Source organism: Alosa pseudoharengus, unplaced genomic scaffold (genome assembly GCF_046254945.1).
Source record: "Alosa pseudoharengus isolate Yale_2024_CS ecotype anadromous, Long Island Sound unplaced genomic scaffold, YU_APseudo_1.1 YU_APseudo_1.1_scf_9, whole genome shotgun sequence".
Lineage (NCBI taxonomy): Eukaryota > Metazoa > Chordata > Actinopteri > Clupeiformes > Clupeidae > Alosa > Alosa pseudoharengus.
In genome coordinates this window covers 33923113-34067291 of record NW_027468881.1, presented here as the reverse complement: position 1 = coordinate 34067291, position 144179 = coordinate 33923113, and the positions used below count along the sequence as shown (strand labels likewise).

The following is a 144179-nucleotide window of genomic DNA, read 5'->3' as shown; positions in this document are numbered from 1 at the left end:
GTTAAAGTGCGCACTGGCGTAGGGGAGCCAGGCAGCGCATCTTTTGACAACCCAGACTACTGGCACAGTAGACTTTTTCACAAGCAAGATGCTCTGCGCACATGAGAAAAACTCTGGACAGTAAATGTGGAAGCACAGCATGGCCATTCAAGTTGTGGCCTACAGACCTGGTGTTTCAGTAGGATGTCAAATACATTTAATTTGACTGCACAACTGTAATAGGGTTGGACTTGGAAACAAATGTGATATGGACATCGTTAATATTTGTCATGATCACTAATGGTGGTAAATATGTAAACTTTGAATAATGGACAGTGTATTGCATTCTTGTGTGTATATCAGTGCAAATGATTTGTTGATTTGTCTTTTGTAAAAGGTTGTTTCATAAGCTGAAAAATAAAAACCCTTGGTATTGAGTTATTCTTTTTACAAATAATTATGATAGATAGCACAATAAGTATAAGTATTTGGTCTCTGCATTTATCCCAATCCGTGAATTAGTGAAACACACTCAGCACACAGTGAACAACACACAGTGAGGTAAAGCACACACTAATCCCGACGCAGTGAGCTGCCTGCTACAACAGCGTCGCTCGGGGAGCAGTGAGGGGTTAGGTGCCTTGCTAACTGGCAGCTAAATTTGCTTGATTTTAAGAAAAAATTGCTTAATGTTGTTTTCATGATGAGACAATAAGTCAAACGCTTAATAAGTTAACTCATTGAGTGCCAAAAACTTAATATTACGTTTTTAGCTTTTTTTTTTAATTACGAAACTAGACACTCTAACACACATATGTGATTTTGGGAACTCTGTGATTAATGGAAATGAAATATATGACGATCGAAAACTCATGAAAACGCACAATCTGGACATTTTATCATAACTCGGTTGCTGCTTTGGGTCGAATCAGTTCGTGGGTCTATCACTAGGTGGCAGTCTCGCCAGGTCTCGCTGATCACTTCCCGGAAAATTTACACAAGTAAGTAACATCCCTTATTAGACATTCTCTGGTAACATGCAACACTTCATATTTCATGAAAGACGATATCTCCATTTCTAGAAAAAAAAAACAGCGATTTTGATGAAAACTAGCCACTGTTTAGCTTGGGATTTCTCAGGAACAGAGGCGTGTAGAAATACACGGTTTGCACCCACCGAGAGCTTAAAGTCTCACCTTTTAAACGAGCCATTGTATGTGTTCATAGCTATAACACAGAATATGCTGTGGCTGTACAAAAATCATCAACAATGGTCTAGATTGCTGGCACTCTGACAAAGCTCCCGAAAACAACTTGGCATTCAATGAGTTAAAGGTGCAGTTGCGGGGATTGCGGGGATTGCGCAGGAAGTCACATTTGTTTGTGTTTATGTTTATATTTAAATTTATTAGCAGATGCTTTTGTGCAAAAAACCCACGGCATGGTTTATGCAGTCAGACAATTAGAGCAATATTTAATGCATGAACCTATATGGGACCTTGACCTTTGACTCTGTGACCTCACCTTGAGGACCTAATCAGTTCATCCAGCATAATGTGATAGGCTTACACTGTGCCAGGTTTGATGAAGATTCTTCAACCAGGAGATATTGTGCAACAGTGTTTAAACAATATTTACCTTTGTGCCCAGATCGATGAGGGTACTTAACCACATAATTCAATAGTCAAGGTTTTTGCCTGCAATGGTACAGCTCCTACTTCAGAGGCACTGTTCCCACCTAGTTTGGTCTATAATCAAATGCTTGACCTCTTTGAAAAGTTGAGACCTAGCCTAGAAATCTAGAGAGCCCCTAGCGGTGGGTCTGGCTCGCCAGGCTAGTTGAGACCCTGTAGTTTCTTGGGAAGTGCGAAGTACTGACACACAGTTACAGAGGCTATAGTTTTTTTTCTTTCTGCCGGACTACAAACCTCTCTGAACTGACCACAGTTCAGCCCTCTGTCACTTAATATGACTTAGAAACACAACTGAGCCCTGGCACCAGGTATTGTGAAGCTGTGTGAAACAATAGATGAATATAAAATAAAAAACTATGAGTAGGCCTAGAACATTTTTTGCAAAGGTATGCCAATGTGTTTTCCCAAATGACCTAGGGACACTCCAAATACTACTTTGCAGGCCCAAAATGCATAATGACAATCAAACACAATTTAAATTTTTGTATTTGGATTGTATGTCAGTGGCACTTGTTTTTCCATTTTCCATCCCACTTCCAAAATAGAATAATAAATGAACGCAAAAGTACAAGGACCCTAGTAAATAGGTAATAATTACACAAAAATATTATTTTTTGCAATTTATGTTCAATGGTTAAAGATGGACTACACTACCGGTCAAAAGTTTGGGGTCACTATAGAAATTTCCTTTCCACTCCATTACAGACAGAATACCAGCTGAGATGATCAGTTGCATTGTTTTTTTTTTAACCGGGGCATCAGTTTTCAGACTACATTAAGTATATCATGTTTACATAATTGCAAAAGGGTTACAATGTTTTCTCAGTTAGCCTTTTAAAATGATATCAGATTAGTAAACAGAATGTGCCTTTTGGAACATTGGATGAATGGTTGCTGTAATGTGTAGAAGTTGCATTAAAGATCAGCTATTTCTTTCTACAACAGTTTTTCCTCTTGCCTGTTTGAACAGGGAATTTGGGGGAAAGCACACACTGTTGAATTTATTCAGCATCTTAACAGTGACAGTTATCTATTTCTCATTCTTGTTTTATTTACAAGATTCCATGCCTTAATAATTGAGACCTTAGCCTACAGTATGTAGGCTACATACCTAACGAGAATGAGGCTAAAAAGTTGATATACAAGTAATATTGCTATTTCCCTCATTTTCATTGCTTATTTTATTAGGCTATTGATTGAATTGACATTGTTGTTTATTATTGCTATTCTATAGTTTTACCAACATTCTAATCTGTTCCTTGTTATATTTTAAATATTATGTTGTTTTTGTATTTGTGTGTCGCTTTGGACAAGGGCGTCTGCAAAATCCCATAACCATAACCATAACAAGTTGAATACTAATAGATTATTGCTGGATATAGCCTATGATGAACCAAAAAAAAGCAATCAAGATAATTAAAACAAATTGCAAGAGAGTGATGTTCAATGGCTTAATCAGTAATTTGGCAGTAAACTAGTTAGGGAAGTAATTACAGGGATTATTTTGATGAATACTGTGAAAGAAATGGTAGGCTAATTAATGCAAAAGGAAGCATTGTTGCGTTGGTTCAGTTTGGCGGTTTTAGCTTGCGTAAGGACGCAGGAGGAGGAGTTAGCGCAGAGCGGGCCAAGCGAGTCGTACGCACGCATGGTCGCACCGTCGTTGCTCTCTGCTTAGCGTGGTGGTGTATCACCAAACCGTGAACGGGAGAGAAAAGTTGTCTGAACGCATTAGAAAACATGTCAGGGGACGACGACCAGCAAGAACAAACCATAGCAGATGACTTGGTTGTTACCAAGTACAAAATGGGCGCTGACATTGCCAATCGTAAGTGCTTTTCTACGTGTGGATTAGCTCCTTTACACAGCTAGGTAACATTACGGAGTTTTAACTTGGTTGGGTACCAAGCCCAACCATACGTGTAGCTGGACGGCCATGTGCCTGTGCAGAAATGTAAGCTAGCTGCTGAGCTAGCCCGCTAACTGCTTAACGTTACCGTGTGAAACGAATGCTATGCTTAGTGAGTGTGTCCAGAAATTATGCTTGACATCCAGTTATCACAAGTATGTTGCTAAGTAATTGGTATGGTAAATAATCTTGTCATTGCGTTAGAGTAACATTGTTATCTTGCGTACCATAACCATTTGCGCTAACTGGCTAGAACTAGCTATGAAGCCAGTTAACGTTATACAAGTGGCAGTAGTTGTATTTGAAAGTTGGTTAGCATCAGCTAGCACTACAGTAGCTAATGGCTGTGTTCATTGTACATCATCAAGCCACCATACTTTAACTAGCCAGTGTTGACCATACCCATCCGATGAGTTGTGGTCGAAGCTAGCTTCTCAGTGAATATAAAAATATAATGCCTTCTATGTAACGTTAATCTGCCTAATTTAAGAAATAACGTTAATGTTATTTATCGAAGTTTCCCTGACTTGACTGACGTTATCGCGACATTACAACACAGCACATAGCACTAGTCACGTTTAGCTGAGCTGCGTTTCAATCAGCGATGGTGAAACTTTGGCAGGTGTTAATGCTGTTATAGTTCTAAGTTAAGTTTTGTCCTAGATTTGGGTTGAGTTCCTTGCTGGTTATCTTGGCTAGTTCTACCTCTGACGTTAACGTTAACATATGTTCATTTGATGGTAGTGTAGCTAGGCCAGAGACGGTTGATAAAGAATCTTTGGCTAGGCGGTGTCGCTGGCATACGTCTAGGCTTCATAGTAGCACTATGTCGCCTTTTATTATTCTAATAACAATACATGTAAGAAGAAAAGTTGTCGTGAGTTGTACTCACTAACTTGTTAACGTTACATCGCCATGTTTTCCCTATTTCACCCGATCATAATCTCATCTGTCTTCAGTAACGTTAGCTTTCATCAGATTACTTCAAAGACACCACTTTATTCTATTGATTTTCATAAGCCTATAGTGATCCTTTGTCAGTGCATTGGCTTGATGCCTTGTGGATTGCATCAATGTTGCATCTACAAGGAATGGGCTGCTTAGTTTCTTGGAACCATGACAGAATGTTGGATGAATTGGAAGGTGCTTCATCAATTCTGACTTTCATGAAGATTAATTCACTCTGTGCCTGCCTGTGTGCTCCATCTCTGTCTCACACCTTGCCTTCCCCTGTGCAGAGGCTGTGCGGGTGGTAGTGGAGGCAGCCAAACCTGGAGTGTCAGTGCTCAGCTTGTGTGAAAAAGGAGATGCTTTCATCGCGACAGAAACCAGCAAGGTTTTCAAAAAGGAGAAGGACATCAAGAAAGGTATGAGCTTTGTAGTTGGTGTAACAGACTGCCATATTGGTGTAAGATGATTATAGCCTGTACAATTTTGGTTGATTCTTTTTCAGGGATTGCTTTTCCTACCTGTGTATCTGTCAACAACTGTGTGTGCCACTTCTCTCCTCTGAAGAGTGATCCTGATTACATGCTGAAAGATGGAGACTTGGTCAAAATGTAAGCTCTTATGTTGCCATGCCATAAAATAGCGATGCTGCAGTGTATAATTTTCTTCACTGTAGAGTGGTCTATATTAAAGGTGTGGTGTTCTTTCCTTGTCCCATTTCCACCTAGTGATCTAGGTGTGCATGTGGATGGATTCATCTCAAATGTGGCTCACAGCTTTGTCATCGGTGCAAGCAAGGTTTGTGCTAGACCTTTCTCTCTATGCTCTCCCCTTTGTCCTCTATGGAAAACAAAACAGCAACCGCTGTCTCTGTTTCCAGTTTGTCACCAAGCCGTTTTTATCCCCCTCTGTCCCAGGACAACATAGTGACTGGCCGAAAGGCCGACGTAATGAAAGCTGCCCACCTGTGTGCTGAGGCGGCCCTGCGTCTAGTCAAGCCTGGAGGCCAGGTGAGTGGATGGGGGGTGGAGGGTCCCAGGGGAAAGATCTGGTCTATGGGATGCCCTTTGTGAGGGGTCACACGGACATGCTTTTTTCTCCTCCAAAACCCGAGTAGCGAGTGTTAAAAACTAGGGCTGCACAATTATCGCAATCGTTATCGCAGTATGAACCAACGCAATTACCTAATCACTACAAAAAAATCTAAAAGCTACAAATAATCTTACACAGTTAATGTTGTCGCATTTCTTGATTTATATTAATTTCATCCTCCTTAACTGTGCCACTTCTGGTTTGTGGGTGTGCGTAGTGTGTGAGGGGCAAAGAAAATCTGATTGGTGAGCTTCATAGTTGGTCGGGGGCGATGTGCTTTTTGTGCACCGGGAGTGCTCACCAATCAGGTGTGGCACAAATTGAAGACATTTGGAATATTGAACTGAATCAATTCATTGACATTCAAAAATCATATTTTTGTTCCCCAAATCATTCAGCCCTATTAAAAACATGCAAGGTAGAAATGTATTGTGTACATGTTGTTGCTATGATATTGCCTATTTAGCTAATTTGCTAGCTCCATGACTTCGCTTAGGCAATTAGTTACGCAATGAGCCAATGTTAAACGAACAAAAAACAAAAAAAAAGTTGAAGTATTTTGAGCGGATCACGTTTTTAGATATCTCGCTTTTTCCTGGTTGGACCATTCTCATCTAAACACGAGGCCCATTGTTCCATAGGGAAGCGATTGAATAGGACAGCCTGGAGACAAAAGAGCATGTCAGTGTGAACGGCGCCTTAGGAGGCTTTATTCTGACTGGTAGGAGTGGTTACCTGTGCTGTGTTATGAGAATCTGCCCTGGCTATTTTCCCCTTGTACAATAAGCACTAGTGTGCAAGTCTGTGTCTGTATAAAAGGATTTTACTTGTGGTCTGTTGAAAGTATGCTATATTATGTCAGTTTTGTGATTGCTTTGGTGAGGTTTTTAAAACATTAAAAACATAAACATTTTAAACATTAAAAAGTCAAATAAATCAAGCATATGATGGATGGATAAAGCACAATAGCAAAGATTGGTGGTGGTTACTAGTGAGGTCCCCCCATCCATGTGTTGTAAAGCGACCTTGGGTACCATGAAAGGTGCTATATAAGTCGAAGGTATTATTATTATTATTATTATTAAAGATGTCATCCATTAATTCTGTGCAAGTAGCATTCAAGCAAGTGCATGCCATCCTTGATAATCATGCTGTGAGTCATATGTTAATTCTCTGATCTTCCTGCTCAAGCTTTTCCACTCTGCCTTGCTCTCGCATTGCTGAATGTCCTCTTGTGTGCTCCTCTGGCAGAACACTCAGGTCACGGAGGCGTGGACCAAGATCGCAGAGTCATTCAAATGCACAGCCATCGAGGGTGAGGCCCAGTGTCTGAACCACTCTGTCTCCTTTGACTCACTGGCGGAGACTCCATGCTGCACAATAATATGCATGTATATACGGTCTGAATGTGTGCTGCTTCCATGTTTACACAGGTATGCTGTCTCATCAGCTGAAGCAGCATGTTATCGACGGAGAGAAGACCATCATTCAGAACCCCACAGAACAGCAGAGGTAAGGAGAACTGTGTTCATGTCAGTTAAGTTTTTCACACCATTTAACGTGACTTGAGAGAGACAGGATTCAGGAACTAAAGACAGGGCCATCTTCGGTCTGACTCACGTCACATTAACCCATGCATTAAACTACATGTCAATGCTTGAACATACCAGTAGTTCACATTGACAGTGGAGAAATTTATTCCACATTAATTTGCACATCGTTAAAACAACAATCACGATATTATCGCAGACGATATATATCGCCCACCCCTAAAACAATGTATTTATGGAATAAATCTAGACAGGTACCTCGGATTAGCATTGCTGTTTATTGTTAAACTGCAATTTTCTGCAGCCAACGGAGGGCATTTAGCCTACTATGCGTCCGGACAATATTGTGTGTCTCCCATAATTCTGAAGCAGCAGAATTGCAACACTGAGAAGAATGTTTTAAATAGGCTACATCAATACAATATATAATATGTGAAGTGAAACTGGACGGGCCATAATAACCTCTGACTAGTTTTAGGCTACTTATTGTTAAATTGCCATTTGAGCGGCAGCCAGCAGGGGAGAATACGTCGGCAGGATTATTTAAAAAGCAACTGCAACTACATTGTGCTTCTGCCCTGATTCTGATACCGTGGCGGTATTAATTTAAACTGTGGCGGGCCGCAATGCTAAAATAAACGCAGAGGAAACACTGATAACATTCCTACAACCCTTTTTTTCTCGTGTTCCAACAGGACAGATTTGGGGATTATTAAGTTCCTCTGACTGCAGTTCCTATAACTCTTTCAGCTGATACCTCAGGGCATGGTCTTTTCCCTTCCCATAGGAACTCCCATAGGAAATATTGAAATTGTGAAGTTTATATGGCTTAAGTATGTTTCATTTCATCCCGACTGAGGTACGAATGAAACATTACGCATGTCCCACTTTTGCTAAAATAATTTGTGGACGGTTTTGTTCAGAGCTGAAAATGCAACTGTATTTGGCAGAGGACAGATGTAGGTTGCTAGTGACAAAATATTAGCTTTCAGTGTGGTACAATCAAACAAACCGGTTTGTATTCCCAGTGCGAATGCAAATGAAAGACGGGTCTTGGGAGAGTGTGTTACAAATGTAAAGCACTTTGAGCTGCATTCTGTGTATGAAAGGTGCTATACAAATAAATTATTATTATTACAATAGTTAGAACTGATTTAGAAGTGGACTGTTCCTATAACTAAGTTCCTATAACTACTTGGTCCGAAAGACTTTAGAGGGCCAGTACTTTTGTGAATTTGATGTCTGAATGTGTCATGTGATATCCTCAGGAAGGACCATGAAAAAGCAGAGTTTGAAGTGCATGAGGTCTATGCTGTTGACGTGCTCATCAGCTCTGGGGAGGGCAAGGTGAGGCGAGAATGATCCTCTCACATCACGTACAGTCTTGGGCAAAAGAAAAATGAAACAACTTCATGATTCTCTTGCTGCACCTCAGGCAAAAGACTCCGGACAGAGAACCACTGTGTACAAACGGGACCCCAGTAAGCAGTACGGTCTAAAGATGAAGACTTCCAGAATGTTCTTTAGCGAGGTGGAGCGCCGTTTCGATGCCATGCCCTTTACTTTGAGGTACAGCACTGCCAACTGTCCGCCTATTCAAATATTTTGCATGATGGTCAACATTTAATAGCAAATTAATCTCAAATTAGTTTTGAATTTATTGTAAGGGTGCATTTTCAAGTGTTGGTACTTATTAGCATGAGACTTGACATGATATGCTTACTTTATGCAAATGTAGCATTTATTATTAAATGAATGTAAAAGATGGTTTTGGGTTGATAGGGATACCCGCATCAACAGGTTACAACATTCTTGGTTCAATTTAGCTTTTTGAATAAGTCACACACTTACTGCAGTGTACTTCAGGTCATTCAATTCAATTCAATTCAAAAAACTTTATTTATCCCCGAGGGGCAATTTTCTCTATGGTCATGTCCTCCTTCGGGATTTTGAAATTTAATTCCAGTCCAGTCTGCCTTTGATGGCTGTCTCAGCCTATCGGCATTGTCTTGACAGCATCACAATATCTTTCTGTACCACAGGGCATTTGAAGATGAGGGGAAAGCACGTTTGGGTGTGGTGGAGTGTGCCAAGCATGAGCTGCTGCAACCCTTCAGTGTCCTGCATGAGAAAGAGGGTGAGTCATCCCAGTCCCATAAACCTTTAACAGAAGCCATCTTGGCGAAGTACAATGAGTAGGGCGATCCCGACAACGGTGGCAAAACACTAAACTGCTTGATTGCTAGATAACGGGGCTAAACAATACCGCAATGACTACTATGAGTCTGAAAACAACTAGTTTGCAAGTTTGCAACACATAATTGACCTGACTCGCAAATACACATGTATAGCGACCATAGAAATCAAAGGGGCAACTTAAGAGCAAAGCTAAATCCACTGCAGGCAAATCCCTCCAGCCAAGACGATGACAAAATCAGTAGATGCAAGACGTGAGTTTGTGGAAGATTGTTGAAATGTGTGCAGAAGATGACACACCACTATGTCAGTTTTTTGAAACATTGCAAGCAGTCCCATTCCCAGACACGAATGTCAGCAACCTCAAGCAGACGCGCAGACCCACCATTCAAAAAGTGATGCTATAGATTCTCACCAATGAGAGAGCTCAACATCAAGCGCCTTACCATCATGTAGCCATCCTTCAGTGGAGATGTGTGCTGGTGGTAGATGGTAGGCTAAATGCTCTAGAAAGCAACACAAATTTAAAATAGAACAAGAATCTACAAAAAAGTAGGCTACTTTAAAGTAGTGGGACATTTTGAGTTACAAAGTGCCCTTTTATTGAGATCTAAACTGGCAGCCTAGTTATGGCCATGTAGTTAGTTATGTAGGCCTTAGGCCCTAACTGTTGTTTTTGTGCAGAAATTTGTTGAATGTTTGGCTCAATGTTGGAGAATTTTGAATGATTGGCTTTGCTGAATATTTAAAAATCTGAATTGTGTCTGTCATTGATTTTTTTAAGACAAGTAAAAAAATAAAATCTGAAACAACTAAAATTAAATCAGAAAAAATGTAATTTGAGAAAAAATAAAACAGAATTTGGAAAATAATAAAATGGATTTCATAGGGCCCTAAATGAGCTGAAAGCCAGCTGTCCTTCAAGCTTTGAAAGATTTAATCAGAACATCCTAGCCACACTAATGGGCCTGAGAGAACCTTGACAAACGTCATCCCAATGCCAACCGAAAAACTTGCATTTGAGCACGTGGTTCCCATGTTGGCCTTCAAATTTTGGGAATGGATCCTAATAAGATTTCTTTGGTATGCAGGAGAGTTTGTGGCCCAGTTCAAGTTCACTGTGATGCTGATGGCGAATGGACCGCTGCGGATCACAAGTGGATTCTTCGAACCCGAGCTGTACAAGTCTGAGCATGATGTGCAGGACCCAGAGCTCAAGGTAAGCAGCACCACACAAGTCGACATGACCGTCTCACTCAGGGTGTGATGCATGGAGCGTTGTCTTAGTACCTGTTTTTCCATCCTTTTGCTCAGGCTTTGCTGCAGAGTTCCGCCAGTCGCAAGGCACAGAAAAAGAAGAAAAAGAAGGTTGGTTAAACACCCTCATCTTGTTCACAGTACTACATTCTTGTTACATTGTGTGTTAATTGAGAGATTGAGTAACCTGTTCCATGGTATCAGGCATCGAAGACCGTGGAGACCGCCACCGGACAACCCATGGAGGAGGAGACTGAGGCGGCTGAGTAGACGCTCCCTCAACCCCTCTCCCGCCAGTCCGGCCCGTCTGTTTCATCTGCTCTGCTGGATGACGGACAGACCACCCAAAGAAAAAGAATGACCAGAATGAGAGCCACAACACTTGCTATACCCCCCTTACCCCTACCCTACCACCACAGTCCTGTATCCCTTCACCCCACTGAGAAGCCTTCAGAACCTAGCCACTTAAACAAGCCTGAATACCTCCAACATTTGTAAGACAGTTTTGTGGAGTGGTAACATTGCCCAAGCACTCTGCCCTGTTGTTAGCCTCGGTCAGGTGGTGGTCTCTCACGTAGACATTCAATCACCAGATGGCAGGGAAATAAGTCAGGGTATGACTTCCGATACTGACCAGTGTTGTTTACAAGAGGTGGTTAGTCACGATTTCCTGCCATTTGTATGCTTAATGATTTTGTAACCTGTAATCAATGGAGGTGTAAAAAAATGAACCATCACAGTGCCAGTGTTTTGATGTTTATGTTAAGCATCATTCTCCCCATTCTTGAATCAATTGGGAAATGGAAGATCTCCTTTTGGCATTGTACCATATGTCTGCTGGGCACAAGTGCTTATTTGTCTAGAATTTAATTTTATTTGCTTATTTTTTTGTCTGGAATTAGTTCTTTTAAACTGGCACTGATTGTGTTCACTTCAGATCTGTTGGACTATAGATACTAAAGTACACCAGCTTTATTTTGCAGCAAATTCTGGTTAGGGAGATCTTTTTTACAATTGAGGGTGATATGGCCTTAGTTGACCTTATTCCAGTGCACCAACTGACCAGAGCCTTAGGTGTACACAGCTCGGCTGCATTAACCGTTTCACCAAGGGTAGTGTCGAACTGCCAGTAGTTTAGAGGACCAGTCTTTGACAATGTGCCCTTTGGTGGTTTGATACTTATGACCTATGAATGGCTGCACAAAGGCAGTTGTCTTAAGTCTTCTGGATGTTTTTCTTGTGGGAAAGTTGTTGAACATAAATTTTCAGGGTTCTAACTAGGAATTATAAACTTAGAGGCCCCGTGGAATTTAAAAAAAAATAAGTCCTGTTTGTTGTCATGTGTCCCAAGGACTCATCAATGCTGCCAAACCATTCGTTGTTTGTAGAACTGTAGATTGATGCCCACATTAAATCGGGCAAATCACTGTGGTTGACTGTTTAGACAAGCAGGCTTTACTCTGTATAGATGTAGACCCACCTTAAATGGGTAAATTCTCAGACAAAATTCCATTTAAAATTTGGTGAGTGTTCATGTGTTGCTTGTGCCCCCTTATCTATTTAGGGAGTGATGGCTAGCAGGTCCAATATTTGGTGACTTGCTGATAGGACCATGTAGGGGGATAATGGTTGGTAATCTGAAGAATGGGAATAAGCTATTTCAAAACTGTGGCAAAGGTAAAAAGAGCAGCATACATCTGAGAGGTGAAGGTGGGAGTTGAATTATTCTGTGATGTAATTTCAGCAAACTCTGGTTGGAATAAACTTTATAGGGCAATGCATTTTGGATGTGTACTGTTCTTTGTCTCTGTGCAATCACTGACTTGGATCCATGGATTTGAAATCAAAAAGAGGAGCAACGTGACATCTGAAGAGGCACCCTTCTCTTCACCATGAACAAAGCCCTGAATTGAACAGAAACTAGATTTCAGGGCGCTTTTACATATTCACTTTCTCAATCCTGAATATACTGAACATTTCCGATACTTGCCAAACATCAATCATTTTAGCATGCCAAATGTCCACATAACGCAGTGTGATTAACCTATGGATACAAATTTGGAAAATAAAACCAGACAAATTCGCTGATTCCGCGTGTTATTAGATGCCGCTGGGGGTGTGTAGGCCCTATGACGTATTTTTCCGATATTGCTGTTATGACGTCAAGTTTGATATTATAGCTTTGTTATAGCCTTCTGGGGGTTTTGGAAGTGCCATTGCAGGCCTAAACCACCACGGTGGACGGTCAAACACTCACTGGAGAGAAAAATGGAGGCCAGACCAACTCTGAGCTATATTAATGTATCGGAGAACATCAATTGGTATGACCAAGCTCCTCAGGTTATACAGTCTGTTCTGAGGAAAATTGGCGATACCGAATTGTCAAGAGCAAGACAGGTGTGTAGCCTACGATTATTTTATGTAGACTAAATGTAGGCCTAATGTCGTTTTTGAGTGTTTAGGTTATCTGGCAATTGTGTCTTGAATTTGTGGAATGATCTTTTTACATTGCAGTTTTGTCACAGTTGGACCTATAATCATTATAAACCGCTAAAACGGCTAACAAAATGGTTCATTCAAATGTTCTCCCATTGTCTATATGAGTAGGAACACACTATAATAATCACACTTTGATTAGCCAAGCATTTGCTATACAATTGGCTACTAAACTGGGCTCTATGGTTCATGCACAGAGCACACCAGTTGTTGCACTAAATTGTGGGCACTAGCTGCCCTATGATGCAGACCATATTCAACTAGCCTAGGCCTACTGAATACTTTTGTAAAGGCAAATTAATGGTTGCTAATGGCAATGAATCATGATAGGCTAAAAATTGGATTTCTATTGCATTTATATATGGAGCGTATCTCCAGACAGGTAGGCCTATCCCATCACCCACAATATTCAATATGTATGATCCCAAATGCAGGATCTCTAAAGTGTATGCAAAATATTGTGCTTGGCGAGAGGTTATGTGATCTTTTGGTAATGTTGCCCTCCAGTACATAGCAGAAGAGGTGGGAATTGTCCTGACCAGAGTAAATGCATCATTGTATAGCTTGCGCTTGGCAAATGCTGTACTAGAAGAGGAAAATGGAAAAATTGTGTCCTCATCTGATCCAAATGAGAGAGAGAGGCGCAATGAGACGCTTGAAGGTATTCAAAATTTCCTTAAGTCCTCCCTTGAGACAAGGACGGACCTCGCCATTGTGTTGGAGCATCTACAAAACATCAGTAAGTGGTTTGAGAGTTCATGTTACGGTACCAGGTTGATTAATGTAAATCTTCTAAAAAAAGACCTTATTTGTTTCTCCAGATGAGGACTTCATAGGGCTGGAGGAGGATAAAAAATTCAAGGAGGTTAGAAACATCACAGGGGCATGGGTAGAAATGAAGGATGCAGAGATCTGGAGGTCCATGTCAAACATTGAGTCTGGTGTCATGCGTATTCGCCAGCTGTGCAAACATTTTTTTAACATTAAGGCAAAGAAAGCTACAAAAGGGAAGAATGCAGGTATGTCTTTTATTGATTGTTTAAAGGTGCAGTCAGCAGTCGTATGCGATTTCAAGCCCATAACATTTGACACATTCAGCAATCATCTCCTCATCATCTGCTAGCTGTCCATTCTGTGAGACAAACACAGTGGGGGCAGCCTGTCTCCCAAACAAAAACAAAACCCTGTGTGGACTGTGTTTCGTTTGGTTGGTTAAAATATAATGTACGTTGTTTTCAACAAACGTGACTCCCTGTGCAATCGCTGACTGCATCTTTAATTTATTGCCCTGTTTAATACACCTCCACCTTCCTCAATTTTGATTTCCTAATCATCTTAGACAAGAAGGCAACTGATGTATGGTATTGGTGGAGGGAGACCCGTGTGGATGCACGCATGTTGCTGAAAATCCAGGAGCTGCAGCCTCCCTCGACTAAGCGCATGCTGCAAGATGCCCAGCTGGGTATCAAGGCTGCCTCAGACCTCTCCTTCATGCTGGAAGACATGGCCAAGTCGTTTGCTCATAACAAAGCCATGAACATGGCTTTCCAGTTTGCACAGACAGGCTTAAGTAACCTCAGCCGTGCACTTAAAGAACGGTCACAGGAGGTTCAAGCTCTCCAGAATGAGGTGGACAGGCTGCAGTCTCAGGAGATACCTGCCCAAATGGAACGGCTACGTAATAAGCTCAACATGGCAAATGAAAAGACAACCCAACTGACACAGGAAAACAACACTCTTAAAGGAAACAATGCGTGGCTCCTCAAACAGTGTGAGGAACTAAAGAACCAAGCCCCTGTTAAAGTAGAATATTTTGTGGATTCCCAGGACTATGCACCGACTCCAACACCACCACCACCACCACCACAACCAACCAAGCCGACCGAGCTAAAACAGGCACCTCAGATTATATATGTGGAGAAGGAGAGAAGAGAGAAGAGTGATGAGCCAGTAGCTAGCCCACAGGTGGTGGAGGAGGACCCCAAGGAGATTGAGTCACCTGTGTCAGAGGAGGCCATTGCCTTCGAAGAGGTAGAAAAGAAAAGCAAAAGGCTGCTGAGTACCTTCCAGGACTATATTTTTGACCTCATGAAAAACTGCCTCGAGAATAATATGCCAGCTCAATTGGAGAAAATGGACCTGGATGCCCATAAGGCCAATAATGCAATGCAGCTCTACCAGACTCTGCAAAACACCCTTCGTGCTACTTTTGAAGAGACCATCTCCAACTTGAACGTCAGTTTCTCCACAGGTATGCTGGATCTGCCTGTAATGGATGAACATCTGAAGAAGTCTGAATATTTTAACAACACAGCCACACCGGGACAGATGCTACAGGACGTCCGAAAGTCATTGAAAACACGTGAAGATTTTGAGAATGCGTCTGGATGTATGCAGAACCTTCGAAAGGATTCGTTGGACCAGGCTGAAGGTGTGTTTCAGCAGCTGCAGAGCATCCATAACAAAGGCAAAGAGCAGTCCTGCAAGATGCTTCTGGTCTGGGAAAATCTAAAGGATGTTTACAACGATGTGCACCCCAAGCCGGCGTCCAAAGTTGAGACAAAAATGCAGCAATGTCCTCAAAAGCATCACTTGCCCCCTTTACCACCTGTCTCTGAGAAACCCAGAGATCAGAAAAAAATCAGACAGCTCAGTCATAAAGAAGTGGCTCCACCTGAAATGCTGGGGAGAGTGGGAAAGAGTCGAGTTGTGAAAATCAACACCCAGCAGCCTCTTGAAATGCTGCAGATTCAATCTAAACCATTCCGAGAACTTCTGAAGCATTATGAGCAAGAAATAGTGTCAGAGGGTGAGAAGATTATGAGAGGTGAGATGAGGGGAGGTGAATACCAGTTGAGCATGGAATCCCAGATGACCAATCTGAGAATCTTGCACCAGGCTCTTCTTAATAAGGACATATCTTCAGAGCTATACTGTTTTGCCAAAGACCTCATCAAGTGCTGTCTGAGTGCTAATGAAATGCGGCTCACTTGCCTTATGAGGAAGTTCATTGCCTTTCGTGCCCTGCAGCAAATCAGGTAAAAACACAGCAACAGCTTATTTATGTAGTTTGTAGTTGTAGTGGTATTGGATTGACATGCTTTAAATATTTCCAGGAGCAATCTAAACGTCAGAGTTATTTCTGCCCGTGAGTATAATGATGGACCAGAACTGAGAGACCTATATATCTTCCTGACTAAAATAGAGTCTTATAACAACTCAGTGATGCAGCGCTGGAGAGTGAAGCAAAAGACCTTTGAGGACAAGCGCCATACCTGTTTAGCCAAAATACTCTATTTGTTTAGAAAGGTAAGAGGACAGCATGGCCAAGTGCATCAATTCAATTCATTTATAGTAGGACTGGTGGGGGTGTAGTTAACCTTTGTTATAACAGAATGGGTATAATATCAAACTCCAGTGCTCACCAAAAGTGACACTTTTTGACTGAAGCGTACATTTAAATAAAAATGGCACCACGTGCTTTGACTATGTATGCTATGCTTTCTCGTTCAAGATAACTAATTCATATTTGCAGTACTTTTAAATGGACAAAGTGCATAATGGACAAAGTTATAAGCATTAGTTTGTGTTACAAGGGGCAAATTAACAAAAATAGAGGTGTTTCAAGCAGATGTAAGGAGTCAAAAAGCCCCACTGGACATCTGAAATCAACCAACTGACTTATTTTCTTTTGGTTTTAGTTTGAGTTGGATTTGGGTGTGAACCTCATCAAACCTTATGTCTCTGCTGAAAAATCCAAAGTGGAGCAATTTCCAACCATAAAACCCCAGCTGACTTTGAATGTTAGCCGTTACCATCATTCCCAACCACGTGTCACACCTTACTTGACCAAGCCAGAACTGGGTGCTCTGCCCCAGCCACATGTGAGGTAAAAAGAACATCTCTTATCAGTCACAAGCAAAATAAATGCAAACCACGGATCTCATTACATACTCACACACTCACCCCTCTCCCCAGTCAGAGTGGCTTTGGCCCTGGGCAGCCACTCACACCACCCTGCAGCCACACACACACACTGTGGGCAGCCGTGGCCTACTGGTTAGCGCTTCGGACTTGTAACCGGAGGGTTGCCGGTTTGAACCCCGACCAGTAGGCACGGCTGAAGTGCCCTTGAGCAAGGCACCTAACCCCTCACTGCTCCCCGAGCGCCGCTGTTGTTGCAGGCAGCTCACTGCGCCGGGATTAGTGTGTGCTTCACCTCACTGTGTGTGTGCTGAGTTTTTTTCACTCATAAATGCAGAGACCAAATTTCCCTCACGGGATCAAAAGTGTATATATACTTATTATTCTACTTATACATATACATACAGTATGAAGGATGCTGTAGGAAGCATGCTGTAGAGTCCAGATTCTTGCATGCAACACAACAGACCTGAGATGTGCATAATTTCATCCGGGTCGAAACGTTGCAACACATTAAATATATGGGAGTTTTAGCAGAGTGCAGGCATTTCATTGCTTTGCCGTTCTAGTTCCATTTGCCCTGCACCTCACCGGTGAGGATGTGCACACCTCCACTACTACTCATAATTTAATTTGACACATCATTATTCAGATCTGACTATTATCTTTCCTCTCTCTCCTTCAGGGAGCTGGGCAAACCAAAGGCTACTACCACGTGGAGTTTCAACATTACCATGGACAACATGCAGTTGGCCAGGAAGCACCCAGTGATGCTTGATGTACCACCAACATTCCCACGCTTGCTCGAGATGGACATATCTCGCAGCAGACAGAGAGCTCTTCGTATAGCACAGGCTAGGTAGGCGTACAACACACACACACACACACCACACACAAACAAACAGTCTCTGTTTATCTCTTTGTATATCTCTGTACATGTGGGATGATGATTAACATAAACATGACAATGAACAATGATTAGGCCTAGATAAATACATGATGATAATGAATGCTTTAAAAATATTTTTCTTTTTAAAATCAGGGTAATGGCCCCAGTGCTTTCAAGAGGAGACATGTAGAGCCTGTGTTTCTACAAATCTATTTTAATACAGCAAAATACAATAGTGTATGAGAAATCAATAAAGACTTTATATCTCATTTTGACTCGTTTTATTTTTATTATGAGTATTGTATTGGTGGTGGTGGTGAAGACTGGTATGTGCATATCTTTCAGTCTTTCACTAATTGGTCATTTGGTTACAATGCTGAAGATACTGGTGCCATCTCACTCAGCATTCAGTGGACATGCATCGGCAATAAGGGTGACAGTAAACGTGTGTCTCATGCTGCCCTCCAATCACAGTCTGAAGAGCCGCGGATGAATCAGAAGACTACCGCTTCTGCCTCTGCCCATTTTAAGCCCATATTAATGCCACCAATTCTGCAATGCTGAAATCAAATCATATGTTTACTTCGGCAAATGTAGAGTGGAGATGCCCATTTTCAAGACTCTTTTCCTCAGTGGTTCCTTGTTGCAAAGAGTTGCCTGGTGCTCTGTTCCTGTGATAGTTTTTGGTCTAAAGGGGTCTAAAGGTATATCTGTTCAGCATGCACTTCGTTAATTAAGCATTTCTGATGAGTTATGGTTTGTATATTACATTATAGTAGGCCTATATTATATAGGCTATTTGTTTATTTTCATTAGGCTATTGATTGCATTGACATTATTGTTTATTATTGTTATTCTCATTAATGTAGTCTTACCAACTTTTTAAAACTGTTCACTGTTAATTTTTTAACTATTGTTTTTGTAAGTCGTTTTGGACAAAAGCGTCTGTCAAAATGCATTACTATAACCATATGGGCAAAAATGGCAGCTTTGGTTCCTTTTTGTAGGCGATCTTGGGAGGTCTCTGATAATAGACCTCTGAAGTTCGCCTACAAAAAAGCTGCCATCTTTGACATCCGGTATCTGGCGATTTTTCCTATGGGAAAATAACATGGGGATTTTGAATAATCGCACCTGTTAAAGTCTCGTGGGGATGAAAAAGTCTGAAATGCAGACGTTTTCCTGAACACACTTTTGTCCTCTGCCTTCGAGTGGATACTGTGATCTCCGGTAAGTGAAGGCGGCACACTTAGATGTTTGCTACTCCAGAGCTAACTTGCAATGCAATTTGCCATAGGTAGTTAGCTTCAATTAACAACCGGATCTCCTTATATGGGCAAAGATGGCCGTTTTGGATCTTTTTTGTAGGCGAACTTCAGAGGTCTATTGTTTCTCATTCGTGAAAGACTACAATTCCCACTGTGAATCCCCTACCGCGCTGGTATATGACGACACGCAATGTATAAATACCTTTTATCCACGTGATAGCGTTCTCTTGGAGTTGGTGCCATCTTTTCGTGGTGAGTGGATGTCTTCCACCAAAACCTCTTTGAGGTTCTCAAATAGAATCCAATTTTATCCTGCGTTTTTTAAAGCCATCCAGTACCTTTATTAACTATATTCATTTGTTCAACAGACACTTCTCCCAAACATGAGAGCGAAGGTAAGACAATTTATTCCCTTTATTACTTACGCCTGTCTATTTTGTCACAACACAGTTAGCGCCACCGGCTAGTCCGCTGTTAACGGGCCAAATTACAGCCGACCAATATATTGAATTGGTGCAAAGTGACAAGTGGTGTTTTAATAACTTGGCCACGTTCAGCAAAGTCTTCCATCGTCTTTGGCTGTAGAAGTCCTGGACATAAATTGTCCAATTAGCGTGTGAAGAGTTCAGAAATAAGGAAACATGACTGTCCAGATAACTAGCATGCTAACGTTAACCATGTAACAAGTGATTTAACATGTTAACCTAAATTGTGCTAATCCCGTTTTAACAACTACGTAGGTGCAGGTTTTTTTCATGTTATGGTAACTTGTAATAGACTAATAAACATGCAGTTGACGCCTTTGAAGCTTTGAAAACTCACTGTTTTACCTGTTTTTCCCCCCAGTGGAGGAAGAAGCGCATGCGCAGGTGAGTCCTCGATATTGTATCTGCATTAGCTACATCTGCATGGCCTGAAGTCACATCAACTCTTTCGCACTGTGTTTCTTAGTGCTTGTTAAAGCCAATGTGAATTTGTCCTCAGGCTGAAGCGCAAAAGGAGAAAGATGAGGCAGAGGTCCAAGTAAACTGCTTCCCTTCAGCTGGAACTGCCCCTTATTGACCCTTCCACCGACCCCTCACCTATTCCGGAAACCCAAGCTAAGGCCTTTTGAAGGACTTCTCAGCATTCCCTCAGAAGGATTCACCCACCGTTGAATACCTCTGGTTGCAATCCCCTGGGCTCTTCTGTTTGATGTGATGGCCGTTGAAAGCGTCTCTTGGACGTTCTGGACTTTCAGCCAGCTCAGCAAAGTCGTTGTTTTTCTTGTTTATACTGTCTTGAATAAAGATATTTGATTTAGAAATAGGCCTGTTTCATTTCTATTAGATTGTGGTATGCAGATGCAATTTTATAGTAGGACTGGAGGGGGCGTAGTTGGCTTGTGCTATAGCCTTAACTCGTGAGTTTCTCTTCACATATGCTTGAACATGCTAATGTGGATTAATAATGCAACTAAACTTATTTCTTGGCACCAAATTCTTAATTATTTTGAATAGAAAGCTGGTTGGGATATGCATGTAGTCCTAAGATCTTGTATGTGGTGTACATGTGTTAGGTCACTTAATTTTCAAATCTAAAACTTGATGTATTGTACACTTAGATTCAAAGTCATTGAGTCTTGGACGTGAGGACTTATTTTTGGAAGTGTATAAACAGAGTATCCCTGTATGGTCGTCAAGTGGGAGCTGAAGCAGCTAGTATGAATTACCAGTTTGGTGCTCATATTTCAAAAGGCTGTCATGCATCCCACACATTTTACCCAAACAATGCTTTTGTAGACTAGGCTGTTCAGAACACTGACAAATGTCTGAGAATGAAACTGCCAGGATGCAATTGTTTGGCCTTTAACTTACTGCTTACTGGACTTGGTCTTGGTACACAAAAAAAAGAAAAAAATCAAAACTGCTGACCATTGAAGAGAGGCTTGAGCTACTTTCAATGCATACTTTTCATAATCAGTGATGGTAATAATTTGAGTAAATGTCCTTAAAATATAATATTACACACAACCTGGCTAAAGATGTTAGTTTTTCTTGAGTTTAAGTTAGAGGTCTAAGGCACATAAAAGGTTTAATTCTACCTGCTAGAATCCATATTAGTGAGCATTTGACTGGAGGTCACAGGCGGCAGCTCTGTTGGACATTGGCTTACCTGCACTGACACTCCCCCAAACTTGTGACATCAGTGGTATTGACTTTTTAGAGTGATTTTTTATTGTGACGAGTCCAAGGCACATCTGCAATAATCATGCCTTTTAATTTATTTGTGATAAACCATATCTATCAGGTGCTGGTGTATTATCTTCCAACCCTACATCACAGATTTGAACACTTTATGTTTTTTTGTACTAAAACAGAAAAATAAGCCTTTTCTGCATAGAACACATTTTATAAAGGAAGCAAAAGGTTGTGTTATTACAACTATATTATATTTTTTAAAGAAAGATATGAATCCTTCCTTGCTGTCACTGTAATTGGAGTGCCTGGATTAATATCTTTTTTTATATTGGACTGATCCCCCTTGTCCAAGAGCACCCGATACCATGGATGTAGCCTAGAGCTATCTGATCAGTATTATATTTTTGATCAGTAAGATGTAGGCTGGGATACACACACATTTTAACCATACATTTTTCATGTCATTGTTGGATGTGGCAAGTGTGATTCCATGTATATAATCTACAGGACTTTTCCATATGGGTATTCTTATCAAGACTTTTTACATGGCTTTTCCCCATGGGTAAACTAATTCAAGGCTTCTGCCAAACCAACTGGAAAGGTGGAAAGACTAAAAATGCAGATGCCCAACAATTTGCCTTGCCCCAAAGACCACAGCAGCATTTGAGGAAATATTGAAGTTGTCTGGTGATTCTGATATTGAAGTTACCTATCTATCTATCTATCTATCTATCTATCTATCTAACTAGCTAGCTAGCTATCTATCTATAAGATAGTAGCTCCTGGACCACACATTCTTCATGTCACTGAAGACAAGCTACAACATGACTGAACTGAAGACAGCTGACATCCCATCCAGAATACTGACATTTATACACTTTGTGGCCTTTTTGAGCAGGTGCACAGTGCTGTTGCCAGTGTTGGGAGAGCAGGTGCACAGTGCTGTTGCCAGTGTTGGGAGAGCAGGTGCACAGTGCTGTGGAGATAATGGTCTTTGAAGGTGAAGAGGTCGCTGGAGAGCCAGCAACAGTGAATGAAAAAGAAAGTGCTGGTAAGAATGTTTTTCCTTTTTGTTTTACTCATGTGTTTTGAAAACAATTGCACATTGTCCCACTGAACAAAAGAACTCACTAATTTGTCCAATTCTAAATACACATGTGGGACATTCGTGAGACCTTAAAACTCACTTTTTTATTTTTTGTGTTTTACGCACACTACTGTACAGAGCTGTTTTACTACACACATTTAATTTCTGTTTTGTATTGTGCATGTCACATAAAGTAATCTGAATCTGTCATTGTTAAATATTATTCTAATGTTGTTAGTCACTTTGGATAAAACATCTGTGAAATACCATAAATGTGAATGTGGCCATAAATATATGTAACTTAACACACAGTTATTGTATATACTGCATAAAAATAACCATGTAGAAATATGCAAATTCTAAATATATAAGTTAACACATATGAATCCACACATATGAATATGGTGATTAAGGTGCCTCTTTACAACTAACAGGCGTGTGAACGCTTTCCCACACTCTGTGCATTCATGCGTCCTGTTCCTTGAATGCACCACCTAATGAGACTTGAGTTGCCCTGAGGAGGCAAAGTCCTTGCCACATACTAAGCAGTGATCCGACTTCTCTCCCGTGTGACATTGTATGTGACGTTTCAGATTCGCTGCAGTTCTAAAAGCATTGCCACACAGCTCACACCGATGAGCTTTTACACCCGTGTGGATTGTCTTATGCTTTCTAAGGCCCGATTTGAGGCTAAAACATTTGCCGCACAGTTGACACTGATAAGGCTTCTCTCCAGTGTGAGTTACCGCATGGGCTCTGAGATTTTGCATTTCAGTGAAAGTCTTACCACACACTGAACACTGGGGTTTCTCGCCGGTGTGTTGTCTTTGATGGGTGGAAAGTCTCGACAAGTCGGTAAAGGCCTTTCCGCACACCGAACACTTGTGCGGTTTCTGTCCACTGTGGAGTAGCATGCGAGTTTTTAAAGTTCGGATGCGACTGAAAGTCTTTTTGCACAATTTACATTCATACGGTTTCTCTCCAGTGTGTATTCTTTTATGAAGTCTAGTATTTGTGAACTCTTAAACAGAGGTGGAAAGTAACGAAATACATTTACTCACGTTATTGTATTGAGTCCCTAGTTTTTCTGTGTATTTTGTATTTTTTAAGTAGTTTATAAAATCGGTATTTTAAATTTTACTTGATTACATTTTAAGTGAAGTATTGTCCTTCGCTACATCAAAAATCCCATCAGTTACTTGGGTTAAAAAAAAAGTTAAAACTAACGAAAACAGAAAGGGAGAGAGAAAAAATCGCGCCCTAAACCACTAGCCTAGTGATAATGATCAGCATGTAGCCTAACACAACATGAATCAAGCTGGCGCCATGCAGTCTTTCTGAAAGTGACGGAGATGGAGCTGGATCACGAGATGCATCAGATTAGCCTAACCTACTGTATGAAAGTGTATTTTCCGCTATTCCAATGGGTTGTCTCAGTTCGTTTTAGCACCAATGATTGCGGAGATATTCAAGCAAACACCATGGGATTTCGTGTTTTGATGTTTGTGCTCACCTTTCTTTGGAAAGAAGTTTATTAGCAGTTGTTTCCCCTCATGTTGATGTCTCTCTTTTTCCTGTTTTGGCCTTTGTTTTTAGTAACCTTACTTGGCTTTCTTGGAGAAAGACATTGCACCAGCAGCACAACAATTAGCGGTCCAGCGATGCTCAACTAGCCTAAATAAACAAAAGATAGACTACCTTATGAATCGTGCAGGTGGACTAAACCATTTAGCTCTTTAGCAAGGGAGAGTGAGAGTGACCTTAGACCAGTGTTTCTCAAACTTTTTTTCTGGGGACCCACTTTTTAAAAATTACAGACTATCGCGACCCAACTCGTGACTGTGGTAGTTAACAAACTAGACAGTTTTCACTATGTTTTGTATACAAAATCAGTCAAACTTTACATTTCGTCTGACATTAATTTTGACATTTAATTTGTAAGTTAAAATATTCAGGTAAAATAAATATGGTGGAAATAAGTATTGAACGCTTAATTTGTTTTTCAGTAATTAGCCTAAACTTTCAGTGAGTATATTCAAAATTTTCACCACACATTATATTAACACACATATAAAAAATCCAAACATAAGAGTTATGTGTAATGAAGTGGAATGACACAGGAAAAAAAGTATTGAACGTTCCTACTGAAATTTCTTCAATACTTTGTAGAAGCCTTTGTTTGTAATGACAGCTTCAAGACATTTCCTGTATGACAAAACTTATTAGTCGCAGTATCAGGTGTGATTTTGGCCCATTGTTCTAAACAGATTCCAGGGGTCCCTCTTGTGAATCCTGATCTTTACTTCCAGAACTGTTTAATTGAATTGAATTGAATTGGCTGCCTTCAAGTCTTTTTGGAGCTTTCTCCGAGTGGTCCTTGGCTCTTGGAATTGACTATCCTTCTGACTCCCTGGTCAGAAATATTGCGAGGAGATCCTGTGCAAGGCCGGTTGATGATGCAGTGATGTTTCTTCCACTTGCAGATAATGGCTCCCATGCTGCTTACTGGAAGATTCTGAAGTTTTGAAATGCATCTGTAACCAGTTTCATTGATATGTTTTGCAACAATAAGGTTGCAAAGGTCTTGGGAGAGCTTTTTGCTTTTATCCATCATGAAATGTTTCTTGTGTGACACCTTGGCAATGAAAAACCTTTTTATAGCCCATCGATATGTAGGCTACTAACCAAGCTTGCACAGATAGAAAGGATAACTACTCTCTCTAACTACTTACGGATTCCAGCTCGTTCCTTCCCTTTCCTTGCCTTAGTGCTTTTTCTTAGCGTGTTCAATACTTTTTCACTGTGTTATTCCACTTCATTACACATGACTCTACTTATGGAGTTGTTTGGATTTTTTATGTGTGGATTACCTGAGTTATTACTAATGCCTGGTGAAAATGTTGTGCCCCCTGTATTCCACTTTTCAAGGGCCATCTCCTCCATTGGGGCCCTATACTTCCCACTTTCCCCCACCAGTTCGACACCCTTTAATCTGCTGAACCTTCTGCTCGTTTCCAAATATAAAAAAAAACTCTCTGCAACTCAACATTGGCCTGCCTGCCTCAGCTGCCTGTGAGGGGCTTTTCAGTTGTGCAGTTGTACTGTTCACTGCAAAGCGACCCAAGGATGAGTGCAACTAACTTTGAAAATCAACTACTGCTCAAACTTAAAGGAGAACTCCGGTGATTTTTCACATAGATATCCATTTCTCAACGTCCTTATCAGGCAAGTACCTCCACTCGGCGGCCATATTGCAACACTTTTTGGGCACTTATCGTGCATCTATTTCGGCAGAAATGCGTGTGCGTAAGGCTTCACGACACCAATCTTGCTCCAACAGATGATTGGCACGATGTCTTCACAGCACACCACTTGATTGGCTCAATGTATTTTACAACACACCACATGATTGGCTCAATGTATTCACATGTCGACGTTTTGCCGTGGAAGGGTTGTGATATGTGTAGACAACTGCCATATTGGCGTTACAAACTAACCCCATGCATTACTATGGAGGATCCTCATTAGAAAGTCTCTGGTAAAACTAGTTGTTCTGGTACCCCCCCCCCCCCCCCCCCAAAAAAAAAAAAAGTAACTAAGTAACTTTTACTTAAAGTACATTTTAAATTAACTACTTTTTACTTTTACTTGAGTACATTTTCAGATCGGTATTTTAACTTGTACTTGAATAATATTTCATCAAGGTATTGGTACTTTTACTTGAGTACAATATTTTCGTACTTTTTCCACGTCTGCTCTTAAATGAGTGACCACACGTCTTACACTGGTAGGGCTTTTCCCCAGTGTGCGATCGCATAAGGTTTCTCAGAGTCCAGCTCAGTGGAAATGCCTTCCCACACAGGGAACACACATTGGACCTCTCACCAGAGAGTGTTAGTTCGTGCATCCTCAGTTTACCATGCTAACTGAAGGCCTTGCCACACACAGTGCACGGATAGGGCTTTTCACCACTGTGGATACGTTCATGGACTCGTGGTCCTGGTGCCTGTTTGAAAGCTTTGCCACACTGGTCACACTTATGGACCCTTTCAACAATAAAAACAAAAACAATGCTTGAACGTTCTATTTGGGCCCCAATCTACTTCCTCTGCATTAAAGGTGCGATTTGTAGGATTGTTACCGAACATTCTGTAGGCCAAAAACAAAACACTGGTGAATGTTCTCAAGACTACCAGACGCGAGCCTCTTCTGGGTTGCCAGATGTAATGAAGACTTGGCTAACGTTAGTTGACCTAGGTTACATCTGCTTTAACGTTTCTCCAACCACGACCCAGCTACACATTACGGAAACAGTGAAAACAAAAAATACCTCTCTAACCAACGTAACATATTTAGCTGAAGTTAGCGATGCAGATGAAGTTTAGCCTAGGCTACCTGTTGTGGAGAAATATGGCCAGCTCTGCGTCAGACTTGATATTCTTCGTTTGACGAAGACGTCACCATCTCAGGAAGCTCCTCCGATGTCCACTTAATTTGTTTCTTGTTTTAATTTTGGAAATTTTCCTGCCTCTCGTAGGCGTTCATGACTAACTGACAGCTGTTGACAGTTGGCCTTTGCTAATTTGGCAACCCAAATAGGAGGACGCGCTAGCCCATTATTAATACACTATTCTAGAATTAATCGTTCAAAACATAAACGAAAATTCCAAGATATTCCGCCCAGTAACACATTTTTTTCATGGGTTTTACGGGTTAGAGTAATGTTGTCAAATAAGCCATTACTTCAATTCATCGTGTTTCCTTACTCTCTGACAACATATGGTGATCATTTTTGGAATGGTTACAGTTTATTTTCCATTATTTCCTACATACTGGACCTTTAAGATAACATATGGAATGTTAAAAGGGAAGTCTTGTGGGGCCAACTATGATGCTGATAATGGAACTCTCTTGAAAGGGTCCATAAGGCTTCTCTCCTGTGTGAATTCTCTCGTGGACTTTGAGACTAGACATGTGGCGAAAAGTCTTGTCACAGTACGAGCACGCGAAAGGTTTCTCCTCGCTGTGTATTTTCTGGTGTCTTTTCAGTACGGCCATGTTGCTGAAGGTCTTGGAGTAATCAGAACAGGTAAAAACAGCAGGCTCAATGTACAAGCTTCGATGATATATCAGACATGACAACCAGGGGAATATCTTCCCACACCTTACACATTCATGAGGCTTCTCTCGTCGTATCAACAAACATTTATCAAAGTGTCTCCCCAAACCAAAACAAATAACAATTAAAAGCAGTTTTTTTCTTTTTCTCAATTCACCATTTTTTTACATCACACAGTCCAATGCTTCAGTTCATACAGAGCAAACTACGAGATTACAAAAATGGAGAAAAGTCCACATCCTCATTGAGGCCTGGAAATGTTGTGGCATTCAATTTATTCTGTTGCCTGATGTTTTGGGTCTGGCTATTATTCTGGGATGTGTCTGAAACACAAAAATACATATTATAAAATATTAACTGGATCAAATCTGCACATTGTCTGTATGATCAGTACATAATCTTTGATGTGCCCAAAAGCTATCAACATAGATAGATGACTTTTCACGGCCTACAAGTACACATTTGCTTACTGTTCGCCACAGGTTGGGGCCAATTATGAAAAGTGACAAGATTGGATAAAATGTGTTTTCTCCTGAACCATTATATCTATGATGGGAGCGATCAAATTATGTGAGTTGATGTACGCTCCAGGGGTGTCACTAGACCCCCCCACCCCATGCGCTCCATGAAATTATATTGAAGTGCTTACCTGTGTTCAGTTATTTAATTGGATAAATTCTGTGTAGAACAGGCCTACTCTAGACTCTCATATTATTTGTACTAACATAACAACCTACATGCACAAAGTGCACGGATGGGCTATGCACTGAGTGTTTGAGCGTGATGCTTGTGTCTCTGCTTAAATTTTGCGTTGCTCCTTTCATTTCTGTTGCTTTGACTTGACTTTGACTGATTTGATTTGATTCCTTTTATTTTCCCATTATTATCTAAATACAATTTTGCTGCTAAATACGGGGACTTGTTGAACCTGAACATGAGATTGTCCTGGAGCACAGTAGTTTAGTACTGGGGCACATACCCCGGTAAAGGGGGTCTAGCGTCCTGGGTAGAACAAAATGAAACTCCACAACTTTCCCAAAACTTTCAATGAATTTACTCAATTCCATGATTTCTCCAGGCCTGGAAAATAGGATTTTACAATTCCATGACTTTTCCAGGTTTTCCATGACCGTGAGAACCCTGCACATGTGAGCGTGCTACAGCGTGAGCGTGGTACCTCTATATATTTTAGACTAAAACTGTTTACTTCTGAAAGAGATCTTACCTCTATCAGGAGATTCAACATGGCCATGTTCTTGGTCAGCATCAGTGTATTTCAGCAATCCCCCATCTGACTGCTGGATGTTGTCTTCATCTTTAATCTTACTCTCTGAAGCAGCCCGCTCTCCTCCTACACTGCATTTGGACTACTGGTTCTTGGTGAAGCACTCTGGGAGTTGAAGTTTATTCTGGTCTGTGAAGCCCTCTTCATTTTCAATCTTAAAACCAGACTCTCCTTCATTCTGGTCTGTGAAGCCTTCTTCATTTTCAATCTTAAAACCAGACTCTCCTTCATTCTGGTCTGTGAAGCCTTCTTCATTTTCAATCTTAAAACCAGACTCTCCTTCATTCTGGTCTGTGAAGCCTTCTTCATTTTCAATCTTAAAACCAGACTCTCCTTCATTCTGGTCTGTGAAGCCCTCTTCATTTTCAATCTTAGATAGATAGATAGATAGATAGATAGATAGATACTTTATTGATCCCGAAGGGGAAATTCTTAAAGCCACACTCTCCTTCATTCTGTTCGGTGAATCCCTCTTCATATTCACTATTACAACCAGACTCTTCCGTTACTTGGACATGTCCGCTCAGAATCACCAAACTACTCCCTTTTGACATCTTCCTATTCTTTCACATCAGCCACTGATCCCCGTCTATGGAATTGGAGGTGAGGGCTTCTAAGAGTTGAAGTTCACTGAAAGAATTATATAGATGTAAAAAACTAGGCCTGCAAATGATAACATTTGGCAGATGGTACATAAAATATAAAAAGGTCTGATTTGACAACCATTTGCATTCTGAATGGGGCAGTGTACACTGTACAAAACTAAAACTGAGGACCAATCAAAAACCTTTCTGTAGGTGCACTCCCCTGAGTATCTGTACCAAAGGAATGGTGGCATTAGACTACTAAAGAAGGCTTTATTATATGAATAAATTAATACGAATTAACTGGTCCTAAAAATGATTCTCATCGGAGTACAGCTATATTTTATTCGTACAACTAGTACAGTTAGCATTACTTACTCATCACCGACTCGTTCAACTAGTGCTACTTGAGAGAGAGTTGAAATGTGGGGAATAGCCCTAATTATTATGACCCCTTGATTCCTGTCATGCCAGCATGCAATTTCAAACCTTTATCTCATCTGCAGCTACACTAGCCTACACATTTTTATTGGTGTGGTATAGGGCCGTTTTACAACCCCAAGCGTGCATTAGTTTCTGTGAACCGAACACTGTGTCGTCCATTATCCCTTACATGGGTGCTCTACAACTTGTTTATTTTTGTGGATCCTTCATGTAGATAGTGCTCCCTAAATTTAGAATGTGCAGCCTATTCAACAGACATATGGACCCAAAAACGCATAGCCTACATGCAGCCAATAAGGTTCTGTTAAAGATTTCTGATGCTGATAAGTCTTTGGTAAGACAAATCACATTGAAAAATATAGCTCCAAGTAGCAATGAGGGGTCCAAGTAGTTGAGCAGGAGTTGTCATGGCAACTCAATGTTGTTACATTACACACAGAGACAGTTTCTATCCACAAGTCATCAGGATGCTGAACTGTCATGCTCTTCCTCATACCTAATCTCATCAACCTCACACTTCATCAGGGTTTTTCTTTTTCTCTCTCTCTCTTTTGCATTTGCCACTTGCACAAACCCTATTCGCCTTATTCAACTGGCGGCCAGAACGAGGCTACAGGGTATACACACCTCAGTCCAGCAGATGGTGGTAATGCACTCTGTTTGCAAACTGCCACAAAAAAAAAAAACTCACTGAAGAGTTCTGTGAGATAAGATAGAGAGGCCCATGCCATGCCATACTCATTAAAACAAAAATATTCAATATTACATTATTTTAGCTCTAAAGGGAACCTTTTTGAAATAGTGAGAGCTCTCAGGAACACACCAGACCCACAATTATCACCTTTTAATTAATAACACTCAAGTAGGCTAAAGTATGTAAGAAAGTGATTCTATCGACAGAAAATGACATTAGATAGTGATATAATATGGTATAATACCCAAAACTCGATTAATTAACAAAACACAAGTTAAAAAGGTAGAAACACAACGCAGCATTACTGCTTGGCTTCCAGCAAGAGAAGGTAGAAACGGGTGCATTCACAACTGCTTGGTCCCCAGTAAAAAGGTGATGAAAATCACAATAGATAGAAAAACAATTATTGCCTAAGCAGTAATCTGCTTTGGCCCCCACTAAAGGTTTTAAACCAGGGGTGGCCAAACTACGGCCCACGGGCCAGATCCTGCCCGCCACACACTTTAATCCATAGGCATCAAATTAACAGTACAGTGCATTTGCATGCACTGTAATAATAGTTTTATATAGCGCCTTTCAGGTGCCCAATGTTGCCAAAGGAAGGGTAGTGGATGGGGGCTAGAGGCCAAAGGCCTCAGGGAGTGTGCTTTAAGGGGCTTTTTTGAACATGTCCAGAGAGGGGGCACATTTTCAAACACAATAGTTTATAGTATACCATGCATGATATAATTAACACTATAATATACTATACACACATTTAGTGCATTGGACATATCAGACAATGGAGAATAAGGACCATTCAGACTGTTTTACAGTCTTCTAGTGCATTCATAATTATATTTCAACTAAAAACTGTGACAACTACTGTAGCAGTATTCTGGTTAGTGCCACATAATTATCCGTGCAGTGTTTGTTAGATGGTGCTGACCCACACACCATAACGAAATCAAAAGTCAAAGTAGCAAGTTGTAAAAATATATGGAGCTGTTTGTGATTTCAGAATGAAACTCCCCTCTGCACTTTGATCCTAATAATTTCAGCAGTAAGTCAGAGCAAAACAATGAACAATGAACAGAGCAAAACAAGGAAACAACAAACAACGAACAAGAAAAGGTTTGAACTATTTTACTTTCTGTGTAATGAATCTAGGATATATGAAAGTTATTTTTTTAAGTAAATTACCAGGAAAAAAATAATAATATAATAACTTTTGGATATGCACCTGTAAGGAACATGACTGAATGATGCACACGCATGAACCAGCCTTAAAGGAGATCTTTGGCCAATTTGAACACGGAGCGCAGTTGATCATGTTCATGGAATACTGTCCGTCAGAAAAAACGTGAAGAAAATCAGTGCTGTCGTGAGTTAGCCGGCTAGTGGCTAAAGCAGCCAAAGTGCCTACAAGCTGTGCTATGAGGGCATGATATGAGTGCAGATCAAATCCCAAATTTGCCAAAGGTTGATATGGATATTCCCAGGCTCCATCCCTGACACAAGGAGTAATTCTCCTCCCAAAAATTATTAACAGGGCATTGACTGGTATCCTGAAAACCATGGCATTATCTTTAAATGGTGTTTTATGAGAAAAAAGAAAAAAGGCTTCGCTGCGCTGCGGTCATAATGACCTAAATTTAAGTGTATCAAAATAAACTACAAAATACAGTAGCCACGCAGTGGCGTTATTAGGCCTGGACATTCGGGGCTATAGCCCCAGATGTTTTTAGAATAGCCCCGGATCTATCACTGCATGGATTCATTTCTTTACACAAAACACAAACATAAGACTAATAAAATGTTCCCTGGACCTCTTTCTGTCATTCATGTCAATCGTTAAAAAAAATGCAAGTGTTCACAGAATTGTGAGTCTGTCAGAACAACACTTGGACCAGGCAGAGCTCCTTATATAATATACAGTTGTAATATTATTGAATATAGTTGCAATGTTGTTGCAATTTGCTTGTTCAACGTCGGTAACATTTGTTCCTTTCCTTCTGTAACGTTACACTTCACTGTACTACTTATAAAATATATATAATAAATAATAGTATTACAAAGTCAAAGTCTGCTTTATTGTCAATTTCTTCACATGTCAAGACATACAAAGAGATCGAAATTACGTTTCCCACTATCCCACGGTGGAGACAAGACATATTTTACCAATTAGGTAAAAAGGAGGTGGAAAAAGTACGAAAATATTGTACTCAAGTAAAATATTGTACTCAAGTAAAAGTACCAATACCTTGATGAAATATTATTCAAGTACAAGTTAAAATACCGATCTGAAAATGTACTCAAGTAAAAGTAAAAAGTAGTTCATTTAAAATGTACTTTAAGTAAAAGTTACTTAGTTACTTTTTTTTTGGGGTGGGGGTGGGTACCAGAACAACTAGTTTTACCAGAGACTTTCTAATGAGGAGATACAGCACTCAAACAATCCTCCATAGTAATGCATGGGGTTAGTTTGTAACGCCAATATGGCAGTTGTCTACACATATCACAACCCTTCCACGGCAAAACGTCGACATGTGAATACATTGAGCCAATCATGTGGTGTGTTGTAAAATACATTGAGCCAATCAAGTGGTGTGCTGTGAAGACATCATGCCAATCATCTGTTGTGATCTCGCTGCTGGAGCAAGATTGGTGTCATGAAGCCTTATGCACACGCATTTCTGCTGAAATAGATGCACGATAAGTGCCCAAAAAGTGTTGCAATATGGCCGCCGAGTGGAGGTACTTGCCTGATAAGGACGTTGAGAAATGGAGATCTATGTGAAAAATCACCGGAGTTCTCCTTTAAGTTTGAGCAGTAGTTGATTTTCAAAGTTAGTTGCACTCATCCTTGGGTCGCTTTGCAGTGAACAGTAATCCAGGACAACTGAAAAGCCCCTCACAGGCAGCTGAGGCAGGCAGGCCAATGTTGACTTGCAGAGAGTTTTTTTTATATTTGGAAACGAGCAGAAGGTTCAGCAGATTAAAGGGTGTCGAACTGGTGGGGGAAAGTGGGAAGTATTGGGCCCCAATGGAGGAGAGGGCCCTTGAAAAGTGGAATACAGGGGGCACAACATTTTCACCAGGCATTAGTAATAACTCAGGTAATTCACAAATAAAAAATCCAAACTCCATAAGTAGAGTCATGTAATGAAGTGGAATAACACAGGGAAAAAGTATTGAACACGCCAAGAAAAAGCACTAAGGCAAGGAAAGGGAAGGAACGAGCTGGAATCTGTAAGTAGTTAGAGAAGTACTAGAGTAGTTATCCTTTCTATCTGTGCAAATTAATATAAGCTTGGTTAGTAGCCTACATATCGATGGGCTATAAAAAGGTTTTTCATTACCAAGGTGTCACACAAGAAACATTTCATGATAAAAGCAAAAAGCTCTCCCAAGACCTTTGCAACCTTATTGTTGCAAAACATATCAATGAAACTGGTTACAGATGCATTTCAAAATTTCAGAATCTTCCAGTAAGCAGCATGGGAGCCATTATCTGCAAGTGGAAGAAACATCACTGCATCATCAACCGGCCTTGCATAGGATCTCCTCGCAATATTTCTGACCAGGGAGTCAGAAGGATAGTCAATTCCAAGAGCCAAGGACCACTCGGAGAAAGCTCCAAAAAGACTTGAAGGCAGCCAATTCAATTCAATTCAATTAAACAGTTCTGGAAGTAACTAAAGATCAGGATTCACAAGAGGGACCCTTGGAATCTGTTTAGAACAATGGGCCAAAATCACACCTGATACTGCGACTAATAAGTTTTGTCATACAGGAAATGTCTTGAAGCTGTCATTACAAAGGCTTCCACAAAGTATTGAAGAAATTTCAGTAGGAACGTTCAATACTTTTTTTCCTGTGTCATTCCACTTTATTACACATAACTCTTATGTTTTGATTTTTTATATGTGTGTTAATATAATGTTTGGTGAAAATTTCGAATATACTCACTGGAAGTTTAGGCTAATTACTGAAAAACAAATTAAGCGTTCAATACTTATTTCCACCATATATTTATTTTACCTGAATATTTTAATTTACAAATTAAATATCAAAATGAATGTCAGACGAAATGTATAGTTTGACTGACTGGATTTTGTATACAAAACATAGTGAAAACTGTCTAGTTTGTTAACTACCACAGTCACGAGTTGGGTCGCGATAGTCTGTCATGTTTAAAAAGTGGGTCCCCAGAAAACAAGTTTGAGAAACACTGGTCTAAGGTCACTCGCACTCTCCCTTGCTAAAGAGCTAAATGGTTTAGTCCACCTGCACGATTCATAAGGTAGTCTATCTTTTGTTTATTTAGTTGAGCATCGCTAGTGGACCGCTAATTGTTGTGCTGCTGGTGCAATGTCTTTCTCCAAGAAAGCCAAGTAAGGTTACTAAAAACAAAGGCCAAAACAGGAAAAAGAGAGACATCAACATGAGGGGAAACAACTGCTAATAAACTTCTTTCCAAAGAAAGGTGAGCACAAACGTCAAAACACGAAATCCCATGGTGTTTGCTTGAATATCTCCGCAATCATTGGTGCTAAAACGAACTGAGACAACCCATTGGAATAGCGGAAAATACACTTTCATAGGTTAGGCTAATCTGATGCATCTCGTGATCCAGCTCCATCTCCATCACTTTCAGAAAGACTGCATGGCGCCAGCTTGATTCATGTTCTGTTGTAGGCTACATGCTGATCATTATCACTAGGCTAGTGGTTTAGGGCGCGATTTTTTTTCTCTCCCTTTCTGTTTTCGTTAGTCTTAACTTTTTTTTTACTCAAGTAACGGATGGGATTTTTGATGTAGCGAAGTACAATACTTCACTCAAAATGTAATTTAAAATACCGATTTTATAAACTACTTAAAACATACAAAATACACAGAAAAACTACTCAATACAGTAACGTGAGTAAATGTATTTTGTTACTTTCCACCTCTGAAAATAAGAAGGCACATACAATGAAGAAAATAAGAGCAGCAAAATTTGAGTTGAAAATGTGCAATTGTGCATACAGTAGACAGTCAATATAAAAGTGCAAAAGTCAGGCCAATAAATGGCTGAGTTAGTTCTGTTTGACCTAAGTATGCAAGTGGCATAGTGGTGCAAGTTATGTAAGAGCAGCAGAAGTGTGTTCAGAAGTGTTTTCAGGACAACAGGACAACAACAAGTTGCAAAGTGTGCAAGTGTACAAGTGGAATAGTGCAAGTGGAGTAGTGCAAGGCAGCCATTGTGGGCTGCCTTGCACTACCTTGCACTACTCCACTTGCACTACTCCACTTGTCCACTTGTACACCACTTGTACTCCATTTGTACACAATAAATAAATAGTTTTCTGTGAATATCTCGAGAACCGTAGGGCCTAGGACCACATTTTTTTAGTATGTTTGTCTCAAGGGGCCATGCCCCATATCCACTCATTTGATGTATAATACCACCTAATTAAAAATGAAAAAGCAAAAACGAGGCATTGTAATCGCAGGTATCTGGCTGAGAGGTTCAAAACTGCACGGAATTTAACGTGTAGGATCATCATCTGAATGTATGCCAAGTTTCGTGGAATTCCGTTCATGGGGAACCATACAATAAACAAATATATGTGTAGGCTACATTTAGTGACTGTACACTACGCCTGCACACACACAGGCACTCACGAACACACGCAAACACACACATAAAGATAAATGCACACACACGCAGGCACACACAGGTATGCACACACACACTCATGCATGCACACACACACACACGCATGCACACACACACAAACATAAACACGCACACACATACACACAAAGTAGGCATACGTACGCACGTGCACACACACAGGCACTCATGCAAAGACTGCAAAGGAATGAAATGCCCGCACTCTGCTAAAACTCCCATATGTTTATTAAGTGTTGCAACGTTTCGACCCGACTGGGTCTTCCTCAGGCAAATTTGGGCGAAAAGGAGTGCGGGCATTTCATTCCTTTGCAGCTCTAGTTCCATTTGCCCTGCACCTCACCGGTGGGGATGTGCACACCTCCACTACTACTCATGCAAAGACTCACACGCAAAGACTCACACGCATACACAGGCACGCACACAAGCACACGCAAGCACACACACACATAAACACAAACACGCATGCACAAACACACCCACATGCACGCACACACACACACACATAAAACACACACATGCAGGCAAGCACACACACATAAACAGTATACACACACCCCATTAACACCACACACCGACTCAGAAGTGAACTCACACACACACACACGCACAGACACATAAAACACACACACATGCAGGCAAGCAGACACACACACACACACCCCATTACCCCCATACACACGCGAAAACACACACGAAGCACACATACAGTATACACAAAAGCAAACGCACACATGCACACACTCATTTACATACACAAAAGAGTAGGGGATGGAGTAGGAGATGGAGACAAATTGACAAGCGTGATTTATTTTTGCAGAGAATGTGCAGGACTGAGTGGTGGCCATATTTTGTACCTCTTTGCAGTACATCTAGTTATATTCCTTTATCAGTACACTGCTTTGGCATTAAGTAAACAACCTTCATTTACAAGATTGCTACACGTTTGAAATTATTTGAGTTTAATGTCGGCCTACTAATTTAAGTTTATTTTCACTGCTAGTTACACCCTTGCTGGAAGTCGTAAGTCAATGAACCAAATTCCTAGCCTGACGAGCCAGACCCACATTAAAATGTAGGGTCTGGGCACTCACAGTTCGCAGTGCTCAGTCCGAGGGGCGGGATAATCAGTTGTCTTTCAAATTCCCTCTGCACGCAATAGGACAGCGGCAGCGCTAAGAGTCCCATGCGTTTCCCACCAGCGGAGCTAGTTTTGGCTAGTTCAAACGTTTGCCAACTTAATAAAAGCTTAACTCGTGTCACACTGTTCGCCAACAGCAACATCCATCTTATTTGTTTTCAAGTAGCAGGGAATTCAAGCCAAACCGTTGCAACTCTGCCATCAATCATTATGTTAAGCAGGGGCGTCACTAGACCTTATTCACTGGGGCACGTGCCTTAGTAAAAGTCTCCAGTGCCCCAGTAAAATTCTAGCGCGGCTCTAGCTGGAAACGGCATTCATGAGCGCATCTCCGTGCCTGCTTTACTCATGGCTCGAGCCTGTCACTTACCAGCCAATAAAAAAAAAAAAACAAGGAATAAAGAAAGGGGCCATAATAGCCAATCAGGAAATCGCATCTCTGTAGCTGGGTAAGATTGAACGCAACAACCAATGAAAATCGTTCACATGATTCTTCCGAGTGTTTCGTTGTACTGCACACACATAGGCTACACTGTGGAATCGGCTGGAGCTCATTACATCACTTTGAGCACAGAGTAAGTCGTCCCCTAATGTTACAACAAATTAACAACTTGTTTGACAGAAAAAATGACAAGTTGATCGCTGTTAGAGAGTGTTGCCCACATAACTAGCATCTGTTTTTCAATGCTTGGCGTCATTGTAGCCTTAGCAACAGTTTACCAGCTTGTGCTCTCTCACTCACACACACACACACACACACACCATGCGTAGGCTGCATGCACACATGCGGACAATTAACAACGATTTATACTATACTGTAGAAAGAGTCCTGTAAAAGTAGCCTATACTGTTTGTGAAGCTGTCCTACTGTAAAACTAAACAGCCTTCTGATAAACTATATAGAGATGGACATCAGAAAATTCTTCCTGAACAGAGGCAGAGGGAGAGGAACAGTGAGGAGAGATGAGGATGAGGGAGGTATGATACTTTTGCCCACATTAACGGTAACATTAACATTTATGTTGGTAATAGCCAGTGCTGTGATTTGATCAATGATTTAATGGCAAACTCAAATAAGTTTGCTGCATTTGCAAATGTAGCCTATAATAATACACAGAATCAGATAGCCATCTGTGTAGATTATTATAGGCTACATTTGCAAATTATCACCAAAAGTCAGTATGAAGGCTTTAGTAGGCTATTTAAGCTACAAAGAACTGCAGTATTGCCAGGATGTCTATAGGACCCTTGCCTGGGAGGGAAGTATATCTCAATTTTGACTAAAAATAAGCTTCCCTTGTGTTAGTAGGAAAGCCTATTAAATTAATGCAGTGAGTATAGGCCTACTTATGCCTATGTGTTTGGATGTTGCTGGATAGTGGCTGCTACAACAATTGAGGGAGAGAGTGCTGGAGGAGGAGAAGGAGGAGGAGAAGAAGGTCAAAGAGAGGGAGAAAGAGCACAGGCTGGGCAGTCCAGTACCAGGCAGGGGGAGGAGGAGGAGAGAGACAGGCAAGAAACGGATGAGAACATGATGGGGGCTAGACGTACAACTATTCAGAGTATGGAGGAGGATGTCGGGGGAGCCTAGGGGAGATATGTGATGGTCCAAATCAGGCTAGCTATTAATTTCATATTGCGCGCACAGTTATTTATTTAATTTTTTTTATGTATTGGGAGTTGGGGGCCTGTGCCCCAGCAAAGCTCTAGGTCTAGAATCGCCCCTGATGTTAAGCCCACCTAACGACTCTATACACGATTTCATTGGCCTGATTGAGTTTCGATTTCTGGAGCTCACAAGCCAACGGAGAGTTGCTAGACTAGCCCTGGCAGCAAATGTAATTTGCTGCCGCTAGGGGCGCGTATAGATTTCTAGGCTACCTAATTCCCAGACCCACTCCCAATTGTGGGCTTGGTGTTCCCAGGCTAAGTAGATACAAAATATGCAGCCATTTTCTTTAACCTTAAAATACAAATTACAAAATACTATTTTGTATTTGAAATACTTATTTTAAATACATGTATCATAAATACTGCCCATCAATATATATATATATATATATATAGCCTATATATATACATATACCAGGCAAAGTAATACAACACAATTTTGCAAAACAAATATCCTGTTATAGGCTACTGACAAAAAAATTATGCCACACCTACCAACAGAGTCTTTGTCCGTTTTGAAATTCAAGATTACAGAAACAAGCTCTTCCTGTGTTAAAAAAGCAGTAGCTCTTATGAGTTAATTCCACTTTGAAAAGCGTGAGAAGCCACTATGTCAAAGGTAAGTAGACTCTACTTTGCAACTAAAACATCAAAGGATATTGTACCCTGAGGGTTTTGTAAGTGTAACCTGCCTGCGTTATTCTCAATGAACTGCAAATGTTCATTTAAAACTGAGCAACCGGCGGCCTATATATTTTTGGCCGATAAGTGAAAAAATTTAAATATTATTAGACTATCGGTCCGATAAAAGAATTTCGGCCGGTAATTTGTGCCGTTATTTTTTAAAACCCTAATTTCCGGACTAGGCATATGTAAGCCAAGGCTACACCGAGCTACTTGAGCTTGGTTGGCTATATTTCTTCCTCAATATGTCAGCGGTTTGAATGTATTTCACCATTTTAACAAGATCTGTGGATCTGCGTTGAATCTGTGCATCCCAAAATCCTCTCGTGAATGATCCGCCGTTTAACCTTAGCAGAGCGGAGCTCAGCCCTAGAGCCGTCTTGTGCTCGTGTGTTTGCACTCGCTAGTCGGGGAAACAAATAAACAAACTCTTCGGTGGGAGGGGTGCATAAGTTGCCTAGTCCTAGTTCTAAGTTGTATTTTAGTAATATATTTGCATTTCGTTAGCTTGGGTTTTGTAATATTAGCTAGAAAATATGCTAACCATTCCTGCTTCAGTTCCAGACAGGTCATCATTGAAAGTTATTAAAACCATTGGGGCTAACTCCTTTAATTTATCCTGCAGCAGGCATAGAGGCAACAGGTGGTGCGCAACAGAGTAGACGGACACACTGTCGCTAGCCATTAGAGGGAGTTAATGACCGCGTCGCAGGAAGTGCACGATCGGATAAAAGCACCACATTTTACATAAGGCCTCTTTACAATCTTCTGAACAACAGAGATTTTGAAAATGTTTTGAAGAGCACAAAAACAATTTTGATCAAAAGGCGATCACTACAAGTGAACAGGGTAAACAATTAGGCCTACAGTTTTTCTCGATTGCTTTGACCTGCTTAAGGAAACTGGGATCCACTTGGTCTTCATGAATGCTTTCTTTGCACAGCAGAACTGCCAGAAGTCCTCTCTTGCGAATGTGTTCACACGTTTTCAGTTGGTTCACACAGTTCTCACAACAGTTAACTCAGATGTCATTCAGAAACCCCAAACTCCATTGGTTTTCCTGTGCTCAACAAAGTTTTCTGAACTCTTATGTCTATATGCAAATGGTGCATTATATGCATACAAATAATTATAGAAAGTTATATGACCATTGGATAAAGTCAGGTATTTTGTTGACATATTCAATGTTTTATTGAAAATTCAATAGCCCTTCCTTTTCTATCATTCCAAAGAAAATACTACTAGTTTTTTTTTTTTTTTTTTCTTAAAGGACACATGGCCCAGGGTCTGTTTAAAACGATATGCAACAATTAGCATGTTACTACAAAGACGACCCACATCACATTTATGAAAATGTTGAATAAAATGCTACAAATTACTCAACTGATTTCTCATTTATTGCATTGTGCAAAGTGGATAAATGAGCAAATATCAGCATTCTAAGCCGAGCACAGTAGCCATGTGCAGGAACAAATTAGTGGTTTAAAGCACATGTATCTAATTTTTGGTTACACTTTTTATGAACCTAGGATATAGTAAGCTTTAGTGAGACTTTTGCACGTCGTTTAAATTAAAATCTTTTTTTTTAAATCTTATTATATCTCACTGCTCTGCTGAAGGGAGAAAGAAGACATGTCTTTGGAATTGCTGCTAGCTAGCTGTGATATGCAAAGTAACTGACCTCACTCTCAAGTGTTCCCTTACAAAAAATAACTGCAACTAGATGTACACAATATGACTGCAATTCAGTCCTGCTCAAAAGTGCTCATTCTCTCTGCAAAAATAAATCACGCTTGTCAATTTGTCTCCATCTCCTACTCCATCCCCTACTCTTTTGTTTATGTAAATGAGTGTGTGCATGTGTGCGTTTGCTTTTGTGTATATGTGTGCTTCTCTGTGTGTGTGTTTTCGCTTGTGAGTGTGTGTCTGTGGGTGTAATGGGGTGTGTGTGTGTGTCTGCTTGGCTGCATGTGTGTGTGTTTTATGTGTCTGTGCATGAGATGTGTGGGGTGTGTGTGTGTGTGTTTATGTGTGTGTGTGTGTGCTTGCCTGCATGTGTGTGTTTTTATGTGTGTGTGTGCATGTGGGTGTGTTTGTGCATGCGTGTGTGTACGTGTTGGTGTTTATATGTGTGTGTGTGTGTGCTTGTGTGTGTACCTGTGTGTGAGTGTATGCGTGTGAGTCTTTGCGTGAGTGCCTGTGTGTGTGTGTGCATGTGCGTACGTATGCCTACATGTCTACTGTGTGTGTATGTGTGTGTGTGCATGTGTGTGTGTGCATACCTGTGTGTGTGTGTGTGTGTGTGTGTGTGTCTGTGCTTGTGTGTGTCTGTGCTTGTGTGTGTGACTGTGTGTGCGTTTATGTGTGTGTGTGTGTGTGTGTGTGTGTGTTTATGTGTGTGTGTGTGCCTGCGTGTGTGTGCATTTATCTTTATGTGTGTGTTTGCGTGTGTTCATGAGTGCCTGTGTGTGTGCATGCGTAGTGTACAGTCACTAAATATACACATATATTTATTTATTTTATGGTCCCCCATGAACGGAATTCCATGAAACTTGGCATACATTCAGATGATGATTCTACACGTCAAATTCCGTGCAGTTTTGAACCTCTCAGCCAGATACCTGCGATTACAATGCCTCGTTTTTGCTTTTTCATTTTTAATTAGGTGGCGCTATACATCAAATGAGTGGATATAGGATGGGTTGACATGGCCCCTGGAGGCCAATATACAAAAAAAAAAGTGTCATCCTAGGCCCTACGGTTCTCGAGAAATTCACAGAAAACTGTGTCCGGCCATCTACAGGCCAGTTGGTGTACAGTCACTAAATTTACATAAATTAATTTATTGTATGGCCCCCCCATGAACGGAATTTCACGTCACTTGGCATGCATTCAGAGGGTTTCAGAATGATCCTACACCTCCCAATTGTTGTGCAGTTTTGACCCTGTCAGCCTGTGATTACAACACCTAATTTTTGCTTTTTCATTTTTAACTAGGTGGCATTATACATCAAATGAGTGGTTATGGAGTGGGTTGACATGACCCCTTGAGACCAACATACTAAAAAAAATGTGGTCCTCGACGGATCAAAATGAAAAACAATGGTTCCGTGTCATCCTTGTGGGGCTACATGGCCAACAAGTTTCGTGCACCTGGTCTTTCAGTGTCCCGGGAATCGTTGACACAAAATTACCGCAGCGGCAGCTTCGCTGCTTGGCCCCCAAAAATAATTTTGGCACTTCAGCACAGATGTGTGCTAAGGGGTCAGCTGGACATGTTTTAGCTTTAGGGTCAGGCCACACAAATCTGCATCTGGGCACAGCTATCTAAGACTGTGGAGAGATACATGTGCTTTCAATTTTCAAACAAGAAAATCGTGGAACCTCCTAACTCTTCATAGGATCTATTATCTATCTATTATCAATTTATAAATCTTTTTCTTACACCAATAGAAAATTAGAGCGTGCATCTATTGACAAACCTAGGCCTATGATAAACAAAACTGCAGGTGAGTTATAAGACATATAACAATAGAAATAGACAAAGGCCTATTATATGTTATTGCGTGGACATTGGCTTTTACCGTAGACCTATAGTATAATCAACTATTTTCAAGGTGGGCATGGCATGGCATGGATGCCAAAACAGTGCACAGGGTTTAGAAATCTGTGAACACAAATAATAATAAAAAAAACAATTAAGATTTAATATTCTACTGATTGGTCACGGGGAACTAGGTAAGAGAAAAATGTTGTAGGGTTTTTTCCCAGAAAGGTTGTTTTAACTCAAAGAACCAATGTAGGCCCAGCAACTCTCTCACTCGCTGCAAGGGGGTGGGACATCTTTCCTTAACCATGCTTATGCTTCGATGTAAATTTATTTCTGTTTTGTAAAAGCCTACCTTGCAGACCAGAAACACATCAGAGCCTGTGGAAGATAAACAGCTTCCACGTTTCCGTGCGCAGCGCATCTCTGATGTAGCTGTGCGTAGCTAAACGTCATGCTTTCAAAATAAAAGTCAAAGGAACAATAGGGGATTCGACTTCATGTAGCCGCCTGCAGCCGTCTTAAACTGACTGCATACGTGATTATTTCAGAGATTCTGATACGTTTTCAACACAGAATTGTGCATGTATGTCAAAGGCCCTTCGTCCTGGATTACTCAGTTTGGCTGAGCGGCCAGATCTAGGAAGACTGTTGGTTGTTTCAAACTTTTTCCATTTGAGAATTATGGAAGCCCGTTTCCATAATGAAAAAGAAAACTGCCAGATACTAAGTCAAAATTATGATATTTAAAGTCGTTATTATGAGATTTAAAGTCATAATTATGAGATATAAAGCCATAATTATGAGATTTTAAGTAAAAATTATGAGATTTAAAGTCATAATTATGAGATTTAAAGTCGTAATTATGAGATATAAAGTCGTAATAATGAGATATAGCTCATGACCTTTTGGGTTTACTTCCTGGGTTAATAATCTCGAAATTACGACTTTATTTCTCATAATTAAGAGATATAAAGTCGAAATTTCGAGATTATTAACCCAGGAAGTAAACCCAAAAGGTCATGAGCTATATCTCATAATTATGACTTTAAATCATACCTGTCAACATTTAGCTTTCCAAAAACGGGAGATTTTTTTTCGGGGGGGGGGGGGGGGTCAGTATTTATACCGGATCTGTGTTTGCATATTTAATACGTTTCATACACGTGTTTCAACACTGCATTTCGGTCGTTGCTTTTACCTTACCATTACCTTACGCATGCCAGTTATGTATCCGCCAGATGCCTGCCTGCAGTCTACTTCCAAAACTCCAAAGCTGCTTGCTGTCAGATTTGGTTCCGAGGCCACAAGTTCAGTGTATCAACAACACTCAATAACAGTTTATGTGATGTGTTAATCAATTAAATTCCCAACAATTTCACAACAGCTAGTTCTGGAGTAGGCCATTCAACTAGCCCGCTTGCTTACGACGAGACTCACGGTACCGATCCACTTGCACGACCCGACATACGCATGGTGTCGCGCTGCCTCCCCTCGTTCAGTCGTGTGTGGGCGTTTCGTTTAAAATGTCAGTTACCAGCTCATATTCAGTTCGTTTTAACGTATCTTAAGTGTTTTTCCACAAATGGACCACAATTTTAGGCATGTACTTAACAGTATACGACACATTAATAGCCTAAACAAACTATGCAAGCCATTTCGAAATCTTGTTTTATTTAAACTACTCAATGCAATCTCAAATCCTCACCAGAAACACCAACAGTCAATATATTCATCCAAATCCTAGTTTCGTTTGTTTTATGGACTATAGGTGGTCGTGGAAGAGATGGTTAAAACATTATTTGTCTGGTAAGCGGAACCAAAGTTTCACAGGCACCGTTGTGGTAGAACAAAGGACCTACAAACTCGTCCTTTCATTGGAGAGTCGCCTCGCGTTCAACGGATTCATTTGCATAAAGCTGGGCATCGGCCAGCTTTTTGACGCGCGACATTATTTCAAATGCAGCGTTGCCTTCCCGGAATGCTTTGCAGGCGCGTTAAAGTCGCTTGACGTCACCCATAGGACTAGAGTGGAATGCGACACGACAAAAAGAAGTGTCGTGCAAGTGGATCGGTACCGTCAGGCTGCGCAGTCGACACCCGTTTCCTTATTTGGGTTTTGGGTTGCCAGGTTTTAGCCTATGACAAAACGGTTGCAATTGAAACTAAGTGATCGTGTATGTGTAGGGTATATTTCATACACAATCTGGCAACCTGAATGGATCAATGATTTTAAAATGAAGTTTGATGGCCATGCAAATTATGGGAGTTTTCCGGGAGAAATAACAAAACAGGAGGGTGCTGGGAGATGACCTTGAAATACGGGAGAAACCCAGGAAAAACGGGAGTGTTGACAGGTATGCTTTAAATCTCATAATTACGACTTTATATCTCATAATTATGAATTTAAATCTCATAATTACGACTTTAAATTTGAAAATTATGACTTTATATCTCATAATGATGACTTTAAATCTCATAATTACGACTTTAAATCCCTTAATTATGACTTTAAATATCATAATTGTGACTTAAAATCTCATAATTACGACTTTATATCTTATAATTATGACTTTAAATCTCATAACAACTTTAAATTTGTTTTAAAATTTGTTTTAAATAACGTTGTTTATATCCACGTTATCTCCAGTGGTTCAGTTTCACTTGCGCAGACGCGCATATAATTTGTTGTCTCTTTATTTGATAACACTAAATTAAGAAATATTTCCTAGTCTGGAAAATGTTTACTTTCTTTTTCTTTCGGTCCACGGTTCCATACCATTTAATTGTGGCGCAAATTTTCCGCAGACCAGCAATCTCCTCGTTGAGGAAGCCCTAACGCTGAAGAACACAGACTGAGAAAGCATGCTCTGGGAACAGAACACAGTTGCATGTCCAGTGTATTCATGTGTCTGTCTTCACATAAAATGACAAGTGTCTTGGTGCAGTTAAATATTTTTAAGTTAGATATAAACCATTATTTTCTTGGGGGTGCTATGGGGTGCCATGGCTAATCCAGGGGGAGCTGTAGCAAACCCTAGCGCCGCCCCTGAATTAATATATATATATATATATATATATATATATATATAATACTGCATATATAGTTAAGAACAAAATTATTCATACCCCTGGCAAATATTGATGTAATGTTATTAAAATTATTGTTTTACGATTTGTAAATTACTATCTAATAACAGAAAAACATTTTAAAACTTTTTTCAGCTAGATTGATATTTTCCAACCTCTAACTTAGGCTACCTTTGTTATCACAGCCTGGTGATGGAGGGCCGAGTGCTGGTACCGATTCAGAGGCTGCGGACTCGGCCCTGCCAGAGGAACAGTAATCCGGGAGAGCATGCTGTCTCAGTTCTATGTTCTTTCGGAAAGTGCCTGGGTGCTTTATTGCCCGTGTACCTTGCGGGTTACTTCGGATTCAGTATTAGTATAGTCTTGTTCGGTCTTGTCATCTACATGGGATGGAAGCACGGCAGGGATGGAAAACACTCTCGAATGCAATCCGCCATGTATCTGCTGGAAAACGAGCAAGATTTCACCACCACACAGGTTAAACGCGATTTGCCATCATGGGTAAGGTTTTTCGTTTTGTTTGCACTGTTTTGTCTGTCTAAAGGAAATGGTATACTCCTCCGTCACATTTGTGTGTGTCGAAGACATGCATCATTTTTGACGCGTACACAAGGCATACTCCAATTTCTGTTGTCCTGAAAGCTGCAGTTGGCAAGATTTTTTTGATCATATTCACTGAAACCGACACTATGCTCCGACAGAACAACATAAATCAGCCGGTTTCAGAAAAAAACCCGCATTTCTACCTCCACCTAGAGCCTGTTATTTGTTGTACAAAATTCACAGCTCCCGGTTCTTCTGGTCCAATCAGAGCAGGGCTGTGTGAGATCTGACTGTCAATCACAGTCTGGTGCACACAGACAAGCACAAACTAGATGAGAGGGTGCTCGGTGGTAGTGGGGGAGGGGCATGAGAGTTGTAAACACTCAGAATTTTGGCTAAGTCCCCTCAATCTGTCAGACTTGCCAACTGCAGCTTGAATGCGCGCTAGATGATTAAGGTTAGCACCGGCGCGCTACGAATTAACTGTGATACTCTGCCCCACCAACTGGGGGCGGTACGTCGAGCCTGAAAGTAGGACACTACCACCAAAGAAGCCTGAAACGCCTGAAGAAAAGAAGAAGGTGGGATGTGCGAGCACTGAACGAAGGAAGAGCCAGTGAAGGAGTGTTCCACACTTATGTGCAAAATATGTGGCTGTTGAGGAGAAGCACCACGAGTACTTTTGCCTGTCTGCTGGGAAGTTTGATAAGTTGGTCCATCGCATCGCTCCATTTATCATCCACCAGAACACACACTGCACACCTGGTATAGCTGAGAGACTTGCAGTCACTGTACGGTGACTCGGTGCCGCGAGGGCAGCTCGAGCAGCAACGTTGGTGCGATACAAAGTAAAGACATTTTTCTAAACACAGCAGTGCTATGGTAAGAAATAGTTGTGCGTACAGATGTCCTCAATTAAATTTGTACCATGCATTTGTGCATGCATTCAGAGGGTGTCAATGATCCTACACATGCAGTTTTGAACCTGTCAAGAAAAGGTAGAAACACAATGGGGCTTCCTTGCTTGGCCCCCAACAAGTTATGGAACTTCAGCGCAGATCTGTGCTAAGGGGTCAAATATGCCAGCTGGACATGTTTTAGATTTAGGGTCAGGCCACACAAATCTGCTGTTTGTTTACTGTTTGAAACAACCCCCCCACCCCACCTCACCCCAGCTATGTCTCTGTTATGTCATTAACAACAACTCGACACTGACCTGCTTAAAGTAATCCAAGTATTACTGTCTTGTTTGTTAACAGGTTCATCTCCCTGATGTGGAGAAGGTTGAATGGGTCAACAAGGTGAGTCTTACAATAACAGTAACAGTATAGTGAGATTGTGGAGGCCTAGTCAGCAGGGTTTGGTCAGGGCTGCTCTTGCACATGCTTCCCCTGGCACACTTCCTGAGTCACACGGTGGATGCAGTGCTCATCTCCCTCTGCCTCAGCTCACACACGCAACACTGTATCCAAACACTCATGCTAATAAAGCTCCTTTGAATTTGAATTTGAGAGAGAGAGAGAGAGCGAACCTGCAAATTGGCTCTGTGCGTGTGTGTGTCCCTGTATGGGGTTACGTTCTATTCAAGTCAGAAGTTGGTCCGTCCAGTCTGGCATTCACACCGCTCCACTATTAGATTAACGTAGCGTGGCCTAAGAGATCTCTGCCCCAATTTTACCAATGAAAACATTACATTCATTATTATTTTAAGTTGGCTGATGGCACTCTGTTATACTCCCCCAGGCCTTCCACTTTGTTCTGTGGTCAGCTGTAATCCCTCCTTTTACCTCCCCTGACCTTTTTTGCATTCATCAGAAACAGGATACAGGTCTGTAGGTTGGGGCACAGTGTTGCTCTTGCATGAGACCAGTCAACATGTCATACTGAAAGTTCATCGTAGTTCCTGCCCACCGTGTATTACAGTTGTGTATAAGTGTTTTTGTTAGTAATCTTTTTGTTGTAATGTCATTCATTCAATTGTCTTTTGATTTCCTTATTTAAGAATTACCGGTACCTTGATATACCATGAGAAATGTAAGATTCAAAATAATCATTAAGAACCTACACATACAGCGATATTCACTGTGTCAAAGTTGACTGAGACACATAGAGTACATAGCTACCCTCTGATGACTGATGGACTAAGAACGCCTTCAAGCCTTCTTATTGGCTCTTCCTGTGCCTGCATGCTTGTTGGGTTGCAGATTATCCAGCAGGCCTGGCCTTTCATTGGGCAGTATCTGGAGAAGCTGCTGGTGGAGACCATCACCCCCTCCATCAGAGCCTCCAACACCTACCTGCAGACCTTCAGCTTCACCAAGATTGATCTCGGAGACAAGGTAGAACTGACCTACACACTGTTCGGGAAAAGCTTGTTTTATTACAGTGCATAGGCAATAGAGGGTGACAATTTTTCGGGACTCCCGCGGGTCACGGTATTCCCGCGGGTTTCCCGCAGTACGGGAGTAAATTTCACTGTTGGTAACGTGATTGGGACGGGACAGGAAATAATAAACGGGAGCTGGCGGGAAGCCAGAGATTATTAACTTAAAAAATGACGCTGCAATGCAGTGAGTGCGCCCAAAGACGTGAGGCATTTCGTTTTAGAAAAGAGAACCAATTACAACCCACAATACGTTTGTTGTTGATTGGTAGCCTATCAGAGCAAGACAAGCAGCTGCCCTGTTCACAATCAATCAGCTTCAGCGATAGGCCCTAAGGCAAAATGGATGCAAAGAAACAGTTACAGGCGAAAGTATCAGCAAAGGACAACTCTATTCAATTGCACGAGCTGTCCGGGAAAGCGATTCTCGTTGAGTTTAATGTGTCATGCAATGTTGGGGCATGACACCTTGACGATCGCATTCCTCAATATATTTATCGCATAACCCTGGCGGAACACAAAAAATTGTTTTGTTTACTCATAGCAACGTTGCTATGCTTCGCTGGTTTAACGTGATGAGAACGGTGCAAACTTAACTGATGGGATAAGATCTAACTATGAAATGATTTAAGCATAGCCTACAGCAAAGTACTGTAAAATATGTAATTTTAATATAGCCCAAAATGATCGGCTATTAAAGAAAAGTTAGACAAGGCTTTCTGCCCTACCAAAATGTATGGTCACCGCACGCTACTGTAGCCTAACAGTCGGATAACTTTAGACATCAACATAGGGAGCGGGACGGGATTCGGGAGTCTTTCTCTCGGGATTTTGCGGGACAGAATTTTTTTGGGGGGGCTGTCACGTGATCGGGATATGACGGGAGTATTTGTGCGGGCTCGGGATGGGACGGGAGTGAAAATTGCTTCCCGTGTCACCCTCTAATAGGCAACCACCACAACTAACCTAGCAACCACCACAACTAACCTAGCAACAGCCTAGCAACCACCTCAAGTATCCTAGCAACAGCATAGCAACCACCATCACTACCCTAGCAACAGTCTAGCAACCACCTCAAGTACCCTAGCAATAGCCTAGCAACCATGTCAAATACCCTAGCAACATCCTAGCAACCACTTCCACAGTTACAACCTAGCAACCAATATAGTAACCAATAAGTTTAACTAGCAACCAGCATAGCAACCACCACAACTAACCTAGCAACAGCCTAGCAACCACCTCAAGTACCCTAGCAACAGCCTAGCAACCAAGCTATGCTAACATGGTTAGCATAGCTAGCATGGTTAGCATAGCTAACATTGTTAGCATAACTGTTAGAAAACATTAGCTGAGTTAGCTAAGTAACATGGTTAGCATGGTTGACATTGTTAGCATAGTTAGCATTGTTAACATAACCGCTAGCAACCATTAGTCAAGTTAGGCTAAGTAACATTGTTATATTTTTAACATGGTTAGCATAGTTAACATTGTCAGCATAACTGCTAAAAAACATTAGCTAAGTCAGCAAACTAATATTGTTAGCACAGACAACTTGTTTACATTGTTAACATAGTTAGCCAATTAGCACATCATCTGTTTTAACAAAATATTTCACACCATACATTTTGCATTTTCATGCACTGGTAATTCCCTGGAATTACGTTTTCTAGTTTTACTATGGAATTAATTAACTAAAGTGTCATATTTCTACCAACCCAAACATGCATTGTGAGATTCCCCCCTTGTATATGATGATTCCATTCCATTAGTGGCATGTTGTACACATCTTCACCTTTGTAAAAGTGAACTTTTCTCTTTAGCCCATGAAAGTGGTGGGTGTGAAGGCCCACACAGAACATGACAAACGACAGGTGATGTTGGACCTCTTCATCAGGTATATCAGGCCAATCTCTTATGCTTAGTTTAGTTGGGGTCAATGTATAAGACAGTATACTAGAGGAAGTGACACCTGGACCCTTATTACTTTGTCCCCTTTTTGCACTGCACAGCTTTGCCGGAGATGTGGAGATCAACGTGGAGGTGAAGAGGTACTTTTGCAAAGCAGGAGTCAAGGGCATACAGGTGAAAAACTCAAGCTATGAATTTTTGAAAGGTTTAATGATTCATCTATTTTGTTTGCTTATGTACTCTCTCTCTCTCTCTCTGTTCCTTTCATCTCCCACCAGTTCCATGGCATGCTGAGGGTGATCCTAGAGCCTCTGATTGGGGATGTTCCTCTAGTAGGCGCCATCACCATGTTCTTTATCCGGAGGCCTGTGAGTCAGTCCACACTTGTTCCTCTGGCCGCAGTGCTTTATGTCTGAACACAAGCTAATGGCTAGCGGGGCCATCTTTCTCACTCTCTGGTGCTCTATTCTTACAGAAGCTTGATATCAACTGGACTGGGCTAACCAATCTGCTGGACATCCCTGGGCTGAAGTGAGTGCATTTTTCCCGGCTTCTGGAAGGCCTTCCTTGTGCTCCATACCCAGTGTGCTGAGACCATCCTAATGGATTAGCCCTACTGATCCCTTTGTTTATCTCTCTGTGGGCTGAACATTAAGAATGGGTGGATGGCTGCCATGATTTACAGTTCTTTGATAAGCTCTTTTTGAGTGGTTGAGAAGCATGGTTTTCCACAATATGATCCCACTGTTTGATTAGTGGCAACTTGCCATTTATTTTTGAATGTCTTTGTGTCTGTCCAACGGTGTGTTTTCCATTTCTTGTCCACAAAATGCAACCCTTGCATTCATTTGCAGTGCTATGTCGGATACTATGATAATGGATGTTATCGCCTCCTTCCTGGTCCTACCGAATCGCCTCACTGTCCCCCTGGTGGCCGACCTGCACGTTGCACAGCTCCGCTCCCCTCTCCCACGGGTAACCCATCCACTCAATACTCAGAGAGGGGTCAATGAGCCACCTCCTCTGTGAGACAGACCATGGCAAATATTATTACGGCTGAGTGTTGCTGAATGTGTTGTGTTGCTAGCAGAACCCACCGCAGACGTCAGTGGAGCAAGTACTGAAATTTGATTATATGAAATACAACCTAAAGTCATATGAGTAAACACTGACAAATCTGCTGAAAAAATATGACGTGTAGCAAAGCGGTCAGCATCTATTTGTGGGTTCTGCTATCATTGTGTGCTTTCTGGAGCTGTACCACACATTTACTTCACTTAAGACCTCTGAAGTACATTTAAAGTGTTATGGATTTGTAATTAATGATACTGTATTGGCCTCCTGCTCAGTCTGTGTGTGTGTGTGTGTGTGTGTGTGTGTGTGTGTGTTTCTGTGGATGGGCTCTGATAGGGGATTGTGCGCATCCATCTCCTAGAGGCTAAGAACCTGGCCTCTAAGGACAACTTCATGGCAGGGAAGTCGGACTCCTACGCTGTGCTCAGGGTGGGCACCCAGACCTTCACCTCCCATTACGTGGACAACAACCTCAACCCCCAGTGGCGCGAGATGTATGAGGTGAAAGAGATTTATGGGTTTTCTAGTCTCAAGGCTGCAGTGATTGGGATATGTGCAAGTGTGTCATAGCGAGCAAATATGGTTGGCCAACAATTTGTGTTTTTTATTTACTGAATCTAGAGTTTGAGGTTAGAGTCTGAAGTAGTGAAATGTTGTCATTCAGATATGATACAGTTATGTGTTTCTGTGGTGTGCCATTACATAGCACAAACACTCATTCCAGTGTATTCCAAGAAAATCCTGTGACGAGTGTGAAAAAAAATCCCTCTGACCTCAGAACAGTCAGACAAACAGGCTACTGGGCCAAACACAAGAATGCCGATACACTGTAAAAACATTTTGAAATGGCAACCTTTGGCCTAGAACAAAAAAGTATTTGAATGTGAAAATACACATGTAAAGTTCCAACATCTCTGACTGTTCAGAGAAATTCCACTAACCCTGTGTTGCACTGCCATTTCCTGGTGTGCATAATTATGTACTTCAGTGTGTTGTTCTGAAATGCACACTACTCCACTGTATTCATTGCCCCTTTGATTTCAGTAATGTTTTGAGTCATGGGTGTACAGTTCTATTTAATGCACAAAGAGATGCTGCAAGTGTATTGCTTGTGGTTATCATCTGAATGGCACACATGTGACACAATTAGATTAGTTTTAACATATCAGCATTATTATTTTAATGTTTTTCATAATGCCACTATTCTGTTGTATCTAAAAATGTTTATTCATTTAAAGGGACGTTGATGTTTTTTTTGCTGATGTATTGCAGAGCCGATTTAGAGACACTAGATCTCAAAAAGCATATTTTGTTGAGACTATTTCAAAACGGTTGTTGGGCAATTGCTAGCAGGATCACAACTTCAGAAATAACAGGACGTGACTATGACATCTAGGACTAGGACATGCCCTGATCATATGAATTATGAAACCCAGCGGGTGTAGGAAACATTCTTCTGAGAAAAAGAATGGCTAAAGCCTCATCTCATGGCTTGACCTTCTCTGCAAAGAAGCTAACTTGTCTTTGCCTATCACGCAAGACTATCATGCAGAGTGGGCTTAGCCAGAGACTTTCTAATGAGGAGACACAGCACTCAAAAAATACTCCATAGAAATGCATGGGGCTAGTTTGTCACGCCAATATGGCCGTTGTCTACACATATCCCACCCCTTCCTCGGCAAAACGTCGACATGTGAATACATTGAGCCAATCATATGGTGTGTTGTGAAGACATCGTGCCAATTGTGTGTTGTGATCTCGCCGCTGGAGCAAGATTGGTGTCGTGAAGCCTTGCGCACGCGCAGTTCGACCCAAAGACTGTGCCCGATGAGTGCCCATAAAACGTTGGTATATGGCCGCCGAGTGGAGGGACTTGCCTAAAATACCCCCCATGTGTATTTGTGGCTTGTCAGGTCATTGTCCATGAAGTGCCTGGACAGCAGTTGGAGGTGGAGGTGTTTGACAAAGACCCTGACCAGGATGACTTCCTGGGGAGGTACTTCCCACTGTATCCATGTGTGATCACCCTCAGAGCCGTGCTTTTGACTGTATGAGCAGACCACAGGCTCCAAGCGGAGCAGCACATTAGCCATAGAACTGAATCAGGCTTTGTATGATCAGACTGGAGGCCATGATATTTCCATCGCCTTTAGATCATCAACAAAGGGAGCATTTTATGTCTTGTGATGGTAGTGCTAGGTTACCACTGTTAACCCAAACAGAGACATGTTGAAGGCACAGTTCTTAGAAAAATACTTTAAGTTAATTTGTAAACCAACGTAACACTTTGGTTTAGTCAGTGTTTATGTCACACTATTTCATTATCCAGAGGATCTCACCTGTAACTGGCATTCAGCATTTTTACAAATATCCAAATATTATAGGGAGTTCACTCTTTGAGATTTAACATATTGTTGACTTTCTTAACATCTTTGAATATGGACATTTATATTATTTGAATTTTTAAAAGAAAAATAGGAAATAAAACTCGCTACCAACCCAATGTAAAATCCCATAGAGCATACATGATGTAGACAAAACAGAGAATACAAAGTTCTGTGCATTAATAAGACATACTGGCCTTTACATAGTCATTTGTATAATTGCCATTATTTCTCCCTTTGTGGATTTGAAACATGTATTCCTGTGTAGGGAGGCCCAAAGGAAAGGAAACGCATGTCTAAACTACACTTGGGTCCATCTAGAAACATGTCTTCTTTCAACCATAAAAAAGACTATGCTGAAATTTTAATTCAATACCGAATTGTGTTTCCAGGGGAGCTTAGTATTTGCTTACTTAATGGTAGAAATGTGAACTTCATTCTTTTAACCCTGTTAGCACTGTAGCTGCATTATCTTTGACTATATGGCTCAATCTGGTGTGTGGTTTCATTTCATAATCTTGCATTATTTTATTTTGTTTCTTAGGGTCAAGTTGGATTTGGACATAGTAAGGAAAGCAACACTTTTGGATGAGGTGAGTTGAGTCTTGCAGATTGGTTTTACTCTCCTGTAGGCTACAGTGCAAACAAAAACTATTTTTGTGTGTGTGTGTATGTGTGTGTGTTCACATATATGCATTTGTGTATATTTGTATGTATGTTTGTGTGCTTGTGTGTGTGTGTGCGTGTATGTGTGTGTGTGCACGTATATCCATTTGTGTATATATGTATGTTTATGTGCTTGTGTGTGCATGTATGTGTGTATGTGTGTGTGTTCACGTATATCCATTTGTGTATATATGTATGTTTATGTGCTTGTGTGTGTGTGTGTGTGTATGTGTGTGTGTGCACGTATATCCATTTGTGTATATATGTATGTTTATGTGCTTGTGTGTGTGTGTGCATGTATGTGTGTATGTGTGTGTGTGTGCACGTATATTCATTTGTGTATATATGTATGTTTATGTGCTTGTGTGTGTGTGTGTGCATGTATGTGTGTGTGTGCACGTATATTCATTTGTGTATATATGTATGTGTATGTGCTTGTGTGTGTGTGTGTGTGTGTATGTGTGTGTGTGTGCACGTATATTCATTTGTGTATATATGTATGTGTATGTGCTTGTGTGTATGTGTGTGTGTGTGCACGTATATTCATTTGTGTATATATGTATGTGTATGTGCTTGTGTGTGTGTGTGTGTGTGTATGTGTGTGTGTGTGCACGTATATTCATTTGTGTATATATGTATATTTTTGTGCTTGTGTGTGTGTGTGTGTGTGTGTTCACGTATATGCATTTGTGTATATATGTATGTTAATGTGCTTGTGTGTGTGTGTGTGTGTATGTGTGTGTGTGCACGTATATTCATTTGTGTATACATGTGTGTTTGTGTTTGCTGCTCCACAGTGGTTCACTCTGAAGGACGCTCCCTCAGGGCAGGTCCACCTTCGTTTGGAGTGGCTCTCTCTGCTGCCCTCTGCTGAGCGCCTGAGTGAGGTGAGCATCGTGAGCAGCACACAGCACACAGCCAGTAGAAATGACTTAACTCCCTCTCCACACAGCTCTGCCCAGCTCTGGTCACTACTTCCTGTCCCCTGCTCCCTCCCCCTGCTTGCCTCCCCTCATCACTCACCCTGAGGGAAGTGCTATGTGATGCTTCACTCACATCCATCTGGGATCGCTTCCGTTAGGAATGATTTCGGCACCAGATTTTATGGTAGAGCCAATCAGGATGCAGGACGGGAAATTCATAGATGTGACGTAGCGGAGAAGCGACTGTGAGACTGTTTTGATTCAGACAACAATGGCGGCTCGCATCGAGGAAGCAAGCGTCAACATTGATGCTGCTATTTCATCCGCGTTGCCCAATCTACCCAATATTTTTTAGTTAAAAAAACATCAGAGAACGACTCTGAAGGCTTTTGTTGGTGATGACGGACAAGTGGCTTATTCAATCATATGCAAGGATTTTTGATAAGGCCCAGCCTTCTGAAACACCAGTCCAATGGAGCGATCCCAGATGGATGAGTGGAGCTAGGCGGAACGAAATTCATCTGGCGAGAGTCAGGTTACCTGAGAGGAGCAGGCACAGAGGCTGAGGTGGAGTTATGTGATGGCACTGGCTGACTGCTTGCTATGTGCAGGTGCTGAAAAGGAACCAAAACCTCACCATATCCAGCAAGCTATCTGCAGCTATCCTGGTGGTGTATCTGGACCGGGCCCAGGACCTTCCGGTGAGTCATTCTCTACTTCCTGTCTGAGCTAACTGCGTCTCTCTTTCTCTAAGGTATAGTGACAGAGAGTGTGTGTGTGTGTGTGTGTGTGTGTGTGTGTGTGAGAGAGAGAGAGAGAGAGAGAGAGAGAGAGAGAGAGAGAGAGAGAGAGGTGTAGTGTAAGACTGTGAGGTCTTGGTTGTCTCTGTGTTATGTTTGTGTTGATTCAGATGTGTTGTCACAGATGAAGGAAGGTAGTAAGGAGCCCAGCCCCATTGTGCAGCTGTCTGTGCAGGACACCACTCGAGAGAGCCGGGTCAGTCGTCCACTAACACTCGTCAGCTCTCATATGTCAACATGGGCTAACATGATGCATGAAATGTCATGTGTTGCCAAACTCTTCTGTTCTGCTCTTCTACTCTTCTGTTTTACTCTATGAGGGAGTTAAAGTTGCTGCGATCAGTAATAATTTTTTTAATATATTTAAGACTTCTTTTGAAACTTCTAAAGAAATATGTGTTCTCCTTCTCAGAGATAGTAGTGCAGAGGTAGTTGTTAGCAACAAAAATACTAATATTGTATAGCAATTCTACAAATTACACCACTTTCATTGTGTGCATGTGGAACACAAACATTGTGTCTGATGTAAACAAATGTAATGTGCTCCACTCAGACTGTGTACGGCACCACCAGCCCTGTATGGGAGGAGGCCTTCACCCTCTTCATCCAGGACCCTCTTAAACAGGACATGGACATTCAGGTCTGCACAAGTATTCTGTCAATCTGCCCACCGCCTTCAGTATCACTGCTCACCAGGTCAAAGCAGATCAACTCAGAGACCTGATGTTTAGACTCAGTCTCTTTCCATTTGCGTTTGCTCAGTTGTCTCCACATTTGTGGAATTCTCTGACCCCTCTGCTCCCCTGCTGTCTCTGTGTCCCTCTCTCTCTCTCTCTCTCTCCCCTGCTGTCTCTGTGTCCCTCTCTCTCTCTCTCTCTCCCCTGCTGTCTCTGTGTCTCTCTCTCTCTCTCCCCTGCTGTCTCTGTGTCCCTCTCTCTCTCTCTCTCTCTCCCCTGCTGTCTCTGTGTCCCTCTCTCTCTCTCCCCTGCTGTCTCTGTGTCTCTCTCTCTCTCTCCCCTGCTGTCTCTGTGTCCCTCTCTCTCTCTCTCTCTCCCCTGCTGTCTCTGTCTCTCTCTCTCTCTCTCCCCTGCTGTCTCTGTGTCCCTCTCTCTCTCTCTCAGGTGAAGGACGACGACCGGTCCGTGTCCCTGGGCAGCGTGACCATTCCTCTGGCCCGGCTGCTGGTCACCCCAGAGCTCACCATGGACCAGTGGTTCCAGCTGGAGAACTCAGGCCAAGCCAGCCGGCTCTACCTCAAAGCTGTGCTGAGGGTGAGTGGACGGTCACTCAGTCCACTGCCTCAGACACATTCACACTGCGGGGCTTCACACATTCACAACAGGAACTGTGGTTTGAATTCTGTCACAACAGAATTACAGATTAATGAGGGCATCGCTTGTTAGTTAGTATTTATTCATGGTAGTCTAATATTAATAAGTGGTGAGGTACACTACGTATATTGCAGAATATAATTCAATTTCAAAACAAGCTCTTGTAGCGGTAACGTAGCACATTCTGTTATTCTGCATATTTTCCTGCATGTGAAAACTACCGTTATCACCACATAATAGGTGATAATTATTTTCATAATGACAAAAGGGTCTGCTTCAGATACAAGTACATCAAGTACATCTCTATTACTGACTTTAATATGGTCTATGTGTCCCTTTATCATTTTTGTGTGTGTGCATGTGTGTTCCCCAGTTGCTTTGGCTGGATGAAGATGCCATTCCCAGCCCTGTCTCCCCATGTCCCACGTCCCCTGGGTCCGGCCAAGGTGAAGGGGGCGTGACATCAGAGGGGGCCCCAGTGAGCTCCAGCCTGACCCCCAACCCGTGTGTGACGCGGCCCCAAAACACCAGCCCAGATGCAGCTTTTGCCACAGAGGTGAGTCCCTCCAGGGCCCCAGAGTCCCCTCTTCAACAGACAACATTTGTGTGTTTGCTCTTCTAATGTTGACTTCATAACTAGAGTCTTTGTGAGAACTCATCAAACAAGTTCAGTCTGTACAACTGTCTGTAAATCAACGATATCTGATATACAGTTGCAGCCTAACGGACATGAGATTAGATCAGTTAGTGTTTCTTGCGAAAAGCATGTCCTTGCAATGCTGTTTGCAAGCACGCTCTGCTGTCCTTTGCTGAGCTTATCCTGTTTATCTCTTGGGGCCTGTTGCACAAAAGCAGAATTAAGACATCCGGGATAAGTTACTGAGCTGCTCTCAATGAATCCAAAACAAGAGTGTACAGGCTTAATTGGTTGCACAACGAGCAAGCCAGGATGAGCAGACACGGATTCATCAAGCCAGGTGAAACCTATCCTGGATAAGTGCGCACTCACGGCTCCCTCAAATAGACCCCGCCACCGATCACAGATTCACTGATTCACCATGGCAACTAGAGCGGCTTCATTGCTTCTTCTACGGTGTGAAGTAGGTAGATAGCCTTCTCACAACAGCAACAAACAGCAACACCTCTGTTAAGGAGAATATTGCAACTAGTTCCGCGACCACCACGCGCAAAATGGTTAGGCACTCCCGTGACGTCACATTGTCGCATGACAGGTCGGGAATGGCGAGTATGTAAAAGTTAATTAATGATCACAAACGTTTAAATAATGACAATGGATCTAGGTATATGTGATAACAATGTGTAGTGGGCAGTGGAATAACTATTGGTTTCCGTTTGTGGTGACTGCCGACTGAGATAAGGGATGAGATTAAATAGATCCTGGAACTTAGCCTGGTCTGGAGCAGGCTAGCTCCACAGAATAAATCGCCATGGTGATTTATACCATAACATATCCTGCTGCCCCCTATCCCGCTTTTGTGCAACTGGATCACGGATAAATTGAGCCAGGATAACCAAGATATCCCGGCTTAATCCCTTATCCTAGTTTTGTGCAATAGGCCCCTGGTCTCGTCCCATCTCTATGTTGACATAAACACTGAGATGCTCTCTCCCCCACTCCGCTCACCTCCTCCGTGTCCTGCAGGGCGTCTTGAGGATCCGTCTGGTGGAGGCCGAGAGCCTCGTGGCCGAGGACAGCTTCATGGGCAGGAAGGGGAAGAGCGACCCCTACGTCAAGGTCCGCGTGGGCGGCGTGACCTACAAGAGTCATGTGATCAAAGAGAACCTCAGCCCCACGTGGAACGAGATGTATGAGGTAAGTGTACGCGCTCCAGATCCACCAAGGCCTGCTGCTCCTCAGGGACGCTCGGCAGGAGCAACGGCTTTCATCTATTTATAGATACACGGTTTTTTTTTCCTTTCACTGCGCTCTTCTAGCCTCTAATTCAGCCTGTGGGAGCAGGCCTCTTGCCTGGCCTCCGCCTTCCTACGTACTTCCGCTCGATTTCTTTTCCCTACAGTATTCCGTCTGGAATAGCTTGATTTGCCCTCGTTTACTTCGGCACTTTTGGCCGCCGAACCAACCAGCAAACAGAGGGCGTCCCTGAGAGAGATTACGTTACCCAGGCATGGTGTTTCAATTACTATGTCCCCGCCCCCAAAGCAGACCGCTTGGAATACATCAACGTAGGGAGCAAAAAGGGCTTATACTTATGTAAGTATAGGGAGCTAAATTAATGTGAATAAAAGGCGCAAATAAGGTTGGTGTGAGTTATTTTAGCTCTTTCTAGTTTAGCCTATTAACAGGAGTGTCACGAACAAAGTCACTGTGGAGTACGATGTTATATCGTCAGCTAAACTTTAGTCATACCTTAATTTTGTCACTTAAAATACGAACGTATTCCCTACCACTAAGATGACACTTGGCTATTTTATACCTGAGTAGGCTTTGGTTATAAGGACGTTCCACAGTTAACGTTACATGTGTCCTTCACTGGGGTATTGGAAGAGAGTCCAGAGTGCTAACCAGTGGGCCACGGCTGCCCCAACCCACGCCTCCATTCGGAGACCAGACTTCGCAGAGAGTCTGGCCTAGATCCATAGGCGTACGTTTATTTTCGGTTGGGAGGGCACAGTTTGAGGTTTAAAATCATTCTTCTGAACCAATCAGTTCTTTTGAACCAATCAGTCACTAACAACCGGCGTTTCGTCATACAGAGAAGTTTCTCTGCATCACGCCCATAACAAGCAAGCGTGCATATGATCAGCAAACAATCACACGTTTCATCTGCGTAACTCTCGCCAAAATGCATCATATAGTGTTTTGTGAATGTACCCAAGTCAAACTTTCATATAAAAGCATAAGTACGTCCAAAGCGCCACTTTTAAGCTTGTATGCGATGTTGTTTTTGGGTGAACCCAGGGCTTGAACCCAGGGCTTGAAAACGAAATTATTTTTCAAACGTTCCGTCCCGAACGGTTCAGGTAGGCCTATGTTTAACGTTTTCGTTCTTGCATGCGTTCCGCCACCAACATATCGGTCCTGAACCGGTTCGGAACGCAAAATATCGTTCGTTCTTAAAGTTCCGGCAGTGTTTGGCGGGCCTATCAAGTCTATTTTTGTGGACTTTACCTTAGAATAGACGTACTCATTATTTCCCCTTGATTTAGCCTATACTGTAGCTATGCCCAAAAATAATAAATCACAGGCGGCATCCAAAAACATTCAGATGGGCTATCCATCCCATAGCCTACAGACTTACTGTAGGCCTAACCTATGCCTATAAATAATTTCTTATCAAAAATATTTCTGGATACGTGCTAAACTCCTTACCTGGTTGTAGCCTAAGTTTTATCCATATGGAGATCTTCAAAGGCTTGCGCTATAATTCCAACCCTGTTTATAAACGAACCTGTCTGTTGCTGACAAGGCCTATCTCAAATTTCCCGTTCTACATAGAATAGGCTATAATTGCGCAAACATTTCAAATCCCGACTTTAAAACGACAAGGCGTGGACAGGCAAAATAGGCTATTACGCATAGGCTACAAACAATTTCAAAATCAGTTTCAGTAGCCTACGCTACGAGCTGGCCTAGGATCCGAAGTGGCGGATAGGTTACATTACAACAGCAAGACAAAATATACACATTTGTACCAAAGGTCCATTTATTATTAACTGCAGAAATCAAATTATTAGGCTGTTCACCTACAGTAGTTGGCTACATAGTGGCTTGTTAGCTCACATTAACAGTGTAGATACGGGCAGTTTTTCCGCACAACCGGAAATAGTCTCCCTGACATAGGATATGCTTTTGTGAAATTTTATAAAATATATAGAGAACGAAAAAAAAAACGTTATTAACCGATTTTGTGGATTTCAGAATAACGTTTCTGTTCCGGAACAGTTGAAGACCATTTTGTTTTCGTTTCCGTTTCCGCTCCTCGTAAAATTCCGTAAAATTCCGTTCTTTTCGGTTTTCGTTTTCGTTCCTTGAACCAGTTCGGAGCCCTGGCCACTACTTTTTTGATACAATCGCGTCAAAATCGCTATTTTTCAAACACTACGAAGGCTCGACACAGTTGTCCAAAGTCTTTCTTTTTAGTAAACTATGTGTACACGAACAATGTTCTGAATGCTCAAGTCCATATGTAGAGACACTGATGATGCTTCGATCAAAATTTCATGTTATGTCGAGCCTTCTTAGTGTTTGAAAAATAGCGATTTTGACGTGACCATGTAGCCTACTAAACTAAAGTTTGACTCGGGTACGTTCGTAGCCTATTTCAAGTGACGATATAACATCCTACTCCACTGTGACTTTGTTCGTGACACTCCTGTTAATATAGGCTAAACTAGAAAGAGCTAAAATAACTCACACCAACCTTATTTGCGCCTTTTATTCACATTTGCTCAAAGATTTCATAAGTATAAGCCCTTTTTGCTCCCTACGTTGATGTATTCCAAGCGGTCTACTTCGGGGGCGGGGACGTAGTAATTGAAACACCATGCCTGGGTAACGCAATCGCTCTCAGGGACGCCCTCTGTTCGCTGGTTGGTCGGCTGCCCAACCTCCGAAGTAAACAAGCGCGAATCAACCTATTCCAGACTGAGTACTGTAGGGAAAAGAAATTGAGCGGAAGGACGTAAGCAGGCCGAGGCCAGGCTAGCCTAGTTTTGGGATGAGTCAGTAACATATGGCCTACATATTTCTTCATAACTGTTGAGTTAGTAATAGGACAAAATGTCCTGTGAAATAAAGCGTAACCCTCGCCTAAATGCATCCTAGGGTGTTTTTGTGAACGTACCAGAGTCAAACTTTAGTACATGATCGCGTCAAAATCGCTATTTTTCAAACACTAAGAAGGCTTGACACAACATGAAACTTTGATCGAAGTATCATCAGTGTCTCTACACATGAACTCGAGCATTGAGAACATTGTTCGTGGACACATAGTTTACTAAAAAGAAAGATTTTGGACAACTCACTCCTTGCAAGATGGCGGTGAGCAGAAAAACCAAGTGAGTTGTTCAAAACCTTTCTTTTAGTAGACTCTGTATGCACCAACAATGTTCTCAATGCTCGAGTTCATGTGTACATGTGTACAGTGTTCATGTGTAGAGATACTTCGATCAAAGTTTTATGTTGTGTTGAGCCTTCTTGTTTTAAAAAATAGTGATTTTAACGCATGATGTATCAAAATAGTAGTGCCCTTATAGGATTCCCATTCAAAAGGTAATTTCACCCAAAAATGACAACGCATACAAGCTTAAAAGTGGCGCTTTGGACGTACTTATGCTTTTATATGAACGTTTGACTTGGGTACATTCACAAAACACCATAGGATGCATTTTGGCGAGAGTTACGCAGATGAAATGTGTGACTGTTTGCTGATAAGATGCACGCTTGCTTGTTATGGGCGTGATGCAGAGAAACTTCTCTGCGGTTCAAAGGAACTCCAATGATTTTAAACCTCAAACTGTGCCCTCCCACCCGGAAATAAACGTTTGCTTATGGATCTAGGCCAGACTCTCTGCGAAGTCAGAGAGTCTGGTATCCAGGCTAGTAGCAGGCCTCCCCCTGTGGCCTCCTCTCTGCTGTAATCACTCCATATAATTATGTCTCTCCTGTCTGGCCCTCCCTCGGTTGCCTCACAGGTGATCCTGACCCAGCTCCCGGGACAAAAGGTGCAATTTGACTTGTTTGATGAGGACACTGTCCAGGATGACTTCCTTGGCAGGTACGGCAAAGGTGTTAGAAGGCTTTTGAGGGCTTCTCTGTGTAGACGGAGGGGTTCTGTGTAGATGTGACAGCTTCTTTCCAAAATCCCATTGCAGATTCAAGATTAATCTCAGAGACCTTATCAACTCACAGTATACTGATCAGGTGAGAACATTATCAGGGCAGCTCTGAATCATAAAAAATAAGATAATGCTGAAGTTTTTTATGTGAATAATTCTGTATTCCGTGCGTTTGTGTCATGATTTCACACCAACCCTGCAGTGGTACACTCTGAATGATGTCAAGACGGGCCGAGTTCACCTGGTGATGGAGTGGTTGCCCAGAGTAACAGATCCGACGAGGCTTGACCAGGTTAGCCCTGCTGCTGTCAACACTGCGTTGTCTGAGTGCTCACAGAAACACCTATTATGTGCTAATGCATCTGTGTGTACACAGGGACAGCACAACTGTTCATCAGTCCCATTTATTTGATTGATCATGTCCTGTACTGTCTCATGTCATTTCATTCGCAAACAAATTAATAAAAGAGTGGCATATTATTTTACAATTTCTGTATAATAACATGAAATGTTGTGCTTTATATTGGCTCTTTAGTTGGTTGGCAGGCACTGTTTTGCAGTTGAACAGTGTAATTAATGGCCTCTCGTGTGTGCTGTTAGATCCTGCAGCTTCAGTCCCAGCAGGTGTATCAGAATAAGACAATCCCCTCTGCAGCTCTGCTCTTTGTCTACGTGGAGAGGGCCCATGGCCTGCCGGTGAGTGCAGTGCATACAGACAGGATACACTCACATCTCACACTTACACAGGACACATTCACATCTCACACTTACACAGGACACTCACATCTCACACAGGACACACTCACATCTCACACTTACACAGGACACTCACATCTCACACAGGACACACTCACATCTCACACTTACACAGGACACACTCACATCTCACACTCACATCTCACACTTACACAGGACACACTCACATCTCACACTTACACAGGATGCACTCACATCTCACACTTACACAGGATGCACTCACATCTCACACTTACACAGGATAGCCTCACATCTCACACTTACACAGGATGCACTCACATCTCACACTTACAAAAACAGAATAAACAGCTAAATTGTACTTTTGTGTTCCGTATGTATGGGGAGGGTGGCTTCACTAATTGGTTCGTGTTCTGTACCATGTTATCTGTGGCCCTAGCTGAAGAAGAGTGGTAACGAGCCCAAGGTCGGGGCAGAGATCTCACTGGAGGGCGTCTCCAACCGGACTAAGGTGGGACTTCCTGTCCATTTCCACGTGCTGTATGTCTACCGGTGTCCTTGGTGTGGCACATCCCTCAAGTCTGTCATAAAGAGTGGGCTACCAAAATGAAATGTGAAATTTGTGGGTCTCGTATGATTTGTGCATATTCATGTTTTCTTTCCCGTAGATTTGCAATCGTTCTACCTCTCCACAGTGGGGTGAAGCCTTTCACTTCCTGGTTCGTGACCCTAGAAAGGACATCCTCACAGTGAAGGTCAGGAAAAAACATAAAAAAACAATTTCCAAAATCAGCTTGTGCCATGTTGTTGACTTACTGATTTTTACTGGCTATGACAGACAATCCGAGTGCCTGAATGTGCGTTCTCTGTGCAGCTTTCTCACAGCTGGGGCCAGGCTCTGGGCGCCCTGCTGCTGCCCCTGAGGGAAGTGCTGTCCGAGCCTGACCTGGTGCTGGACCGCTGGCTGCCTCTAGATCGCGCTCTCCCAGAGAGTGAGATCCTACTGAGGGCCGAAGTCAAGGTGACAGTGCAGTGATTTAACATTTCAGCACATAGTTTCAAGCTAGTTATCAGCAATCACACCGCCATACAATAATTTTATTCTCAAAACTGTTCCCTAAAGTCCACCAGTTACATTTCTCAAATGCCAAATAGAGTTTTCTCTGTCGTTAATAATAAATAACTACCTTGTGTGTTGGCCTATCAGTTATTGGACTCAAAGCTGGTGGAGTGCCTCAAGTGGAATGGAGATGAGGTGACAGACTGTGACGAGGCAGTGGAAGATCACCTCATTCCCAGTAGAGATTCAGACATGGCAGCTAATCTTAGGCATAGAGCTGTGCCCAGCAATGAGTGAGTGTCACATAGAATGGACTCTGTTCTTTCTTCAAATACTGCAAAGAGACAACTATAATGAGATTGTCTGTGTGTGTATGTACGTGTTTTGTGTGTGTGTGTGTGTGTGTGTGCGTGCGTGTGTGTGCGTGCGTGTTTTGTGTTTGTGTGTGTGTGTGTGTGTTTCTGTCTCTAGAGAAGATAGTGTGGGTGGAGCTGGAGGCCAGGGACAGGTGAAGCTCTCTATTGTCCACTCTTCTGAAGAGAGCCGATTGGCATGAAGTTTACATCTCGGCTCTTCCTGTTGCTATTTGTGCTCTGTTCTTCCCAGGTATGACTTGACGGAGGAGGCCACCTGATGGGTATTGGAGAGGACTTGATGATGCCTTTAACGTCTCTGCCCTCCTGCTTCACCTTCCTCCAAGCTTCTGCTGTGTGATGCAAATGTCACTTTTGTAGCTTTGAGATTGTGTGTAGCATTATAATAGTGTAATCACTGATGACAAATTGATCACAGGTATCATATCAAATCAATACCTTCTGTTTGCTTGCACAAGAATTTTGTTTACGATCAATCATAAGGAACCAACTAAAGGGGTTTTGCATTGCATTTGCACTATGCAAAATATCTTTAGATTGATTTACGACACAAATTTTACAATCAGTCATCCTGGGGTGAAGCCTAAAGATAAATGGATAGACTTAACCCTGTCAGTATTTCCATGTACAATGTGACAACTACTTTATTCATATGGTCAGGTGTTCCAGATAGCGCACCGTCATAAGTGCATATTAACCAAATACGTCGGTACATTGTACATCACGGTTCAAGCATATTCGTAGAATGTGTAATTACAATTCTCATCGATTCAAAACCAAAGATAACTATTTTTGTTTTAAAATAATGAACACCACCACCAAACTCCGACAGACCTGATATATTCCTCCTTTTGTAGTTACAGACCATGAATATTTGTGTCCAGAAGAGCAGACCATGCAGACATGGCATGTGGACCGACATTATACAATGAAAGATTCAGCATCATGGCTCCTCCAGTAGCACACAGCTATGATGCTGCATGTGCTATGATGTATATTATGCTCTAGTTGTTCTAAAGGATGCCTTCCAGTGCCAACTTTTAAAGGACTGAACACCAACTTGAAAGAAACTGTGTTTTGCATGAAAATGGGTGGGGAAATAAAAACTATTTTTAGTCAGAAAGGGAATGGGTGATATTGGAATGACAGTGATAGTATGGTTTACTCTTTATCATGAATCTTGCAGCTGATTGAATAAACCTCGTTTGCACTTTAAATTGAGTTTGTTTTAATACTTACCACTGCATATTCACTCTATGGTATAGCTTGTAAAAGGTAGCCACCGCCAAAGAACATGAAGACAAAACTTCACTATGATTCATAATGCCAACACAACCTCCATTAATAAACAGCCCTCAGAAGACATGGACCCAGGACCTTCCGGTGAGTGATTATCTACTTCATGTCTGAGCCAGCAACATCCTGTCTCTCTTTCTCTCAGGTATAATGACCTAATGACAGAGAGAGAGAGAGTGTATGTGTGTGAGAGAGAGAGAGATGTGTAGTGTTACTACGTACACACCGCCGCCGACTTGAGCTTCCAAAGATTCAGGAAGTCATTCATTTTCAAAGGAAGCCGGCTTCTCAGCTGCAAGAAGAGACAAATATGTCTGCGTCGTGTTTTGGGCGTCTTGAGCGTCAAGCAGAAAGTTGAAAGTCAGTCAACTTTATGGTAAGGAGCTATGAACGCGGTTCAGCAACCAATCGAATAGACAGCCTTTAAAGTGGAAATGAAGCAAATGAAACAGATGTCTATAGCACTAGTTAAATATTTGAATATACCATAAATACAAATAAAGTCAGAAATATGACCCGTTATTCAGAATAAAGCACAAACAAGTTGCATTAATTTCAGCTGTGCGCCGCCATCTTTGTTTTCAGAAAATGATGACATCACGAGAATGGTTGGTACAACATTCTATGCTGTACATAGAGGCTGTCATAGCTTCACAGTTAGCTTACTGCCTCAACAAAATGGATATGGACGAATGGGATAGACCCACCAATGAGGGCAAGCATCCAATTGCCTGTGCTTTTGAGCCAGTAAGAGCAGTGGGAGTTTTAGTGCCCCCCACAGAGCCTGACTATGGAGGAGAAATAGGTGATCGAGAGAGAGGTGTATCTGAGCGCACAGAAAACAATCAGTGGTGCTTATGTGGGGTTTGTGTCCCTGGTGGTTGCTGCTCTTTGGAACTCTGATAAAAATGGTCAATTATTAAATTAATATTATTAAGGTGCTATAGGGGAGAGTGGGGTGAGTTGTGCCAGTTTTTACTTAAAGTGACTTTAAAGGGAGGCCATGATAGTAATGCTTCCAACTACAATATGAACATATATTTCAGGGTGTGGTGCATCTCTGGGAACAATCACTTTCAATCTGAAATACAGTATTTAAGAGATATAGCTTTCTGAAAAAAAGTGGTCTTGTGGCACAACTTGCCCCCGGTGCGGGGTAAGTTGTGCCTTTGAAGAGAATGCATTGGGGTAAATTGTGCCATCGATTATTGAAGTAAAACAGTATATTTTGATCTCAGACACTGTAATGCTTTACTGTATAAAAGCTAGACAAATTCAATACAAAATTACTCATTTAAGGTTTATTTAAAGTTATTTTACAACATCAAAGGGCTTTTCATGTTACAAGCCTATTGCGCCACACAAGCACATCAAAGGTCATTTTCCATTGTCACACCAGTTTCATCCATGTTGTAGATCTTGTGTGGAGGGAAGTCATACCTGAAATGAGATTAAAGTTTTGTTGATCAGAGAAGTTTACAGCAGATTTAGGTGGTTGGATGTGGTTGTGTAGATGTCAACTCTGCCACTGCTACTACCTAGATGATGTTCCCCCTCTCCTTCCCAGGCTTCCTGGTCAGTGTGTGTGTGTGTGTGAAGTTCACAGCATTTCATTGACTTAGACCGTGAAACATTACTGCTAGTGCCTTTATATGTTCAGCCAGCTCCTTCTCCATACAGTAGGCCCTGCCTGTCTTCCTCTTATAACTCTGTGGCATGATGGTATATTTCTATTTTTGGTCTAAAATAAAGAATGTCACATGTTTTAGTGATAAAATGTAAGAATAAAATGCACAATTACAATAAAATAATATGTTTAAAACATTATTTATGAGTGGGGGTGAGTATAAGTGGAGGTGCCACTGGCACAACTTAACCCAGGGCCTTTGGCACAAATCACCCCAACCCCACCATTTTGGAAAAAATGCATCATCCATCAGATTTGAGCTAACATCATGCTACCTGTATAGACTCATAATGTAGCTTACCAAAGCACTAAAACATGTGTGAAATGTTTTAAACTTTTCTGTTTTGACACAACAATCAAAAAAACACGATCATAGAAATTTTACTTTGAAAGGCAAAAAACAGTTCTTTTAACTTAAATGTGCTTACCTCTCATGCAATGAGGCTCTCTTCTCTGCAGGATGATTGAAATGGCTGAGTCTTCAAAAATGTGTGGTCACATGACCAATTTCTTCTATAGTTTCCTAGAAATAGGGGGTGGCACAACTTCCCCACTGGCACCAATCACCCCACTCTCCCCTATTGTTCTTTGATGGCAAAAATGATCCCCAAACCCAGAATAGACCACAGTAGGCTATAGAGTTGGCATGGCAGCTTGGCAGAGTTTAGGCTAGCCTTCTAGAGTTATTTCTCTGTGTACGTTCATCTGCCTTACTGTTTTATTTTTAATCTCCCAGGGCTGCCAACTTTTCAAAAAACCTTGGAGTGAGATTTGGTGGGGCCAACCGTACAGTAAAACAAAAACGTACATCAGTGGTTCTCAGGTGTAGGGACCAGGCATGGACGGATTATGAACTTTCGGGCCCCTGTATTAAGGGCTCCCCACTAATTGTCGCATATGTGGAAGGGGGGTTTGGGGATCCTCCCCCAGAATTTTTTTCATTTGTTTGATGTGATTTCCTGTATTCTGGTGCATTTTGGTAGCTTAGAAATCTAGACACACCCTAGCAGCAGCAAATTACATTTGCTTCCAGGGCTAGTCTAGCAACTCTCCGTTGGCTTGTGAGCTCAAAAAATTAAACTTCTATCAGGCCAATCAAATCGTCTATAGAGTCGTTAGGCGGGCTTAACATAATGATTGATAGCAGAGTTGCAACGGTTTGGCTTGAATTCCCTGCTACTTGAAAACAAAGAAGATGGATATTGCTGTTGGCCAACAGTGTGACACGAGTTAAGCTTGTTTTGAGATGGCAAAAGTTTGAACTAGCCAACTAGCTCTGCTGGTGGGAAAACGCATGGGACTCAGTGCTGTCCTATTGCGTGCAGAGGAAATTTGAAAGACAACAGATTATCCCGCCCCTCGGACTAAACACTGCGAACGGTGAGTGCCCAGACCCTACATTTTAATGTGGGTCTGGCTCGTCAGGCTAGCATTTTGGGGATGGCCAATACTAAATTCAATCAGATTCATAGCCTACATCCTGATGTGTTGATATTGAGGCAATGATTCCATGCAAAGGCTTGGGCTTCAGGGCCCCCTGACACCTTGGGCCCCTGGGTCTGGGCCCGGAAGGCCCGTACAGTAATCCATCCCTATGACCAGGGTCCCAGAGTTAAATGAACATTGGTATCAAAGGGATCTAGCCTACTACTAGGACCATGGGCGTCGGAGGCATTGTGAAAGTGGGTGGGACATTTCAGAGGGGAAATTTTTTTTGGACTAGATGCAATTTCCTGAATTCTGGTAAATTTTAACAGGTTATTTAGATACTTCTATATAACAAAATAAAGCCAGCCTATGAAATTAATAAAAAGTAAATCATGCATAATTTAGAAAATAACTTAATAGGCTACTTGGCTACACAATAAGGTTTCCATTACAGCACCGCAGACGTTCAATGAACACATGAAATCGGATGGTTTGTTTGAAATCCCGACACTCTTTCAACTACATGGAACGTAATAGTGATCATCAAATACCTCCCCAGTTTTCAATGCCCATCAGTCCCAACATTTAACAATATAATCAAACAGTCCAAAAGTAAATTAAATATCAAACTAAAATGTCATGCTTTTGACAGTATGCCGCTACAAGAAACGCATGTCTCAAAATAAAACTCACATAAGAAATAAAGGGCTGTCTCGAATACAATCCTGCCCCTAAAGGCCTGTACTTTGTTTTAAGACCCCGGCCATAATTTGAGGATTTACAGTATCTAAGTAGACAAACTGGCTTCAGATATCCAACAGAGTGAATAGAGATTGTGCAGTCTTAGCTGTGGTTAGTGACGTGATGCTGTTAATGGGGAGTTTTACATAGCCTAGCGTAAACCTATAGGTTATTATTTATTTGGCGTACCTATAAGGCTTTTTACCTTATCAAAAGTGAGGGGGATGACTGATTTCTTCAACACTGCGGGGGATTTGGCGCTTGTCACTGTGTGTGTGACAGAAGAGGAATGGGAGAATGCGTGTAACAAAAAAAAAAAAGTTTTTGAGCGATTTACGCGCAAATGGGAGAATCCAATGAAAATGACAATGAAGCACTAAACAGATGCTGAAAACAGCACTGGTATTTCACACGGCAAAAGTAGGGGGGTCCAAACTAACAATTTTAAAAAGTGGGTGGGTGTTTTGTAAGAATTTAAGAAATGTTTATATATTTTAACTTTTAAATGCATCAATCAGGTGCACTTTCAAAATAAATTCAGAGGTCAGACTTGCTTATTTTTATGGAAATATTTGTGCTGTAGCCTAAGCTATTTTGCACTTCAGAATTATAACCATGCACACACAGATGGAATAGTTATGGTGATATTGCAATAAGTTCACAACCACAAAACATATATGCTACATTTCACAGTTCAGAAATTTTCAAAAATGTGTGTACATTTCAGCACTCCATGAAATTATGCAGAAGTGGTCACCTGTGTTATTCAGCTAGTTCATTTAAGATAATATATTGGTCATTGTAATGGCCATAGCCTATAGCCTACATGCTCTTCCTTTTTCAGGATGTACCCATATCTGGGAACATATGATGTGAATGTTTGTGTAACAGGTCACATTTCTATTGTTTTATAATTACACAAAGATGGTTTTTGCTATGACACACTGCCTTGTGTCTTCTGTACAGTGAGAGTCCTAGTGGGCCTCCGTAGTCTCCTGCCCCCTCTAATGTATCAATTTTTCATATTCATATTTCGCTGTGCCCTTCACCTCTTCCCTGTCTCTGTCACTCTGGGGAAGAGGTAGGTTATCTGTCTATCCCTCCCTTCATATTATATTAAATATCTTCACCCTATACTGTCTTTCACTATCATAACTATCACTTTACCTATATTTACTTTCTGTACACTTTGTTTTATCTATCAGCAACTACCATCACTACCATAGTAACAGCCTAGCAACCATGTCAAATACCCTAGCAACAGCCTAGCAACCACTTCCACAGTTACAACCTAGCAAGCACTATAACAACCAATGAGTTTAACCTAGCAACCAGCATAGCAACCACCACAAGTACTATAGCAATAGCCTAGCAACCACCTCAAGTACCCTAGCAACAGCCTAGCAACCAAGCTAAGTAACATGGTTAGCATAGCATAGTTAGCATTGTTAACATAACTGCTAGCAACCATTAGCCAAGTTAGCTAAGTAACATTGTTAGCATAGTTAACATGGTTAGCATAGTTAACATTGTCAGCATCACTGCTAAAAAACATTAGCTAAGTCAGCAAACTAATACTTAGCCAATTAGCACATCATCTGTTTTAACAATATATGTCACACTATGTTTTGCATTTTCATGCACGTTTTCACGCATGCATTTTCGTAGTCCGTCAGCACCCCCGCTAGCTTAGTTTAGCATAGTGAATGGAATTCCAATTGTTGCTGGATAGCATGTCATGAGTAAAAGTGAGCCAACAACAACAAAAAAATCCCTAATTACTTTTTGTGGCCTGTCTTCACAATGACTACAAATGGCAATGCAGATTAAGACGAGGCGATTTCCTAGGCAGGTTTGACTTGGGACTATATTGGGGCGAAGCACTGCTACTTGGGTGCAGAGATATCACGCAACACATCAGTACTTTCTCACTCGCCACAGCACGGACAATCTCTGCGCCCAAGTAGCAGTGCTTCCCCCCAATCTGCATTGCTCACAACATGCTATTCGGCAATAATGGATTCCATTCACTATGCTAAGCTAAGTTAGCGGGGGCACTGACGGACTACGAACATGCATGCACGGAGACAAAAATGTTTTTGCTCACTTATCTAACTCTAGGGGAGATGGTGAATAACCCAATTTCATAAAACTGTGGCGTGTTCCTTTAATGATTCATTAATTTTGTTTGCTTATGTTATGTTAAAGGAACAAAGTTTAAAAAGAAAAACACAATGTATCAAATGGCTTACCTTACACGAATAATTAGTAAGAAAAAACAATATTTCTACAGTAATGTACTGTTCAATTAAATATTTCATGGCGCTATTGCACTGCACGGCCACCAGATGACACCATTTCACTGCTTGCTTTTACATCCAAAAAAGGCCCGAAGTGCCAGAGCCGTATCTGTCTATAAGGCTCTGCGAAGTGCAGTGCCATGCCGCCATCTGGTGGCCTGAAATATGTAACGTAGCCCATTATATTTATTAGAAAAGAAGCGACCGTCGAATAATCTTGTCAATTATTCGTGTAATCCATCTGATATATTGTGTGTGTGTGTGTGTGTTTTTTAAACTTCATTCCTTTATAAATTGTGGTGTATCATTAAGGTACGTTTTGGAATGTAATTACTCAGACATTCGACATTAAACGAGTCGTTTAATGTCGAATGTCTGAGTAATTACATTCCAAAGTAATTACATTACATTACAAAGTAATTACATTCCAAAGTAATTACATTCCAAAACGTTTATTGTTTAAAACGACCATACATTTAGGCAATGGGCATAGTCTTAGTGGCTGACACTTTGCATAAAATTTCTCCTCACTGTTTAAAGCAGCATAGCCTAGTGCAAAAGGAAATGTAATGTGTAAAGTTATTGGAATGGAAATAAATGTAACCACCTTCTACATACTTTTGAAGACATTTTGTTTCATAGTGCAAGTCAATTTATTAAGGGAGTTAGCTAGTCGGTCATAGGGTAGGCTCATCAAAACGTCAGCAACTTTGACAAGGCCGGCGGCTAGCATTATCATCAAGAAGTGTGCTAATTCATAGGCCTAACTCTGGATTGTTTTGCATTGAGGTGCTACTTCAGACTTGACGAACGGAAATTCCTTACTGCAGAAATAGTGGATTGATGCTCCTGTCAACAGTATTGGTCTGGGCGTTCTTTTTTAAACGTAGGCCTAGGCTAAATGTTTTTTTTAAAGCAGTGCTTTCTCATCTGCCTCCTTCAGTCACAATAACCAGACTGCACCGGGTCAAATGTCACTATGAAATGTGATTAATCAGCATTACATGTTTTAACGCGTTATTATTTCTGTAATTAATTAATCGAAAGTAACAAGTTATTTTGACAGCCCTAGATAAAATGTAAAAAACCCAAAAAGTAACTTTAAAAAAATGTGCTTGGCTCTTTTTTTCAATGTAATATAATTTAATTTTCATAATTCTTTGATCTGGACATTGCAGCCTCACCCATACCCCAGGAGATGATTGAATGGCTGAGGCATAACTCGGCACCGACCAACTACATGGAGGCGACCGCTGTTTACCGTGCCGAGTAGCTACGCAAGAACACAGGCAAATCAATTGCTGAGGGCCCTCCAAGAATTCCCCCAACCCCTGTGTAATTTGTATTGGTGAGACTGGGGCAGAAACACAAAACTCACACTTACATTCATACTCTCTCTATATCACTTCTCTCTCTCCCTCTCACACACATTCTCTCTCCCAATCTTTCTCTCACTCTCAGGTTGTTTGGGGGTCAATTGTAAAAAAAACCTCTTTAAATAAGTAAATTAAATATTATTCATTATTATTGCTTGTTGTTATAATACCAGCTATCCAATAAAATCAGTGATTAATGAAGTGTATGTATTGAATATTATTATTATGATTATTATTAATACAAATATACTAATTTCATAGATTAAAGAATAACTAAATGAATGGGTCAAATATCAACCCAACAAGGGGGTCAATATTGGGCTAGTGGGCCTGACCTACAGCTCCAGATACTAGATAGAAAAGTGTTCTATAATGGAGTATACATTGTGAAGGGTATCTACTATCAGCAATGTGGTGTACTATAATGTGTTAAACCACACATACAGTACATACATACATACATACATAGGTACACACACACACACACACACACACACGGGTTTTGTTAACTTATTTATTTACTCAAGGCTGTGCCAGTATGCCTTTAAATATAACAAAAATGTCCTATATCACAGAAATAGGAAGAATATTTTCTACATGTCTTAAAGTATACAGACTGGCTCTGCGTGTTTGTTACTTTTTTATTATTACGTTTTTATTATAAATCAAAACAAAAATGGTGATGCAACTGGTTTGGATGGCCAATGCACATGTGTAAAACCAATTCAAGATGTGCATCAAATCCCGTTCTTCAAATATTGCACATTCCAAATATCTAAGTTATGTCTTTGGAATAATTTCCCTTAACAGAGTCAAATACACATGCTAATAAATAGGTGTGGCGTTACAAAACTTTATTAGAATACACCAATTTGCATAAAACTTCAATTCAACTGTAGTAGTGTGTAGCAGTGTCCAATATGCCTGAGTTCACAGATTCAGTTGCCAAAGGGATTTAATCAATCCTCTCTGTATAAAACTTTGTTCACTGTATACAAATTTACAAAAAAACTCACACACATTCAGGTTTTCTAGCGTAAGGCACCATCTCTAAAGTACATCACTTTCAGCGTTCGGAAATGATCTTTTAAAGCACTCATACTAGACTCCCCTGAAACTTTGACAACAAACAAAAACGCCCCACTGGAGTGTACAGAGGATAAAACAGTACCAGAGGAGCAGAAGCCCCCGGCGCGGTATGGGGGCAGTGGAGGTGCTCAGGGGTCAACGAAAGACACGGCGATGTAGCGGACGCCTCCCGTGGTGGGCAGCCCCTCGTGGTAGTGGGTGAGCCGGCCGGGGTGCATGAGGGCCCAGCCTTTGCGCGGTGCCTGGATGGAGCAGTTATACCTCAGGAACCGACATCCTCCACCCTGAGCGGGGAGCGGGGAAGGAGTGGAGTGTGGGATAAAGGAGAGGGGAGGGGAGGGGAGGAAAAAGAAGGGGTGATAGGAGGAAGAGGAGGAAGAAAGAAAAAGGTGTAACGAAGATAGAAGGGATAAAGAGGAGACAGGAAGGGGGGAGAGAACAGATGAGAGAGGGAAGAGAAGAAGTGAAGAGAAGAAGGGATAGAGGTAGAGAGGAGTGAAAAGAAGAGGAGAGAAGATGAGAGTGTAGAAGTGGGGAGGGGGTAAAGAGAAAGGAAAGCATAAGAAGGAAGGGAAAGTAAGGAGGGGGGTGAGATGAGAGAAGTTAAAGAAGAACCCAACATGGCGCCACTCTCAAAGACATGGACAACAGTTTGTACAGTGCAAAAACATTGTAATATTTACTTATTAGCTTTGGTAAACCAATAGACTGAATAAAACTGCTTTAACATACAACACTTGTTGTGTGCACTGTGTGCCTACTGCCTAAAACAAGTAAGACAACAGTTAAAAAAATTAAATGAATTTAATCAACATTTTCAAAATTGATTTTCTGAACAACAGTAAAACGAAAGTTAATTATTATTGTGTACCAATTTGTAATTCAGGTACAGTATACACATTTCTGCATTTCATACAATATTGAGAATGAGCTGATACAATATGAAGTGTGTAAATTATGCTTGGAAATAAACCAAACTATGGAAACAAACAACATATTTACAACATAGCATGCACTTTTAACTCTAAATCATGCTTAGCAGGACGAAATACACCAATAACACCTAATTGATTTGAAACAAATTCAACTAGCAGGAGTTATTGATGAGTCTACATGCTGAAGAGTCATCACTAATATGGTCCTACAGAGCAGTGCATGGGATTCAATTACACTACATGCTAAAGAATCATCACTGATAGCACCCTATGTAGAAGTGCGTGCGATTCTTTATCATGCCATGCTATCTTCAGCAAGACTGCACAGCACACATCCACAGGTTACTGCAACGTTGAAAGGGAAGAACTAGAACATACAGTATTACCGCTGGCTCAAACAAACTGACAACCAGGGCCCCTGAAAAATGGTCTTTCCTTTCTGATAAGACGTGTCTTGTCTTTCTGTGGGTGCAGTGACATACCTTCAATGCCATCCTCAGATTGGCGGATGGCATTCAGAGAATGTAAGGGAGGTTAGGGGATCCCTCCATAGGCCTGTCCTGACACTTCTGCCCCCCCATCCCCATCCCCTAGTGCTGGGTTCTTCTGCCCTGCCTTAAGAGCCAGGGCAACATGCCCCAACAGGCTGTGGTTTCCTGCTCTGAGCATAGAGTCTTGCAGGAATCCCACCCCCTTCACTCAAGGTGATTTAGTGAGGCTTGCGCTATCAATCTGGCAGCAGTGGACGTGACTCCAGCCTCAAAGCACTGCACCAAAGCTTCCTATACCTCATCAACTAAGTGTTCTCTCCTGAAAGTCTCTACAACAATTCCACACTGAAATATAAAAAATAATGATCTTCATAATCTTTGTTCTAACTCATCAGGGGATAGTTTGGGAGTCTTTGAATATGGTATTCTTCATAGATCAGAGTAAAACTGATTTGGCTGACTCAAATTAACCCATTCAAGCCTCATTGTTTTGACTGAGTTAAGTAATGTGTAGTGTAGTGTTAAGTTTATTACAAGTTTATTACACAAGAACACACGTTGACATAGCCTAACTTAGTCAAAGCAATGTACTTTGATAATGTGCTATTTACGTATATTCTTAAAGACCCCATTCCACCCACAATCTTTGTTCTAACTCATCAGGGAACATCTAGGTATCCCTAGATTCCCATATTCCCATAGAATATAGTGAATATACAGTATATACAGTACCCACCAGAATTATTGGCACCTCTGCTAAAGTTGACTAAAAAGAGGAATATAAAATCATCCTTTGGAAATTGATCGTAATGTCTTACTTATGACCCCTGTATTTTAAGGAAGAACATTTATTTATTTATGATACATTACTCATTCACAAAGAAAATTGGTGTTGGATGTTTCCTCATTTTTTAACTTAAGGCATTAAGATCAATTTCCAAAAGATGATTTTATATTCCTCTTTTTAGTCAACTTTAGCAGAGGTGCCAATAATTCTGGAGGGTACTGTATATTATACATATCTTCTGATTGACCACCTTCCACCCGGAGGTCCATGATGCAGTGGTGTCAGTGGAGACCAGCCAGTGCCATGGCCACTCACCTGGTAGTCAGTGCCCACTTGGTTGAGTGCAATGTTTATAGTGAATGTGGAGGCGTCGTGGTGCGGCCTGAGTGAGGGCTGCTCGTCGGGCTTATACCTAACTACAAACGCCAGATCAAACTGAGCCTGCAAAGACACAGGAGACAACACAGAGAGAGAGAGAGAGAGAGAGAGAGAGAGAGAGAGAGAGAGGCCCACGGGTCATGCAGCGTTCTGAGGAGGGACAAACAAACAAACAAACAAACAAACAAACAAGCGCCATCCCCGGAGGAGGAGAAAAAGAGAGAGAGAGACAAAGAAAGAGAGAGGGATGGAGTTGAGGAGGGGGGGATACCACCTGCAGCCTCAAGAGCCCTGTGCAAAGGATTGTGGGATAACTCTGCGGCAGCCCTGCCTGCTAAAGCTGCTGCACGTGAGCCGTCTGAGTGAGTCTGTTTACCTGGTAGTCAATGTCTTTGCTGTTGAGAGCTATGTTAATAGTAAAAGTAGAGGCGTCGTGATGTGGCTCGAGCTTAGGCTGCTCGTCTGGTTTGTATCGCACTACAAAGTTGAGGTACGAGGTGCACTGACGAGAGAAGAGATTCAGGTCAGTGATATAACAGTGCATATAAACGTCATGCAGGGATCGAGCCACCGTAACTTACAATGATAACGATAATTATAATGATAACACTCTTAATATAAAACAATACTTTCAATTGTAACTACCCCTAAATGTACAGGTTGGGATATTTTAAACAATGCACATGAAATCGATAATAATTCAAATCCATTCATGATAATGAAGTTTGTGCTATTTCAGGATTTGAGTTATTATATCCAGCCCAAACTGCTTAACATTACAATACAGCACAAGCATTTTCCTGCTGTCACTTCAGAAACACATTAGTAATGATGGGCAAATATATGATATATATTTTGCATTAGTCATCTTATCAGTCGTATAACAAGTCATATAAAATACATAAGTTAACATACATATCTAAATTATACTTACAGGCTGTATCTAGATCATTACAAAAGGTGGTTCACTTTTATCACAATACATTTCATGTTCCCAAGTTTAGAAGTACCTACTGTCTAACTTTCATGTTTTTTGACAAATGTGTATTTGTACTACTCAATTCAGTACATATACATAATCAACTCATTTCAAACTCTCTCCACCTTCTCTTGATGTACAACAGAAGAGACAGTGATGCCAGTATCTGTGAAAGTCATCTTACCCTTGTGTAGTAGCCTGGGTACATCTTCTCTGTGATGGGTGCTATGAAGTCCAGCAGGAATTTATGCCACTCTTTCTCATAGCCCACCTGGTTCATATGGATGTCTATGGTGGGCACGTTCTCGTAACCCCCTTGGATACGGGTGTCCTGTTGAGAGTCAAGACACACACAATGTCACTACAAATACCTACAGATTACTCCAGTATCTTATCAAACTACCCCCATGAGCAACATTATTCATACGATTCCAAATAACTAATCATATGATTCCAAATCAAATCAAAGCATTCCAAGCAAACAGTGAATAGATAACCTTTACTAGAATTCCCAAGTATTCTTAAGCAATATGGCACAAGTGAGAGTGGGGTTGGTGAAGGATATACCCACGGCTGTAGGCACGAGGCCGGAGGACGTGCCACAGGTAACCACGAGTGTCATACTGCTTTTATACAACAATTCCACTTACAACTAGTCAAGTTTAAGGGTGCGGTCAGCAGGGTAGTCAAGTTTAAGGGTGTGGTCAGCAATTGTGCATGGCGTCTCGTTAGTTCAGTTTATATTTAAATTTCTTAGCAGATGCTTTTGTCCAAAACAACATACATTCTATTTTAATCAAGGACCAAACAAAACACACCAGAGATGTAGCTCACCCCTCCCTTCAGTATTCCCAGAGAAACTCCACACAGTGTTTTGTTTGTCCAGCTGCCCCCAATTTGTTCGTTTTTGGGTTTTTGGAGCCTGGGCTGCCTACAGAGACCGGGTTTTTTTTACGTGTACGCATGGGATGGGCAACTAGCGGATCGTTCGCTAAATGTGACAGACAATGTTAGGGGCTTAAAATTGTGTACAATCGCTGACTGCAGATTTAAAAACATCAAATTGTTTTCATTGTTTTAATCGATCGATTCATTGTTTGTGCACAACAATTTGTCAACTCACTTGTCCTCCCGTTACATGCTAATCTGAACATTCAATTTATTTGATTTTCTCAATTTTCTCGTTCTCATTCAACAACGCACAATGTGGAGTGATTACTAGCTGTAAAGAGATAGAGTGGGGATGTCTTGGGATAGTTTGACTGGACCTAAATGTTACATGATATACAATAAACAAAAAGAAAGAGCGGAGTGAGATACCGTGTTGCCGCCACCAGACCACTGCCCAAAGTGCTCCATTTCTTGCACGATGTGATCGCACCCCACCTCTGAGAAGATGGGAAACCAGTACACATCCGGGCAGGGCTGAAGGGAAATATACAAAGTCACTCATTCATACAACTACAGTCCACAGCTGTATAACTTCTCATCTTTACAAGTAAACAGATAACAACCCACAGAGCCTGTTAGCCCAGCTCTCTACACATTGCAATTGGGGCTGTCAATCGATTAAAAAAAATAATCTAATTAATTACATACTCTGTGATTAATTCATCTAAATTAATCGCATATATAATTTTTGCTGAGAAAGTATTTTAAATATTTAAATTCAAATGAATCATTGAATAATCAGCATTAGTGACATTAAAGTTCAAAAATTCTTTTATTATTATTTTCACTGTTCAAATAATGGCCATAATAATCTATGATATGACCTAATATGCTGAGGAAATAAATTCAAAAGTGCTTCGGGAAGAAGTTTTTTTCACATACAAGGCATTTCATTCCACAGATATAACCTAGGAGACACAATGAAAATAAATGAACACTCCCCTTAATGTCAACACTATTTCTTTCCATTGATGTGTGACTTTAGAGTTGACAAAATCCGGTGATATGCAAATTCCTTGCTGCAGACATTGCAGAGGACTTTATTTTAATCAACACTTTATTTTTGTCAACACCACAGGCCGTTTTTTTAAAAGTAAATGTTCCAATCAATGATCTAGGCAGCACATTTTCTTCTCTCTCCTTCATTTTACAGTAATGGTTACTAACTAGAACGGCTCGGGGTCAAAGGTCATACAAAATCGATTAATCTGCGTTATTTTTTTTAATCAGTTATTTTTTCTCAAATTAATTAATCGAAATTAATCAGTTATTTTGACAGCCCTAATTGCAATATTTTACAGTTCTCCTGGTTGGTCATATTCAGAAGAGGAAATGAGAAACTAGAAACTGTTGTTCATAGCGGTACTGTGGGTAAGGATACGAGAAGTTACTATTTCACACTATTTCAAGATACAAGCTGAACAAAAAAAGTAATCGCACTGCTGAAAACCAGTGTTTGCGTTTTCAAAATAAATCATAATTCTTGTTGTTTCTTGTCTCTACCATACAAAAACAGCTGTACCATTCATGTCCCTGCTTATGAGTGCAGATCAGTGTATGTCAACAGCCTTAATTATTTCACTATTTTCATGAGCTACAACAAAGATAGTCAGGTCTAGGGCTGAAACGATTCATCGAGTTACTCGAATAACTCGATTACAAAAATTACTCGAGGCAAAAACCCTTCCTCGAAGCCTCGTTAAATTCCTATGATTGTTCCACACGGACAGTTGTTCAGGAAGCACACCATTAGCGCGTGAATACATTCTGAATTTAGCTGGCGCGATTGCGAGTCAAGATGTCCATAAATGGCAGAGGATGTCTAAAGTTTTCAAGTAGTTTTGGGATCATTACTCAAAAAGGAAAAGAACAAGCATCTGAACCGAAAACATCCACTCCATGCTGTTTCACTAAACGTCAATAAAGTAGGCTATTTATTAATCTATCTAGCCTATCTACGTAGCCTATAGCCTACATTGATGTTGGCTGATTTTAATCACATACTGTATTTGTAGCGATGTCGTGATATAATGTTTAGCTTTAATGTTTTTAAGTAGTAAACTCATTCACGTTCAATTGCAAGACAGTAGGTTATGCCTAAAAAAGAACCCCTTCTTATACACATGCATGCACCCTCATCTTCCCTCACGCACCGCACGCGTGCACACACACACACACAGGTTGCTAGGTTACCACAGCAAATAGGCTCACCCCAAAAAATATTTTTTAGTAGCCTAATGGTAAAATTATTTGTTAGTAGCCTAATGGTAGGCTATTTTTTAGTAATGGTAAAATAATTTGTTAGTAGCCTAATGGCAAATGCTGCAGGTGTAGAAATCTACATAAAACAGATATTTACTTTGATGACAGGTCTAGATTACAGCATGAAACTTGTTGTGCATATTAATATATTAAATTGATTTCCCTTTTCTCCCTCCCAGCACTTCACAACATAGTATGGACAGCTTTGTTCGCCCAGCTAAGTCATGCACAAGAGGTTGCAATTTTACAGAGAGAGTATTTTGAACATTATTTAATTGTTGGCACTGGCACTTATAAACACTAAATGGGTAAATTGCAATAAATTGGCTTAGTTTTGGAGCCAAATGTTGGAGTTAGAATAAATACCTCTGTGCCAATTGCTTGATCATTTACAGCAATGTCATTTTCGTTATGCATTATTTGTTTTGGTTGTTTAAAAATACAAAAAAAATGTTATCCGATTAATCGATCGATAAAGTGCTAGATTAATCGATTACAAAAAGAATCGATAGCTGCAGCCCTAGTCAGGTCCTGAACTAATGATCAAACTGAAACATTTTGGTGTCATTACCGTGTACTGTTTGGTCTACCCGAGTGGCTCTTTTTACAAGCACAAGTCGTGTTTTATTCTATAGATAAAATGGTCAAAAACCTTGATGCAACTTTAAGAGTAATGTAGGTGGAGAAAAATACTCACAGTTTCTATTAATTTGTCCTTCATTATGCGGGTGTAGTTTTGATGAATGTAGCGCTCTTGCCAGTCCTGTGGATGGTGAACAGTGGGTTACTCATAAAGGCAAAGCACGAAATAATGCCTTCTGGGATAGAGCTCAAAATCTAAAGGCTGAGTTACACTAGGCGCGTAACTGAAGCGTTCTGTTCGCGTTGCGTCTGCTGCAACAATTAGCTTCCACTAGAATCAATGGAAGTAGCTACACCAGACGTGATAGCGGTGCGTATGTTTGAAAAAAAAATAGACCATTCATCTAAAATGGATTTTATGCAACGCGAATGGAACGCTTCAGTTACACGCCTCGTTTAGCTTCCCCGTACGAACTAATGTAATTAGGAAATCCCAAAGGACCTCTGTCTCAATGATTAATCTTTTTACTAAATCTATGATTTTTTTCCCTTGTGTGATAGACAGTGAAGCTTGCCTATCAGGAGTGCTGAGCTTCACAAGCACTAGGCATGCTCACCAATCAGAAGTGGGCCAACATTGGAATATTGAACTGAAGCTTGACTTTCAAAAATTATATTGCAAATCAAATCACACTGGCAGTAACGAAAAAAATCACAATTACCGTAGATATTTTCCCCAAATTGTGCAGCCCTAACCTAAGACTAAGAAAGCAAAAGAGGGAATTCAGTTGCCACTCTTATGGAGGACATGATGAGCACACTGCATCTCTCACGGATCTCTCAATGCACACAACTACAGGCTGTGTTTAAGTTAGTTCATCTAAAAATAAGAACCAAATTTATAATGAGTTAGAATGTGCTACCTCTGCAGAGACATACATAGCAGACTGGATGACAGAGCTTTCACTGTGTGTTAGGGGGGATTTCAGCATGTTCTGCCAAAGTGGCATTCAGCTCATCATGTTTTCCTCTCTTTTTTCCCTGCCCGGACTAAGTCATGTCTGTGACATTTCCCAGCAGCTGGATTCTCACCACAGGGTTCTCGAAGATCTGCCAGAGGTCGTTGTGCAAATGGTTCGTCTGGTAGTTTTCCGTCGACAGAACTCGTCCGTAGGTGTGCAGGTTTGTGACATACATGAACACTCCCTGTGGGTGATAGAGGGGAGATGTGAACGAATGATGAATGGATGTATGGAAAACATACATCCTCTTTTCGTCTCATATTAGTAACAATGGCGAATCGGCGTCTGCGCCTTAACTTTGTGATGTTTTGCCTGGTGCGTGAACTCCAAAGGTTGAGTACAGTAGGGAAAAAGCAGAGGCGTACTCAAGGGCTTGATTCTAATACAAATTTGTATTTGAGAGCCGAGGTTTTTTTAACAAGTCTACAGACAAAAAAACTGGGAAACAAACGTTTCGGGTTTCCCAGTTTTTTGTTTTTAGAATCAAAAATTTTGTTTTTAGTTTTTAGAATCAAGCCCTTGAGTGCGCCTCTGCTTTTTCCCTACCGTCTCATATTAGTAAAAGAAAAGAAAAAGGAAATGCTTCCCTGAGTCAGGGAAGTTCATATTTTTGGTGAAAGTTCAGGGGACTCATCAGATAAGCCTCAAAGTACTCAAAGAAAAAAGCAAAGGAACTGCACTCCAGAGAAATATAAAACCTTTATTTACCACTGACTATACCGTATGTCTATGTGTTTCAACTACAAGTTTTCATTTAAGTGTATAAGTATCTTCATCAACCAGACGACGCCTGTAAAGTACAATACCAACAGTCAAGGCACAGACATAACAAATCACCTCAATACGTAAACACTACACCTACCAATCAAACGTCTGTGTTGTTTATAAGACAAGGGCGCTGAGTGCATATTACAGCCGACAACTTACAAGCCAGACTTCGCCTGAGGCTTTGTGTTTGTATGAAAGTCTCGGAGCAAAAACAAAACGCATTTGGATCGGGGTGTCTGAGTCAGTGCTGGATTAAAGCACACATTTGCAGTCTGTCAGATCCATTAGTGGGGTGTAAACAAGTTACTAAACTAAACTAAACTGTCTCATCCATTGTATGCATCTGTGATAGGTCTGTGTAAGAAGTCTATATTTGGCGGAGAGCAGGAAGTTACAGTACATGGCATAATGGCATAGGCTGACAGTACCCATCATCCCATATACTTCATCATGCCGTACATACTTCATCATCCCATACATACTTCATCATCCCATACATACTTCATACACTACCCATCATCCCATACATACTTCATACAGTACCCATCATCCCATACATACTTCATCATCCCATACATACTTCATCATCCCATACATACTTTATACAGTACCCATCATCCCATACATACTTCATCATCCCATACATACTTCATCATCCCATACATACTTCATCATCCCATACATTCATCATCCCATACATACTTCATACAGTACCCATCATCCCATACATACTTCATCATCCCATACATACTTCATACACTACCCATCATCCCATACATACTTCATCATCCCATACATACTTCATACACTACCCATCATCCCATACATACTTCATACAGTACCCATCATCCCATACATACTTCATACAGTACCCATCATCCCATACATACTTTATCATCCCATACATACTTCATCATCCCATACATAATTCATACAGTACCCATCATCCCATACATATTTCAAACAGTACCCATCATCCCATACATACTTCATACAGAACCCATCATTCCATACATACTTCATCATCCCATACATACTTCAAACAGTACCCACTTTCTCTCAGGCATCTTAATTACCATCATCAGATATACTTGAATACCTAATTAACCGGTCAGAGTGAGCAAGAAGAGACAGATGCGAAGGTTGGCAGGAAAGGACCCAAGCCAAGCACAAGACTGTCTTTGAGGCAGAAGTGCAGGCAAACACGGTTTATTGTGACTAATCAAACGTACAAACTGACAAGACTCTGACACGACAAGAGAGACGATCTGACAAAAGACAGAGGAACAGAGGGGTGTAGAAGTACACAGACCAGTTAACAGAAAGACAGAGGAACAGAGGGGTGTAGAAGTACACAGACCAGTTAACAGAAAGACAGAGGAACAGAGGGGTGTAGAAGTACACAGACCAGTTAACAGAAAGACAGAGGACTGGACGAGATCAACAAGACAATAACGGGGATCAGAAAGAGAGCAGAAATGGAGGGAAATTAACAAGGCAGGAAGTGCAGACCAAATAAGGGGAAGAGCGGAGACACAGTCACATGACAGCAGACAGGTAAACACAGAGCACATGGGGAACAGCAACAAGCACATAAACACAGAACACATGGGGAACAGCAACAAGCACATAAACACAGAACACATGGGGAACAGCAACAAGCACATAAACACAGAACACATGGGGAACAGCAACAAGCACATAAACACAGAGCACATGGGGAACAGCAACAAGCACATAAACACAGAACAACACACACAATTGACAGACTGAGAAAGTCAATTTGTCCCCAGGGCCATTGAACTGTTCAATGCCTCACTTAAGGGAAGAGGAGAGATAGACTTCTCTGCATAGTCTGTCTGCCTCTTCACCCCCTCCATGTTTGGTACTGTCTGTCCACTAGCCACTTTTACCACTGTCTTTATGCCTCACTGTTTGCGTGCTATATTAGCACATTAGCACATATGCATAACCCCCCCCTCGATGCCACAGCCGAACTGTGGCCACACTTATACATTTTCTTAAATAGTTAAATATATAGATATAAAGACTTTACTTTACTTTATTTCTGCATTGTTGCACTGTTGGACTTACCATTGCACTACCACCATGACACTCATTCACACAGAGCACCTTAGAGCACCTTACCATACCTTACTATGCACAGAGAATCACAGGCTCAGTCCCTGCCTCAGTCATTGCAAACGCCTCTGATTGATTAATCACCACTATGTGGATACTGTTTTTAGAATTGATTTAGATTAAGTGTTAGTTAGTATAATTTGTATTTTTGTAGTTTGTATTTTAGTATATTTTTATATATTGTATTTAAGTGTTAGTATAATTTGTATTTTAGTATATTTAGCATATCTACTGTCCTTATTGCTTAGTTGTGTTTTTATATTATATACTTTAATTACTCTTTCTGCTGTTAAAGAATGTGTTTGTGTTGTCTGTATGCTGCTGAGACCTTGAATTTCCCCTGGGGATCAATAAAGTATCTATCTTAGGGTTCGACCGATATGGATTTTTTAGTGCCGATACCGATACCGATTTTTTCCCCTCAGCCTTAGCCGATGACCGATACAGGCTGCCGATTTTCTTGAGCCGATATTTGGAGCCGATACTGCTTTTATTTTGCTCCCTCAATTTACATCATAAAAATGACACATAATTACACAAATTATGATAACAAATGTTATAAGTCTCAATTTAAAAAAGGAACATTTATTGAACTTATGGATGGGTGCACTGGATATGGTTAACTGTGCAAAATGCTTTCATCAACATCTTACAGCCTTGATGATGCATTGCTTGCTGACTATAAGACATAATTCAGGTCATCACAAAATGTCCTTTGTCAACACATTTAAATACTTTAAGAAAACAATAAGCCTGAAAAGCTATTGAAATAAAGTGCTTGATTTGTAATTTAAGACTGCATGGTTTCATTTTTTCTATGTCTATATTTTTCTAAAAAAAGCTGCAAGATTTGTCAATCACAGAACATAAATCAGCCGAAGAAAATAACGTGGTGTCAGATGTTTCTGTTCTAAACGGCATCAACGTCAAAAGGTATAAAACATATCTCTCAAAGTTTTTAAATCTCTTCTTCCGGTAGCGCAGCACTCTCATATCGCTGTGATGCGTGTGTCTCACAGATGCACACACAAACGTCTGTTTGGTAGCTGACGAACAACTATTGAACTGGATTGATAGATAACGTTAGCAAACGGCTCTAAACAAGTAAGGCATACACGGTATGTCTGGTACATGGTAAACGTTAACACGAATTAATAGTTAACTACATATAACACGTCTCTCATTATTAAAGCTTTTATCACTGTGATGGCAACTCCGCCCAGCTCGAAGGGAGAAGGGGAGGGAGATGCACACACCACACACGTCCAAAACTCAGCCAGGTGGTCGCTGAATAAAACTACCACAAATATCACGGAACAACGTCGGCATTACTTAATCATATGATTGACCAGTGTTCATAACAGCTACCGCTACCATACGGATAGCCTACAACTTAGCTATTTACAGCTCCCTAAATACAATGGCAAGCAGTTTTATAGAAGAGGCATTCAGGGAGGGAGACGCACACACACACACACACACACACACACACCACACGCGTCCAAAACTCAGCCAGGTGGTCGCTGAATAAAACTCCCACAAATACCACGGAACAACGTTGGCATTACTTAATGACCAGTGTTTGTAACAGCTACCGCTAGCCTAGCCTACAACTTAGCTATTTGCAGCTCCCTAAATACAATGGCAAGCAGTTCTATAAACGAGGCATTAAGCATTAAATAAAGTACCTATCTATCTATCATTCGTGTTTTCCATTTGGACCCACAAACTTGCTTCCACCTTCAAAGTGTATGGCAATATTTAGCTAAGTCAAACAGTTAAAAGATGCTTTGAAAGTTTAAATTTTACTGTTGTCTTGAAGAGCAGGCTTTCAGCACTTGTGGGGGAGGGGCAGTCTGCACGTGAATTGCAGCTTCTCCAGCAACACAGAGCTGCCTGTGGACGCCTGTATGTAAATAATGCGGGGGAAAACTATCGGTGAACGCAGCCGCTTATCGGCCGATGCCGATACACGTAAAAAACGTAAATATCGGCCGATATATCGGCCGGCCGATATATCGGTCGATCCCTAATCTATCTATCTATCTATCTATGGCCACCAGGGTGGCACGAAGGCAGTCAGTCCAGGCAGGATCCTGACAACAGAGAGCAAGGAAGAGGGAAGGAAGGAGGGAAGAAACGGAAGAGAAGTGCATGACGGAGGAGACAGAAAAGGTGATGGTAGAGGAGGAGAGGGCTGCGTCTCACCTGGTCTCGTGCGTGGCGGCAGAACGCCATGTCGGGGTCCAGGGTTTCAGAGCGGAAGAGGTCCTCAGCTTTCAGCTCGTCCCTCAGAACGCTGGCCTTCACCAGGAACACGTGCGACACATACGGAACATTCCAGATCCCACTGAGGGGGAATGAGCATGTGTTAAGCAAGCAGTGTATAATGTGCTTATGTATCAGCTCCTGTATCACTCCTCCTCTTTGGGCTTTTCTGCCTTTATTTGGACAGGACAGTGGAGAGTGATAGGAAGCAAGTGAGAGAGAGAAATGGGGTGGGATCGGGAAATGACCGCAGGAGAGAGAGATGGGGTGGGATCGGGAAATGACCGCAGGTCGGATTCGAACCTGGGTCCCCGTGGGCACTCGGACCCGTATATGGTACGGGCGCTGTAGCCTGCTGCGCCACAGCGCCCCCTCCTGCATCACTCTTGTAATGGGGGGGGGGGGGCTCTTCATCATGGAATTAGTTTTACATGTACATGTATGCTTTGTTTAATCAAAAAACATTCAACCTTTTTTAGGTGCTAACTACATTTGATGAAATACAGCAACAATCTTTGATGAAACCACACAAATGTCCTAAATGTTTACCAACAGCTAATAAAAAGTCTCTACCAACAGGTGCTGTAGTGACACATCTGGTGTAGAAACAGCTGGGTTTCAGTGTTTAAGATGGACAAGCTTCTGGTAAGAGCAGTAAGGTATGAGCTACACCAGGCGTGTAACTGAAGCGTTCCGTTCGTGACACGTAATATCCATTTTAGATGAACGGTCTATTTTTTTTTGAACGTACGCGCCGCTATCACGTCTGGTGTAGCTACTTCCATTGATTACAGTGGAAGCTAATTGTTCCAGCAGACACTACGCAAACGGAACGCTTCAGTTACGCACGCATGTAGCTCATACCTAAGTCATAAACTCCCCACACTTACATTCGGCGTGCCTGAACAATGTCCACGTAGTCCTCGGATCTGGCGTAGTACCCGTCGGCACTCAGGGCCCCCCAGAAGTTGGTCCAGAGTTTCCCAGGCTTGGTCATCATGGGAGCGATCAGGGGCCTGAGAGGAACACAACAGGAACAGGGTCAGGTCACAGTGGACAGGAATGTCTCTGAGGGACTTGTCTTTTATCAGCCATTTGGCTCTCTCTAGCAAAAAGTCCTGTCTTACTGGATAGGAGTCCAATATGGCAGCCAGCCACCAACCTTGTCACTGAGGTACTTTAAAACAAGGTCAGATTAGCAGCAATGTTAAATATATTTCATATTAATTAGACCATGTTTCTATGATGATTTGATTGTTAACTCCGACGTCACATTTAGTTTCTGGGCCCAACAGCTCTTTTGTCCAAAAAATGCTTACCAGCCAGCCTGTTTTCACAACCTGTAAACTTTGTTACCGTCATCTCCGGTTTAGTGAAGGAAAAATGAATCGGCTGACTTTAACAGAGTAATTAGTGTAGCTATGCAGCCAGATGATATAATCATAATTATAATCATAATTAGGGGGCAGCCGTGGCCTACTGGTTAGCGCTTCAGACTTGTAACCAGAGGGTTGCCGGTTCGAACCCCAACCAGTAGGCACGGCTGAAGTGCCCTTGAGCATGGCACCTAACCCCTCACTGCTCCCCGAGAGCCGCTGTTGTTGCAGGCAGTTCACTGCGCCGGGATTAGTGTGTGCTTCACCTCACTGTGTGTTCACTGTGTGTTAAGTGTGTTTCACTAATTCACGGATTGGGATAAATGCAGAGACCCTCACGGGATCAAAAGAGTATATATACTTATACTTAATCAAGGGTACTGTCCAGGCCTAGGACTTTATTAGGTTGAGGCAGCGAGTGAGTATTAGAATGACAATTTTCTTGTAGACTACTCTGAATAGTGCAAAAAAATCTTTCTTTTACTGTGTATAGAAAAATACGAGCTGCTCTGGGCCCAGCTGATGTGCCGAAAAAGAATTATCGGCACGTCATTGCATCACGACTTGACAACCATATACCCTTGCACTATAAATAATCTATATACTATCTAATAAATAATCTATAAATAATCTCATACTATCTATAAATAATCTATAATCTAAAACTATCTATAAATACACAATATTATTTCTTAAGAGATCAAATTGATACCACACTGACAAACGGAGACAGTACGGAGAGTCTCTGGCATTGACCATGCGTGCTTGGAATGCCTGACAAAGCCTGCATTACATTATAGCAGGTAGGAGCCTGACTCTTTGTTTCAGATGAAGCGGATACCCCCTTATCTCCAAATGGGTACTCACTGCAGAGGAGGCTCCTTCATTGAGGAAAGGGAGGAACACCCTCCCTAAAATTTCAGAGAAAAATAAAAAATATATAAAGTGAATTACTAATCTGATAAATTACTGTTAATATTACTATTTTTAACACTTTGAATGAACAAAATCGTTCCCCTAGGTCAAAATGCCAACAGCACCCCCTATCGCAATTGAAAGTTACTGTATGGAGGAGCTTCCTCCTCAAGCCCCTCATTGAAGTCCATTATAAACGGCTCTGACCCCAGCGGCTCGTGAATCACGTCGTTTTCAATGGCCAAGGGAGGAAGCTCCTCCGTACAGTAATTTTCAATTGCGATAGGGGGTGCTGTTTTTAGCGGCAACGGTGCAAGAACGTTATCTGCATACAGCTAAGAATCTTGTGTTGAACGGAAAGCTTGTTTTTTGCTCGTGAAATAAACAGTACAATGGAATCAGAGGACAATATCCATCTTTTATACATTCAAATACAGTGCGAAGGTTAGGATCAAAGCAGGAAGACATGTTCCAAAAATTCCTATTCCAAAAAAAGATGGTAAGGCTAGTGTAGGCTGCTGAATGCTACATAGTATAACAAATGGCTTACTGGTAACGTTAGCACAGAAAACAATCAGCTATAGCCTACAGCTGCTAGCCTGTCACAAACGTGGACAGTTAATTTGGTGATAGGCTAAAACATTTTTGGATAGTTATGCGTTGCTATAATCATCCAATTTATGCCTTAACTAAACAATTGTTAAATAATGTTCTTGTTGTTAATATGTTATTGTTACTAACTGTATCTTTGGATGGTAACATTGTTAATGAATGTTTCAGACCATGATGCATTCCTGTAATGACGTCTTCAGGCCATCCTTAAAAATATTTTCGTTTGCCGTAACCCAACCGACCCTGTCAATTTAGAACCGACCCAAATATTTATTTTTTTCCCCTTTTAGTCCGACCGACTTGCCGGTTGTAAACTTGCGTTAATACCGACCGATTGTTTTTTTTACTCTAAACAACCAATACAAATGCAATAAAATAATATTTATTTTAGTAGGCCCAAGTATTGTGAATATAAACTGCCTACATGCAAACGTGGCTCACTTAAATAAAACCCTGTGGCGTCATCTCTTGGTTTTACGCATGTCACACTATGGCCTACGCTTCGTTTCATTCACACAAACTGATAAGGCTTTTACTTGGCACGAAGTTCTGGAAGAACTGTGGCCAGATCTTTTCTCATCCCTTCTCCCCCCCCCTAGTCTAACGGTGACCGTGTCGGAGTATTAAAATTGGTTGTGGTCTATTTAGCATTTCTCAAAATATGGGTCCGCAACGTGGAGACTGCTGTTCCGCGGTAGCCTGACGTAGTCATACTCAATTCTAGTCAGTAGAACTTCCCGACCTCAAACGTTGTGGGCGGGACTAAGTTCGGAATGGCACCCAGGCTAGTTCCGCGGAGTCGTGGAGTGAAATTTGGCCCGGTGCTTCATTTGATAATTTGCTGCGCAGTTGATTAAGAAACCGCGGATCGACGAAAAAATAAAACAAAAGTTTCTGCTATCGATGTCATTAAACATGGAGCCCTACACTTAAGTGGTGGTATGAGCATTCATTCAATGCGCGTCTGCGCGAGAGAAACTGAAACTAATCGATAACGTTGGTATCAAAGCACCGCTTCAACCTGTTGGAAGGCTATTTATTTATTTAACGAAACTTAATAGAACGACGTTTTTTGGAACTTCCTTAGAAACAGAGCAGAGACTGTACACTGTATAGCATTGAGTATTGTATAGTCCAATTTCAATATAACGCGGCCAAGAGTTATTGTAGCCTTCTTTCTGTGTACATGTAGATGAGCCCTATGACCCCAAAGTCTGCCATGACCGGGCCTCAGGTCAAAGAAGTTTGAGAAAGGCTGGTCTATAACCTGCATCAGAATGAGGTTTGCAATGCGCCTGAAGGCACAGGTTGAAGACCCAGTCAGTTACGTCACGATATGCACATTTGTGTAAATTCATTCCTACGTAATCACCATGACCAAAATTTTACTTTTTTTTTTACTTTGAATCTTGAAAAAAAAAATATTGACCTACCTACCGACCCATTTTTTATTTTTTTTTGGCTGTTACTGCAAACAAAAATATTTTTAAGGATGGCCTCAGTAACATTTGCCTTTTGAGTATACATTCTCACTTAGCTTACAACCTGTCTTTAAATTATAGCGATTTGGCTTTAAAAACAATAGCATGTTACAAATAACCACATTTAAGGTGTATTTTTTAATGGTAAATAGTTACATGGTTTTATAAAACAAGTGTCTATTTTTAGTGTTAAAGACTTTTCTGCAAATGTATTACATTGAGCAAAACCTCCAGACTTTTCATAATTTTGCACATCTGGAAAACAGTATTTCATAACTAGACCTACATATCTTCCCTGACTTCCCAGACCTAAATTTACATTTATTTACATTTACATTTATTAATTTAGCACTATTATCCAAAGTGACTTATTGCACAGCATTGCCAGTTAAAATGCTACATAGTACTGCTGCTATAAATGTGTCGGGGTAGGTGGCCTACATCTATTCACATATTGCCACTAACACCAATCAAGCGGACATTCCTTCCTCCGTTATTTTTTTAACCACCGGCCGCCACTGGTACTCAGTACAATGACAATTGGCAAAAAGGAGAATTCCTACACTTTGCTACTCTAATGGCATCACATGGTTTCAATGGTTCAGCCATACAACCCCTATCTCTTTCTCTAGCACACACACACACCCTCATACACACAGGTCTGATGGGCGGGGGTGATGTGATGGCATGATGTGGTCAGACTCACTTGTTGAGCTCGATAAGGGTCCTGAGAGTGTCCTCGTTCTTTAGGACCACCTCAATGTCCACACTGAAGAAGTATTCACAGTCAATGTCCTCTCGGCACTCCGCACTGCAACACAGGAAGAACACACATCAGGAAGCAGATATCAGTCATATAAATTAAGCACATCAGTTTGGTTCAGTTTAATTCAGTTCAGTTCAGTTCAGTTTAGTTCAGTTCAGTTCAATTTAATTTAATTTAAAGACAAAGACTTGAGATGTACCACACACTGTGACATGACTCAACTCAGAGTTCAACTGAGTTCAACTCGGTTCAGTTCAGTTAAGTTCAATTTAATTCAATGACACCTAATTCGAAATGCATGCCTGACATCACACTATATTACACTATGAAATTAAACTATTTGGTTCACTCAGTTCGCCTCAGTTTAGTTAAGTTCAATTCAGGTCAGTTTACTTCAATTCAATTTAATTTTATTCAATTCAATGACACTTTCGTACATCTGCATGCATGCCAAAGCAGCGATTAAGAAATTGCTTTGGCACACAAACAAGAGAAAGCTGAAGCCTGCCGCAGGCACGCTAAGGTTGTCCAAACAGGTGAACACTGTTATTGTAAACTGTTTTAAAGATGTTTAAACTACCACTTATTACCAGCAGTGAGATGAGAGAGCACTGAACTTACAAGCCCATGTTACGGGCCTCTGTGACATCCACACCCTCCTCAGGGCCAATCAGCTTCACTGCCTGGTATTCCGTCCCATGCTCCTTCACAAAGCTGACCACCTGGTTCTCATGATGAGTCTCCTGTCACAGGTCAAATTAAACACAACTGGTTCTCATGATGAGTCTCCTGTCACAGGTAAACACAACTGGTTCTTCAGTGACCATTGACATTAAACACAGTGGTCAGTGCATATTCCTACATGCAGTGACCAAGGTTTTCAAGGTTATATATACAGTCTATGGTTCTGATGAACTACTTTCACTGCTCACAGATACTGCACTTATATTTGAATATGAGCAACCAGTACATTTTCTTTCTTTTTTTCAAAGTCAAAGTCAGCTTTATTGTCAATTTCTTCACGTATACTAGACATGCAGAGGAATTGAAATTGCGTTTCTCTCTATCCCACGGTGAAGAAGAAACAAACGCAACAGATAAGACAAAAATTGCAACAGATAATGACATTTTTAACACTAAACTATAAATGACAACAATATCACAACACAAAATCACAAGGCAAAAACACAAGAATGTAACAGTTAGCTAAGAAATTGTACATGATATGTTGTGATAGAGCAGAAATATGTGCCAGAGTCCAGAGTTTTGTGCAAAAAGATGCTATATACAAAACAAGTCACTGGGTGTGAATACAATGATATTTCTCATTCCTACATATTTTGTAACATCTGTTGCTGATTCACAAGAATTTTGTTTTTTAAAAATGTAATTCTAACAAATAATAACACAGTTAAGCCCTCAAGCTAAACCAGTCGTGGCTATATCCTTAACAATCCTACTCTCACTCATGCCTTATTGATTCAGTATGGGCTGCTGGATGTAACCCTATTCACAACCCGATTGCTTACATAGATAATTTATTATCTCAGAAAAACTGTATGAACTTCCAATTTCAATTCAATCTGTGTTTGCCCACAACCTAACTTCTAGATTCTAATGCCAACTGTGACAATGAGGAAGAGGAGGAGACCTGGTTGAAGATGAAGAGTCGGAGTCTGTTCTTGGGGTACTTAAGCTTCAGCAGGCGCTCAAAGAAGACAGAGACGAAGGGCGTGGGTTGCTGGATGAAGATGCCCACCACCACCAGCGGATACTCCGTCTCCTGAGGAGGCAAGGCAGAGCGGACAGGGGCAGTTAGGGGCAGTTAGGGGCAGAGGGGGACAGCGGGAGAGGAGGAGGCATCAGTTAGGACTCAAGGCTCATTCAAAGAAACAAACATACTGCCAGAAATCCACAATGGCGTGTACTCAGAAACAAGTCAGATCAGGCCTAAGTCTACCTCAGAGCCAGGCAGGAACATTTTGGAAAGTCGCCTGGTAACAGCCAGCTTTTACAAATACACATTTATTACATCCCATACAGAATATTGGATGAGACAAACCCACCAAGTAGGGTCTAAGTTATTGCATTCCTGCTTATTATATAGTGTGTAGACTTTTTGGCAAGCACTACACTGACACAATGTCTCTTTCTGAGGAGGGCATTTGTGAAATAGCTGGTTTAAAACACAAGTGTAGTCAGCCAGTAAAATGCTGTAAATGAGAAACCTCCCTCCCGACACCTAGATGTGCTGTTAGCAACAGACGCTAGCACCCATGGGTTTCAGCCCTGTTTGCCCTGCTCTCAGTCTGAGGTGCAGTAAGTTTTGTGGATTTGAGCCCATGGCCAGTTTGACCTTGCAGTCAACAGAGCCCAGGTTACACATACAGTACTGGTATATGGGACATCACATATTAGCTTCATCTGAGCTAAACCACTCACTGAGTCGCAGCATCAGGAGGCCAGCGTGGATGTTTACACCGACTGCTAAGTGTGTACTGTAAACTGCTGTGAGCGTTTGTTTATGCGGCCCAGCTGTGTGTTGGGGCCTCTCACCTTCAGGCCTGTGAGCGGACGCAAGTCCTCACTGCACACGGTGCAGCCCGTCTCAAACGTCCACAGGTTGGGGATGTAGTTGCCCAGGTAGTTAATCTGGAGCTGCAGAGAACCAAATGCAGACACGGCGGTTTATGACTGTAAAACTGCTGAGAATTTATAACAATTGCAAATTTGTATTGTTATTAAATAGTGTTTCTGTTGTTGTTTTTCTTGTTCAAGATAAGCCGACAAACATCAGACAAGACATAATCAATCAAGCAATCGAGCAGTTCAAGGCCCTAGGTCAAAGCACTGAGCATTTTGAATAAAAGAATATGCTTCACGAATACATCTGGCAGCCGATTCAACTCTTATCTGATAACCTATATAACCCTCTTCACAGTCACTAGACAAAGTCCGGAAAACTTAACAGCCAATCATCTGTCAGAGGCATTTGGGGGCTTTCAGTCATTCATAATAAGGTTGGAGGTTAAGGGTGAAAGGTCATGCATGTACCTTGGTGGGTCCGTTGCCATGGATCATAACGGGCAGGGTGTCATATAGCACATTTCTGGCCCTGACTTGTCCATCCTCGAACTTCAGCACAACTTCATCTGCAAATGCGCGCGCACACACACACACACACACACACACACACACACACACACAAAGCCAAAGGTATACATAAATGAAGAGTGACAGACACATTGCAATGAAGAGTGACAAATACACAGACACACACACATACGCACGCACGCACGCACGCACGCACGCACACACACACACACACACACACACACACATACACACACACACACACACAGGTATGAGCGGGAGTGAGAGAAAGGGGCTTTTGTCTCCTCCTGGCATGCTCTTGTTTGTACATGACTTCACAGCTGAACAATCCATCATCGAACTGCTAAACCTCCATATGAATAAGAGAGAACCCCCCTTTCACAAGCATCACATTGACGCTTTACTTTAGTGGACTCACATATAATATAATTCAACACACAATTCAGCCCTGGCCTGCACACAATAAAGCAAACTCACAGAGTCCACTAAAACCCTAAACTTCCTGTCCACATGTCCCTCCGGACCCTCAGCGGCAGGACGCATTCCTCTCCCAGCTCCGGAGGATACTGTTGGTTAGGAGCAGGCTACCCGCGGCCCTCTCTCCCTGACAGCAGCACAATACAGCCCAGTGTTCCTGAGACTCCTGAGACTCCTGCGTCTGAGCGGAGGGGAGAGGGAGGAGAGAGAGGAGCGACAGAGGAGAGGAGAGAGGAGAGGAGAAGGGAACAGAGAGGAGGAGAAAGGAGGAGGCGGGAGGACAGGAGAAGAGAAAGAGGGAGAACGGAGGAGAAAGGAGGAGAGGACAGGATACAAGAGGAGGAGGAGGAGAGGACAGGATACAAGAGGAGGAGGAGGAGGAGGAGGACAGAGAGGAGGAGGAGGAGGAGGAGGAGGACAGAGAGGAGGAGGAGGAGGACAGGAGAAGAGAAAGAGGGAGAACGGAGGAGAAAGGAGGAGAGGACAGGATACAAGAGGAGGAGGAGGAGGAGGAGAGGACAGGATACAAGAGGAGGAGGAGGAGGAGGAGAGGACAGGATACAAGGAGGAGGAGGAGGAGGAGAGGACAGGATACAAGAGGAGGAGGAGGAGGAGGAGGACAGAGAGGAGGAGGAGGAGGAGGGGGAGGAGGAGGACAGAGAGGAGGAGGAGGAGGAGGAGGAGGAGGAGGAGGACAGAGAGGAGGAGGAGGAGGACAGGAGAAGAGAAAGAGGGAGAACGGAGGAGAAAGGAGGGAGGGGAGGACAGGAGTGGGGGAGGAGAGGAGAGGAGAGGAGAGGTGGCCTTGGAGGGCTATGTGTGCTCAGGCACATCTCACAGCACACACTCACATTCCAGTGTAAAACTGTGTGTGTTCAGTGTACAACTGTGTGTGTGTGTGTATGTATGTGTGTGTGTGTGTGTGTGTGTGTGTGTGTGTGTGTGTGTGTGTGTGTGTGTGTGTGTGTGTGTGTGTGTGCATGCATGTATGTCCCACTAGCAGACCTTCCCCCCACTCTCCCTGTGCCCCACAGACACACACACACACACACACACACAAACACACACACACACACACACAATTCTAAAATTTCCCTCGGTAATAAAGTAAATCTATCTATTACACACACACACACACACTTACACAAATACACCAATACAAACACTTGAACACAAACCACCCCTCCAAAGCTCTGTATGGAAACTATGATCCAGCGTGTCAAAGCTAAAAAGCTATGAAGTGTGTCCTATTAGCGCCTGGGTGCAAACGAAGGCACTGGAATCCAGGTGAGACCGATAATAGCGGTGAGTACCGCATCAAAGACATCCGTCCACCCCACGATGCCCCATTACAAAAGAGGTTTACACAAAAGAGGCCGCCACATTTCATTTCCCTCTGAACCCCACACCCCAGTCATCATAGAAGCACAGACTCCCCTGAGGGCAAGCTGTGCTCGCTGAGCTGATCTGGCAGGAGGAAGTCTTAACTGAGCCGGCAGCTCTCTACAGAGGCGTCTCAGAGAGCCGTCAGTCGCTTTATGACAAAAAAAAAAAAAAAAAAACTTGTGTCAGCAAGTTCAGCCGCCTTTGAGATTTCATGAGCGAAATGGTTTTATTTATGCCTCTGTGACTTTTCCCTGTTGGCAGGACTGTTCCCTCTTTTTTTTTTAAGACAGTCTGTCTTTTGCGTCATCTTGAAAACTATATACCAAATATACATTCCTCAAAGACATAAATGATATATGCCAACATATAAAACTTACCCAGTGCACCGTTGAGATTTTGAAACAGTCTGCATTTGTTGTCCAGAGTTATATTTATGGATTTCTGTAAAACAAGAGAGCCAGCAGTGAACTGAAGAAAATACTGACCAGCTCCAAACAAATAACAAACACCAGGCCCTCCATCATACCATGTAATACCGACAGGGTCAAATATACTCTTACATTTGAAACACCATTAAAGATGAGCCAAACAACCTATAAATAAACGTAAAGATACAATCCGTGATTCTAATCCAAGACACTTTTTCATTGGAGCGAATGAATTGCTCATAACAGTCCTTTAACAGTCAACATCCTTTCGTCAGAATAGCAGACTAAGCCTTAAAGAGAAGAAATATATGAGTAAAAGTGAACCATCATGGATCATACCCTTTTCTCTGGGTTGATGTAAATCCTGGTGAAGAAGAGCTGATCGCTCTCATTGTCCTTCCCAGTCCAGCTGGCCACCAGCTCTTTAAGGTTAGAAGCATAGCCAATGACACCTGCATATGTCGGAGCAAAACGGAACCTTAATTTAAAACACACAGGAGGCATAGAGGAAGGGATGTTATTGACTGTGGCACAGGGATGAGGTGGGGGGGAGGGGGGGTGCTTTCGTTAGAGGTCACTTCCTCTCTCTGCTTCTCCCTGTCTGTTTTTGCACTCTGCTGAATAACTTATCGTCCCACTGGAGTGATCTCTATCGAGTGGACCAAACGCTGCCAGATGAAACAATGCCAGAATCTGCAAGCAGTTCCTTCTATTCTTATACCATGTCTTTAACACAAAGTAGCACACACTGAGGGTTGGGAGATCTACTTAATGCAAAGCACTCACATTTGTTTGACACCAAGTTATATAACTATCTCTGAAAAATAAAATAGACTTTAATTTAACTGCTGTTTAACCATGTGCTAATGAGCTCCACACCCACTAAGCTCTACACCCTGCGGCCAGTATAAAGTTCTCTCTGGCTAAGCTTAGCCTATAAAAATGCTGTCATTTTCTGTCATTGCTGAAGATTTTAGCCAAACTTTCAACCACTAGCAATTCTAGCTATTATCGCCCATATTAAGATGGCTAGTCTATGCAAATTATATTAACAAGGTCTACTCTGACATCTGAAAACTGTCAGACATTAGTTATATTAGGAGTATGCTCATCCAGTAGTTATATTATATTATTGGTGATTGGCCATACTGCTGAAATTGAGTTGGCATTATTGGCTTAATTAAAGGAACCATATGTAAGATTGTGGCCAAAACTGGTACTGCAATCACTTTCAAATTACTGTAGAACGGTGTATCCCCTCCCCCTCCCCCCTGACTCGAGGTTGCCAACCCGGATGCCAAAACATTACTGACTTTGTGATTAGTAGATAGGTAGAGGGTGGCGCATCAGGCCAAAACACAACATGACATGACAAAACACAACATCAACATCAGTTGAGGGCTGCAACTTCACTTTTTAAATTGCAATATCCTGGCCGGACTACTGTTGTCAGTGATATAAGTATTTGAAATGAACATGATTTCTTAATGTCTAGTGAAATATCAGGGCCATTTTATGATTAATTGAAATACATTTCTTACATATGGTTCCTTTAAGTTTCATGTTTTACAATGGGAGTATTAAAACCCACTGACTGGTTTCATTAGGCATGTGCTAGCTGATTGTAGTGTATAAGTAGTGTGCTATTCCGTATTGGTTTAATTTTCAGTATGTAAGTTAATGTCGGATTAATAAGAAATATTGTTTGTTGTACTATGCAAAGTTATCCATCGTATTAAGTGAGCTAATCCATTTATGCTAGCATTAAACTAAGTGTGCCTCTACATTATGTTCCCTTGCTGTTTACCGTGGCAGGTGTGACTCATCTGAGATGACTACTCCCTCTTTAAAGGGTATCTATTTTCTCCTGCCACCATTTACCTGAGAAAAATCCTGGTGAGCGAAACTTTGCCCTACTAAGAAAAGAGAAAATAAAGATTATATTCTGGAGCCGATCATAGCTGTAGAATATTGTCCATTTGGTTTAATGCCTGAATTTCCCCTTGGGGATCAATAAAGTATCTATCTATCTATCTATCTATCTATCTATCTATCTATCTATCTATCTAATGTGTTCTGTATCTATCTACCTGCACAGTGGTGTACAGTATATGTCGGGTGGCCCAAAAAAACTTTTTTCTCTTTTCTCCCAATTTGAACCCTGCATTATGGTCTACCACCAGTTTAAGTTATCACATAAAAAATTGGCTAAATTAAATGATATTTAGGGGTTGCACAAGACAAAAGAAAATCACCTATATCACTTGATTAGCATATTATTTAAATATATTTGCTGAAATATCAATCTTTATGTTGTTTATTCCTTAAACTTCAAAACATTAACATGGAGATACATAAAGGACATATAAGCATACACTGCAACTTATTTGGTACATATTATAGGGAACCTACCATTTTAATAGTGAATATCATTACACAACAATATTACACTAATGTATTAAGTCTGTAACTAAGTCTGTTTAATTTGCTAATTCAGATGGAAAATTGGCAAGTTCTTTGACAATTGTGCTATTGTTGGAGTCAGGATAGCTTTCTCTGTGGCGTTTAACCACCTGTAGTAAGAATTGTTTTCTTCTTCTGATTTGGCTAATATAGTATTAAAGTCCTGTATATTGATGCCCCTTTCTGCAGTGTCATATGGTGATTCTTCATTTCTTGGCTTTCCATGGCTTTTTGTTCTTCCAGTGTATTTGCTCAGCAGTCATATACTTTTGACTGTGGTAACAAGTTCATCTTTGCTTAGGCAGCGGTTAGCATATGGTACACTATTCTGCCTTTTGCTGCCTTGTTACAGCTGTTGTTTAAATCATTCAATGGCAATAGTGTCTCAAGAGAATATTACTTATTAATGAAATATATTACCCTGGAAATTCCAGAGTTCTTGCAAAAGCACAATTGAATTGTCTCTACGAGACACTCTGGCAATGAGTAATGATGCACGTTACTTTTACCCCTTGCATCGCGAGGAACCAATCACACCGGTGTATCTGATATAGGCGGGCCATGAGGCGAGCTAAACAGATGACGACAGCGCTGCAACGAATCAGTCAGTTAACATTGGTCGTAGTGTTATCCAATTACGTGCAGTGAGATTTTCAAATGCATGCTTGGTGCCGCACCTTGAGTTGGGCCATTTTCAATATTCGTGGCCAGACCCTTAATCTTTCTAAAGCATCAGGGTCTGGATTTTCCAGGCTAGAAATATATGGGATTATTTGTAGAAAATAAGTAAACTTTTCATGAATATATACCAGATTACAGAGACAAGCAATGTAATAATCTGACACAACTTTGCCATTGAACATTGTTTAAGTGAAAATTCTCAAAACTTCAAGGGGCTTGTGCAACCTCTAAATCATCTTCAGTTTAGCTGAAATTAACCCTATTCCTTTTGTCTTTATGGTCCATGTCTGCAAGGTTCAAATCATGGAATATATCACTTAATTTTTTTTGCTTATTTTTATGGGCCACCTATGTGCATTCTGCATGTATCATTATGTTAGTGTATTCTGCACAAGGTCTTGGACTTTCCTGGAGAATGGTCTTGAAGACTTCCTGTAAATAGTGACAGTAACCTACAAAAAGCCTTTGCACCCAGTGATGCTTTGGAAACTGGGGACACTGAAGATGGGCTATACCCAACATGTTTGTATCTCAGTGCCTGTTCATCTAAGGCCTTATATACTGTTTCATCTTATTTACACATTGTTTTAACACCAGCCTCTAAGTGCACTTTCCTTTTCCCACCTACCCACTAGAGCCTTACAAAGCACAGACCTTCTTGCTTTTTTGAGCACTAAACTAATTATTACTAGCAGTGGTTTAACATCCATACTGATTTTAGGGGGTGTTCAATTTGTGTATTTTCAGTATTGTATGCTAGTCCATGGTGTTGATGTTAGGTATGCGCTAATCTATTTTGGTGGATTAGTTTAGTGTTAAAGCAACACCAAAGAACTTTCCCTCTGTCGCACGCACGCTATTTGTTTATCCAGCACCGGCTTTACAAATAACAATGTCCACAGACAAGGTAGAATATGTTGCATGATTTATGGAAGTACGATGTATTGCGACATCAAACGGAACAGTTTCTTATGTCTAATTCCATCAAACTACAGATCCGCTACCCGATCTGGCAAACTTACATAGTGCGGTTATAGCCGATAGAGGGCTGCGAAGCGAATGCAGAAGTGCCGTTCACCCTGTTACAAGTTGATGAACCACTGAAACGATTTTGGAAACATTATTTTAAGGTACAAAAAACTCTTTGGTGTTGCTTTAACAGGGTTGCATACAGGTGACTTTAGGGTGTGTTGCGTTTGTGACATGCCTCCTGAGCCCAGGAACCTGTTGCCCTCTCTGGGGTAGGGGTGCTTGTCCTCCAGGTGTCGGTCGGGCCAGATCAGAGTCTCTGAGGAGAAGACCACCTTATGCTTAGCTTGCTGGAACTTCTTCAGCAGCTCCTTGGGCCCAGAGGCAAACACCACGTCGTAGCTGGTCAGAACAAGAAAGGCCAGAAGGACATTAAAAGACGGACATCACAGTTTTGCAGAAGCCTACAGGGAAGGATTTGAGGCTTTTTTATTCCTTGGAAAGTCGCCTCCTAGTTGAGACTTCCGTGGAAGTCTAAAATCATAAAATGTGGGTGGCAAGCGGTCCAAGACAAAACGTACTACATGAAGGAATGAAAATCCTCCAAACAGACACACAACCCTACAACGGCATCGTCTGGTTTTAATCTCGCATTTCCAAAGAAAGACACTTTCTCTGACATTTTTTCAATTCCAAGGAACTAAACAATGCTTTCAGACATCAGAGATGGAGGAGAACTAAATAAAACTGAATGGACTTGAAGCTAAGCAGCTAATGCCAGAGCACATCTGTGTGAGTGAATGTGTATGTGTGAGTGTGTCTTTCTATTGTCTGTGTTGAAGCAGCTATCTCTACAACATCTGCATGTGTGTTTCTGCATGCGTAGCACAGTATGTGTGTATCTGTGTCTTTGTTTGTATGTGTGTGTGTGTGTGTGTGTGTGTGTGTGTGTGTGTGTGTGTGTGTGTGTCATGAGCATAGCCGAGCCGGGGCATCGATCACAGTGTGTGTTCTAGCAGTCATTTACCTGTCAGTAAAGAGGATGACCTTGTCCTCCTCCGTCACCTCCTCCAGGGCAGCTTTGAGGAGGCGCACCTTCTGACCTCCTCCTGGGACGGTCTTGTAGCCTCCGCCATTCCATTTCTCCCCTTTACCTAGCACCTTCAATACAAAGCATAAACACTATGTCTTGTGCCACGTGTGCCAGTCTTGGCATGTAATGAATTACAAATTACACATGTTTATTAGTGAGTTTGTACTACATTAATTATTATATTGTATTGCATTATTTATTTCAATGTATCATTATGACATGTTATTGTTATTACATGTAATAGTAGTCAAACTAGGCCAGTAATAGTAGTAGAACTGCACAATTTGGCGAAAATATGTAAGTGAGATTTTTTTGCGATTTGCGATATCATTTTTTAATGTGAATTCAGTGATTCAGTTCTATATTCTAAATGTCTCTTTAAAGTGTGCCACCCCTGACTGATGAGTGTGCCCAGTGCACGAGAAGTACAGCACCCCCGACCGACTTTCAAGGAGGATGACATGAATATAAAAGATAGATAGTCATAGATGTGACTATATTAACTGTGCACAATTATTTGTAGCTTTTGTGATTAAATTTTTTGTGATTTGTAAATGTGTTGGTTCATATTGCGATTGCAATTATTGTGCAGCCCTAACTAACTAATAGTAACTGTCACTGTCTTTGTCACCCTTGACATTAACCGGTGCTTAGTGAGGGGTTCAAATGTCTTCACATGGTGAAACATTTTTTGGAAAATACTTGGGATATAAAACTGAACTGCTGACAGAAATATTAGGACGAGAGAGAACATGCTGGAACTGATCCATTCGCCCATTACCAAACCTGTCTGTCAAACACAGTGCACAGGAAGATGAGCTTAGTGATCTCAATTCAGTCGGTAACAGAGAGTGTGTTGAGGCAGGGAAATTCTCTATTCACACTTTCTCTCAGTGCTTCATGCCACTGCCAGTCTCCTGATAGCATCAGGCTAATAACCAGATCTGTGCTTTGCTTAGGCCATATCTGGGTTATATGACTTTGCTTGTTGCTTGTCTGAGGGGAATTATAGTGCAAGCCAAGGATCGGCAATGATCTCATCTCACACACCTCCTACTTGCCTGAGGTGGGCAAACAGACTTCAGAAAGTTAAAATCCGACCACATATTTGCTCCAACCATTCACTAAACCAGCTGATTCTATTTAACACAACTCTTCAGCTAGGTGGATCAGCTATTAGTAAAATATCCTGTGTTAAGTGCAGTGCACATGTAGAACCAATACATGGTAAGGCTTTAACCCTCTGAAGCCAGGGTCATCCACCTCTGCTTCATATTGTTTATCAACTATGGAGAAAAGAGAGGGGTTGCTGAATACATATTTCTATCCTAAGCCCGAATTTCGCTGTAAGGCTCACAGCTAAATTCAGGTCCCTAAAGAGAGTCACTGTGGATAATATAGGAATGAACAAGGGGTTCCTAGTACCTTGACAGTGTAATTGAAATGTCGAGCTGATCTCATGAAACGCCGAAAGCCATCTGTTTCTTCAGTAGCAACAGTCAAAACTATGAGATTGCCTGAAGGGTAGAATGATTAATGATTAATCAAGTGTTTAATCAAAATCATTTAATGTAATAGCTGTTTATGACAAGATCTTATAACATACTTAACAATACATGTTTAGTAAATAAATTACCACAACTAGTTAACTAATTACACATGCTCATAGTAAACCATGTGGACACTTCTATAGTCTTACATGTAAAATGATAGGCTGCATTTAACACTGCATAGTACATTCAAACACAGCATTTTCCCCTCAATAATCTTGGCTTAAATTGGAAAGAGGAAGTGCAAATCATCTTTGCGTTTTATTATTAGTATACCATGTTATCGATTGCATGTAATGTTCTTTCACGGGATAACCACCTTGTAGTAAAGGACACCAAGGTAAGCTGTCTGTAAATTATGCCTTTCTCTTGACCATACCGGTACGGTCGCCTGGCTACACTGAGGAGGGGGACATGACTGTTCACTGCATGGCGACAAAGGAAATAACATTTATAGATGTATATTTAATAACACATATTTAAGTGTGATGAATTAATGTAGGGTCGTTTTCTGAAAACTATATATTTTTTTTTAATTTCTCAGGTGGGCTAACTCATGTAGGTTAAAGTAGACCACCAGAACAATATCTCACACCGCAAAATTGCTTCACAAACTTTGTGAAAATTATAACCAATATTCCAAAGCACAACTTTACAGTGCGGGCTAAATGCTCTGAAACGGTGCCTCTAGAAAGTTCTGTTGAATGCATTATTTTGTTAGTAGCCTAACTCTTTGACCGCATCCGACTATCAACGCTACTTGAAAGGCATCACGCCGAATCCAGTCCACGTCAGCGGCTCGGAAAGCTCCAGAAATTAAGAATAGCCCGGTCAACTTTTCCATGGTTCTTCATAATGCTGAAACAATCCCTGAGTAGCCTAGCCTAGAAGTGAAGCTTATCAATAGTATAGGCTACTAATTGATCGTGTTGCAACTAGCCCATGGCGACAGTAGCCTGCACAAATCCATGCACATTGTTTGATTAACAACACTAGCCTAGTCTACAGCAAGATTTTGCACTTACCTTCGGGAACTGAATCCTTTTTCTCGCAACATACTGTCGCAAACAGTAGGCATACTAACAACGAGGTCGTACATAAAAACATAAATACAACGGATTTCATATTGCCTAGTTGTCACTGTCTAGAGCTATGCGGTTTTTGAGTGGAGGGATAATGGCCCTCACAAAACAGAGAAGTTAACAGAGTTGCTTTGAGAAAGACTGCTTAGCCTCGGCTCCTATAGCCCTTTCCCTATCCCCACCCCCCGAGTACTCGTTTGAGGTCTGTGAAAAGTGCAAACAGCTTTACTCGTGATACCATGCCCCTCGTTGTGTCGTGCATGAGAAATGTCACATCCCCAAATTTCACTTTGTAATTATTTATTTTAGCTTAATTGCGAAGTTTCACTCGTTCTTAAACGAGGGACACACCCCGAGTTTGGAGGTGTCCCCTGTGGTAGCCTTTTCCTTGTGTGAAAGCGATCAGCAATAACCTAGCCTATACAATGTCAAACTCTAACAGAGAAAAAAAAACACACACACACGAAAATTGTTTAATATCAACACATCCTGATAGCTTGTTGTAGGAGCACACAGGCATCTGTTTCTCTCATTGAACACATGTGCGCAGCTGGATTCATGACGTAGTGAGCCTACGTGACTGCAGTCACATGCAATCCTGCAGGAATTTTGATGTTTGATTTGGGGAATTTTAGTCGCGTACTACATTTTGCACAAATTGCAACGTTTCAAAACAAATTTCATAAATGCAATTACAAACTGGATATAGCTTAAATATGGTATAGAGACTGAACAAGGCTAGGCCTATAGCCTAAACATAGACTGAACAAGGCTCGCATAGGCATGTGATTTTGGTAAAAGGGGCCGATTGAACAAAACATATAGCCTAGGCTATGTTCTAATCCTGTGACTAAGTGGCCTAAAAAAGTAGCCTAAAACCTAAATTCTACATCTGAAGCAATTTCAATTTAATTTAGATTATAGCAATGTATTCCAGATTTTAAAAAAAAAGCTTATAATAACATTTTGTCGTTGTCAGGCCTGGGACTACTTGTTTAAAAATAGACCTAGGCTTGAACACCTTGTGGAACGAAAATGTATTCTGAATAGATGCCATTTACAATACAAAACAATTGTAGGCCTATAGCCTAAATTATAACCTACTGTAATCACTTTTTAAAACGTTCATAAACTCAAATAAAGCTATATATAGCCTACATACGAAGATAAACTCGAGTTACTTCTGGAAGTGAGGTATAACAATTTCATGTGTGTTGGTTACAGTGTAGCAATGACTGTAACCAGGTCGTAAGGAAGGCAACACGTCGTTGACATTACGACACTTCCGGTTGCTGTTTCACAGTATGCTTTACGGTAATCTAGAAAAAATGCGAAGTGTCAAGGCGCTTTGCTGTAGCAAAACAGTGGTGGATGGAATAGGAGCAGTCAACTAACTTTACTATTTCGGAGTGGACTCAAATGGTCATCAATGGCCAGGCCTCATGTGTGCAGCTGTTTTGCGCATAACACATGAGGGGCGTCGGTGTAACTACAGTAGAAGCTAATTGCTACCCTGTGATGTAAACAGTGTTCAAAACTATCTAACTGGTTTTAGCTTGCTAGATGTTGTTGAACATAGACCTTAACGTTACTTGTTCTGTTGTTGGCTAGCTAGCAGGTCTTTTGACAAATTACAGAATGTGTGTGTGTGCAGTGTAGACAGATACATTATTTATTTGTGTCATGTAAATCAAAAGTTGTTAGATAGATCTGGAGCGATTCATTCGTTCTCGAGACATAGGTAGCATGCTAACTGTCGAAGACAAACGTTACGTTATCTACTAACGAGACACGCGATCAGGAAGTTAGGTATTGCAAATAAGAAAAACGTGCAGGTTTTGAATATGCTGTTTGCTCCAAGCATTTGATCAGTCGCACCATATAAAACTTTCTCGTCGTCACTCCTTGTTTAGTTGAAGTAATAGGTAGCATATGAATTTGATAGCCATAGTCATATATTCGGTCACGTCTTATCAGTTCTTGCGTTGTTGTTTCCGTGAAGGCTTGCGGTAGCTTGAAGCTAGCAGGTTAATTTGCTCGACTGACTCGAAACCCCTGCAGAATTAACGTCAGGGTAAATCGATTTCTATTAGTTGGGATAGATCTCGTTAGGACCAATCATTCAGTATCTAAAGTGGAGGATCAAAACGATGTGGCTCCAACAGAGACTGAAAGGAATGCCCGGCCTGCTGTCAAGCAGCTGGGCACGGCGGGTCCTCATCGGCCTGCTGCTGTTTCTCATCTTCTACTGGTACCTGACCTCGGACGGCGTCCTGAGATTTCTCCACATGTCCCGAGACTCAGGCGGGGTAGCAGGTGCCTGTTTGCAGACAGACATCAACAGGTGGAAGGGGTTTGTTGAGCGTGGGGAGGGTGTGATTCGGAGCCCCGACAGTGAGGATGTGGCCCCATTTGTGGTTGGGAATGGACATTTCCTGGTGGACGTCGAGACCAACAGACTGTGGGTGTCCCCCTCTGCCCAGCCTGGGTCAGCCCCCGTGCACCAGACAGACTTTGCTCCTAATGTCCGGCTGCAGCTGGCGGGTAAGAGACAGGAGGCGCGAGCCCTGATGCTCTGGTTCCGAAAGGGGTCCGTCCTCTCGGTGCGCTGCATCCAGCCAGGCTCGTCACAGTCCTCCTCCTCCTCGTCCCGCGAGTGTGTGACCGTACGCGAGGAGTACATCGCCCACCGGAGCCGGCCCAACGCCTACCTGCACCGCATCCACATCAACAACCCCACCGACAGGGCCCTCACCCTGGAGGTGACCTCCGAGTCACCGGGGTTCCGGAGTGTCCCTGAGGCTCTGGAGGACCGCGAGTTCCAGGTGTTTTCGGGACGCGTCCCCACGGAGAAGAGCAGCGCCGTGGTGATGATGGTGGTGGCCATGAAGAAGCTGGGCAGCCACCTGCAGGTGGGGGCCAAGTCGGACTACACGGAGAACGTGGTGTCGGTGGTGCACACGTCCGAGCCCGTGGAGCCGGCCAAGGCAGATGAGGTGCTGGCCAAGCTGAAGGAAGCGGCCCGCAAGGAAATGCTGGAGACCCTGGAGGCGGTGAGGGTCAGCTTGGACCATCTGGTGGAGGACCACCAGCAGGCCTGGATGGACCTCTTCATATCCGGTAGGGTGCCATGCCGATGACTATGGAGAATGTGTTGTGTTGTGTAATTGTACCCATGTGTACTGTACCCATGAGGGACATAGTAGTAGACATACTACTGTAGTTGGTGTAATATCACACAGTGCATGCAAATGTCCATGCAAATCCAAATCCACGCATATGTGCAGCCTGTGCAGCGTAGAAGACAAAGGAAGGTTCTTTGGTCTATGTTTATGTATATTTATATTTTAAGGGCAAAGGTTGCACCTTTTTATAGTGTGAAGTTGTTTGCAGTATAAAGGTGCAGTAGGATGTTAGATGATAAAATGGATGGATGTTCAAACAGATTATTGGGAATTGGAAAAGTTAAAATGATTTCTGTGAAGACTGAAGGGCAATGTCTTGCACGTCTGAATGTCTTTTTAACATGTTATTTAATCAGAGGAAGGTGATTTAGATAAAAGTTACATTAAAATAAAGGTTACTGTATTTGATTAGGACAAAACACTGCCCCTTGTGGCAAACAGGGGAAGTGTGTAACTGTCAGGGCCTGAATCACCCGATCACATGTCTGTGTCTGTGCAGGGGTGGAGATGAGGAAGATCACGGACGCGCACACACCGTCCAGCCACACGGTCAACACCACGCTCTACTACATCCTGTCCACGTCCACAGCGCCCCTGCTGGACAGGAAGGTGAGTGCAGAGGAGCGAGAGCGCCTGGAGACCAACCTGAACTACGCCGACCACTGCTTCAGCGGCCACGCCACCATGCACGCGGAGAACCTGTGGCCGGGCCGCGTGTCCAGCGTGGCCCAGATCCTGCAGCTGCTGACCCTGTGGAACCTGACGCTGCAGAAGCGCGGCTGCAAGGTGCTGGTGTCGGCCGGCGTGCACGGCATGATCCAGGGCATGGTGCTGAGCTTCGGCGGCCTGCAGTTCACCGAGAATCACCTGCAGTTCCAGGCCGACCCGGAGGTGCTGCACAACAGCTACGCGCTGCGCGGGATCCACTACCACAAGGACCTCATCAACCTGGCCGTGCTGCTGGACGCCGAGGGCAAGCCCTTCCTGCACCTGTCGGTCAAGCCACAGGAGCGGCCAGTCAAGCTGTATGCATGTGAGGCCGGCTGCATGAACGAGCCCGTGGAGCTCACGTCCGAGCTCAAGGGCCACACGTTCCCGGTGCTGGTGACGCAGCCCATCACGGCGCTGCTCTACATCTCCACCGACCTGACGCATCTGCAGGACCTGCGCCACACGCTGCACGTCAAAACCATCATGGCCCACGAGGACCACATGGCCAAGCAGTACCCGGGCCTGCCCTTCCTCTTCTGGTTCAGCGTGGCCTCCCTCATCACACTCTTCCACCTCTTCCTCTTCAAGCTCATCTACAACGAGTACTGTGGCCCCGGGGCCAAGCCCCTCTTCAGGAGTAAGGTATAGACACACCGAGCGAGAGAAGCTCCCTCCCTCGCTTGATTGCTCCGTCGACGTGACTGACAGCCTCTCAACCTTCTGGGCCTCCATCTTTTTTCCTGGGTTCTCTGCATTGATTTGTTCTGGTTTCGTTTTTCTTTCCCTCTGATCTGGTGGTGACTTTCTTTCCTTATTTCTTTCTTTCTTTCTCTAAGTCGGCCGATCCTCTGAAAAGCATCTCCGAACGTTAATTTGGTGTGTGGTTACTTATAATGATCACACTGAATCTCTAATTAGAGAGAACGGTGGAGTGCAGCTCATGTGTGTGTGCCAGGGCCTCAGTTGGGATGCTGTTGCGTTCTCACTGATGTCCAATCCAATGTAAATTGAAAGCACCCCTGTATATGTTGTTCTAGTCGCGCAGCACACTTCTATACCATGTGTGTCTAAATTAAGTACATTATAAAATAGTACTTTTCCCCCTTTAGTATAACTGACAGCGTTGTGTGGGTTGTACTAAAAGAACAAAAGAATTGAAAACTGAAATTTGTTTTTAATATGTGCAAATTTCTGTTGCCTGGTTGGAAGAAAAAGTCAGTTTACCCAGGATGCTTACTGTAGGTCCTTTCATTTTCTCAGTACATGTTCTCTTGAATGTAACTGCTGTTTTGAAACATCACCATGAACGCCCGAGTTCGTTGAAAGGCTTTTCTAGATGGTCTATGTGGTGGTCTTATCTCACCAATCATTAGCGTAAGTATGAGTAAGTAGCTGGCGCTAGCTGTCCATTCAGCGCAAATCAATATTGATTCATTTTTGGGGTTTATTTTCACTGGTGCCTTCAAGCCTCAAGCTTCAAGTCTTCTGATTGTGTGTTTTTTTTTGTTTTTGTTTTGTGAGCTGTGTCTCTGTTTCTTTACCAAATCCAAGAATTTCCTTTCTTTTCTGTCCGTCTCATTTGAGTCCTCTCCTCCCCTCTGTTCTGTGTCCACGGCGGTAGATTGCACCATCTCTACTGTTCAGATATGAGATATTTGATGGGATTAAATCTGGGCAGTTAAGACACCCTAGTGACAGGTGAGAAACTCTGGGTTTAGTTGTATAAATGCAGGTTTGTATTGAGAAGTGTGTTAGTGCAGGGGAGTGTTACAGAGATGGTGGAAACTACTGCTGTGTTTATGTTTTGATTCCAGATGTTGTGTTCTGAGCAATTAAATGTGAATGGAAACAATATATAAAATAAATGCAGCACTGATTGCTGTGCTGTGCTGTGCTTGTGTGTGTGTGTGTGTGTGTGTGTGTGTGTGTGTGTGTGTGTGTGTGTGTGTGTGTGTGTGTGTGTGTGTGTGTGTGTGTGTGTGTGTGTGTGTGTGTGTGTGTGTGTGTGTGTGTGTGTGTGTGTGTGTGTGTGTGTGTGCGTGCGTGCGTGCGTGTGTATGTATGTATGTGTGTGTCTGTGTGAGGGAGAGAAAGAGAAAGTATGTGTGAATGCAGGCTTATGGAAGACATATCTATTTGAAGTGGTTGTTTTTGTTGTTGGGTTTTAAGCCCCAATTCATGGCTTAGACATTTGAGCACAAATGAAAAAATCATTGGCAGTGCTTTAAAAATATTGATTGTTCGTTTGTTTGTTTGTTTGTTTGTTTGTTTGTTTGTTTGGATTCATGGTGTTTTATATTGACTCACTCTGATTAAATTAATGAGTTGATTACAGCTGGACTACTCTTCTCTTTGGGTGATGTGGGTGCTGTCTTTCGGGTGCTCAAATGGTTGGGGTGGAATATGTATGTCCAATGTTGCCAAGGAAACAGAAAGTTAACACTAAACCTGCATTACCCAATACTTAATCCAATACAGCGGACTTACATTGCTTGAAGAAACCTTTGACCAAAACAACATCCCAATAAAATGTAACAGGAAACCTGACAAAAACATGGCCAAAATCATGTGTGATAAAAACGTATAATGCCAACACTGGATGTATGCAGGCCAAGGCCTACTAGGCACATCATGGAGAATAAAACCTAATCATACTTCACACATGGAAATTACTTGTGCTACCATGATGCCTCTAATTACATCTTATTGCGCTCATCAGTGTTCTGCCTCCGGACCAGTAATGCGTGTCTTTTTTGTTGACTAGATAGAACCGAAACTCGTGCTGGAAACAGTTCTCATGGGGCGACGTGCGACTTAGGCAGTACTTGCCATACGTTTAGTCTGGAAACAACCTGGTCCAAAACAAATGCTAACAAGGCTACAGTACTTTATCTCCTATCCTCCCCTTCAAGAGGTGTTTGAATTGGTCTAGAAAGTCCATAAGCTGTTAATGCTGTAATATTGACCATATTATTCACCATGTTAACAGTGATAACCTGCCAGGGGGGAATAATCTGGGGTGCGTTTCCCAAAAGCATAGCAACTTTGTTGGTTGCAATGCAATTTCCCATTGCCAACCAACTAAGTTGCTAACAGGTTAGCAACTATGATTTTGGGAAATACACCCCAGACTACCACTACAACATACAGCCATCATTATCTTACAATAAGTGTGTGATTCATCATGATTTGGACGTAGAAGGTGTTAAGTGGTATTGGAGTAACATCTTTTTGCAGTGAAATTGGATACTTATCTTTTCTGATTTGGTGAAGGGCAAATCTTCTTAGGCCACTGGGGTCTGTGCTATCTTTCACCATGGCCATGCATAGACATCATGGCAGTTTTACAACCAGTTCACTACCATTCAAAAGTTTGGAGTAGTTAGAAATGTCCTTGTTTTCATCATTAATGTTGTAAATGACTGTTGTAGAAAGAAATAGGTTAGCTGATCTTAAATGCAATATCTACATTGCCCATTATCAGCAACCATTCATCCAATATTCCAAAGGCACATTCTGTTTACTACTCTGATATCATTTTAAAAGGCTAACTGAGAAAACATTGGAGAACCTTTTTCGCAATTATGTCAGCACAATGTAATCTGAAAACTGCTGCCCTGATAAAAAACAAAAAAACAATGCAACTGATCTCAGCTGTTATTCTGTCTTTAATGGAGTGGAAAGGAAATTTCTACGTGACCCCAAACTTTTGATGGGTAGTGTAGATCTGGGCATTTTATAGATCTGTTCTTGCGGGGGAGTGCAGGGCACTAAATTATTCTAAATGAGGCCTTCTGGGATTATTTTCCACTGGAGGCCTTAACAGAAAAATCAGAATCAGTAAACCATTACTCTTCTAAAGTTTGTACTGTGCTATGATGTACTGTACGTGTCTACAGACCTCTTTTCAGTCCACACTCTACACATTTCAGTTAGTAGATTGCATGGTATAGGCTAATCAATATCACAATAACAACAGTCAATCATTATCATAAAGTTAGAATGAATGCAGTGATTGAATTTGAGCAGGACTATACAGTATTTGGAACTGTGTTTGTACCTGCTTTCCCCAGTGTTTTTCCAATGGGATGAAAATTCCAGAAGATCTCTTTGGAATCAGAATTGGCTACATGTTGTTTCTAACCCTCCTGTTCAATCATTCCAGGTGGTTAAGATAACAGCACAAGATACAGACCCGTGAGAGGCATCAAAAACAGGTGGTGATCATGTGGACATTCCATGTGTATTTACTTTTCATTAGCAGTTTCTTTTTGAAGGTCTGACGATTATCCAAAGGGAAATGGAACACTATTGTCCCAAGGCTCATTGCAATGAATGCAATTCAGAATGCATGATGTAACAAGTTATTTTCCCTGCAATATGTATGGAAGCTGTTTTCAAAATGTGAAAACATGCCTGAAATCAGGCTAGATAGAATGCTAAGGTATATTATTGGTAACATATAGGCCGACAGTATGTTCTCTCATCAGAATGGCATTATTGCTACCAAATGCACTTTTTCATCCTTGTTAAGGCAATATGTGTGTGTGTGTGTGTGTGTGTGTGTGTGTGTGTGTGTGTGTGTGTGTGTGTGTGTGTGTGTGTGTGTGTGTGTGTGTGTGTGTGTGTGTGTTTACACATGCATTTGCTTTCATAGTCTCACTATATGGTTTGTACCAACAGGATGGATTTATTTCATGAACCGTCTATGCTACCAGTAGAGGGCACTGTTGTTCGCATTTGGTCCCGCGTCCCTCCCAGAAGTAATGAAGATGGGTGTCCCAATAACCAGAAATGAAGTAGGCCTAGTCTTAAAGAAGGCCAAATTAACATTGCCCTCATCTCTCTCTCTCTTTTTTTTTACAACTAAGATCTATCGAAAGTTCACCGACTTCAATGCAGTTGGGTTACTTCTCATGAGTTTAATGACTTTATAAAGCATATTTGTGTGGTTTGATGAGGCAGGCAGTTTCTGCTAGAGCACGAATAGCCTAATTGTGTTTATGAATGGCCTTCTACTGTACATTTCGAACACCTGAATTGCAAATAATATTGAAATAGGCCTACATTTGCCTAAGTAATAAAATCGAATTATATTAGTCCTACAGTGTGAATAAAGATAGTAATAAATTGCTCCAATATGACTCATATCCGAAAGTAGCTCAGTAGCCTATATAGGCTATAGCCTAATATTGAAAATATGGAGTTGTCGTCATGATTCACTCCTTCGACTTGTTCAGGCTTTTGTTTGTTTGTTTGATTAGCCTATCTGAAAATCTGATCTGTTCATAAAAAAAACAAAATTAAAACAAATATCCATTATTTAGGCTATCCAATGTCTCTATTTTCAGCAGGTTTTGCCAAATAAAGCAATTTTGTTACGCTATTTGTTATGTCTAGTGGCCTGTATTTTTCTCTTTGCAATTAAGTCTTTCCTTGATGTTAATCAAATGTGTAAAACATAACCTTATTTACGGTAGAATAGGCTACTTCACACAGAGAGATCAAACGGTGACCTCACTCACTGACAATCATGCATTTGACCAAGTGCATTCAATTCTATGGCAAGACACCTGCTCTAGCCTATGCATTTCCTGTCCAGGTTTGACTAAGAGGATATTAACCTATAAATGTCATAGGCCTATAAGCCGATGATTAAAACGTCTTACAGGAACATTCGATCCCAGATGAACGAAGGGTAAATATGTAAAACGTGAGTGTGCAAATCGGTGCGAGTAACTTTAACGACAGAAATTACGCTGCTTTACTTTGCTTTAAAATTGCCAATCCTATTTTGGGAAAAGGATGGATTGCTCATTTTCAGTTTGCCTGTTTGCCATTTTCAGGGATTTCTATAAATGTGTATGTATTTCAACTGTAAGATGTGAATGTTAGGCCTAAAGGAGCGCATGTGCCGTTCTTTTTACTCAGCATCCTCGTGCTGTTACATTCTCACTTCATTGTTAAAACCTGCGTCACCACATGGTATTGAACCTGTCAAGTAGAGGAGGTGTCTTGAGCAGACCCAACTGCAACTGTTTGTGGCGAGATAAGGTATTCAGTCTCAGCAGCGGATCAGACGCATACGAACTGAACTCACGGTTTTGCTCCCACCGGCTGTCGACAGACTGGGATACTTCCATGTCAACATTGGAACACATGAAAAGCGACTGTTTCGCATCTGGGACTTTGTCTTCCGCCTCTCTCAAAGGGACCATCACTAAAATTAAAAGCAGACAACCCAAGAAAAGGAAGTTTACACCCAACACATCAGAGGACCTAGATACTGAATGTGATATTTGCAGGTAGGCTAAATATTTCTTAATATTTATTCCCCCTGAAGTGGGGAATATATTGGTTTATTCATACTCGTTGTATAGCCCTATAGCCATATGTTTTAGAAAAGGATACCATTGGTTGGTATTCTAAGGATAAGATAAAATAATTTGCAAGTACAGGGTACTGACCAATTTAGTTTTAAAAGGCTATTTTTCAATGATTGACTACTGGCTTTTATGTAATTATGTTGGATTAGGCTAGCCTATAATATTAAGTTAACTTAGATATGCTACCGAAGGCCCAATAAATGATGCACTTCAGCGGTGTGGTTGATGTAATAAATTATTTAATTGATCGAAGTCTAGAACATGTAATAAAAAATAAGTATAATTTAGACTTTATCTCCTCTTCTTAGAATATCCGCTCCCTCTGGCTTGAGTGGCCGCAACCGCACTGTGCGCCGGATCTTCACTGCGTGCGCCCTGTCCTTTCTTGCGCTGTTTGGTGCAGTGGCCATGGACATCAACGCGCGCACAGCGGTGTGGCGTGCCACTGAAACTACATTGGGCGAGCTGACTTCCTGCCGGACTAACGCCACTCTCAGGCTCGTGATGGACCTTCAGAACATGAGAAATGCGTGTGTGTTACAGAACGTTTGTGCCAGCCCTTGGGATATTTTAACAAGTGAGATGACTCAGATGTGTGTACAGGTAAACACTTCTGGCCTAATATCTAGCTGCAGCACAGAGTTAGATGTGTATTGTGCCCAGCTAGAAAGGATTCATTCACAATTCATCAACACAACAGATACTGAAAAGGATGTTAGAACATCTAGCTTCACACTGTCAATAACCTTGTTGTTGGATTATTGGGGCAATACGGAATATGACATCAGACTCCTGAAACTGACTCCAGACTGGGTAGAAGTTTTATCACTGAGGCTCCTTGTGACCTTTTATGAGCTGACCCACCAGTTACTTGATGTCCAGCAGATCGATGACCGGCTTGGGTTTCAGCACAAGTGGTGGTCCACTCTCAACAGCCTCGCCATGGCCAAACTCATGTCCGAGAGCCTGGCTGGGTGCTGGGCTAAGAGCATGGACGTGGAGCCTGACTCCCTCTTCCTTCTTGAAGCCTCCGGTAACCTGCTGTCCGGTAACAGCTCGGAGGGTGCCCTCGTAGGGGTGCTGGGTGCCTTGCGGGACACGCAGGAGTGCTTGGTGTGGACGGCAGGGGCGTCACTGAAGCTCCGGTCCCGGGAACTGCTGTCCAGCCTCAGCCTGAAGCTGTGCCTGCTGAGCCTGGCCTGCCTCATCTACCCGGCCGTGCTCTTCTCCTTCAAGCAGATGACCGAGTGGATCCAGAACTACGCGTGCAGCCTCCGCGAGCGCACAGAGGACCTGAAGAGGGAGCGGAGGCTGGCTGAGGACCTGCTCCACCAGATGCTGCCCAAGTCAGTGGCCAAGCAGCTCAGGCAGCAGAAGCACGTAGAAGCGGAGAGCTACGAGCAGGTGAGTCACACCAGGGCAGGTGAGTCACACCAGGGCAGGGGGTCACACCAGGGCAGGTGAGTCACACCAGGGCAGGGGTTCACACCAGGGCAGGGGGTCACAGAGCCACAGGTCCCTCAAAATACACTGTGGTCTGCTTTGGTTCAACATTTGAGCAGGAGGGGGGATTTTTAGAGCAAATGAGTCTCCTACCCACTGAAATTCACGTTTTGAAAACGTAGATCCACAGCAGCGGACTCCCCAAAATGTCTTTCAGAAACACAGTGAGCCCCTTGTTAGGGTACGTTTTTCTCAGTGTAGATCCAGAACAACAGGCTCCTGTAAAGCAACTGAACTTTAGGTGAAAAGTTTTAAAATGTAGATACAGATCAAACTCTTCCAAATCCACTGAAAACCAGTTATATTGTTACTTGTAAAAATGGAGATCCAGAGTTCCAAAACCAAAACCAATTTGAACCAAAACACTGGTTAGGTTCAAAGTCTAAAAATGTGGGTCTAGAACACAAGGGTCCTCAAACTAGCCTGGCTGAACCTAGACTAACTGCAAATCTGAATTTGCTCTGCAGGTCACTCTCCAAAGGAGCCCATTGACGTCCGTTTCCTAATCACCAAAAACCCAAGAACATGTATTTTTTTTTGGAATTTAATAAACAACTGCGTTTGATTTCTTCGTTTACAAGATAGCTGTGTCTGCTGCACTTATTGGTAAGAGTTTAATGCACCAATTTAACTTTAATTTCACTGTAGGTGATTGTGCTCCTATATGATGTAAAATGGGAGGTTCAGAAACAGGCATCAATGGGATCCTCTCCAGACAGACCTGCAAAGCAAATTCACTGAGGTTTATTTTGGCAGGGTAAAGGTTTTTAAACATGTACATCCACAACAACTGCTCCTCAGTTAGGGTCATTTTGATATGTTAAAAGGAAAGCACTGGAAATCATTGCAACAACTATTCTTAAAATATATATACAGTATATATACAGCTCTGGAAAAAATTAAGAGACCACTGCACATTTTTCTGATGTTATCCTACGGTTGCTGAGGGATAACATCAGCATATTTATTTCCAGAGCTGTATATACAGTACACCCAGTTTCTCGAAGAATAAAATCCAAAACGACCTTGGATGGTGACCTCTAAGGTAAAAGACTGAAAAAGAATGGTGAAATGTTTTACGTCTAGGATTTAGGCTGTGCGGTTGAAATGCAGAATCTGTGGCCTGCTGGGAGAGAAGCTGTGCACAGATGCATCACATGCTTGAGCTGTGTTTGTTCTTATTGTTGGGAGTAATTGCCTGCAATTATGGTTTTAAATATTCATTAGAAGATAAAAACAGAATATGGGGAGAAAATTGCTTGCATCTAATTTGAGAGCATTGAACAGCTGCGACCTAGGTAACAAGACTCAACAGAAAAACAGATTAATAAGAAATGACAACTTCAACGAAAAAATACACAAATCATGAGAAAGAGAAGAGTTTCCCAGTCCTAGCATGTACAATTTATTTACCTCTTCATACGGAAGGTTTGTTTACTTAACCAAAAGGTTATTGTGTGCACATCCCACCTTCTGGCAGGTGCAGGAGAAAAAAAAACGTACTCAAATGAAAAAATATATAATGTCTGCAACACTGCTTTTGACTCCCATATATTTAATGCACAAAAGGCAACATTTCGACCCTGCTGGGGAACAAGCATTTTGCCTGAAGAATACCCAGATGGGTCGAAACGTTGCCCTTTGTGCATTAAATATATGGGAGTCAAAAGCAGTGTTGCGGACATTATATATATATTTTTAATTTGTTTACTTAACCACAAATGTGATTGCATTAATATATATGCAATATTTTGAATGAATTAAGTTGTGGTTTCATCATCATCATCATCATCATCAGTGTTATAATCATCTTCTTCTTCATCGTAATCATCAGCAGTGATGATGTTGATGATGATTAAGATGATAAAACAATTAAAAACACTGTCCTACATGTAACTGCTTACAGCTTTTGAATGTGTGCCACCATTGCACTTGCGTGCGTCTAGGTCACCATCTTCTTCTCTGACATCGTGGGCTTCACGACCATATCCGCATCCTGCAGCCCACTGCAGGTGGTCGAGATGCTGAACAACCTCTACATGTGCTTTGACACACGCATCGACTCCTATGACGTCTACAAGGTAAACAGACTCCTGTGACGTCTACAAGGTAAACAGACTCCTGTGACGTCTACAAGGTAAACTCAGACTCCTGTGACGTCTACAAGGTAAACAGACTCCTGTGACGTCTACAAGGTAAACTCAGACTCCTGTGACGTCTACAAGGTAAACAGACTCCTGTGACGTCTACAAGGTAAACTCAGACTCCTGTGATGTCTACAAGGTAAACTCAGACTCCTGTGATGTCTACAAGGTAAACTTAGACTCCTCTGTGACGTCTACTCTACAAGGTAAACTCAGACTCCTGTGACGTCTACAAGGTAAACTCAGACTCTTGTGACGTCTACAAGGTAAACTCAGACTCCTGTGACGTCTACAAGGTAAACTCAGACTCCTGTGACGTCTACAAGGTAAACAGACTCCTGTGACGTCTACAAGGTAAACTCAGACTCCTGTGACGTCTACAAGGTAAACAGACTCCTGTGACGTCTACAAGGTAAACTCAGACTCCTGTGATGTCTACAAGGTAAACTCAGACTCCTGTGATGTCTACAAGGTAAACTTAGACTCCTCTGTGACGTCTACTCTACAAGGTAAACTCAGACTCTTGTGACGTCTACAAGGTAAACTCAGACTCCTCTGTGACGTCTACAAGGAAAACTCAGACTCCTGTGACGTCTACAAGGTAAACTCAGACTCTTGTGATGTCTACAAGGTAAACTCAGACTCCTCTGTGATGTCTACTGTACAAGGTAAACTCAGACTCCTGTGACGTCTACAAGGTAAACTCAGACTGCAGGAGTACTGTATGTGTGACTGATTTGCAAGTGGAGAGAGAATAGATTTGTTTGTAAATGTTTAGTTTTTTCAACCAAATGATTTAAGAAGACAAAATATGGTTGGCAAATTCTGTAATGAACAGTAAAACTCATTAGTCGTTTGTGGGACACTTTGATCATTTATATATTTGTTTTAAGGAAAAGGAAAGATTTCTGAATGAAATGAAAGCCTACAGCAGCGATTTCTTTTGGCGGATAGTTTTTTCACATTGTAAGTGGTCAGAATGGAATGTTCCCCTCTATCTCATTGACTGATGACCGATGTGGACGGACCGTGCCCAGGTGGAGACAATCGGAGATGCGTATATGGTGGTGAGCGGTCTGCCAGAGAGGAACGGCGATAAGCACGCAGACGAGATTGCCAAGATGTCCCTGGACCTGGTGGCGGCCGTGAGACAAGTGGCCATCCCGCACATGCCCAACCAGCGGCTCCAGCTCCGAGCCGGCATACACACAGGTAGGTCTCGCTCTCTTGCTTGTGTGTTTGACTATTAGGATGTTTGAGTGTGTGTGTGTCAGGGTTGTGCACAATTCGAATTGCAATTCTGCTTCCTGTTTGCTACCTCAATTGAAATGCAAGAGAAAATCAAGAATTGAATTGGAATTTAAGAGCCAGTTTCAATTCAATTCTGGAATTTTGCACAAGCCTGGTGTCTGTGTGTGTGTGTGTGTGTGTGTGTGAGAGCGATAGGACCAACTTTTCTAATTGCTGTTTTATAATGCTTTGTAATGTTCTAATATTGGTGTAACTGTCTGGTATAATACTCAATGTATTACAGTATAGTTATTAATAGCAGAATATTTTTTCTGGTATTAAGAATAATTTTGTGTATGTATGGAACACAAGGAGATTATTTTATAATGGACTAATGGCTTTCCCTGAAGTGTTCAGAGTCTAGCTGTAGAGCAGGGCTCTCCAACCTATTTTCCTCCGAGAGCTACTTTGACAAAATGGCATCATGCCATGTATTCACATAGCTGCTCTCCACCCAAAACCGCTGAGAAAGATGTTTCCCAAGTGACTGGTTTATCAGATGTATGAACATCTTCCTCCTTCCTTTTGGAGAGCTACTTAGAAACAGGTGGGGAGCTAGAAACAGGTGGGGAGCTACTAGAAACAGGTGGGGAGCTACCTGTTGGAGACCCCTGTTGTAGAGCCTCTAGACTCACTGGTCACTAGCTGTTTGATGAGAGTGAAGCTGCACTGTGTCTGCATCTGTTGCTGCAAGACTGCCCCCTAGTGATCATTTGGACTATCACACCCAGATGTGCAAAATTACAGGGGATATGCTTCCATGTGGAGTCCTGCTTCTCCTCTGAAGAAATAAGCTAATCAGCAGCGGTCTTAAAAAAGGAAAAAGGTTTTTTGGAATTCAAGAATTTCAAAATATGAGACAGTTACTGTGAGAACATTCCCAGAGACTTTCTGATTGGTTGCTCGTTTCAGTCTTAAAGGAACCATATGTAAGATTGTGGCCAAAACTGGTACTGCAATCACTTTCAAAATACTGAAGAGCGGTGTATCCCCTCCCCCTCCCCCCTGACTCGAGGTTGCCAACCCTGATGCCGAAACACTACTGACTTTGTGATTAGTAGATAGGTGGAGGGTGGCGCATCAGGCCAAAACACAACATGACATGACAAAACACAACATCAACATCAGTTGAGGGCTGCAACTTCACTTTTTAAATGACAATATCCTGGCCGGACTACTGTTATCAGTGATATAAGTATTTGAAATGAACATGATTTCTTAATGTCTAGTGACATATCAGGGCCATTTTATGATTAATTGAAATATTTTTCTTACATACGGTTCCTTTTAGGCCGTGCGTGGCTGGAATTGTGGGCTATAAGATACCTCGCTACTGTCTGATTGGTTGTTTCTGTGTTAGGGTCGTGCGTGGCTGGAATTGTTGGCTATAAGATGCCTCGCTACTGTCTGTTTTGATTGGTTGCTGGTTTCAGTCTTAAGGCTGTGCGTGGCTGGAATTGTGGGCTATAAGATACCTCGCTACTGTCTGATTGGTTGCTGGTTTCTGTCTTAGGGCCATGCGTGGCTGGAATTGTTGGCTACAAGATGCCTCGCTACTGTCTTTTTGGAGATACTGTCAACACCGCTTCCAGAATGGAGTCCACAAGCCTGCGTAAGTAACTGCATAATATTCAAAATGCACACACAAACACACACACACACACATACACACACACACACACACACACACACACACACACACACAGAAAAAGGATTTTTTTCATGTATCCACATGAACAATGGCTAAGACTTCATGAATATTTCCAGTTACTACATCACCATAGAAACATACAAACTAACACACCTGCTCCCTAGCCCCAACCCCAAACCTGCACTTTCTTACCGATCTATTCCTGTTAGACTAAACCAAAATAAAGCAAACAAAACTGTTGACAGAATTTTTTTTTTTTTATATGGTCATGCTCATATACTGAATCATACTAATGTTATTCCATTGTTATGTCAGCTCAATTACAACCATATGAATGAAACAAAAAAGTCATTAAATGTTTGAAAATGAAATGTTACTACAGTTTTTGCCCATTGCTTGAACACTTTTTGCAAAACTCGGCTCATTGTGTCAAAACTTTACACACAAGCACACAAGACACAACACTGGGAAATAAACCATTCACATCTATGTCGAATTGAAACACTGCTATCAAAACCTAACAATCCTTTGTCAAAATGTCACTCTGATGACAAAATGATACACACTTGCATCATATGAATACACTTTCAGATTAGCAGCAACACACTAGTGTACTTCATTTAAAACACTGCAGTCTTTCATTTTCACTGCTTTTATTCAGTTTATCAGTTAGCATTCTGTGAAGCTCAATGTAACACTTACAGGTTTTGTTATGTTTTTTTTTTCAACAAAGGTTTTGACAAAAAACTAAAATGAAAGTACTGAAAGGTTACAAATTACATCAATTCATTACTGTACATCACAGTACTATACTTTACAGTACAGTACAGTAAATGCAGTAACGCAAAAATAAAACAAAAACTACTTTAAAACAGGCTTAAATGTGGTAGATTCTGCCCAGCTTCCTTCATTGTCAGGCCATAATTTATCACATGATCCATCAAAGTTTTTCTAATATTATCTGAAATATTGTTCCGTGCAAAGCCTCTTCCACCACCTCCTACTCCTCTCTCTCTTCCTCTTCCTCTTCCTCTACCTCTTGCTCTCCCTGCCTCCATGCTTGCAATGTTCTCAAAATGGCTCAACTGAGGCCTATTTGTGGCTTGCTGATTGGTGTTTAGTTTTGTAAGTAAGTATTTTCACATGTGTGTCTAAGTGTTTTCAATCACCCAATGTGTTTTGTAATTTGAATAGATGTGTTGTCCCAATGGTACCCATGAGATTTCATTTATGAATGAAGTGTCTTATGTATGAAATAGTGTGTAGTGTGCAAGAGCAAGTTGCAGAAAGGTGCAAGTGTGTTGCAGAATTGCAACTAAAGTGCAAAGCAGCGCTTTTGTTTAAGGTATGGTTACACTGTGTTTAAGGTGTGGTTACACTGTGTTTAAGGTATGGATACACTGTGTTTAAGGTATGGTTACACTGTGTTTAAGGTATGGATACACTGTGTTTAAGGTGTGGTTACACTGTGTTTAAGGTATGGTTACACTGTGTTCAGGGTATAGTAACAAAAGCTTCAAGTTTTGTTACTTGGTCTAAGGATGTGTCTATAGTGTTCAAGCAATGGGCAAAAACTGTAACTGAAATGTAAACAACCTTGTGATTGTACAAATTAATTGAAACAAGTGTGTCACAAGTGCCTCTTCTCCACGAGGAGATATTGCCCACGGCTATTGTTTCCTCTTACAAATTTCTTTTGTGTTCAGGAGAAATTGACCCTGCCAACTTCTGTACGTTTTGTTTGAAGTAATTTGCACAGGGGTGTAAAACATTCAGAGAGTGTGTTTTTTGAGATGAAGAGTGCACTCTCAGGCCACTCAGGGGTTTTCTTATAGTGTGTGTTATAACACACTGGTGTCACTAGTGACGTTTGTTCGTTGTGTTGGTTGTGCTGATGTTCCAGCCCAGAAGGTCCATGCCAGCTCAGCTACCTATTTGGCCCTGATGAAGGACAACGCCTACGAACTACAGCTCAGGGGAGAGATCGAAGTCAAGGTGGGTGTCTGACAGGTGATTTGTGTGTGTGTGTGTGTGTGTGCGTATGTGTGTGTGTGTGTGTGCGTGTGCGTGTGCGTGTGCGTGTGTGTGTGTGTGTGTGTGTGTGTGTGTATGTGTGTGTGTGGGTGTGTGTGTGTATGTGTGGGTGTATGTGTGTGTGTGTGGGTGTGTGTGTAGGTGTGTGTGTGTGTGTGTGTGTGTGTGTGTGTGTGTGCATGTGCGTGTGCGTGCATGTGTGTGAGTGTGTGTGTGTGTGTGTCTGTGTATGTGTTTGTGAGTGTGTGTGTAGGTGTGTTGGCAGGTCTGCCCTAAAAACCATGACATGTAGCCAGCCTTTTTCATCTTAATTTGTCTGACTTGGAATTGGGGACTCTGGACTTGGGCCACACCACATACAGTTACAATTCTAATCTTGTTCATGGAGAGAAAAAAAAACATTGAGAATGTGAACACAGTGAGAACGTAAACCAGTTTCACAACCTCGGAGTCATTTGAAGTGGTGAGTAATTAGCAGTCCACTCAACCAGCATGCCAAAGGACTAGCAGACTAACAGTGTTAGCACTTCTGTTGGCTCTCCACCAGCTTGGCGTGTGACTATGAGAGCTATTCAACTGCTTTTCATTTACCCAGTTAATTAAGAGGAGATGAGGGATTGTTTCATTTTAGCGCTATTAAGACCGCATAGTTCACTAGACCTCCAGTGTCCTCTGAGAGAGGGGGACACAAGGAGGGAGAAGTAGAATTAACATAAGACCACTCCACAGGTGGTCTTACGTGGTCCAATTTTTCAAAAAGTCTACAATAACTGTCCATTTGTGGTTCTGTGGTGTAAATTTCTGTGAAGAAACAGTATGTTATGTAAATGGCGGGTGGTGTGAAATAATGGATGTGTTCTTTGCACAGTCATTATTTGTCCATTTTTCGACTATATAATTATACCAACTACTTAACCTTAATGACAGTGAGATCTTTTAACATTCTCTAGTCTTGAGTACTTAGCTAGTCATTTTCCTCTCGAGCACCATGGAGCTGGTACTTTGTCAGCAAATTCCACAGCAGCCTAGTGTGGAATGTGGAGTGTTGTGGGCGGGCGTGTGTGGTCACGTGAGCAGTGCGTTCCCGCAGGGCAAGGGCAAGATGAACACCTACTGGCTGGTGGGCCACAAGAACTTCAGTGTGCAGAACGACAGCCTGGTGTGCCACTGGAACCCCAACCTGGCCCGCAAGAAGAGAACTCCTGTGGGGAGCAGCGCCTCCATGGCCAACGTGAGTAGGACTGCACACACGCCACCAGGGTTGGAGTCTATCGCTGCAGGGCCATCATGTTAGATCCCTCTGTAGCTGGCTGATGGGGGATGCTACAGTGTCATCCAGCTGTCTGTGTACAGCAAGTTAAGCGTCAGTTTTGTTTTGGAATGTTGTTAGATATGATTAACACTCAATATCTCAATTATTCTTACTCTTTCTCTACTTCTCTCTCTTCACTATCCCTCGCTCTCTCAACTCATTTCTTTCTTTCTTTCTTTCTTTCTTGCAGTCCAGCCTGACCATCCAGAGCGTGAGTGAGAACATGACGCCCATCTCTCAGCACCCGTCCCAGCCGGGGTCCGAGGCCACGCTGTGTGTGTCGGTGCAGGTGGAGAACTGTGCTGGCAGCTTCGGCACGCTGGGCTCCATGGTGGGGGGCCTGCAGGAGAGCCCCAGGCACAGCGACTCCTCGCCGGGCCACAGAGCGGACCTGCTCCCGGGAGCAGTGCAGCCCTCATGAGGAGGAAGGGGCCGATGAAGGGAGCAGGGAGGTTTGTGTTTGTGTGTGGACATGCATAGATATTAGAAAGCTAGATACCGCATTGTCCGTCGAGTTCTATAAGGTGGCATTCGTGAGCACGGCAGCCATATTGGGCCAGCCGTGGCCTACTGGTTAGCACTTCGGACCTGTAACTGGAGGGTTGCCGGTTTGAACCCTGACCAGTAGGCACGGGTGAAGTGCCCTTGAGCACCTAACCCCTCACTGCTCCCCGAGCGCCGCTGTTGTTGCAGGCAGCTCACTGCGCCGGGATTAGTGTGTGCTTCACCTCAATGTGTGCTGTGTGTGTTTCATTAATTCACGGATGGGAGACCAAATTTCTCTCATGGGATCAAAAGAGTATAAATACTTATACTTATACTTATATATATATATATATATTGCTGGGGGCAACCACCTAAAGGGGCTATCACATTGTACACGGTATGTGCTGCGCTGCGCTCGGCGCTAGGTTGCTCCTGGTTGAGGTAACGTCCAGTGTTGCCAACTCCCGCGAGACAAATTAGCAACTCTCACCTCAAAAAGAAGCCCAAAAGAAGCCCAATGCCGCTTTAACCTGTCACAGCCTTAACAGCGCCTATTTGTATAATGAGTGAAACAATTACTTTCCAAAGCCAAAACTATCATTTATTTAACTTTGTATTAAAACATTTGCCCCCCAAAAATTAGGCTAAATTAAACTCATTGCAAATTAAACTCATTGCAAACAACATAGGCTACACATTCGCACACGTGTGTGTGAGAGAGAGGTGTGTATTCCTTCCTGTGTGGTTTATTACGAATATGAATCAAACCGTAACAATAAAAAAAAAAAATCAACAATAAAAAAGTGGACCAATAGGCCTAGCCCACATGGCAATTATTACCCTGGCCTTTATTTGTTCGAATAAACGATGCCCCTGGCTATTATCAGAGGCCCGGCTATAGAGAATATAATCTCGGCCATAATTTGAGGATTTACTGTATGGCCATAGGATCTGCTGAGTATTCAGGGTATAACCTACATTGAAGACAGATATTTTCTACTCCTGCATTTGTGAAAATAATTCCGTTCACACTGATGATGAAAATAGCCATAGACCTGAACTCATTGATCAGACAGGTGACCAAATTCCAAACCAACAAGGGAACAGCGTGAAGCAATGCAAAACGCCGCAAAAGCCATGGACAGCTGTAGCGATAGTCTGGAAAAAGAATAATAGTTTTAGATGTGCAAACTGTTACACGGGAAGTATATAGGCCTACGCAAATTTTCATTCAGCTTTGCGCAAGAAAGGCTGGTGAAACACGGAGTCGCATTTTCTCAGGTCTCGCCTGTTTTCTCGCATTGTCCTGACCCTTGTTCTGACTTAGACCTACCCTTAAATTGATTATTGTGACTTAATTTGAGCAAAGTAAGAGTCTGCAAATGGCACCCTCAAATATCATGCTAGAAAAGTTCCATCAGCGCTGGCGCTCGTTTGGCATGGTTGATGCGCGCAAAGGTTTGGCCCGACTGGCATTTCAGAATGTCATTTCAAGACAGCTCGTTTACCTGGAAAAGTCGGAATACTATGACGTCTTTTGCCGGGATGGAGAACAACTCCAGACCACGCAGAGCAGAACAAGGATGTGCCTACATATATGTGTTATAAGAACTCTTATTAGCCCGCGCTGCCATTCTTAGACTGACCGGCTGTGCGCAATTTACAGCCAATTGCAAGGGCAGCCCCTTTGACAGCACGTCAGTCCATAATTCTTTGAATTCGCCTTACTGTCGCTTAATGTCACGATTAGGGTTGTGCCGATGGACGATATCATCGTCCATCGTGATGGTTGACAGGCATCACGATGGAAAGCAACCATCGTGGTGCCACGCCCCCACATGCCAGTCACTAATTCTTGCTGTAACAGGCTAAAACATAAAAAAACCTTTCCCTGAAAATGAAATTGAGCCTACTTTAAAGGCTGTCAGCCAAACAGTTATCACGTATTAGTCTACCGTCTTGTAAAATAAAAGACTTACCCTCTTATTCAAATAATTCCTGACTGTGACGGGAATGTGTAGCCTAATTGTCCTTTAGTAGCCTACATGTCTCGCAGGCCTATAGCCTACATTGGACGTAATATGTAGCCTAATGTTTTAGCAGAAAATATAGATTTATTATTGTTAGGCTACGACTAGGACATTCTAGCGCTCAAATATTTTTGCGAGGCTACAGCGAGCGCCAAATGCGTCCTTCTTCTCTGTGTTAAAATAAACCATTTCTTTCGTTAATTATAGGATCAGAAGGTAGCCTATCCGTCTTTCACTGTAAGGCTTGTATTTCATGCATTTAGCAAAAGTCCCAGACAGCAGCGGAGTGGTAATCGGGATTCGTTATTTGTAAAAGTGTTTTTACTTCGCCCTCCTAATAGCCTGGACTGCGCGATTGCAGCCCTTTACTTTCACTTCCCGCCGCCCTTATAGTCAGCATAGACGGTAGCCTGATAACGTGGGATGCTGCATAGTAGGCCTACTAATATTTTAAATGACTGACCACGATAGTAGTCTTAAGTAGCTTTTTTGCTGGGTCCAGCGAAGTCTGGCAATGTGTAATATTCCGCTGGTTGGTGCACACGCAAGTGTTCAGATTGATTGTCTATCCGTCTTTCACAACAATTTTCTTGGATTAGATCTTCCACACAACTTCGGTAGCCTGGTCAGTATGTCTCTCTTAGCTGTCCACTTTCATCAGGCCGTATAGCCTATATAATAGCATTTTTTTTATTTTTATGTAGAACATTATAAATGTATTTCTGTACAGACATACCTATAGGCTGTTTACTACACGAAACCCCCCCCCCCCCCCCCCCGCCCCCGAAGATATCATCGTCCATCACGATGTTTTACTGTACACATCGTCAAATGCCAATTTAGGCGACATCGCCCAACCCTAGTCACGATGTAGGCAAACGACCATGCATGGAAATAAATAGGTTAGACAGTCCAACAGGTTGTTCAAATGAAAATTTTAGGCTATGGTATATGGGCGATTGATTAGGATAGGCCTATGCGCAAATCGGAATAGCTGTTAATTTAACCTATGAAGCGTTTTACCAATAAAAAATAAAACATCCAGAAACAGATTTTCTATTAACTCTGCGCTCATGATGAGTATGATAGAAATTTCATACAAACTAAATTGGAGTCGTTTAAGCAAAGTTATTGCAGAGTTAAGGACATCATTGGCAGTGAAGCACAACACGATGATGAAACGTCTCGAAAATCGCCTCTGATTATCACACACATCACAGTCTGCCATATAGGCAAAATCTTAGGTGAATGAGGGATATAGTCGGCGCAGCAGGCTGCATTGTCTCACTGGATTCGCTCACACAGGCTCAGACGAAACATGCGTCGTCCTCTCCCTACCCATCAGTTCGCGCGTTGTAGGCCTATGTGCAATCTGGAAGTCAGGGAGAGGACCAAGCAAACAGCTTCGAAAACCTCACAAACAATGCCTGGAATTAATGTTCAATTAAATGTAAAAAAACCGAGTCGCGTATTTTTTTTATTTTTAGGCAACCACGTTTTCAAAAGCAAGCCCAAAAAACCGCAACCCGCGACTCCACATTTTTCCAAGCGACTTTCTGTAAAAACAAGCCCAAAGTCGCGTATTATAAGCGGACTTGGCAACTATGGTAACGTCCCAAAGATTTTTGGTTGTGCTTGTCGCCGGGCTCAGCGATTTACAGCGCGCCGCGGTCAAAGTTCAACCTGATTGCAAAATGCCGCTTTTTGTGCGCGCAAGCCATTGACTATAATGCATTTTATAGCGCATGCCGTGTGTAATGTGACAGGCCCTTTACTGTCCATGGGCAACACTTGCCGGCAATCAGAGACACCAGTCTGATTTCCAGTTCCATTGGCCTCCAGTAATCGTTGCCCCCACCAATATGGCGGCACTATTTACGTACGTTCTGGAGTTTAATGTGGTATCTAGCTTTCTAATATATATGTGGACATGTATGCCCTGGCCAACATAGATTTTCCAGGCCTGTTTGTAATGCAATTGAACTGTCCAGTTGTGTTTTTCTACCTGTTACCTCATGACATTATGTGGCATACTCGGCTTCATGTTGCAATCTCATAATCATGTATAGGTCAGTGCTCTGACCATAACAACTTTATGTACTGTAAACCCTGCCCAAGTGTGTCTGGTGTGTGATGCGCCAATTCAGTCTGATGTACACAATCTGTACAGAATCAAACTGTTACAGAATTCACTTTCAACTGGTTCATTCTCTCTGACATAAATGTTAGTATTGACACTGTATCTGTCATCAGTTAGTATATACAATCTCTAATGTCGACATTTCATCACAGAATATTACAAGAGTAGTTGTTCTGTCTATGTTGACTATTGTGAAATTGAAATAAAAAAAAAATCTGATTTCACTTTGTTGTCTTTGTTCCAGAATCCAGAGCCACCCTCCATGAACACCACTTTAAACAAGTGAAATGATTAGGAGACTTGTGACTATTTAAACGTGTTCATCTAGAACCATTACAGTATACCCCAGTAGCCAATAACTCAATAAGCTATCTCAACAGTTAGTTATATTTATTTTAAATTGAGCCATGAACAATGAGCATTGTGTCAAGATGTTGTACAAAACCCAAGGACTGCACCACCCAAGGCGGACAGAGAGTGACTACAATCCCTTTTGCTATAAATAAATAAGAAATAAACTTTAAGCGGGACCCATGAGGAGGGGACCCATCAGGCTGAGTACAGCCCAGGAGAAGGTTAGAGAGAGGCGGGGAGTGGTAAGAGGGTTGATATCAATGCATCAGCAAGGAAGAACCAGGAAAATATGGACACAGTAGGACTCCAGGTTAATAGGCCTGTCTGAACTTTGAGCTATCCGAGCAACTAGGCTCAAGTTCCGTGTGGCCTCATTTCCACACTTCTGTTCTTTGCACTTGAGAACAACAGGATCCCCGATGAACTTTATTAGCCAGAGAGGCTGTATTGCTACGGAGACGCCCAGCACGATAATGAGAGTCAATTACGACCAGAGTGCAAGCCGCGGCTCCTAGCCCTCTATTGTCTGCCGGTTAAATGCAGACCCGCCATAATTGTCCAATCTGAAGCTCAAGGCACTTACCAGCCAATTCAATGGGAACCAAATAAGGCCATCTGGGCTGACAAAAACGTGATTTCTGTTTGAAGATGAAGAGGAGAGGAACTCATATTCTTGCGGATGACATCCTGGACTGTCATTTATGGATCATAGCCAAATCATGAACAATTCAATCCTGAGAACGTTGAAAAGATGTCACCGTCATGTACTACTGGACAATTTCCAATATCTATATCTCACAAATGCATTTTAATGCCTTGACATTACTGTGATGAACAATCAAATGTTGTGACATACTCCAGCCAAATGTAAATTTGCCAGGTGCTTAACAACAAGATACACAACTCTAGCAGTCACTGCATGATTCTTTTCTCTGAAGTTCATTCTCTGCAAAGCAGCACACTTCACTATATAAACACAAGGTGGCATACTTGTCTCACATTTGACTTCACTGTGCTTGCTATTCATCCAGGTTGGCATTACAGTAATACTGGTTTAAGTTTGCAGACATTTTTACTGTGAATTGATTTAATCCCACCAGACAACCTAACAGTAAGCAGATACAGTGAACCCCCAAATCCTGGTAACTATCGTATTAACTACTGCTTCACAGGTACACATCCTGGTAACTGTCGTATTAACTACTGTTTGACAGGTACAAATTCAAATGTGAGGAACTGCCAATTGCTTTAAAAAAAAATAAATCCACAATCAGTCACTGCATATGAGCGCAAATAAACAGGTCACAGAGTCACGTAATCCCCAATTCCTGGAATGGCACTGGGTGGCGGGGCATTGAGAGGTGATGTATTCACAGCTTTAAAAAAGCGCCGTTATGCCACCTCCAACCTATGTGGTCACAGAATGACCATGTGGCTGCCAGAGGAGACCGATGGGAGTAGGGCAGCAGTTATCACACCTTACCCTGTCACACACACACAAACACACACACACACACAGAGCGAGCTGTCCAGTCACACCCAGGGGTGTGTGGTGGACAGGACAGGCGTCATATGACTGACAGAGCTGTGGTCTGTGTCCACTTCAAGCCGTCAGCATTTTGAAAGTATGTGTGTGAGAGAAAGAGAGAGAGAGAGAGAGAGAGAGAGAGAAAGAAGAAATAAATTGGAATAGACATAACATGTCTCTTGTGCAATAATTCCAATGACAACAAAACAGGCCACAGCACTGCTACCTTTACGCTGCATGTGGCAAAAAAAACAACAACAATGATTCTTCTAATGATGAAATCCAACCAGGTCTTTTGCTACATTGAACGATTATGAACAGGAAGCGTAATGTCAGAATGGAGGAGTGATATTGGTTTGGAGATGTGCTGATGTGACAGCCACCTGTTGATTTCTTGCTATTACTGCCTTGGAGGCAGGCAGATGGTCAGAGGCTGAAGACTCGATTCATTTTATTTCAATTCAATTCAACTTTAAACAACAATTTAAACACTTTACTTGTCCCCAAAAGACAAACTACACAGTCACGTCGAGTAGCATAAAAACGTGGCACACAAAATATTAATATGTATGTATAAAATGCTGTAAAGAGTGCCCGTTTAATATGAATAAATACATAGATATCCATTCAGTATGATGTTGATAAAAGTTCAATGAGATGCACAAAATGAATATGAATGAGCAGTAAATGTAGCTACAAATGTTCACAGTGATGCCAATACAAGCATGTCCCTGATAGTAGTACCCATTTCATATAGTAGGTGGCAGCATAACTTAAGCGTCAGCTTTCGGATACACAGCGCTGGTGTTACTTTGAAATTTGTCAGCCACACAAAACGAATACACATTCTAAATGTTTCACAGGGATCAAGTCAGTGGTACGACTTCTCTGATAAGAGAGAAAGAAAAAGGGCGCACGTTTTATTGCACAGACGCGTTTCGGTGTAGCGCCTACTTCAGTGTGCTTGGAAAAAAAAAACGAATAAGAGACGTTGAGGAGAGATGAGTGAAGCCTGCTCCTACCACACAATTCTCTTAATTTCTCTGATAGACACGCATGGCCGTCATACACAGATGTATGGCCAGGCCAGCCACCCTCATAGCAATCTGTGTGTGTGGCCATGACAAACTATATCCACCACAGAAGGGTGGAATGTGGATATGAACAGTTTAAAAGAAATCACCATTGACTTTGCTACAGAGGGGAAAGAGTAGACAAATGTTTGGCTGGACAGACCTGCCGTCTGGCAGTCCAGTCCAGCCAAACTGAACAATGTTTTTGTGATACTTTGCTTTCAGTGGCTTCTCCTTGGTTGGCAATTTGCTTGCCTGGTACTTAACTTTTAAGTAGCTTTTCATAAAGGGTAAACGACTAAGTGTAAATATAAAGTTATGGATCCTCACAGCTAGGAAATGAAAGTCAATATCCAAGATCCATGGTTATGCAGGGGGCATTAATCCATATAGTCAGAGAGAGTCTCACACACACACACACACACACTCTCTCTCTCTCTCTCTCTCCCTCTCTGAGTTGTGTGTTTGTCAGAGCAGGCTCTCCTGAGAGGTATCCACTGAATGGCATCGACCGTAAGGAGCTCTCACGGCATCGGCAGCTGCACGGCGCGCGACCTTTGACCCCCACTGTTCAATACGCCAGCATCCTCATTTCAATTACGGCGCTCTCAACCCCGTGACTCAGGGTAATGGAACACTGTATGAACAAGTGCATGCATAATCTCTCCACAAGGAGGAAAAAACTACTCCCCCTCAGGCAGAGAAGGAGGAGAATCTAGAGGAGAGTCTGGGTGAGACAGAGAGAGCTGTTGCTTGTTAAAGGATTGGTTAAAAAAAAATAACTCAGCTGCAGTCTGTCTTTAATGTGCTGTCAAATATCTGAGTGATTGAAGAACATCTTGACAATAAATGCCCCTACCAGTTCTTTTATTTATCTATCTTATTTCCTTTTTTGTCATTCAGTCCTGTTTTTGTCGTGTCTTTCTCACCTTTTGACTCTTTTTCTAACTTATCCTTTCCCACTCCCTCTCTTTCCCACTCCCTCTCTCTCTTTCCCACTCCCTCTCTTTCCCACTCCCTCTCTCTCTTTCCCACTCCCTCTCTTTCCCACTCCCTCTCTTTCCCACTCCCTCTCTCTCTTTCCCACTCCCTCTCTTTCCCACTCCCTCTCTTTCCCACTCCCTCTCTCTATTTCCCACTCCCTCTGTTTCCCACTCCCTCTCTCTCTTTCCCACTCCCTCTGTTTCCCACTCCCTCTCTCTATTTCCCCTCACTCCTTTCCTTTCTGCATCTGCTATATTCTCTCTCTCTCTCTCTCTCTCTCTCTACCCTCTCCTCCCCCCTCTCTATCTCTCTATCTCTCTCTCTCTCTCTCTCTCTCTCTCTCTCTCTCTCTCTCTCTCTCTCTCTTGCTGTGAGGTGTGGAGTAGCAGACTGGGGGAATCATTAGTGGGAACGACACACACCACATTCCAACCACATAATATAACTGTCCCTTAAGGCTCCTGTCACACACACGCACACACACACACACACACACACACACACACACACACACACACACACACACACACACACACACACACACACACACACACACACACACACACACACACACACACACACACACACACACACACACACACACACACTTTCCACCATGACTAACCTGGACACACACACACACACACACACACACACAAACAAACTGTAGTGCATACACCTATTGTCTCATTAGAAGAGAGCATCCACTGGGACGAATGACTCATGGTCACCACTGCCACCCACCCACTGAGTTCATCATCATCATCATCATCACCACCATCATCATCATCATCATCATATGCTTGCATGCTCAAACAGTGTGTGTGTGTGTCAATATCAATGACTTCAAATAAATAAATACAATATAGAAGCTTTTCCAAAATTCGGCCGTAAAAGACAATTGCACTACAAACGGGCAACAAGTGCCATCTACAGTGTCTCAGATGCCATGAGAGCCAGAGTGATGGCCCAAATTCACCTGAGATTGAGGCTCTTATTGGCTATTAAATGCAGTCATCTTATATACAGTATAGGTCTCCATAGGAATGATGACACTACGTCACCATAGTGATGGGGTGGAAGTGATTGCCTCCAACCAGTAGCCAGAAGCTAAACTGTCAGAGAACCAGAGCAAATCACTTCAGTGCCAAAGCATAAAGGTGTCATTTTCATTCCCTATTTGTTTTGATGGATCAGTCAGACCCACTCAGAGATCACACACACACACACACACACACACACACACACACACACACAGCTCAAATACATGCATATGACAATAACAACAATACATTGGTGATCCCATTGGCTGGGTGTTTCATGTGCTGCCACCCCCCTCCGCCCCGCTGTGCTATCAGAGGTCCAGCCCTGGGGCTGAGGAGCCTGGCTCCCGGGGCCCAGCGCGCATTCCACCCCAAACAAGGCAGCGTGCCTGGGGACCGTGAGGGCCACCACCCACCCCGCCTCAGGGTGACGACGCCGCACAACAACACGCCACGCATCCACAACAGAAGATAACCCGACGCAACAACACCACGGCAACAAAAAACGCCATTGTGGTGCATGGGGCGAAAAAGTGCCTGACAGAACACCACAAGGTAGCACTACACCATGCAGTGTGGTGCAGGATAACAAATACGCAAAAAAAACTCAAACACAAACACATAATATATAGAAATGCATAGATTGTTTTATGCATTTCTAGATGTTATGTGTACACATAATATTTTCTATATATTATGTGTTTGCCTGCAAAGGGTTTTCGGTACAATGTGATGGAATGAAATGCCTTACGACACAACCAAAACAAGCTTAAGTTACTGCGTTCATTCAAACAGTATTAATGCTGGTGGCAAGCCGAGACGGAGCCTCGATAACACAGTTGGCACTTTTCCCGTAATCAGCCAATCCCAAAGCAGAGTGTGGCTGCATGTGGATCACACACAGAGAGACAAAGAGCAGGTCTTGTAATCGCAGGCATCAGAGAGCCAACATGGCTCAGCTAATGACCACGTCCAGCTGCATCAGAGAGCCAACATGGCTCAGCTAATGACCACGTCCAGCTGCTTCTCAGCGGTCCAAGCCAGGTCCTAAAGAAGAGAGGGGAGAATAGAAATGCCATGAAAACAATAAACAAGAAAACAATAAGGATTATTACAGAGAAAGACCCCACACTCACACACACACACACACACACACACACACACATGCTCAATTGCTCACAGACACACACATGCTGATGTCACAGGCACACAAGCACACACACACATACTGTACATATGCTCTCTCTCTCTCTCTCTCTCTCTCTCTCTCTCTCTCTCTCACACACACACACACACATACACACAGACCTATATAAATATATAACTATTCTACAAAAAATAACAAAAGACAAAAAATAACAAAAGATAGAACGAGAGAAAAAGTAAAGATGAAGTGGAGCACAGTGTTTGTACACAACAACTAACACTAACCAAAAAAAAAAAAAACGAACAACTACAACACAGACACACACACACACACACATACACACACACATATGAGAGACCGCAGGAGGCCTTTCCGGTCCTTGCAGGCAGCAGTTATCGGGCCGCAGCATGGAGGAGTGTGTGTGCGCGCTAAAGACTTTTTAATGATGCCAGCGCACCGCCAGAGGATGCCAGCCTCAGTAGGCTGGCCACAGCAAGCCCACTGCGCCAAACACTTGGACATTTACATAAAAAGGAAACTCTCAACTCACACACACACACACACACACACACACACACACACACACACACACACACACAAAATATATATTCTACATCCCTAAAATTCTACATAAAAGTTAGGGCGCTTTGTAAAATGTCAATAGCCACAGAATGAATACTATGATTTGCAAATCAAAAGTAAAACCATGTATTTGATTGAGAATAGTGTAAAGACTATCAATTGCTGAAACAGAAATGTTATTGTTTTTTGGAAAATATTGTGTTCATTTGATGCCAGCACGTCTTAAAAATGTTGGGACGGGGGCATGTTTAGCACTGTGTTGCCCCACCTGCTCTTTTAACCGCACACACTAAACATTGGGCAACTGAGGAGCCCAGGTGCTGGAGCTTTTAGAGTGGAATGTCAGCCAGAGCCATAGAGCATTACTCTTAGAATCACACAGTATGTACAACAAAGCTTTTATACATGTATTGTATTTAAAAACATGGTCTAAAAGGCACTTAACTCTTTAGTGTCCCCAATTATTATTATTTTAAGAAACTCATCTCGAGTCAGATAAAAATTCCCCACATAGTAAAACAGAACAGAGCATTAGACACAGCATGCCTTGTCAGCAGGTAGAAAGCAATGAGCACAGGGAGAGGTAGGGAGATGGTTTACTTCACACCGCCAACACAACCGACAAAGAAAACTACACACACATATACAATTCCACTACATACACACTCTCATTCCGACCCTCTTTTTCGCCCACACACACACACACACACACACACACACACACACACACACACACACACACACACACACACACACACACACACACACACACACACACACACATACACACACATAAACACACACACACATGGAGGAAGGGAAAGGCGGCCTAAGGGAAAGAAAGAGATGACCTGTGCCGCTGCATTCATTGACGTGCTGGGAACAGCTAGTCTCAGGGGACAATGTAAAGTCTCTGTCCTCCAGCCATTCTGTCCACTGCACCTGACCTGCATTCAGGCTCGTTAACACACCTCCTGCGCTGGCCGAAGCTGGCCTCACACACTCAGATAGAGTGCGCTTAGCCAACACCTCGCCGAGTCTGCTCCCTAACGCTGGTGTTTCGGTATCACTGGCTGTCACGTCAATGCTGTACAACACAGTCTGAGTAGGCGCTGCAAACATGATCATGGAAGAGTTTTAGGTTGTGCTGAAGTACAGTCACGGGACGAGTTTTGTAAAGAGGAAATTGTGATATTAGTAAGAATTATTACACCACAGTGTTCTTTCATAAAGGTCAGTTATTGATGCAAATTCACATGGATCCATTCCAGGCCCTCTAGTGAACAGTGAAATAGTGAATCAAGTCATGAGCGAAGCACTGACATTTGTATAAATCTGTCCTGAACCCTACTTAGCCTGTTGAACTTTTCACTTTTGGCTCAAACTTTACGTTCAAGTGTTTCGTACAAACTTACTGTACGTCTACTTGAAGATCATGGTGTCATCTGTGAAAACACCTCTTTCATTTCACAACCAGATTCACTCCTGACAAGTGAATGAGCCGCGCGGGTTGGAACGGCACCACAAGATGACGCCTTGACAGCAATGTCAAGAGGAACTCTTGTACCGTTTGAGGCATCCTGGCTAATCATAGCCACGCTTACTGCCAAATATAATGCAAGGGTCTCCGGACGGGTCTAATATAGACTTATCTCTGGAAAGGGTGATACCAAAGAGCTTACAACCAACATGGCGTCTGGGGACATGTCAGCGACTTGGAATGTTTTGGGTCAGATCCCCCTGTGCTCCATGGAGATGATGTAATTGTGTAGAAGATACAGCACGTATGTGTGTGTGTGTGTGTGTGTGTGTGTGTGTGTGTGTGTGTGTTTGAATGTCAGGGGGGAAGCCTTTGGGAAAATGCAGGAATTCAGGACATTTTGAGTATGTATGGTATGAACAGAAACAGAAAGTGAGAGAGTGTGTGTGTGTGTGTGTGTTTGATAAGAGGAGACAATGAGAAGCAATGGTTTCTGGAATGTCATGTTATCTGCCCCCGGAGAGCATCTGGATCATCCCTGTTAACGCTGTCTGGCCGCTATCTGTCACTGATACCAGGCATGTCAGCCACAGAATTCCTCAACTTCCTAAAGGAAGTGATGCGATGTGGCTCCCATGGAAACCTGGACGTTGTTGATCTGCTGCTTTCCGCTTCTCTCATCTGGAAATGATATTTACTCCATTTTTGGCACACATATTTGACATGAGCTGCTATACGTACATACATTCACATACACACACACACACAAAGAGGAGAGGGGACACAGAGAGAGAGAGAGAGAGAGAGAGAGAGAGAGAGAGAGAGAGAGAGAATTCTACATATCATAAAAGGTGAATCAGGAAAGCGCTGTTTACTGTACTAGACTCATGGGCAAATGCAGCCTCCCATAATCTGACAGTTCTGGCCAGGGCAGCACAAGAGAATGCCAAGCTCTAATGAAACCGCCATGTGCCTCACCTGACCTTTACACACCCCGGCTACCAATCCTATTCTCGGCCATGTGCCATGGGCCCTGGTCACCATTCACTTTATTAATCACTGGGCCGCAGCAAACGCACTGTATATGTCATATCTCCCGAGTTTGTGAAGAGAGGTAACCTGCGACCAAGTGTTTGTGCTGACTAAAAATAGTCCACGCTGAGCTAATGGTTAAATCCCGACCGTGACCTCTCCATTTGCATGCACGGAGGCGTTTTCACCTCAGTCATTTTTAGCCTCGGCCTGTAATGATTTACCAAAGGGGTGGAAAGGTAGACATGGTCCAGTCAGAGTTGAGTTTTTATCGTCTATGATGTACTACTAAACGCCAGTGTTAATAATTTTGCTGTTGGTAAATTACAGGCATGGTGCTGATGATGAGGCAATGGCAGTCACTGGGCAGGAGGAAGCTGGACAGACAGACCAGGGCCACGTGGAGGTGCACGACTGCACAGGCTGGTACGTCTCGGATGATAGACTGACGCAAAGATGTGTCACTAAGAGGAGAGGCTGAGTGGGCATGACCAGTGACCACTTCCTTTCCTCCACCGCAAAAACGCCTTTCACCCACACTGACCTCCGCCTACTGCTCCATGACCATAACTACCATTATCACCATCATCATCAACTATTCCAGACTTACCTGCACAACAAACATCTGTAACATCCCTCATTAAACTATTAACATAACCATCTCTTTAACTTGCTCTTATGTTCATTTACTAAGCCAGTGTATCTGTCTAAGTGTCCAACTCTTCCACATCCTTTCATTTCTGTGTCAATGTTACTGCAGCACTGTAGCACTGCTGCAACATATATATGGTAAAGGGTCAGGGGAAAGGCTAACCAAATAAACTGCCCTGATCACCCACTCTTTGGGGAGTTTAATCTGCTCCCCTCAGGTCGCTGTCTTAGGCTACCTATGTTAAGAACTAGACGTGCCATGGATTCTTTTATTCCTGTGGCTATTAGGAACCTGAATTAACTTGACTGACATCTCTTGAATCTTTTATACAGTATGTGATTTATTTATTTATTCCTGTCTGTGTTAATTATGACAGATTTACCTGTGTTGTCCAATCGGATGCTGTCATTGGTTTTGGGGGAAGCAGTGTCGCCATTGGTGTGTCCCGTGTTGTGTTTGCAATGTTGTTGGCATCTGGTGGTGCTTTTCTGTGTATGTGTTTTAGACATCCTGCTCCACACTACATTTTCTTCTTTAAGGATAAATAAAGTGAAACTTGAACTTGAACTTGGTTAGGCCAAGATAACACCATGGTCATGGGTTAATTCCAGAGAGGAACATGTTAAATGTTAGATTACATGTATTCCTCTGTGTACAGTAAATGTGGATAATGCCTCATAATCAATACATATTTTATTAGCTCAAGATTGGATTACTGTAATGCCCTGTATGTTGGCTTGAATCAAACATCCATCTCACGTCTGCAACTTGTGCAAAATGCTGCTGTCCGCTTTTGAACAAATATACCTAGACGCGAACATGTCACTCCTGTTCTTTACACACTACATTGGCTCCCTGTGCATTTTAGAATATATTTCAAAATGTTATTGTTTGTTTTTAAGGCCCTTAATGGCCTGGCCCCAGAATATTTTTCCGAGATGTTAACCCTGCGTGAGCACAACCGGTCTTTGCGGTCTTCTAACCAATTGGTTTTAGAGGTCCCAAGGTCCAGGTACAAACGGTGGGGTGAGCAGGCTTTTGCGGTTGCTGCCCCGAAACTCTGGAATAAGCTACCGCCTGATATTCAGACAATTACAGACGTTGGTCTTTTCAACTTGTTTAGAATGGCTTTTAATACGCAGTAGTGGTGTGACAATTCTATTAATGTAATTCTATATGTCAATCTTTTT

At 42.0% G+C, this 144179-nt stretch overlaps 6 protein-coding genes and 1 long non-coding RNA gene across 12 annotated transcripts in view; 6 read left to right on the top strand and 1 right to left on the bottom strand.

Moving 5' to 3' along the window:
- erbb3b (erb-b2 receptor tyrosine kinase 3b) overlaps positions 1 to 416 on the top strand; it is a 27807-nt gene extending 27391 nt beyond the window's left edge. The window contains exon 29 of the mRNA XM_076275782.1: positions 1 to 416. This exon is cut by the window's left edge and continues 797 nt beyond it. Within this exon, the coding sequence (XP_076131897.1) occupies positions 1 to 105 (105 nt within the window). The 3' untranslated portion in view covers positions 106 to 416.
- Positions 417 to 3301: 2885 nt separating this feature from the next.
- On the top strand, positions 3302 to 12406 carry LOC143114369 (proliferation-associated protein 2G4-like). The gene is made up of 13 exons (XM_076275933.1): positions 3302 to 3501; positions 4821 to 4949; positions 5036 to 5141; positions 5259 to 5328; positions 5448 to 5540; positions 6874 to 6937; positions 7056 to 7134; positions 8441 to 8519; positions 8608 to 8741; positions 9215 to 9309; positions 10460 to 10587; positions 10683 to 10736; positions 10830 to 12406. The coding sequence occupies exons 1-13, from the start codon at positions 3414 to 3416 to the stop codon at positions 10893 to 10895; spliced, it is 1185 nt and encodes a 394-aa protein (XP_076132048.1). The 5' UTR covers positions 3302 to 3413; the 3' UTR covers positions 10896 to 12406.
- Positions 12407 to 19402: 6996 nt separating this feature from the next.
- On the top strand, positions 19403 to 20508 carry LOC143114984 (uncharacterized). Its single transcript, XR_012985021.1, has 4 exons — positions 19403 to 19454; positions 19571 to 19597; positions 20049 to 20071; positions 20187 to 20508. It is a non-coding gene; the product is annotated as an uncharacterized LOC143114984 (long non-coding RNA).
- Positions 20509 to 39561: 19053 nt separating this feature from the next.
- On the top strand, positions 39562 to 67724 carry LOC143114340 (extended synaptotagmin-1-like). 5 transcript variants are annotated; one of them, XR_012984897.1, is made up of 29 exons: positions 39587 to 39685; positions 46573 to 46888; positions 48190 to 48231; positions 49135 to 49269; positions 51134 to 51207; positions 51323 to 51395; positions 51500 to 51589; positions 51697 to 51752; positions 52076 to 52196; positions 52632 to 52796; positions 54209 to 54291; positions 55224 to 55272; positions 56143 to 56232; positions 56880 to 56969; positions 57193 to 57264; positions 57622 to 57708; positions 58190 to 58339; positions 58773 to 58955; positions 60063 to 60233; positions 64076 to 64158; positions 64256 to 64304; positions 64422 to 64511; positions 64820 to 64915; positions 65373 to 65444; positions 65602 to 65688; positions 65808 to 65954; positions 66141 to 66286; positions 66465 to 66599; positions 67225 to 67584. XR_012984897.1 is itself a non-coding variant. In XM_076275874.1 (29 exons), exons 2-29 carry the CDS (start codon positions 46580 to 46582, stop codon positions 66603 to 66605), a joined length of 2853 nt encoding a protein of 950 aa, XP_076131989.1. In that variant the 5' UTR covers positions 39587 to 39685; positions 46573 to 46579; the 3' UTR covers positions 66606 to 67584. The 5 variants fall into 5 exon arrangements, 3 of the variants coding, with proteins under 3 accessions (XP_076131989.1, XP_076131991.1, XP_076131990.1); XM_076275874.1 differs by having other exon boundaries at positions 66465 to 66501; positions 66600 to 67584; XR_012984899.1 differs by lacking the exon at positions 46573 to 46888 and having other exon boundaries at positions 39562 to 39685.
- A 7971-nt stretch (positions 67725 to 75695) lies between these two features.
- On the bottom strand, positions 75696 to 108503 carry plod1a (procollagen-lysine, 2-oxoglutarate 5-dioxygenase 1a). 2 transcript variants are annotated; one of them, XM_076275835.1, is made up of 19 exons: positions 108186 to 108503; positions 107036 to 107127; positions 105545 to 105678; positions 104756 to 104919; positions 100744 to 100856; positions 100354 to 100417; positions 98054 to 98151; positions 97556 to 97657; positions 96651 to 96782; positions 95621 to 95742; positions 94940 to 95044; positions 90740 to 90865; positions 89790 to 89931; positions 84742 to 84855; positions 83765 to 83830; positions 81175 to 81279; positions 80039 to 80185; positions 78813 to 78938; positions 75696 to 76568 (listed from the first exon to the last, which is right to left on the bottom strand). In XM_076275835.1, exons 1-19 carry the CDS (start codon positions 108283 to 108285, stop codon positions 76413 to 76415), a joined length of 2208 nt encoding a protein of 735 aa, XP_076131950.1. In that variant the 5' UTR covers positions 108286 to 108503; the 3' UTR covers positions 75696 to 76412. The 2 variants fall into 2 exon arrangements, with proteins under 2 accessions (XP_076131950.1, XP_076131949.1); XM_076275834.1 differs by lacking the exon at positions 78813 to 78938 and adding an exon at positions 79252 to 79377 and having other exon boundaries at positions 108186 to 108492.
- Positions 108504 to 109562: 1059 nt separating this feature from the next.
- On the top strand, positions 109563 to 117524 carry kiaa2013 (KIAA2013 ortholog). Its single transcript, XM_076275662.1, has 4 exons — positions 109563 to 111362; positions 111927 to 112780; positions 116304 to 116355; positions 116822 to 117524. The coding sequence occupies exons 1-3, from the start codon at positions 110393 to 110395 to the stop codon at positions 116337 to 116339; spliced, it is 1860 nt and encodes a 619-aa protein (XP_076131777.1). The 5' UTR covers positions 109563 to 110392; the 3' UTR covers positions 116340 to 116355; positions 116822 to 117524.
- Positions 117525 to 119466: 1942 nt separating this feature from the next.
- On the top strand, positions 119467 to 128879 carry LOC143115316 (atrial natriuretic peptide receptor 1). The gene is made up of 7 exons (XM_076277287.1): positions 119467 to 119928; positions 121974 to 122108; positions 123209 to 123383; positions 124975 to 125073; positions 127016 to 127107; positions 128237 to 128377; positions 128649 to 128879. The coding sequence occupies exons 1-7, from the start codon at positions 119467 to 119469 to the stop codon at positions 128877 to 128879; spliced, it is 1335 nt and encodes a 444-aa protein (XP_076133402.1).
- Positions 128880 to 144179: the final 15300 nt, after the last annotated feature.

Coding starts and splice junctions, on each gene's coding strand:
- LOC143114369 (XM_076275933.1), top strand. CDS start 3,414: ATGTCAGGGGACGACGACCAGCAAGAACAAACCATAGCAGATGACTTG. Junction 5,329..5,447: donor TTGTCATCGGTGCAAGCAAG/GTTTGTGCTAGA, acceptor CCTCTGTCCCAG/GACAACATAGTGACTGGCCG. Junction 7,135..8,440: donor AACCCCACAGAACAGCAGAG/GTAAGGAGAACT, acceptor TGATATCCTCAG/GAAGGACCATGAAAAAGCAG.
- LOC143114340 (XM_076275874.1), top strand. CDS start 46,580: ATGGAGGGCCGAGTGCTGGTACCGATTCAGAGGCTGCGGACTCGGCCC. Junction 51,590..51,696: donor TGTTCTTTATCCGGAGGCCT/GTGAGTCAGTCC, acceptor CTATTCTTACAG/AAGCTTGATATCAACTGGAC. Junction 56,233..56,879: donor CTGCTGAGCGCCTGAGTGAG/GTGAGCATCGTG, acceptor TGCTATGTGCAG/GTGCTGAAAAGGAACCAAAA.
- plod1a (XM_076275835.1), bottom strand. CDS start 108,285: ATGAAATCCGTTGTATTTATGTTTTTATGTACGACCTCGTTGTTAGTA. Junction 105,679..107,035: donor ATTTCAATTACACTGTCAAG/GTACTAGGAACC, acceptor TTTGTATTGAAG/GTGCTAGGTAAAGGGGAGAA. Junction 104,920..105,544: donor GTCATCCTCTTTACTGACAG/GTAAATGACTGC, acceptor TGTTCTGACCAG/CTACGACGTGGTGTTTGCCT.
- kiaa2013 (XM_076275662.1), top strand. CDS start 110,393: ATGTGGCTCCAACAGAGACTGAAAGGAATGCCCGGCCTGCTGTCAAGC. Junction 111,363..111,926: donor GATGGACCTCTTCATATCCG/GTAGGGTGCCAT, acceptor GTGTCTGTGCAG/GGGTGGAGATGAGGAAGATC. Junction 112,781..116,303: donor AGCCCCTCTTCAGGAGTAAG/GTATAGACACAC, acceptor CAATCATTCCAG/GTGGTTAAGATAACAGCACA.
- LOC143115316 (XM_076277287.1), top strand. CDS start 119,467: ATGGCCAAACTCATGTCCGAGAGCCTGGCTGGGTGCTGGGCTAAGAGC. Junction 119,929..121,973: donor AAGCGGAGAGCTACGAGCAG/GTGAGTCACACC, acceptor GCGTGCGTCTAG/GTCACCATCTTCTTCTCTGA. Junction 128,378..128,648: donor GCAGCGCCTCCATGGCCAAC/GTGAGTAGGACT, acceptor TCTTTCTTGCAG/TCCAGCCTGACCATCCAGAG.